At 44.2% G+C, this 144,179-nt stretch overlaps 1 protein-coding gene across 8 annotated transcripts; it reads right to left on the bottom strand.

The window, feature by feature from the left end:
- Nucleotides 1-67,645: 67,645 nt before the first annotated feature.
- On the bottom strand, nt 67,646-137,062 carry CYLD (CYLD lysine 63 deubiquitinase). 8 transcript variants are annotated; one of them, XM_045047262.1, is made up of 19 exons: nt 136,998-137,062; nt 136,267-136,347; nt 130,060-130,711; nt 128,532-128,834; nt 127,238-127,343; nt 101,169-101,177; nt 100,098-100,196; nt 98,400-98,516; nt 90,873-91,252; nt 89,817-89,982; nt 88,308-88,449; nt 86,921-87,043; nt 84,082-84,173; nt 83,136-83,202; nt 78,020-78,152; nt 76,606-76,714; nt 74,992-75,137; nt 74,483-74,699; nt 67,646-72,970 (listed from the first exon to the last, which is right to left on the bottom strand). In XM_045047262.1, the coding sequence occupies exons 3-19, from the start codon at nt 130,561-130,563 to the stop codon at nt 72,786-72,788; spliced, it is 2,898 nt and encodes a 965-aa protein (XP_044903197.1). In that variant the 5' UTR covers nt 130,564-130,711; nt 136,267-136,347; nt 136,998-137,062; the 3' UTR covers nt 67,646-72,785. The 8 variants fall into 8 exon arrangements, with proteins under 8 accessions (XP_044903197.1, XP_044903196.1, XP_044903199.1 ...); XM_045047261.1 differs by having other exon boundaries at nt 136,906-137,048; XM_045047264.1 differs by having other exon boundaries at nt 136,287-136,347; nt 136,906-137,048.
- Nucleotides 137,063-144,179: the final 7,117 nt, after the last annotated feature.

The following is a 144,179-nucleotide window of genomic DNA, read 5'->3' as shown; positions in this document are numbered from 1 at the left end:
CCGACTTCAGCCAGGTCACGATCTCACGGTCTGTGAGTTCGAGCCCCGCGTCAGGCTCTGGGCTGATGGCTCAGAGCCTGGAGCCTGTTTCCGATTCTGTGTCTCCCTCTCTCTCTCTGCCCCTCCCCCGTTCATGCTCTGTCTCTCTCTGTCCCAAAAATAAACGTTGAAAAAAAAATTAAAAAAAAAAAAAGAACCAAATGGAGATTCTGGAACTGAAAACTATCAAAACTGAAATCAAACATTTTCTAGATGGCCTTAAAATCGGATCGGAGGTAGTAGAAGAAAGCCAGTGAACTTGGACACAGATCAGTAGAAATTACCCGGTTCTAAGTACATAGGGGAAAGAAGACAAAAAATGTACAGAGCCTGAGCAACTCTGGAAGAGTATTAAGTGATCTACAATGTGTGCTACTGGAGTCTCAGAGAGCTAAGAAAGAGAGAATGGGGCAGGAAAAGATATTTGAAAGAATATTTCCAAAATGTGATGAAAAGCACAAGCTGAGGGATCCATGTTGCTCAGCAGACACCAAGATAAACATGACGAATATAAAGAAAACCACATCTAGGCATTTCATAGTCAAAATGCTTTTAAAAAATAAAAGATCTAGGGGCGCCTGGGTGGCTCAGTCGGTTAAGCGGCCGACTTCGGCTCAGGTCACGATCTCGCCGTCCGTGAGTTTGAGCCCCGCGTCGGGCTCTGTGCTGACAGCTCAGATCCTGGAGCCTGTTTCAGATTCTGTGTCTCCCTCTCTCTCTGCCCCTCCCCTGTTCATGCTCTGTGTCTCTCTGTCTAAAGAATAAATAAACGTTAAAAAAAAATTAAAAAATAAATAAATAAATAAATAAAAGATCTAAAAGTTATCAGAGAAAAAGACACAATGTATGCAAGGGAATAATGTTACAATTGATGGCTGATATCAGAAAGTACGGAGATGAAAAAAAAAAGGAATGATGTCTTTAAGATGATGAAAGGAAAAACACTTATCAATCCAGAATTATGTATCTAGCACAAAGATCCTTGAAAAAAGGAGGGTGAAAAAGACACTTTCAGGTAAAACTGGAAATGGTAAACATATGAGTAAATATATTCATCTTCTCTTTGGCTTCGTAATGGACAATTGACTATTCAATACAAAAATGATAACAGTATTTTGTGGAGTTCATCACATATGTAGAAGATAGGTAGATAAGAGCAAATTAAGCCTAAAATAAGTAGAAGGTAGGAAATAATAGAAATGAGAACGGAAGTTAGTGAAATAGAAAAAGCAAAACAAAAACGTGGTACTTTGAAAAGATCAACAATATAATTGATAAACCCTAGCAAGAATGATTAAGGGAAAAAAAGAAATAAAATAAAAATAATGAATACCAGGAGTGAAAAGGCAATATTACCACAAATCCCATCGACATTAAAAGAATAACGAAGAAATAAAACGTGTCCAAATGGACACAAAACGAAATAGAAAAAAAAAATGCAAATAGCCTTTTATCTATTAATTCATTACCAAAACCTTTCCACAAAGAAAACTCTAAGCCTAGATGATATCAATGATAAATTGTATTAAACACTGGGGCGGGGTGAGGGGTGGGAATGCCAATATTACACAAAATCTTCCAGAATATATATAAATACTTCCCAACATGTTTTTTGAGGCCAAGATGATCATAATATCAAAACCAGACATAAAAGGAGTGACATAATTGAAAATGGTAGGGTAGGGAATTCCAAAATTCCAACCTTCTGCTAAAGCAACAATTGACCTGGCAAAATCTCCATAATCAACTTTCTTGGAATTCTGAAATCCAAAACTTAAGCAAGGGAATCCTTAATGAAGAAGTCAACTTCTAAATTTTGATAAGAGAAATTATGGCAGTTTCACTTACCAACCTACTCCCCTCAACTCACTAAACTAACATGGCAGTGGTCATGAGGACCTCCGCCCACACTCTGATGTGGCTTTCTGGTACCAGAGAGGGAAATACAGACCTTGTTTTCAGAGAATTGTTGTTATGTGTGTTGACCTATCCAGTGAATCACTGAGGGATCAGTTCAGGAGCTTGCCTTTGTGATGCCCAACTCAAAATTTTCTCAGGTGGCACTATCAAAAGCATTTAAAGGCAAATACATTGCATGCAGCCACCTAGAGCAAAGGGTAACAGACAGGGAAAGTGACAGACAGACCAAATAGCCTAGGAACAAAGAAGTTGAGGAAGGATATACATGGGGGAATAAAAGCTTTATACTGAGGCATTTAGAAGTCTATACATAAGGCCCAGGGCTGGACAGGATAAATGTTAGAAAAGACCTGCTAAGACTCTATGCTTTTAATTCTAGCTGACATTTAGGCTCCATAGAAGCCTAAAGTGAAGGCTACAGCAGAGTTAGAAATGGACAGAGAGAGAGGAAAAGACATGACTAAGCAATGAAGAAATGCCCCAACACAGCATCCATCTGTGAAGACAGGGAGAGGTTTGGTTTGGTTTTTGTAGTGCACGTGTGTGTGTGTGTGTGTGTGTGTGTGTGTGTGTGTGTGTGTGTTTATTCCAGGCATTTAAGGAAATCTCTGTCAAATCACTACCTGACTACTAATCTAACAGAACAAAGATTCCAGCGACCACAGAGGACAAGGAATATAATCTTTGTTGAGAAAAGTCTCTAAACAAACAACTACAACCACAAGCAGCAACAATGAACTTAAGAGAACAGGAGGATCTGATTTCCAGAGGTATGCATTTTTTTAACGTTTATTTATTTTTGAGAGACAGAGCAGGAGTGGGGAAGAGCAGCGAGAGAGGGAGACACAGAATCCGAAGCATGCTCCAGGCTCTGAGCTGTCAGCACAGAGCCCGATGTGAGGCTGGAACTCACGAGCCATGAGATCATGACCTGAGCTGAAGTCAGTGCTTAACCAACGGAGCCACCCAGGTGCCCCCAGAGGTATGCATTTTAATGTTCAAAATGTCCAGTTTCAAGAACAACAAAATACAGATGCAAAGAAACAAGAATGTCTGGCTGGTTCACAGAAAAAGAGAAATTTGTAGAAATTCTCCCTGAGGAAGAACAGGCATAGGCCTACTAGACAAAGACTTTAAATCAGTTGTCTTATATATAATCAAAGAGCTAAAGGAAATCAAGAGAATAATGTTTTAACATATATCAATAAAGAGATTACAATGATTGAAAAAGGAACCATAGAGAAACTCTGAAGTTGAAAAGTACAACTGAAAGGAAAAGTTCACTAGAGGGGTTCAATAACAGGTTTGGGTGGGCAAAAACAAAAACAAAAACTCAGTGAACTTGAAGAGAGGTTGAACGAGATTATCCAGTCTGAGGGGCAGAAAGAGAAAAGAATGAAGAAAAATGATGGGGACTGAGAGGCCTGGAGGACCCCACCAAGCACACCAACATACACATAACAGGGGTTTCAGAAGAAGAGAGAAAGGAGCAGGAGGAACGTTTGAAGAAGTAATGGGTCCAAACGTCCCAAATTTGATGACCCTACCTGAATCCACAAATCCAAGAATCTTAACAAAGCCCAAGTAGGATAAACTCCAAGCGATCCATCAAGACATAATCAAACTGCCAAAAGATTAAAAGATTCAAAAGCAGTAAGAGAGAAGTGACCTATAGCATGCAAAAGAGCCTCAACAAGGTTAACAGCAGATTTCTTTCAGAAACGATGAAGGTCGGAAGGCAATGGGACAACATATTTGAAGTGCTGAAAGAAAATAAAAACCTGTCAACCAAGAAATCTGGCAAAGCTACCCTTCAAAACTAAAATAGAAATGAAGTTATTCTCAGATAAACAAAAGACAATGGAGCTTGTCATATGTAAACCTTCCCGACAAGAAATCTGAAAGTGATCTGTTTGGTTTGAAATGAAAGGACACTAGACGGTGACCTGAAGCCATTTGAAAAAAATGAGAAACACCAGTAATGGTAACTACATAGGAAAATATAAAAGCCAATATTATTGTATATTTGGCTTGTGCCTCTTCTTTTTTTTTCTTTTTCTTTCCTATGTGACTTAAAACATAAATATACGAAAGAACTATTAATTGATGGTAATAGAAACATGATGCATAAAGATATATTTCTGACAATAACAGCATACAGGAGGGAAGTGATGGAGCTGTATAAGAGCAGAGATTTATATACCATGGAAGCTGGGTTGGTATTTATTCAACTTAGGTTGTTATAAGTTTAGGACGTTCATTGTAATCCCCATGGTAACCACTAAGAAAATAAGCTACAGCAAAGGAAATGAGAAGAGAATCAAAAGAATACACCAGAAAAATAAATAAACAAATAAACACAAAGGAAGGTATTAAAGAGGAATTGAGGAAGAAAAAAGAAATACACAGAAATCAAATAGCAAGTGGGTGGAAGTAAGTCCTTTCTTATCAGCAATCACTGTAAATGTAAGTGGATTAAATCCTTCCATTAGAAGGAAGAGATTGACACAATCAATTAAGAAAACATGATCCAACTATACGCTATGTACATGACCCTGACTTTAGGTACAAAGGCTCAAATAAGGGAAAAGTGAAAGGATGATAAAAGATTACCTATGGAAATAACAACCAAAAGAGAGCTGAGATGACCAAACTAGTATCAGACAAAATAGACTTAAAGTCAAAATTCTTTACATGAGACAAATAAAGACTTTAGTAAAAGGCTCCATCTATTAATAAGAAGGAAACTACAAATCAGTAACAAAGGAAAAGTGTAAAATCCACAAACATCTCACAATGAAACAGCACACTCAAATAACGAATAGATCAAAGAGTAAATCACAAGGGAGATTAGGAAATATTTTGAGACACAAGAAAATGAAAACACAGCATACAAAAAATTATCATATGTGGCAAAAGCAGCCTCAAGGGAAATATATAGTTTTCAATGCCCATATTTAAAAAGGAGAAAGATCCAAAATCAAAACTTAACCTGACACATTAAGATAGGGGGAAAGGGGGAAACTAAAACCAAAGCTAGCTTGGTTTTAGAAAATAATAAAAAGAAAATAATAAAAATTAGAGCAGAAAATAAAATAGGAAATAAAAATACAATAGAATCAGTAAGAACAGAAGCTGGTTCTTTGAAAAGATCAACAAAATTGACAAACTTTTAGCTAGAATAATAGAAAAAGAAAGAGAGAGAAAATATAAATAATTAAGACTATAAATGAAAGTTGGGACATTACTACTGAAAATTATTACTTACAGAAATGAAAAGAATTAAAAGAAAATACTAAGAACAATTACACACCAACAAATCTAGATGAAATGGGAAAATCTTCAGAAACATACAAAATATGTAAACTGACTCAAGAAGAAATAGAAATCTCAATAGACTATAAGTCTATATGTAAAGATAAGACTATAAGATTTAAGATTTATAAAGCTATAAGATTATATATACGTAAAGATAGTGAATCAAGAATTAAAACCTCTGGACAAAGAATAGCCTGTATCAGATAGGTTCACTGGTAAAATATACAAAACAAAGAATAATTAATACCAATCTTCTGAAATTCTTCCAGAAGTCCTTATGCATTTTATGAAGTCAGTGTTACCCTGATACCAAAGCTAGACAAAAACAATCCAAGAAAGTCTAGACTAACATCCCTTATGAATATAGACGTAAAAATCCTTAATAAGCTACTAGCAAATCAAACCCAGGAGCATATTTAAAGGATTATACACCATGACTGTGTAAAATTTAACACAGGAATGCAAGGACGATTCACCCTTCAAAAAAATTTTTTTTTATTTTTTTTTTCAACGTTTATTTATTTTTTGGGACAGAGAGAGACAGAGCATGAACGGGGGAGGGGCAGAGAGAGAGGGAGACACAGAATCGGAAACAGGCTCCAGGCTCTGAGCCATCAGCCCAGAGCCTGACGCGGGGCTCGAACTCACAGACCGCGAGATCGTGACCTGGCTGAAGTCGGACGCTTAACCGACTGCGCCACCCAGGCGCCCCCACCCTTCAAAAATTAATGGATGTAATGCACCACATTAATAGAATGATACAGAAAAGTATATTGGACACACTCCAACACACTCTCATGATACAAGCTAAAATCAAAAGGGAACTTCATCAACATGGTAAAGGGCATTCATGAAAAACCCACAGCTAACATCATAATCAATGGTGAAAGACTGAAAGCTTTTCCCCTAAGGAATAAGGCAAGGATTCTGCTTTCACCACTTCTATTCAACACTGAAATAGTTCTAGCCAGAGCAATTAGACAAGAAAAAGAAAGCGTTCAAAACTGGAAAGAAGAAGTAAAACTATATCTATTTATAGATGAGAAGATTCAATCTATAGAAAACTCTAAAGGATCCATTAAAAATATTAGAAACTTTTATGCATCAAAGAACACTATCGAGAGAGTGAAAAAGACAACTTACAAAATAAGAGACAATATTTACAAATTATATATCTGATAAGGATCTGGTGTCTAATATCTAATATCTATTATCTTACAACGCAACATCCAAAAGGTAAACAATCCAATTACAATGTGGACAAAGACTCAGATGGACCTTTCTCCAAAGAAGGTATGAAAATTGCCAACAATCACATGAAATTAAGCTCAGTGTAATTAGTCTAAGGGAAACGCAAGTCAAAATCACAGTAAGATGGCACTTCACACCCACTAGCTTGACTTTTTTTTTTTAACTGGAAAATAGCAAGAGATGGCGATGATGTAGAATATCTGGAGCCTTCGCACATTGCAAGTGAGAGGATAATGAGGGCCACTTTGGAAAGCCCTCATTTTGGAAAGTTTGGCAGTTCCTCGATAAGTTAAACGTAAACCCACCACATGATGCCGAAAGCCCATTCCTAAGTGTACAGTAAGAAAACTGAAAACAGGCTTTGTCACAAAAGCTTGTCCCTGTATGTTCTAGCAGCACTGTTCATGATCCCCAAAGTGTAGAAATAGCCAAATGTCCATCAACTAATGAATGGATAAACAAAATATAGTATATCCATACAACAGGGTATCATTCAGCCATAACGAAGAAGGAAGCTCTTCATCTCACTACAATATAGCTGAACTTTAAAAATGTTATGCCAAGTAGGAAAAGCCAGGCACAAAAGGTCACATATTGTTTAATTAATGTATATGAAATATCCAGAACAGGCAAACCCACAGAGACCTAAAATGGATTACTGGTTGCCAGGGGCCAGGGGGCAGAGGGGATAGGAAGGGCTGCTTGATGGATATGAAATTTTCTTTTGGGGTAACGAAAATACTTTGGAACTAGATAGCTATGATGGTCACACAACATTGGGTACGTACTAGATGACAATGAATTGTACTTTAAAATGGTGGGGCACCTGGGTGGCTCAGTTGGTTAAGTGTCCAACTTTGGCTCAGGTCATGATCTCATGGTTTGGGCCCCATGTCGGGCTCTGGGCTGACAGCTCGGAGCCTGGAGCATGCTTCGGATTCTGTGTCTCCCTCTCTGTCTGCCCCTCTCCTGCTCATGCTCCGTCTCTCTCTCTCTCGAAGATAAATAAACATTAAAAAAATTCTCTTAATGGTTAAAATGGTGAAATTTACATTATGTATATTTTAATAATTAAAAAGATAAGATACCACTAAAAAACCCACAGACACAGATATTACAATAAAAGAAAAATGTGCAATATTACAATCCCCTTCTTACACACTGAAATAATTAACAAGATGCTAGCAAATAGAATTCAGCAATATTTTATTTTTTTTAATTTTTTTTTTAATTTTTTTTTCAACGTTTATTTATTTTGGGGACAGAGAGAGACAGAGCATGAACAGGGAAGGGGCAGAGAGAGAGGGAGACACAGAATCGGAAACAGGCTCCAGGCTCTGAGCCGTCCGCCCAGAGCCCGACGTGGGGCTCGAACTCACGGACCGCGAGACCGTGACCTGGCTGAAGTCGGACGCTCAACCGACTGCGCCACCCAGGCGCCCCTAGAATTCAGCAATATTTTAAAAAGGCAACACATCATGGCAAAAAAGTGAGATTCATCTCTGCATACCAGATTGATTTAATATTTGAAAGGTACATCACATTAACAAAATAAAGGAGAAAAACCATAGACTCACAAGAAGCACCTGAAAAAGTCTAATACCACTCAAAAGCTTGCAGCAAACTACAAAAATCATGTCCTCTACTAAAGGGAAACTTTAAAAAAAATCTACAACATTTGTCATACTTAATAATGAAATATTGAATATTTTCTCCCTCAGATCAGAATAAGGCAAGCATGTCTGCTCTCAGCATTTCTATTCACCATTGCATTGGAGATGCTAGTCAGTGCAATAGGGTAAGAAAAAGAATTGCAGGGCATATATACTGGAAATGAAAAATTGCATTTATATACAGATTACGTAAGAGTTTGTACAGAAAAATCCTAAGGAATCTAACAAAATCTCCATTAGAACTAATAAAGGAATTTAGTAAGCCTGCACATGTTAAGATCAATATATAAAAACCAATTATATTTTAATATAGTAGTAAATAAAATACTGCAGCCGTAAAATAAAATTTTAAATCATATACTATTTGCAATAATATGAAAACATAATACAATTAGAAATAAATGTAACAAAATATGGACAAAAACTCTGAACTAAAAAATTCAAAAATGCTGACAGCAATGAAAGAAAACTTAAATAAATGAAGTGGAAAATTAATGTTGCTAAGATGTTTACTATCCACCAAATTAATATAAAGATTCAACACAATATGAATCAAAATTGTAGGCAGTTTATTTTTGTATAAATGTATGAGTTGAAAGGCTACTGGGTGGCTCAGTCGGTTGAGCAACCGACTTCGGCTCAGGTCACGATCTCATGGTTCTTGAGTTTGAGCCCCGTGTCAGGCTCTGTGCTGACAGCATGGAGCCTGGAGCCTGCTTCGAATTTTGTGTCTCCCTCTCTCTCTGCTCCTGCTCCACTCATTCTCTGTCTCTCTCTCTTTCAAAAATAAATTAAAAAAAAACATTAAATGTATGAGTTGATTCTGAAATTAAATGGAAATTCAAAGGACCTTGAATAGCCAAAACAATCTTGAGGGAAAATGACCAAAAGTGAAGAACTCATACCATTTCATTTCAAGATTTACCATAAATCTATAGTAATCAAGACAGTATGGTCATGAAAGGCATATCCAAATAGATCAATGGAATAGACTAGAGAGCACAAAACCTGACTCACACATATACTATCGTTTGATTCTCAATAAAGTCGTCAAGGCAGTTCAATGAAGAAAGGAAAATGTGTTCAACAAATAGTGCTGACATAACTGGATAAACACACAGGATAAAAGGAACTTCAAAGGGCACCCGGGTGGCTCAGTGAGTTCAGCATCCGACTTTGGATTTCGACTCAGGTCATGATCTTACGGTGGTGAGATCAAGCCCCATGTTGGGCTCCGTGCTGGGCATAGAGCCTATTTAAGATTCTCTCTCTCCTTCTCCCTCTGCCCCTCCCCCACTTGTGTGCGCTCTCTCTCTCTCTCTCTCTCTTTCTCAAAAAAACAAACAAAAAAAAGGAACTTAGGAACTTCAACCCTTACTTCCCACCATATAGGCCATATGCAAAAAAACGAGACAGAGCCTAGTCCTAAATATAAAAGCTAAACTATAATTATGTAGAAGAAAGCATAGGAGAATATCTTCACTACCTTAGGGTGAGTGAAGTTTTATTGGACAAGACCCAGAAAGTAATAGCAATAGAAGAAAGGAATAATAACTTAGATTCTATCAGATAAAAAAAAAACGGTCATCAAAAGGCATCATTAAGAATATTGGGGTGCCTAGGTGGCTCAGTCGGTTGAGTGTCCAACTTTTTTTAAGTTTATTTATTTATTTTGAGAAAGAGGGAGCAGGGGAGGGGCACAGAGAGAGAAGGAGAAAAAGAGTCTTAGGCAGGCTGCATTCTCAGTGCGGAGCCTGACATGGGACTGGATCCCACAAACTGTGAAATCATGAGCTGAGCCAAAAGGAAAAGTCGGACACTTAACTGACTGAGCCACCCCGACGACCCAAGTGTCCAGCTTCTGATTTCAGCTCAGGTTATACTCCCACGTGGGGATGAAGCCCCACGTGGGCTCAGTGCAGATCCTGCTTAAGATTCTCTCTCTCTCTCTCTCTCTCTCTCTCTCCCTCTGCCCCTCCCCCATTCTCTCTTTCTCAAAAAAAAAAAAAACTCATTTAAAAAAAGAATATTAATAGGTGATCATGGGCGTGGGAAACAATATTTGGAAAACATACCTGATGAAGGACTGGTAGCCACGATATGGAAAGAACTACAACTCAATAATAAAAATACAAACAACCCAGTAAACAATGGACACAAGATTTGAATAGATACTTTGCAAAAGATCATATACGTATAGACAAGAAGCATCCAAAAAAGTGCTCTACATCACTCACCTACAGGAAATACAAATTAAAAGCACAATGAGATACCACTATACTCCCATCATAATGGCTAAAATTAAAGTCTCTCACATTGTTGGTGGGGAGCGTAAATTGGTACAACCATTCTAGATAAATGTCTGAAGTACCTCCTACATAATGACCAAGAACTTCCACTCCAAGGGAGTATTTAACCAAGGTAGATGAAGATATGTACCCCAAAAACACACATACAAGAATGTTCGTAGAAGTCTTAGTCATAATAGCCCCACATCGGAAACCATGTAAATGTCCATTAACAGGTGAATTATAGACATATTGCGGGATATGCAGCAAGTCAAGCCTAGAAAACACTGTTACTAAACATGGATGGATCGCAAACAAAATGGTGCTGGGCAAAGAAGGCCAGATATGAAAGACTATATGTGCACGTGATTGCCTTTATAGGAAGTTCAAAAACAGGCAAACCAAATCCGTGTTGATACCAATGAGAATTCTTGCCAATGGTTTATTTTTTTAACTCTTTTTTTATGTTTATTTATTTTTGAGAGAGTGACAGAGACAGAAACAGAGCATGAGCAGGGGAGGGGCAGAGAGAGAGGGAGACACAGAATCCAAAGCAGGCTCCAGGCTCCGAGCTGTGAGCACAGAGCCTGATGCGGGGCTTGAATCCATTAACTGTGAGATCATGACCTGAGCCGAAGTGAGACGCTTAACCAGTTGAGCCACCCAGGGTCCCCTCTGCCAATGTTTTGAAAGCATGTATTAAACACACACACACAGGGGTATAAGCTCGGTATGCTTGCTACCCTCTCTGCCTCTCTGTGGCCCTACCTGGTCCTACCCAGTTTCCAGAACCTATAGAATCCACAGATGTCACTCAGACTTCTAGGAAATAGACAAGAGATCATGAACTCTGTTTCACAAATGAAGGACTTCGGGCGGCACCAGCATGTGACCGTGCAGGTATCTGAGGGTCAGTAACAAACAGCAGTGAACAGCAGCGATACTAACAGTAAGAGCTGGCTGCTTTACGGGGAGTGATTAAAAGGCATCCATCTGGGGGCGCCTGGGTGGCTCAGTCGGTTGGGCGGCTGGCTTCGGCTCAGGTCAGGATCTCGAGGTCCGTGAGTTCAAGCCCCGCGTCGGGCTCTGTGCTGACAGCTCAGAGCCTGGAGCCTGTTTCAGATTCTGTGTCTCCCTCTCTCTGACCCTCCCCCGTTCATGCTCTGTCTCTCTCTGTCTCAAAAATAAATAAACGTTAAAAAATTTAAAAAATAAAATAAAAGGCATCCATCTGTGCGTTGTTTTATTTCATTCACTACCCATGCTGGAGCTGGCTCATCCTACCTTGCAAGAGTCACTGATGACATCCCCCCCCCGCCCCAGAATTGTGAGCAGATCGTCAGACACGGTCATGATGACAATGAAATTAATATCATCTACAATTTTAAAACTTACACTACATTAAATATATTAAAATATAAACTATCTTAAATGATATTTAGTGTACACACAATTTTGAAAAGATACTAATACTCCAAATTGATCACTTTCTAATAGTTTTAGTTTTGTCTGTGCTTTTGAGGTTATTTACATTTACTGTATCTTTATGGTGAAAACACTGCATAGGAGGGTGCTACTGTGCGCACATCTCTTCCCAAGGCCAGCTCGGTAACATCCCGTCGGTAGCTTGAAATTGGCCGTGGTGGGAGTATTTATACCATGGGAATTGGCAAACACTCAAAGCAGGGCTGATCGGTCATTTGTTGATTGTCTAAACCTCAGGAACTGCTGAAGAAGATGTAACTGATGCACATTAAGTTTAAAAGTGTGCCACGGCCGTAGCCACGATATTTCCCGTAGCACAAAACACTGAATATTCTTCCCATATTTGAAAGCTGTGACGCAACTCAGCAAGCAGTCACTCGTGTCACTGACAGAGGAGGAAAGCCTTCATACACATTTTACTTGTTGCAACCTTCCAGAACAACACTCATTTGTCCATTGCAACCACGAGGTAGTTATGAATGGGAGAGTTTGGCAAGAACCGACAAAAGCATTCTGGGAGAATCAGTAGACTACCAGGGATTTACAATAAAAAGGTAACATATGTTTTATTATTGCTTGTAAATTGTGTGCTGCAGACCTTCATAGAAGTAAATTTTATGTTACGTATGTATGAAGATACATACACACACACACACACACACACAAATATTTTTCATCAATGGGGTGCCTGGATGACTCAGTCGGGTAAGCCTCTGACTTCGGCTCAGGGCATGATCTCGCAGTTCGTGAGTTCGAGCCCCGTATCAGGCTCTGTGCTCACAGCTCGGAGCCTGGAGCCTGCTTCCGATTCTGTGTCTCCCTCTCTCTCTCTCTGCCCCTCCCCCACTCACACTGTCTCTCTCTCTCTCTCTCAAAAATAAATAAACATTAAAAAAAAGAAAATATTTTTCATCAAGCTAGTTGTTAAACACTTCCCAGCACATTACTGATCTCATTGAGCCTCAATGCAAGCACACAAGATGGAAATATTATTACATCGTTTTTCCAGGAAAGGAAAAAGCAGCTCAGAAAAGTCAAGTAACCTGCTCAAGTTCAGAGGTGACTGTCTCCAAAGCCCAGACTCTTATTCATCACGCGGTAACAGCACTCTGCTGTGAAACAGAGCTCATAATCTCTTAGGGCCATGGCATTCCATTGCTAGAAAGGATCCCAGAAATTACAGTTGCCAAAGTCTCTCTCACTCCCATTTTAGAGCAGGGAAAACTGAGTCTCAGAGAAGGGAGATTCTGACGCAAAGTGGATAACCAATTGGTGGCACAGCCGGAACGTGTCCCGCCCTGGTAGGGCAGGGAGGGTCTCAGCGGCCTCCTTCCCTCCCAGCCCCCTCGCTCCCAAGCACCGGCCGGGGGGGGGGGGGGGGGGTTGCGGAGAAACACGAGAAATACTTCAGGAGGAAGCCAGACCGAGTCTTACTGTACAGACTCAGGTTAGCAAGGAACACCAATTTCTTTTCCCTGAATCAAATCAAATTCCTCCTCCGAGCGGCCATCCAAGAGGCCTGGCCAGGAAATCAGTCTCAGCCATTCTGGATCCACCCAAGAATGAACGGAGGAAAGGGGGAGAGGGAGCCTGCACCCTCCTGGTTTCCCTGTACCTTCACTGGGAGCCCCTCCGAGCACAGCATCCTTCAATGAGCCACCATTCCCGGGCCCCTGGGGTTCCCAGAAAAGCTGGAAGCTCCCAGGCACACATGCCCATGTTCACACACATCTAGACAGTCCCAGAAACGGACACAGTGGCAGAGGCGCAGAAAGAGACACACAGGGCTGCCCCATTCACCCGACACAAGACCCCCTGCACATTAGAGACACGCCACACACCTCCCAGACACACATCTACGGCCACACACTGACACACTCGGACCCACAGACAAATGTGCTGAGGTCTACACCCCACGCTCCCACGCGATGACGGGGCACGGACATTCGGTGAGGTTCCCACCCAGACACGTACGCTCCTAAGCAAAGACATGCCCGTACACAGACCCCAAAGACGGGCACCGTCGCCCTTGGCCACAACGCTGACACAGGCGCACGCGCTCTTGCCACAAGCAGCCGGACCTGCGGAGACCGGCGTTTCCTCGCATCAGGCACACGGGTTCACACCCGCCCCCCCCCCCCCGGCCCCCGCGCACGTGCAGATGTGCTCGCACACCCAGACGCGAGCGCCGCACATGCCGAGAAACAGCGTGCTCTGCCACGCACGTGCGCGCGCACACACACACACGCGCAAAGCAGCCCGAGCCGTTTCCGGGCCCATGCTGCCACACAGTGGAGATGCGGCGTCGTCCCCGGCGCCCCCTCCCGTCCCCCCACCCACCCCACCCGGCCCGGCAGTCACGTGTGCAGGAAAGGACAAAACTGCGGATGGGGCCCGGGGAGGTGGGCAGCGAGGAAGGGAAGGGGCAGAAGATGAAATAAGAATACTGCGGGGTTTGTTCATTTCGGTGATCATTAGCGGCGCCTTCCCGCCGCCTCGCCGGCCGCTCCCGGCTTGATCCCGCGTGATGGATGCCTGGTGGTGCTGAATGCAAATTAGCATAATTTCATTACCGAGGGACCCGTGAAAAGGTTCAATTATAGAGCAATCTCATTAATACCGGGGCTTGTTAAACTAATAGAAAGAGACAGGCCCCGCAGCTCGGAGAGGTAGACGTGTGCTCAGAATGCAATTAATGCGGGAACCCCTGGTACCTGGGCCACACCTGGCTCCCGAGGCCCTCCCCTCCCCCTCCCCCGGCGACGCCCTGCACATTTGCACTCCCGGAGGACAGGGGCCCTGACCTCGGTGGTCCGGACTGGATAAGCAGAAGGCCCTCAAAGAAGCAGAGCAGCCGGGCTGGATCAGCCTCCGCGAATCCTCTTGAGTCCGGGGTTACAGATGGGGAGACTGAGGCCCACCGAGGAGAAGTGATGTATTCAAGGTCAGTGGCACGAAAGAGGCAGTATGGCAGCAGGGAAGACGTGCAGGTGGAAGGAGGTGAGGCTCCTCTCTGTTTTAGGGGCTGGCCCCAGGACACCTCAGGAGCCTCGCACCCCGTGACTCAGTTTCTCCGTTATTGCAGCGGCCCGTGGGTCCAGTCGGCATGTTTTACGTGTCCTCGTAAATCTTTTCAAGCCAAATGCGCCAGCCACGTTAGTCCCCAGCTCCCGGAGAAGTGGACTCGGTCAAGGCACACTGTGCTGGCCCATTGAAGGAAGCAGAGCCCAGCTCAGCCCCCTCCACCCCTCCATCCAACCCCTGCCCACCCCAACACACCCGTCTAAAGACTAGAGAATTTTGAAGCCACAGCTCCCACTGAGAGAAGAACGCTCCTCCCCAGACCCTCAGGAATTGGATCAAGAGGCCGGCACCTCCCGTCTTGGGCATAAGAAGATTTCTTACGGGATCACACTCAGCTCCTTATCTGACTTCGGCAAAAAGGGGTCACGCTCGGCCTTCAATCTTACCCACCCTCCCCAAAGAACCCTTCGCATCGACTTCACACCGCAGGCTCCCTTCCCAGCCCCGGCTGGTACACATACTGAGTTGGGTCATATGAATTTGCTGTATTTTTTATCACCTCTGTAATATTTGATTTTTCTGCAATTGTAAGGAAAACAACACAAGTCCCAAAATACCCCCAAGCTCAAGAATGACTCACCCTGGATATTACTGAACACATAAAAATATGCAGTGACTCAGAAGGGCCCAGCAGAAGCGACAACCCCCACAAAAGTCCCCATTGTTCATAGTTTAAAGGTATGGAGTACGTGCTAAGCTATTGCAAACTCAGAGAGCATGCTCGGGCTGCTGACGCTTGTCATTTGCCCGTCTGTCACTAGTGTGTTTTTGCCCTCTCTTTTTCTAATGATATAATGAAGCCAGATAATTTCATAATAAGAGAGACCCCCTCCCCAAGACCCTCATTTGTTTCAAAGTGCTGATGGGGAATATGGGGGCGGGGGAGGGGCGGTGTCAGAGACGGTCAGCCACAGGACCCCAAGAAACTGAATGTCCACAGGAAAGCTGCAGAACTACTGGCCAGGCTGACAACCACCCCCCCACCCCCCCCCCCACCCCCCCCCCCCCCCACACACACACAGGGGACTGTGGCAAAGCCTGGGCCGAGGGACAGAACACAAGAGGAAAAACGGAGTTACGGGAAAAAGAACCCAAGACCCAGGATCCTCTGACATCTGTGACCCACAGGTCCCTGGAGGCATGCGCCTGGGACATCAGGAGAGGGGGTCTGTGGAGCTGCAGGGGAGGCAGGGGCCTGGAGAGCCTCACCTGACCGAGAAGGGGCTTCGGGAGTCTCAGGAGGGGCGGCCAGCGTGATGGGACCAAGAAACAGAGGGGGAGGGGCAGTCCTCAAAGTTGGAGAAGGAACCAGCAGTTGTACTGAGCATGGGGGGGGGGGGGGGGGACGGTGAGTGCAGGGGTGTGAGTGTTGAGAGGGAGCCTCATCTATCACCGCAGAAAGTCAATAGATAATGTCTAAAACTGATGAATCAGGAAATACTGGCAGACGCGCATTACTTAGAGATGCGGGCAGTGGTCAGGGGACTGGGTGGGGACTCTAAGGGCAGCGAAGGAGGCAGGGCGGCGCAGGGGAAGCCACCCAGCGCCGTTTTCTTGCGGTAAATGCTTTCTTGAGGGGCTGCTGTTTATGCTTCTGCTCACGCCCCTGCTTTACGCATCCTCATCGCCGGGAGTGGGTTGAGTCACTCCGTGAGCACACCCGAGAAGGATGGTGGCTGTGCGGGCGCGCGCACGTGCGCCTGTGCCGCGCGTCCCCTAACCCGCCGCTCTGCTGGGGCGGTGAGGGCCCCGCGCCTCTCCCGTCTGAGCCCCCGGTTCTCTTATCTGCATACCTGGAAGCCTGAGTGAGGGCCTTTCCCTTCTGACCTGTGAGCTTTGGTGACGATGAAGCTTAAAGCCAAAAAGACTTCTATTCTAGTCCTGGGGCTACCACTTCCTGGCTGTGTGACCTTGAACAAGTCACTTGCCCTGTCTGCTTCAGTACCCACCTCCCCCCCCCCACCCCCCGCCTCTCTAAAACAGAGAGGCTAATAATCATAAATAGGCTAATAGGCTACAGAGCGCCTGGGTGGCTCAGTCGGTTGAGCCTCGGACTCTTGACTTCAGCTCAGGTCGTGATCTCAAGGTTGGTGGGATCGAGCCCCACGTTGGGCTTTGTGCTGACAGGGCGGAGTCTGCTTGGGATTCTCTCTCTCTCTCCCTCTCTCTGCCTCTCCCCTGCTTGCACACTTGCTCGCTGGCTCTCTCTCTCAAAATAAATAGACTTCAAAAAAAAGTTTTAATAAAATAAACGGGCTAACGGCAGAGCCACCCTGGGGACGTCGTGGAGGACAACAGGCGTGAGCGGCCGTGGGCTAAGCAGACTGTGGAAATCCGTGGGATGACTTCGGTCAGAGCCTCAGCTCTCAGGCTCCCCCGGGGCTGGAATGGCGCATCTTCGCCTCCCTGTTCCATTGCCTCCTTCCACTGTGGCTTCCTTTCCCTCCTCTTCTCCCCCACCACACACACGCGCACACACTCTTGGTGACCCCTGTTGGGCAGCGAGCTGGCCAGGAGCTGATGGGCCCACGAATGGGGGAGGAAGGGACACCAAGTGTGAAAGTGTAACTCTAGGTTAGTGAGGACTCTTTGGGCTGAGAACCCAATTCAAACTGGCTCAAGTGAAAAAGCGCATCGATTGGCTCTTTGAACGGGGAGCCCCACGCCATCTCCAGGCAGGGCCTGATCTAGAGATCAAGAACCTGTCTCTCTCTCCAGGTCTCTGCTCTGCACGCCCCCGCCCCCCCGACCTAAGGAACTCTGATTGGTCCTCCTTGAATCACATGCTCGGTTCTGGACCAATCACTGTTTCCAGGCAGGTGAGGTCTCCTGATTAGCCGGTTCAAGTCACATGACCTGCCCTAGGTCAGCCAGGCAGGATCCTTGGTTGGCGGTCCCACCAGAATCCCGTGGAGGAAGGAAGGAACAATCCCCCAAGGAGGGAAGGGTAGGGGGCACTGAGCGGCCCAAGGGCCACGTGCGGTGTGCTGAGGTTCTTAAACCCGGGGGTGAAGTTTGGGGAAAGAGGGCAAGGCCATCCCTGAGGCTTCAGCAGGACTGTTCCCACCACCCTGGCCTCAGCTGACCAAGAGGCAAAGGGGCTAGAGCTCCTCCTGCCCTTGACTCTGAGTGGAAGAGGATCCCAGTGGGCTTGCTTATTGAACGCGGGCTGTCTGCTGGCTGCTTTAGCTGCATAGTCTCATTTGATCCTTATCCCGACTCTGATTTACCCCTGTTTTGCAGATAAGGAAACCGAGGCTCCGAGAGGTTAAATAACTCCCTGGGATCCCACAGCTGGGAAGTGGGTGAGTGTACCTACCTCAAACTCTAAATCCTGCCTTGTAATCACCAGGCTCTGCGGTGGATTAAAAAACTCATTTATTTAGAGTGCCTCCATGACTCAGTCAGTTAAGCAGCCAACTCTTGATTTCGGCTCATGTCATGATCTCACAGGTTCGTGAGTTCCAGCCCACTTCGGGCTCTGTGCTGACAGTGTGGGGCCCGCCTCGCATCTTCTGTCTTCCCCCTCTGCCACTCCCGCGTCTGCGCGAGCACGTGCTCGCTCTCTCTCTCTCTCAAAAAGAAATGTTAAAAATAAAAAATTCAGTTTGGGGCATATATTTACGTAGCGCTTACTAGGGGTCAGGAACTCTCCAGCGCACTCACTCTACGTGCATCATCCCATTTAACCCTCGCACAATCCCACGAGATAGATACTTTGTTACTCCCATTTTATAGATCAGGAAACAGAGGCCCAGAGCCAGAGAGACTCACAGAGAGAGAGAGAGAACCACATGGGGACCTGGGTGGACCCACAGAGCCCGGCTGTCACCCCCAGAGCCAGCGATGCAGGCGTCTCCCGGCTGAGCAGGGGAGGGAGGAAACCCAAGGCTCGAGTCTCAGCAGCCCAGCTCACTGTGCCTTCCCCACTGGCCTAAGGTCGCCGCGCGGGGACCTCCGAAGTTCTACAGCCCTTTCCTCCCCTTGGGACAGAGGAGAAGAGAGTGGGGAGGGGGGAGTTGCTTGGAGATAAAGACAAGACTTCAGGCTAGCCAGGTCCAATGAGCCGCTGTCCCTTCTCCTAAGACTGCCTGTGGAACAGAAAAGCCTTTCCTGCCAACCTCCTTGCTCTCACACCTACCATAGCTCCCCAGTCTCCAGCCGAAATCTGCATGTCCCAGCCGACTTCACGTCCCCCTCGCCTCTCCCCAGCATCCCATCGCCGCCTCTGTTCCGGGCAGAAGAACCCACACCTCCCCTGCCACCACGGGATGCCTGGCTTCCGGGCCTCTGCTTAGCCCGTGCCCCAAACATAGAGCATCCTTCCCACCCTCACTATAGCCGCACACCTGACCCCGTCCTTCGAGAGCCGGCCCAGGTGTGGGGCCGCCAGGGGACTGACCCGGTGCTCTCGCCCCAGACCCCCCAGCGTGTTTTCTTCCCTCTACATTCCCTGAGCCCGGCTTCTAGCACCCGTTCTACCCCTTCGGAGAGCCGTTCCCCAAACCTGTCCGTTACCTGAGCTCTCTCGAGGTCCCCGTCCGCGCATCAGTTTCCACTGAGGTCCCACGGCAGTTTCCATCTGCAAAAGTGAATAATGAAAGTAGGCATGTCATACGGTGCTTGTGAGGATTAAAGTGAGATTATGCAGGTAAGATGCTTAGAACACAGCCCAGCACTCTGTAAGAACTCAATAGATACTACCATTACTGGTATCATTTTATTATTGTTATTATTATTATTATGTTATTATCGTCATTGCTACTGCTGCTAACAGGAGACTATGGCGGACTGGATTTTCCAAAATATGGCCTCTCTCTCTCTCTCTCTCTCTCTCTCTCTCTCTCTCCTCCCCACCTTTTTCTCTCTCTCCTCACTCGCCTTGGGGACACCAGCACCATGCTGTCAGGATGCCCAGGTCGCATGGGAGACCATGTGGGGTGTCCCAGCTGACTGCCCCAGGAAGGTCTCTGTCAACGGCCAACATCACAGCAGACATGTGGGTGAACCTTCCAGTGAGTCCAGTCCCCAGCAGAATAATGGCCCCCAAAGATCTTCACGTGCGAGTCCCCGGAGCCTGTAAAATGTCCCATCGCACGGTGAAAAGGACCACAGGTGGAACTGAGGGTGCAGACCCTGAGACAGGACAGCATCGTGGATGGCGCAGGCGGGTCCACTCCAATCACACGCACCTGTACACGCAAAGAACTTTCCCCAGCGGCTGCAGACGTATCAGACGGAGAGTCAGAGAGCCACGGCAGGGGGAGAGGCAGGAGAGATTTCAAGCACGTTGCTAGCTTTGGAAATGAGCAAGCCAAGGGATGCAGGCTACCTCGAGAAGCCGAGGACCCCGGCAAGGAAGGGCGGCTGCAGTCCTACGATCGCAAGGAACTGAATTCTGCCAGCAACCTGAACGAGCAAGAAAACGGATTCTTCCCTGGAGTCCCCAGGAAGATCACAGACGGCCTCGGCCTTCCCTTGATTCCAGCCTCGCGACGCTCTAAGCACAGCCCCAGTCAAGCTGCTGGACTTCTGGAAGGTAGGAAGTGGGTGTGATTTTAAGCCTTGACGTTTGTGATCATTGGTGACAGCGGCAGCAGAAAATACAGCAGCCTTCAAGTTGTCTTTCTGGGGCCCCAGATGTCACAGAGCAGAGACAAAGTGTCCCCTCCACCCCCCCCCACCACCACCAATTCCTGATCCACAGAAGCCGGGAGAGAATCATGGTTCCACGTCACTATGTCGGGGAGTTTATTACTCTGCGGTCACGTAACTGGAACGGGAGGCCTCCCCAGTCCCTTCCCAGAGGAATCTGCCGTCCTCTGTGAACTCGCCAAGCGGCGGCGTCTTCCTCTGTGACCTCGGAATAGTGACACGATGAAGGAAGCAACTGGCGTGCACTCCATAAAAGGTACCGTGCTGTTTGAAGTGGAAATTTGACGAGCGATTTGCACCGTGAGCTATCTCTTTTATGAAATGAAAAGCTCATAAGTTCCGTAATGCAGTGGGAAGATGGGAGTTCCTCAACCTTTAAACATAGAACTGCCGCGTGACTCATCAATTCCTCTTCCGGGTATATGCGCAAAAGAAATCGGGGCGCCTGGGTGGCGCAGTCGGTTGAGCGTCCGACTTCAGCTCAGGTCACGATCTCGCGGTCCGCGAGTTCGAGCCCCGCGTCGGGCTCTGGGCTGATGGCTCAGAGCCTGGAGCCTGTTTCCGATTCTGGGTCTCCCTCTCTCTCTGCCCCTCCCCCGCTCATGCTCTGTCTCTCTCTGTCCCAAAAATAAATAAAAACGTTGAAAAAAAAAATTTTAAAAAAAGAAATGAAAGCGGGGATTGGAACAGAGAGGTGTAGACCCGTGCTCAGGGCACCATTACTCGCGTAGCTAAAACTGAGAAGCAGCCCAACTGTCCATCCACAGACGAATGGATACACGAAACGTGGTCTGTCTGCACAAGGGAATATTCTTCAGCCCTTCAAAAGGAAGCACATTCTGACACTTGCCACATCACGGGTGAATCTGGAAGCCATTACGCTCCGTGAGGTAAGCCAGTCACAAAGCCAGATGCTGAGGGATTCCACTTAGGCGAGGTTCTTAGAGGAGTCAAATCTCCATCCTGGAGACAGCAAGTGGAAGGGCGCAGGGGTCTGGGGGGGGAAGGAGAGTGTGTGATGGGGTCAGAGCTCCAGTCTGGAAAGAGGAAAATGTTCTGGATATGGGTAGGCGTGGCGGTTGCACGACAGCGTGAATGTCCTTAATGCCAGTGACCGTCCACCTAAAAGGGGTTAAGAGGGTACGTTTTATGTTCGACGTATTCTAACAAAAAAAATTTTGAGGCCTATGTGTGCGTGGTTGTTCGTACCTATATTACAGAAAGTTTAAAAGGATGCCTTCTGCATTGTCAAGGAGGGGAATGCAGGACGGATCAGGACGGGGGCGGGGTGGGGGGGGCTCACCTTTTACTTTATATATCCACGTGTTGTTTAACAATCTTACAAATTTGCAATAATGATACAAACAAGTGTGTGTTTTCTAAGTGGGGGCGGAAGACCTACCGCAAAAATCGTGAAGATTACCAGCCTCCCTATAGGAAAAGTACCTCTCTTGGGCCTAGAACATTCGAGGAACGTAAAGTCCCTTCCCTCTCTTGTCCTTGCCCTGAGGACAAGAGGGCTAAGCGCCACAGAACAGCCTACCAGAGGCTTGATATTGGAGACAAAAGACACAGGTCCTACGTAGCCCCCTGCCTGTCCCTCTCACCCACTGTCCATCGCAGCCGAAGATCGAGGAAGGGTCCACCCCAGGAAACCCACCGACGCCTGGTGATCTCATCCAGCCTCACCCTGGGAACCCCTCACCATTTCTGGAATTTAGCGAGAATGTTCAGTCTTGAGCATTGGGAAGAAAACATGATGCTTTCTAGGTGGCCACATTTTTAGGGGGCAACAATTGTACCTTTTGGGTCGTTCTCAAAGACCCCGGAAATCTCTGGAAAGGCCTTTCATCTGCCCTGTGGTCCCAGTGACCATATCCTCAAGGAAACAGAACTCCTTTGCCCTTCCCCTTGAATAGGTCTCAACACATTTCACCTTCTGGAAGTTCTTTACCCATCTAGTCCAAATCTCCCACGCGGCCGTCAGAGAAAAAGTCTTTGCCTGTATAAACCAGGAGCCTCTGCCCAGAAGAGAAGAAACCTTACACATGCCCTCCCCTTAAAACTAGAGACTTAAAAAAAATTTTTTTTAATGTTTATTTATATTTTTTTTTTAGAGAGAGAGAGAGAGAGCAAGCATGAGTGGGGAAGGGGCAGAGAGAGAGGGAGACACAGAATCCGAATCAGGCTCCGGGCTCTGAGCTGTCAGCACAGAACCCGACGTGGGGCTCGAACCCACAAACCGCAAGATCGTGACCTGACTGAAGTCGGCTGCTTAACCAACTGAGCCGCTCAGGTGCCCCACGTGTGTGTGTTCTAAAAAAATTTTTTTTAATGTTTACTTATTTTTGAGAGAGAGAGAGAGAGAGAGAGCAGGGGGAGGGCAGAGAGAGAGGGAGACACAGAATCCGAAGCAGGTTCCAGGCTCTGAGGTGTCAGCACAGAGCAGGATGTGGGGCTCAAACTCACCAACTGTGAGATCATGACCTGAGCTGAAGTCAGATGCTCAAGCGACTGAGCCACCCACGTGCCCCAGAAGGAAAGACTTTTTATTCTGTTGAGGCCTTCAGCTGATTGAATGTGGCCCACCCACATCACAGGGGGCAATCTGCTATACTCTGACCAATTAAAATGTTAATGTCATCTATCCCATACGTGTCTGTATGGACACGGGCCCAGGCCTCAAGTGGAGTGCCCCCAGCCACCACCCCTACCTCTGTGTCCCACGTCAAGGGGCAAGTGCCTTTCTGAGCTTAGCTGTACCCATCCTAAGAACAGGTTGCCTTCTCAGGAAGGGCAGTCTTCTTGATGAGCCCACACGGGCCATCCTCTGGGTACCGGTGCCCATGAAAAAACTGTTTTTTACCAGAGGCTATGCAAACCCAACTTCCCTCTGCAGCAACATGCCTGGTGGTCCAGAACATGGGCTCCAGAGTAGGGGGGCAAGGATCCGGAAGCCAGCTCTGCCATGCACCTGCTTTGCAATCTTGGGAAAGCTACCTCACCTCTCCGTACCTCAGTTTCTTTAGCTATAAAATGGAAATGAAAATGGCACCCACCTCACAGAGCGTTTTAAAGGGTCGGTGAAATAACGCATGTAGGACCCCGATAAATAGTAAGGTGCGAATGAATATTTATTGAAGGAACTATTAGTGCTGTTGTTATTATTGTTATTTTTGAATTGACCCTAACACATCAAAATGGATAGGGAACTATTGACAATTTTATATCACAAAACCAGCCGTGCACTACTCTTTTGGGCTTCTTAACCACGGCAAACATAAGTATAGGTGATTTTTTTTATTCGAAAGGCCCCAAAGCCATTAAAGAAAACTAAATTTTTATCATCAAAAACTTTGGGATGATAGAAAAATTAAAAGTTTTTTTGGCTCAGGTAACACAATCAATTTAGGCAAGTAATAGATTTAGGGAAATATTTGCAATACAGAGAATAGAAGGTTAGTATTTACAATATACTAATGAGCTGTTAAAAATAGAAGAAATTATTTTGTAATTTTGAATCGGGATAAGACATGAATAAGCAAACCACAGAAGAGCAAATCCAATCAACATATGAAAAGATGTTCAAACCCAGGGCTATGCAAACCGAAATAACAATGAGATATTTTTCCATCGTCAGACTTGGAAAAATTAGGAGTGAGGTGATACCTGCTGCCAGGGAAGATGTGGGGAAGTGGTTACTCTTGTTCGAATCTGAAAGAAATGGGAATTATTCCAGGCTTTCTGGGGTGCGTTCCAGAAACGGTCCGTGTAATATAAAAATGTACATGTATAGTCTTCGACCTGGCACTCTCTCTCCCGGAAATGTATCTTACAAAAATAAAAACATTGTCACCTAAGAATACATACGTTCTTGTCGCTCAGGACACTAGATGACCATTAAAGGCAAATGGAGGGATAATATCCATGTTACGGAGCCATTCAAAAGAATGAATTAGAGCCATGCCAGAATTAGAGGGATTTCCTTGAGATGACGATGTGTAAATAAAACAGAAAGCAGGAAAGTATGTATAAAATGATCCCACTTTTGTAAAACAAATAATAACCTCAAAACTCCAAATTCATGCAGCTATCTACACATCTGAATGTTTGAAATAAAAACAGTAAAAACATACACGCAAAAAAAAAAAATGCATGCAACTTTTAGATACACATTTACATATAAAGAAATGTTAAATTGGTCTCTCTAAAAGATTCCCCACCAAAGCTAGGGTGGTCTCTGTAGAGTTGGGGAGGAACTGTTGGGCTGGAGTTTTATTTCTGATGCCTTATTTCTTTGCGGAAAAACAAACTGGAAGCAAATACGAAAAACAGCAACCACTGAGCAGGGGCTAGGGGTGTTCGTGACATTCTTCTTTGAAATAAAAACAAGAAAGCGAATTAAATCTGACTATTTAGTCCATTCAGGCTGCTACAACAGAAGACAGAATGTGGCTCAAACCACAGAAACTTATTTCTCACGGTTCTGGAGGTTGAAGTCCAAGATCAAGTCCCCAGCAGATTCAGTGCCCGGAGAAGAGTCCACTTCCCGGTTCATTGACGGCTGTGCACTGGGACTTCACGTGACAGAAGGGGCAAGGAAGCTGAGAATTCTTTTATAATCCCATTCCTGAGGGCTCCCCACTTCATGGCCTAATCACGCCCAAAGGCCCCACCTCCTTATATCATCCCCTTGGAAGTTAGAATTCCAACACATGGATTTGCAGGAGGACATAAACATTCAGTCCATTGCACATCGATGAGACAACGAGATGTCGTCAAAAGCATCTGTTCTGGGAGAAGCCAGGCCCATAGATCTACGAGGCACAGGCCCCCATCTGTACCATGGGTGTAAATGATAACACTCACAACATTTTGTTGAGAGGGTCAAAGGAGAGAATATGGGTCCAAGGGCTGAGCACTCAGCCAATGTCAATGGGTTCTATCTCGCCAGGCCTTTGTGTGGATGTTTGCCAACATGCTTTGGTGCCCTTCGCAGGGGTAGCCGATAATTTGGCATCAGCACGGGAGACTTCATGGCTGATCCAAACTCTGGGACATCTTCAGAAGGCTAGAGGCAGAGAGAACATCACAAGAAAAGAAAACTGCAAACCAATATCTCTTAAGAATAGATGGAAAATTCCAGGGCGCCTGGGTGGCTCAGTCGGTTGAGCGTCCGACTTCGGCTCAGGTCACGATCTCACAGCTTGTGAGTTCAAGCCCCACGTCGGGTTCTGTGCTGACAGCTCGGAGCCTGGAGCCTGCTTTGGATTCTGTGTCTCCCTCTCTCTCTGCCCCTAACCCACTCTCATTCTGTCTCTGTCTCTCTCAAAAATAAATAAGCATTAAAAAAAAAGAATAGATGTAAAATTCCTCAGCAAAAATATTAACAAACTGAACACAGCAACATATAAAAAGAATTTTACAGCATGGCCAAGTGGGATTTATCCCGAGAGTGCACGGTTGGGTCGGCATCTGAAAATCAATTAATGTCATACATCCTCTCCATAGAATAAAAAAGAAAATCACATAATCATCTCAATTGACACAGAATAAGCATTTGACAAAATCCAACACCCTTTCATGATACGAACACTCAACAAACTAAGGATAGAAGAGAACTTCTACAATCTGCTAAGGGGTATCTACAAACACTCCACTGTTAACATCTAAAAATGGTATTAGAGGGACGCCCGCATGGCTCAGTAGGTTAAGTAAGCATCTGACTCTTGATTTCAGCTCAGGTCATGATCTCACAGTTCATTGGTTCAAGACTCATGTTGGGCTCTGTGCTGCCAGTGCAGAGTCTGCTTGGGATTCTCTCTCTTCCTTTCTCTCTGCCCCTCCCCTGCTCATTCATTCTCTCTCTCACTCTCTCTCTCTCTCTCTCTCTCTCTCTCTCTCTCACACACACACACACACACACACAAGAAAGAAATAAACTTACAAATCAAATCAAATAAAATGAAATAAAATAAAATAAAATAAAATAAAATAAAATAAAATAAAACAAAAATGGCATTAGAATACAACGGTTAAAAACATACTTAAAATGGTGAAAGATTGGATATGTTCCCCTTAAGATCAGAAACAAAACGAAGACATCTGTTTTCACCACTTCTATTCAACATGGTACCAGAGGTTCTAGCCAGGGTAATTAGGCAAGAAAAACAAAACAAAACAAAAAAAGCGTTCAGACTAGAAAGAAGTAAAATGATTTCTATTCACAGATGACATGATCTTGCACATAGAAAATATTAAGGAATACACTTAAGAGCTTAGAACTAATCAAGTTCAGCAAGGTTTCAGGAGACAAGATCAATATATAAATATCAATTGTACTGCTATATGCTTGCAATGAGCAATCTGAAAATGAAATTTTAAGAACAATTATATTAATCATGGCACTAAAAAGAATAAAATAGGAATAAATTTAACAAAAGAAGTGTAAGACATGCACATTGAAAACTACAAACCATGTTGAAAGAAATTTTAAAAAAATCTACATAATTGGGGAAATATCCCATGTTCATGGATTGGAAGATATAGCATTGCTAAGAAGGCAATAGTCCCCAAACTCATCTATAGATTCAGTGTACTCCCCATCAGAATTCCAGATGACTCCTTTATAGAAATTAATGAACTGCTTCTAAAATTCATATAGAATTTTAAGACACCAAGGTGTATAACCAAAACAATCTTGAAAAAGAAGAACAAAGGAGGAGGACTCACATTTCCTTATGTCAAACTTAGTACAAAGCAACTTCAATACAGATAGTGTGGTATTGGCACAAAGATAGACATACAAATCAATGGACTAGAATGGAGAGTCCAGAAACAAACCTACACATCTATGGTCAACCGATTTAAAAAAAAAAATTTTTTTAATGTTTATTTTTGAGACAGAGAGAGACAGAGCATGAGCGGGGGAGAGGCAGAGAGAGAGGGAGACACAGAATCCGAAGCAGGCTCCAGGCTCCGAGCTGTCAGCACAGAGCCCGACGCAGGGCCCGAACTCGTCAACTGCGAGATCATGACCCGAGCTGAAGTCGGATGCTCAACCGACTGAGCCACCCAGGTGCCCCAATGGTCAACCGATTTTTAACAAGGGTGCCAAGACCGTCTAGTGGGAAAAGAGTAGTCTTTTCAATAAATGGTGCTGGCCAACTACATAGCCACATGCAAAAGAATGACAGACCTTTACCTCATGCTATGTACAAAAATTAATTCAAAATGGATCAAAGACCCCAATGTAAGACACTGACACTATAAAACTCTTTGAAGAAAACAAACAGAGGGACACCTGGGTGGCTCAGTCGGTTAAGAGTCCGACTCTTGGTTTCGGCTCAGGTCATGATCTCAAGGCCCATGGGATTGAGCCCTGCCCCAGGCTCTGCGCTGACAGCACGGAACCTGCTTAGAATTCTCTCTCTGCCCCTCCACTACTTGCACTCTCTCCTCTCTCAAAATAAATAAAAATGAATTTAAAAAAAAGAAAGGGGGCGCCTGGGTGGCTCAGTCGGTTAAGCGTCCGACTTCGGCTCAGGTCGTGATCTCGCGGTCCGTGAGTTCGAGCCCCGCGTCAGGCTCTGGGCTGACGGCTCAGAGCCTGGAGCCTGCTTCCGATTCTGTGTCTCCCTCTCTCTCTGTCCCTCCCCCATTCATGCTCTGTCTCTCTCTGTCTCAAAAATAAATAAACGTTAAAAAAAATTAAAAAAAAAAAGAAAAGAAAGAAAGAAAACAAGAGGCAAATACTTATAACCTAGGATTTGTCGCTTCCTGATCTTTCTCCCTATCTCTCTATTTCTTATGATTGTGCCCCAGCATAGTACATGACATGGGCTAAGTACCAAGGGAATTAATGTTGAATGAACAGAATTTTCCTTCTAGGAGGAAGATTAATGAATAGAACCTACAGTGTGCATCTCCCTGCCCCAACATGTGATCTGCATGTATGAACTTGGCACAACACAACAGCCCCTGAGATAGGTGCTCCTGTTGGACCCATTTCACAGATGAGAATACTGAGGTTCAGAGGAGTTCGGTAACTTGCCCTGAGATGCACAGCTCTAAACGACAGCTGGAATTTGACTCCAGCCATCTCCATCTGGAGCCCATGCTCTCAATCATTATACTCTACATTTGCCCTATGAGGAATCGAGGATCCTCTGAGCAAAGAGAATGAATCTGCATTCCGGTCCCAGGCTGCCCTTAACATCCTGTGGATTCAGAGGAAGTCCTGTCTCCTCACTGGAACTCAGTTTCCCCATCCCGGAACAGTGAGCAGGTCGGACTGGATGATCTCACAGGGCCTTTCCAACTCTGACCTTCTGGGAGGTACTTACAAGCCCACGTGAGCTGTTGAGGACACAGCAGTCCCGGTTAGCAGCACTGTCCCACCTTGACGCTGTCCTGTGAGGAACAAAGCTGAGCGGGCAGAACCCCCCAGTGGGAATGGAGAGGCCCAGGCTGGGGGAGGGTTTGGGCAAACAGGTCCCCCGGGTGGAAATTAGAGCAGGTCATTTGGAGTAGTTTTGTAGCACGTATCAAAATGTGAGACCCACTTACCCATCCTGCTGAAACGCTCTCGCATGCCCACCAAGACGCAGCCAATGTGTTCACCACAGCGCTCACCATCTGCAATCTCGACAAGCCGAAAACACACTAGAGGGCCCTCGGCGCGGAGGTGGTTAAATCCGTTACCGAACACCCTGCTCTGAGACCCTCTGCGGCATTTCACAAGAAAGGGGTGGGTTTGTATGTCCTGAAAGGAGGTCCTCAAAGTATTGTGGAGTTTAAAAAAAAAAAAAAAAAAAGCCAGAACAATACACATGGCATAATCACATTTGTGTGGGAAGAATAGGGACGTGTGTACAGATGAGAGAGAGATAATAGAGGTATAGATTGGATATAAATGCGCAGAGAATACAGAACAAACTGGTGGTGGTTACCGGGGGGGGGGGAAGGGGGGGGACGGGGGAAATAGGGGATGGGGATTAAGGAGGGCACTTGTCGGGATGAGCACCGGGTGATTACAGAAGTGTTGAATCATTGCATTGCACCCCTGTTGCTGATATAACACTGGATGTTAGCTAACTGGAATTTAAATGAAAACTCAAAAATAAATAAATATATAAATAAATAAATGCCCAGAGAAAGATCTGGAAAGATAGCCACCTAAACTCTGGAGCAGGGACGGTGAGGGGGCTTTCCTGTACCGTTTCCGGATCGTATGCATTCCTTACGGTGCAAACGGAGTCTGTAAAATTTTTTTTTAAACCGTCAAAAATGAAAGGAAGAAAACAAATGAGTGGGAGCATGGCCGGTGCCTGCTTCATTTCCTTCACGCCCTTTTTTCTTGCCTTAGCTGTCGTCTGTCCCCCACGAGAACGTCAGCCTCTCGGGGGCTGGAATGTTTGCCTAGGATAAAGCCCAGTACGTATTAGCCACTTCGGTGATATGTGCTGAGTGAATGAGTGAATGAATGAATGATCCATCCCTCTGTCTCTCCAACCCCACGTGGGACTGCAACCAAGACGCTCACCCATCTCGACTGGGGGCTCAACCAAGCTCCTACTGACAATCCCTTTTTCTCTTCATCCTCCTCGCCCTGTGCCACAGAGTCCCCCTGACCGGACCACAGTGCACACGCCCCCTCTTTCCAGAAGCTTTCTCGTATCATTCAGGGATCCGCTCAACCATCCGTCTTTGAGCCTCTGCTCTAGGCCAGGTGAGGAGCTGGGTGCTGAGGGTGGGGCAGAGAGCAGGACAGACACAGGTCCTGTGCTCAGAACACTCACAGTCACGCGGGCCTCGCCTTTCCTCCCGCCCCCCACTACGATGCACTCTCTGCTCCCAGCTTAAAGACAACATCACCTGCCATTGGGGTGACCGGCGAGGAGCCATGAAGCGGCCGATCTGCCATTTGGATGGGTCACAAAGCGGCCTCCTGTGTCACCCAGCAGGCAGACCAGGAAAGGGGGGGCAGAGTGAGCAGCGGGCACCCCCAGGACACTCGCCATTTACCCTGAAGATAATGCCCCGAAAAGATAAAAGCGCGTTTCTCCATCACAAAGAGTCCCAAGGAAAGGAGCCCACTGCTAGTGCTGGAGAGAGAGAAGGCGTTTAAGAAAGCAGAGAATGGGGTAAGTTGAAAGGCACCATGTGACCTTAGTCTGGGCAGGAAGCAGCATGGAGGCCCCCATTGCTCCAAGTGGGAAAAAGGAAAAGCAAATCACAAGACAGATTTGATGAAGGGCCCAAAAGATGGAGAGATGGCTCATCAGAGAAGAAAGACTAGGCAAAGTTTAAAAATCGCAGCACTTATTTTCATGTTGTTATCTGGTTGTTTAGCAACAGGTGTCGCTTAAAGGCCCCGGCTCTCTATTTTCTGTTTCTCTTATTGTGGTGGAGGGGGGCAGCATAATATGCTCAAACTGGGGGATCTGAGAGCACCTTGAGGTGCCTCCTTCCTAGAGCTGGAGCGGGAAAGAGGGGACAGCGCCATGGACAAGACAGTCGCGACAGCATTGGCCGAAACAGCAAAGTGTTGGAAAATCCTTCACCGCCCAAGAAAATCAAAGCCCTTCTGAGTAGCCACAGGGTTGCATGCGTTCGTCCCCCGCCATGGAACGCATGCAACTTCTAGAATAAAGGTCTCGTAAACTCTGTGGAAATGTGTCCCCCAGGCAGTAGGATTTTAAGTGAGGGGGAAAACACAGCACACAAATGCTCTCTGGCTGAAAATGCCACTGCAAAACCCGTACACTCATGAGGACAGACGAGAGAAGCATGGATGAGCCCTTAAATTTAGAGGGACTGAAAATGACTTTTTTTTTTTGCCTTTTATTTTTATGGCTGTGCTACAATATCGTGTGTGCAATTAAAAACGCTGAAATGAAAGCCGAGTTGTTGAAGGCTACGTAGAACTCAGATTTCTCCAGTGACATTTAAACAATCACTCGTTGAACGCTGAGCCCCAAGTCTGCGACTGGCCCTGGGCTGGGATTTTAGGGTCCCAGAGGTAGAAAGATATGAAGACCGTGCTCAAGAAACTCACAGTCGGGGGAGGAGAGAGAGCTAGAATCTAAACAGGTCGTCGCAACATAATAGAAAGGCTTTGAAGGAGACGCACACAAGAAATAATAACGATGATATTAAGAACGCCAAGGGGCGCCTGGGTGGCTCAGTCGGTTAAACGTCCGACTTCGGCTCAGGTCACGGTCTCACGGTCCGTGAGTTCGAGCCCCGCGTCGGGCTCTGGGCTGATGATGGCCCAGAGCCTGGAGCCTGCTTCCGATTCTGTGTCTCCCTCTCTCTCTGACCCTCTCCAGTTCATGCTCTGCCTCTCTCTGTCTCAAAAATAAATAAACGTTAAAAAAAAAATTAAAAAAAAAAAAAAAGAACGCCGATGACGGTGATGATGTCCAATATTCATATACCAATGCACGAGTCAGGATAAACCAGGTTATGCTGCAATAACAAACAAGTTCACAATCTCGATGGCTTAAAACAGCCAAGGTTGATTGCCTGAGCATGCTACTCTTCGTGGCAGGTGGGCATGGAGGGGGGAGGGGGAGACCTCAGCAAGTGAAGCAGCCAGAGTTGCAAAAGTTGGCACCCCCCACCGCCCCCGGGCCAGAGAGAGCATTCAGGGGAGTCTCACACCTGCAGTCCTTTCTGGCCCAGGAAGTGACACCCATAATTTCTGCAAATACTTCATTGGCCACGGCTAATTGCATGCACCCACCTTCAAGAAGGCAGGACACACAATTCCACTAGTCTTCTGCAAGGCAGAGGGCCAAAAATATTTACTAAACTGCGTTCGCAACTGCCACAAACTCTATTCCAAATGCATTACATACTATCCAAATGCCTTACATACATTTGCTTGTTAGTTCAGAAAACAACCTTGAGAGGTGGGAACTATTATCCCTGTTATATATATAACTGGAGAAAAGTGAGGCCCAGAGAGGTTGAATGACGTACCCAAGGTCACAGAGTAAGTGTTGGAGCTGGAGTTTGAGCCCAGGACTCTGGCTCTGGAATCTGGTCTCTTGATCACATCTCTCCACTGAATGATATCAAAGGAAGAAATCCTCTAGGGGACCTGGGGGCCGGAGGGCATGCTGTAGGGGTGACGTTTGGGCTGGTGGTCAAAAGCCTTACCTCTGTTGTCAAGACATACTTTCTGTAATCCTAAATGATGCCAGGGTGTCACCTTAAAACCTAAACATAACCAGGGGGAAACTGACATTCAAAGCCAAATGGAGGGCCACTGTCCAAAACTGCCCTGAAGGGCATCAGTGTTATAAAGGACAAAAGGGGGGCAGGGCAGGGGGCTGAGGCACTGTCCCTGATTAAAGGGGACAGGCCATGGCAATGCAGCCCTTAATTCTCAGCTCCGTACTATCTTTGTGTGCCGGGTTGAGTGGTCGGGGGCGGGGGTGCTTTAAGGGCCTTTCCTGAGGCAATTGGTTAACCTTGAACGTAGGACTATTAGATAATGGTGTTATATCAGCGTTAACTTTCCCAAATATGATTGTTATACTTCAGCATATAAGGGAAAATGCCTGTTTTGTGATCTCCCTGAAATACGCTGGTGTGAGAAGCGTCGTGATGTCTGTGTGTGTGTGTGTGTGTGTGTGTGTGTGTATGTGTGTGTCCACCACCCGGTTGGCGACCTGAGCAGTCCTCACCTAGCAGCCACTCCTTTGAGGGCTGGCTCACTCAGTCCCAACCAGCAGGTGCACAGGGCTGTGGGTATCGCTCTGACCTTGTCACGTGTCGCAACCCCCCCTCCACCCCCCCCCCCCCCCCCCCGTGAAACTGTTCCAGGTTTCGGCCCTGCACTCTTCTCCTGCCTCCTCCTGCCTGCTTGTCACCGGCTTCTCCAAACCCGTCTTTCCTCTCCTAGAATTGGGAAGGGGGGGCATGTGGAGCCCCTCCATCAGCACTGCCGCCCTCAGAGTGCCACGCACCCTCCCGCCCCTCCCTCCCCGGGTGAACAGGAATTTCCAAACCCTCAGGCAGGAAGCCGCCCATCTCTCTCTGCCCAGACACCCCAGGCTCCAGGGCAGGCAGCAGACACTCCAGTCTCTTCCCCTTAGGAGAGCAAGCGCAGGGTGAGATCCAGCCTCCCCCTGCTCCTCCGGCCCCTTCCTCTGCTCACACCAACCACCCGGGGTCTGGGATGGTTCAGGAAGGACGAGCAAATACGTGGCCGTTTGCTCCTGTGCAACCAATTGCCTAGTTAATTACGAGTCGTGTGTTGATTACGCACGTCACAATACCGATTTACAACAAACTACCCCAAAAGGCAGAGGCTTATCTAACAGACGTTTATTACTGTTCACGATTCTACAGATCGAAAGGGCGGTGTTCTCCCATGGTAGCCAGGCCCGGCAGGACTCACGGACGCGTCTGTGGTCCGTGTGGCCCCTCCCCCTCCAGCCTGCCGGTCCCAGTCGTTCTCCTGTGGAGACGACACCCAGGAAGGAGAGAGAGTCCCAACCCGCGCAGGTCGCTTCCACTGCATGCAACTCACAAGTTCAAAGGGTGGGGGAATAGACTCCACTCTGTCATAGGAAGGGCTGCAAACTCACGTTGCCCTGGATCCAGGGAGGGGTGGAGAACCGGGCCACCTTTGCAAGTACTCTACCAAAAACTGTAGATTATTTAACAATACATCTATATTAAAACGCGTATCCCTGGGTCTATCCATATGTGCCTGTCTGAACACATGGGCTTGTGGGAGGTGCATGCAATGAGAATAAGGAAACTCCATTTTTACCACGTAGCAGGCTTCTTTCACTCAGGGATAGTTAACGCCGGGCCCTCTGTCCTCCCCAACACCTCTTAGAGCCAAGGCACCATCAGCGGGGTGGGTGAGGGGGGACGGGTTATCGCCCCAAAACTCCAAGCACAGTCCCTGCACAGACCCCCGTGCCTGGCACCCATAGAATCAATTAAACTCTGGTAACTTGCCAGTGGAGTGGGCTCCCTAGTTCACGGGACCCGGTGCACACTGAAAACGCAGGCTCCATTTTTCTAAGGTTATTAAAACTTCCAGGACAGCGACAGCAGAGCATGAGACCAGGCGTGGAGCCCGGCAGAGCCTGGGGCCCTGAACAGGCCCCAGACTCATGAAGCTAGTTTTGTCTTCTGCCCGATCTGCCCACCTGGACTGGTCCCAGCTATGCCACCGGGGCAGTGGAAGCCACACACGGCCACTGCTGGGCCCCCCTTCATTCCTTCATTCAGTATGGATTTATTGTGTGTCTACTACACCTGAATGACGGGTCCGAGTGCTGGGGATGGAGCAGGGAGCAGACAAGTCCCTGATCTCACGGAGCGTACATTCCAGAGCGAAAGACAAGCAACAAGCAAGATCAGTAAGCCGTACGTCAGAGAGTGAGCAGAGCTATAGAGAGAATCAGGGGCACCCCGGAGGCTCAGTTGGTTAAAACGTCCAACTCTTGGTTTCGGCTCAGGTCATGATCTCGCGGTTCGCGGGTCGGAGCCCCACGTCAGGCTCTGCACTGATGTGCAGAAACTGCTTAGGATTCTCTGTCTCTCCCTCTCTCTCTGCCCCTCCCCTACTCGTGCACTTGGTAAGAAGGCATAATAATAATTAGATTGGGCAGAGAAAGCTTCACTGAGGAGGTGACATTTGATGAAGGATCTGAAGAAGTGAGGGACTGAGCCATGCCCAGAGCGTGGGGATGTGGACATTCCAGGGAAGGAGGGCAGTGAGTGCAAAGGCCCTGAGGCAGGAGCGTGGCTGGTGACTTCACAGAACAACAGGAAGCTGTTGTGGCTGCCCTTTGTGGGCCAGGAGGAGAGGTCAGGAGGCGGGTCACGTGGGCAAGGCCTTGTTGTCCTGGCCTTGTTGGTTCTGGCTCCCTCCAAAGAGATGGGAGGAGCCAAGGCCTGGGTTGAGCAGAGGAATGAGCTGACCTGACTTATGTGTCAAAAGGATTGGCCTGGCTGCTGAGTGGAGGGGAGACGGAGGTTGGGGAGGGAAGGGCAGAAACAGGGAGGTGGGTTAGGAGACACTGGCCTCCCCGCACCACTCACCATTCTAGCCCAGGCCACCCGGCCCCATGGCCACAGCTGTGACTCTTGCCAGTGAGTTTCTGCAGCCAGAGTTAGCAGCAGGTGACCAGTACCCAAGGAGCAGCCCTGAGCCAATGACAAACGAAGCTGAAGATGAAGTATTCCGGCTTCCTCACCTTTGGGTAGAACAATCCCAAAGTGTGCCCTACGGTATTGCCCCAGGTGCCCGGCGGGACGGAGCCACCGAGCCCACGGAGGTCCCCCGCTCCGTGATGTACCTGTCCGGTCTTCCGTTCCTTCTCTATCACTGCTTCCTGCGATCTCTTCCTAAAAGAAACCATTTGCCCTCAAACCCTTCTCTCAGATGTGCTTCTGGGAGAACCTTCGGGAAGGCAGAAGGATGGCAGGACCCTAGTGAGAGTGGGAGATGGCCGGGAGGGGCATCCCAGATGGTAAGAAGGGGTCTGATTCTGGCTACAAGGGAGAGGGGTTTAGGACAAACAGAATGCTGGGTCTCTAAGGTCCAGGCATCGGTCTTCACCCCTGCCCACATGTCTTTGCACCCTTGCCCAAAACAGGTGCCCAGGCCTGAGGGGGTTCAGCCTCCTGGGGACTAAGAGGCAGAACTGTGGCCGGGACACAGGTCCTTGGTGACGGGCGGCAGCCCATGTCCCCGGGGGCGGAGGGGCTGAGGCTCCCGGAGTTAATGAGGTCCCAGGCTGAAGCACGCCCTGCTGAAAATGACAAACGAACAGCATTACAGTCCGTTCCCACAATTACTATCAGTTGGCTGTAATATAAATATGCAAATTCCCTGGGCTTGAACTTTAACACCCTCTGTAGAGACCATTCATCTCTTTAAAGTATTAATTTAAGTTGTAAAAGGGCCCATACATCACCGCGTGTCATTTTGAAAACAAATATTAATCAATTTTACCCTCGGAATTGCTCGGGCGGAGGCGGGCCCCCATTACTGTGGAACAGGGAGGCGGCGGTGAGAGATTTACATATTCATCCGAGCTTAAGGAAGCCCGTGATAATACAAGTACAACCCCGAAACTTGGGCCTCCAGACCTTATCTGCGCGCCCCGCCGGCCGGTGCTGCTTGGGCATTCCCACCGCACCGCCATGCAAATGAGGCCCGCAGCGCTATCTGGATAACCTTGAACGCAGGACGGTAGGCAGAGGCCGGCTCCCAACTTCTCTTCTCTCAGAAGTGACAGAGTGCTGGGAAAGGTTGGGCTGGCCCTCCCCAAATGGTAGAGGGACCGCTCTCGGCTGGTGGGGTCCCAAGCTGGCCAGCCTGGTGACTGAGCTAAGGTTTCTTTTCCACCGGCCTTGGGAAAAACCAGGAAACAGCAGTGGCAGGTGCTGGAGGGAAGGCTCCAGCCTTCAGGGGTGGGAAGACTGGGAGGTGGTGCTCTTCTGGCGACAGAAAAGGGGCTTTGGATCACTTAGTCTTGGGTTTGTAAGCCGCTCTGCGTGAACATGCTACGTAAGTTTGCATGGATTCATTTAGCATCTCTGAGCCTCAGTTTCAACTTCTGAGGAATGGGCCTGGATAGTAAGGCTATCAACCCACAGAGTCATTGTCAGGATCAGAAATTAACTATGAAAAGCACTGAGAACAGACATGGGTCTATAGGAAGTGCTCAGCTTGCATTATTACTACCCTCAATGGCTCTCCGTACCAACCATTCTCCCCTTCCATTTCTCCGTCCTTGCATCTGAAGTGGGTTTAGAGGGATGGGGGAGAGTCCCCTCCATCCCCCACCCCGTCAGCTGGCATGGCCTTGCTGGCCCAGTCTCCCGCCACCTGCCTGAATATTCATCACTTCTCTACAATCGGACAAGTCCTCCACAAAGTCCATGGAATGAAATGCGAGTCCCGGTCCATTCCACAAGCTTCTGACCACCCCGGGCCTCCCACCTCCCCCAGGGAAAGACGCCATTCCTCTCTGAGCTTATGGTAACAGAACAGACCCACTTCCGCAGGAGGCTGCCGCTGTTGCCTGGTCCAGCCAGCAGAGGGCACATTGCACCCGGACAGGTGCGAGAGAGGGGCCCTTCCTTCCTGAGGCATCCCATAATAGCCTGCACACATGTGTGAGCACCCACTGCAATCCGTGCACACGCACAAAGGACACTCACTGTGCATAACACCCCAGAAAGCCACCCTCCTTTGTCACCGCACCTGCAACATCAGGACAGGTCTTCCCTGATGGACTCCCTGGGTGGAATGGGCACAGCCAAAAGACTCTCTGGGGAATGTTACACTGACCAGTGAACATTGTCCGTTACCTCCCGAGAATGTTGGGTATCAGCCAATGTCTCTCTGGGGCATTAGCAGATCGTGACTTACGTGAGAAAGAGGAACAGATCCTCATCCTTCTCCCCGAGGCTGGGGCCCAAGAAACATATTTTGTCACTTCGAAGCCTGGGCGAGATTCAGGATCACTCGAGGATACCATGAAATTCCCACCCCGTAGGAGTATCTGGACCACACAAAGCATGCACGCATGTGTATGTCGAGGCACGTGGAAGTGTGTGCCTTTGCATATGTAAGTATATGCATTCACGTGTGTGCGCTGGGCCGCATAGAAGTGTGTGCGCAATGGTGTTGCACTAGATGTACGTGTGTGCACGTGTATATGTTGGGCCACAGGAAAGCATCGCATGTGCTTAGGTACATGGTTCCACAGGTAAGTGTATGTACGTGTGGGGCACCTGGGTGGCTCAGTCGGTTAAGCATCCGACTTCGGCTCAGGTCATGATCTCACGGTTTGTGAGTTTGAACCCCGCGTCGGGCTCTGTGCTGAGAGCTCAGAGCCTGGAGCCCGCTTCGGATTCTGTGTCTCCCTCTCTCTGTCCCTCCCCTGCTCATGCTCTGTCTCTCTCTGTCTCTCAAAAATAAATAAAAGTTAAAAAAAGAAAGTGTATGCACATGTATGTGTTGGTCTGTGAGGGTCTGTGCAAACAATGACAACCAGAGATAATGAGAGGGAAAAATTAAGCACATTGAAGGGAAAAGAAGGAAGGAAGGAAGGAAGGAAGGAAAGGAGGGAAGGAGGGAGGGAGGAATCCTTGTTCATAACACCCTAGTCTCAAATTTTTAATTCACCAAACATTCATTTCACAAATGTTTATTAAGGATCAAATAAGTTTCAGGTACATGTCGAGGCTGGAGGTCTGAGAGCTAAGTTGTGGGGAGCAGAGAACAAAGCTTGAGTTTTCACACAGTTCGTGAAAACCTACCACAAAGCGCTAGGCTACGTATCAAGCAAAGTATGTTGTGAAAAAGTCAGGAAATCCCAAGCCACGCCCTTTACCTCTGCCCTATAACTTAGACGCGAACATGGTTATTTCCTGCTACCTAAGGAAAACCCAGGATTTTGAAGGACAGCAATACCACAGAGGCGGAAGATTCCAGAAAACAGGTATTTTTTTAAGGGCAGCATAGATTTTCTTCCGAAATGCAAGAGTGAAAGAAGTCGGCCTTTGCCGAGAAGCCTATCCTCAGACGCGAGCCGCGTTTCCCACACAGGCCCAGAGTCCCTTGTCAGTAGATCTCCAAGGTTCTAGAAGCAAATTACCGGATCAGCAGAACAGCGAGGAGGGGACCTTGGGCAAGTTACTTTTGGAGCTTCCACTTCTTTACCTGTAAAACAGGGATAACATCGCTACCTGTCGTAGAGCATCGCTGTGAGGATAAAACCTTCCCCAAACAGTGTCTGGCAGGTGACAAGCACTCAGTGTTATCTCTCGCTAGATGCCATTCGTCACGCTCATCATCATCATCCTCATCATGGTGATAATTAATCAAAGCCACCAGACGTGTTATCCACAGAGTGGGGCTTTACATTGAATTCAGTGCCAACACTAAAAATTACAACAGTGGACATAAAAATTCAGAATTCCAGTTTCTCTTTGAAAAAAAAAATCCAAACCTCTGGGTCTGCCGGGCAGGCATTCGCCAAGGGGCAGCATTCGGCGCGTGTGAGCCGTGGTGGTGCCTTACCGCCTGCCTGCCGAAGGCCTTGCTCATTCCACTGGCGGCCTGGCCCCAGTGGGAAGCTGAGTGTGAAGGCCTTGACCTCCTGCCCGCTCCCCCGCTCCCCTCAGCAAGCAGATGGAAAGGGAAAGTATGTTCTAAGAGACGGGGACGCCCTCCCTCGCCCAGTGCAATGGGATTTCCAAAGACGGATGGGGACACGAGGTGAGGGCGGGCCTGGGGCTGTCGCAGGAGCGTGTGGCTTGTCTGAGGCTTAATATTTTAGTCTCTTCCGCATTCGCTTACATTTAACATATCACCAATATTAAGGTAAAGTAGATGTATTAGACGATTGCACCAGGGAGCTCAGCTGCTACCATAAAGCCAATGAAGTTATGACAGCAGGGCCCGGGAGGAATCAAAGCTGAGTAAAACCTGTCCGGGCTGCTGACAAATGATGATAAAGTGATCGCTCGTGCCAGCGCTCGATGGAAATTGACAAGGTGAGCCTCCCCACCTAATGACCAGATGCAACCCTTGCTCCCAACGAAACGCACGGCGAGTTTAATCTCAATAAGCATCAAGATAAATTTGCTCCCACGTTTAGAAGGGGCACGGACACATGGACAGGAGGCACGTCCCTCATCGAAGGGACCCCGGCGTGTGGTGCGGGGGCGGCAGCAAAGGTGCTGGGCACCTCCCCAGATACAGTGCCCCCAGTGCACCTGTTCCCAGAATACCTCCATTGTCCAGCCACCCTGCGCTCAGAACGGAAGCTGAGGTTCAGATGGCACCTACGTCACAGGGCCCCGAAGTGCTCAGAGAGCAATTGTCTCCATGACTCCTATTAAATGTACGCGGCTCTGGGTTCTTATAAAGTAACGTCAGTTATCGAACAATACCAGCCTGCCAGACAAGACACATTATAAGAACAAGGCGGGTGGCGTGGGGGTGGGGGAAGACACCCCCCCAACCCTCGGAATACAATACACCAGCTGCACATTAATAAATATGTAATGTTTGATTAGAAATATGTATAGTATTTTTCCCTCCCCAAATGCCGGCTCGCCCTCAGGCGGAAGACGGGATCTGGCCCACACTGACGGGTTTCTTTCTTGCTTGCTTTGAAAATACAAACTCAAATGTTTTCCTGTCCCAGCTGTTTCCCATTGTTGCTGTTTATCAGCTTGAAGGATGAACAGTGGGATAAAAAAACACGCTTGCATTTCAAATGTGCCAGTCAGTCACTCCATTGTTCAAAGAAGAAAGCTTAATTGTCTGTGCTGGCAAACTTCTTTTTGGTGAATGTCCAGGTTTTAAGAAAAGCTATTCAGCTGTGCAATTTGTTTAATACATGCAGAGAAAAGCATATAAAATCACACGTTTTCTGAAAAAAAAAATTAAATGAGGGGGAAAGAGGAATTTGGGGAAAGAATGAGTCACACACTGAAGTTCTCCAACTTGTCCGCACTGGGTACAGGGTTCTGTCACTTCTCTGCTGAAGCCTCTGCTTTCGTGGGACGCTCCCGGGAGTCCCACCCTGGGGTCCCGCTTGGTGCAAACAGCACCAGCTCAGAGCCAGCGACAGAAGCTGCGGATTGCGCCGTCCGAACCCCTGGCTCGCCTGCCGGTTACAACCACCGCTGTTCTAACGGTGAGGTGCACACCCGGCCACAGCCTGTCAGGTGGATGCACAGGGGCACGCCTCCACTGACGCACTGACGCCCCCACCTAGCGGGGGCCAAGTGGCCTCGGTGGTTGTCTGGTCAGCCTGTGGGGAGAACCCTCCCCGCCTCGAACAGAAATGCATGATAACCTCCCACCTGTCCTATCTCACCAAGAGCATAAGAAGGCACAAACGGGAACCCAGTTCATGAACGTGAACTGCCCCTGCCCTTGACCTGGGCTGCCTGTCTAAAGTCAAGGGACTTTACCTGCTCCTCAAGGGACCGCCCCACATCGGTTAGCATCTCTTTCCTGCATCCTCAACTTTCTCTACACCATCATGAAAACGTACCTAAGGTTCTCCCGACTTCGGAAAAATGAGCACACAAAACACTTCCAGGCATTCTCATCTCCCCGTCCTCCTGCCCCCAGCCCCCTGGAAAGGGAAGCCATATTTAAAGGAAACAGAGACAGAGTGAATCTATAATCACGCTGGAGAAGGTGTCCACACTTCCTGGAAGACAGGGAAGGGACAGATGGGAAGGGGTTGGCAAGAGCAGAGGAAATCACAGCGAAAACCACCAGAGTCAGAGCTACCGAGAAAAAGAAGAGAAGACCCGAAGTAGCCTTGTGTTCAGAGGAAACAAATACGGGGTGGGGTGGGGGAGCGTCTAGCCGAGGGATCAGGAAAATGACCTTGTTCAGCATCCGTCTTCACTGGCACCTAGGGAGCCCACCTGCCCTCCATCCACCAGACAGGAGGCTGCAGTAGCATCCAAACCCAAATCGAAACCCCAAGGACGGCAGGCTGAAGAAAGCAAACCCACCTCTGTGGTCAATTTCACCTTCGGATTTATCAAGTGCAGGTACAGCCTCCCCCACTCAGGAGCTGGGAACATATCTTTCCATGCAAGCTTAAAGGAGCCTATGTGATGTAAGTACAATCCCAGAAACACTCCAGGCTCACTCACGATGAAAACAGAAAACAAAAACAAAAACAAACAAATATATATATGTATGTCTATATATATGTGTATATATATATATATGCGTGTATGTGTATACGCATATATGCATATATACACATATATATGTGTGTGTATATATATATATATATATATATACACACACACACAATACCTGGGAATAAACCTACCAAGAAATGCTCAGGATCTATGAGAAGAAAACTATAAAAATTTACAGTGGGGCATAAAAGAAGACCTGAATAGATGGAAAGGCACAACCATAGACCTGGATGGAAACACTCAATATTGTAAAGATGTCAAATCTCCTCAAGTTAAACTATAAATTCACTACCACCCCAATCACTGTCCCTACAGGATTTTTTATGGAACCAGACAAGACAATGCCAAATATTATTTGAAAGAGAAAATGCAAGAGAATAGCCAAGAAAAAAAATTGAAAAGAAAATTATTTGGGCATCTGTTCCAACAGATATTGAAACGGGCCACAGAGTATTGAAAATCACGTGAAGTGTATGGGATTAGACAAAAAAAAAAAAAAAAAAAAAACGAAGAAGCAGAATAGAAAGTCCAGAAATAGACATGTATCTGTAAGAAAAATCAGGGAAATGATGCAGTTTTCGATACATGAGGTGGTGACATTGGGCACTCCATTTGAAAAAAAAAAAAAAAAGAATTCAATCCCTACCTCACATCATGTATAAAAATAAATGCCCACCTGATCAAGAAGCTAAATATAAAAGGCGAGTCTAGAAGAGTATTAGATGCCAAGTGTTCTATCGGATGTGAAATTGAATGAAGTGATTTTGAAATCATGTAATACAAGAACGACAATGTCTCCACGTGACATGCAAAATTTGAAAGCCCCCTCAAGCTAAAACAACTCCTTGGGAATTGTGCAATGTCAAAGCTAGCGGCCCATGTGAGCTGAGGCTCCATTTCTGTTCCTGAGACACGGCGATGCCTCTTCAGCCCGTGGAAAGAAAGACCTGCCGTCCTTTGTCATTACCGAGTCACCCACGCGGCTTCCTCCATCACAGCTTCTGACAGCAAGTTTCGCGACTGACATGCATTATCGTTACCTGATCTTATGGTTCAAAATATCTCTTAATCCTTTCACAACCTTACACAAGCATGTATTACAAGGTGGTAGTAGTGGTAGAAGATGTGTTCACACACACACACACACACACACACACACTCCTACACATCAGTAACTCTGCACTAGAGAATGGAGGGGATAAAGTTATTTTGAAGAAGACCGAACAACCACCACGATGTGCATCCGGAGCACACGATGACCCTAGAAGGTTCTCTTCGGGGGAAGCCTGTAAGGGAGACTGTAACCTGAGCGGAAGCCGGTTCTGTCTGAGCCCTGGCAATGGTAGAGAGCCCTGGAGCATAAATCACATGGCGGCTGTCCCCCTTGAGGCCAGAGTCTCGTGGACCCCTGATTGGCCCGCCATTAGCTGCGGGCTGCCCTGGCTGTGTGCTGGGGTTTAACTCTCAGGGTGAAGTACCAACGTCAGGCACTGCTCCAGAGAAGGGGCCCCTGGAGGCCACTACTGGCTTACCGCACAAGAACGGTCCAGAAAGGAACACTGGGAGGGGCCAACAGCATCCGAAAAGCCCCCCTATTAATTCAAAGATAGCATAATTCAAGACTAAGTGTGGTGTCGTTGGAATGCACCACTCCATGTTGATGGTGAATTTTTTTGTTCCAGCAATGTCTCTGGTATTTTCCAGGACGTGCACTCCTCTGCCTCTAGGGAGCCTGAGCGAATATCACTGGTACCAGGAGTGGTCCTAGGAAGCAGATGCAGGGGATGGGATTCTGAAGTCGCTAGCCGGCTGGAAATGAGAACCCATCACTGGTGGTAGCGGAGAAATGGAGAAACGCGTGCGGTTGCTGAGACCTCTGCCTGTGGTACCCCTGCGGTGTGGGGGACAGGTGGAGGCCTTGTGCCAGAGCTCCGACATTTGAGCTGACCGCCGGGAGCAGAACTGCAGAGAAATCTGACTTCTTGGCCTGGGCGAGTTTTCTATACCCACGTCAGGCCCCCGGCAAGGAGGGCCTAGGAGTCTGAACTTTGAGATAGAGCCAGGCGAGCACATGAACTTGAGAACCCTGTATCCTCTGGGTCTGCAGATGCAGGCTTCCCCCCCCCCCGCCTTGGCTTGTGAGACACTGGTGGCCCTTCCTCAGGGGCTACTGGCACCTCTCCTCCTGGCCACTGGAAAATTTTCAAATGTCAGTGGGGGTCAGCTGTGCTGGCCTGCGAAGGGGCCGGGGGGTTTATAAGCCACAGGAGCTGTAGGAACTGATGAACACAAGCCCACAGGACTGGGAGAGTGTGCAGGGATGAATCCTGAAGGTGCTGGGCCGGGGTGGACAGAATAAAGTGCTGGAGAAGGGAACACTTGTTGACAAGGGAGCCCTCTCCTTTTTAAAAACAAAAAAAAAATATTTTTTTAAGTTTATTTATTTTGAGAGGAAGAGAGAGAGAGGAAAACAACATGAATGGGGGAGGGGCAGAGAGACAGAGGGAGAGAATCCCAAGGAAGCAGGCTCCACACTGTCAGCGCAAGGAGCCCAATGAGGGACTCCGATCCCATGAACTGTGAGATCATGACCTGAGTCGAAATCAAGAGTCGGACGCTTAACCAACTGAGCCACCCAGGCACCGGGGAGTCCTCTCCCTTGACACAGGTTTGAACACCCAGGAAGTGGGTCTAATACACAGCTGGGATGGCTGCAGCCAGCTTGGAAAAAGCAATTGCTCGCTTAGAAATGGAGTAGAGACGCCAGAGCTATCACTGCAGGGGGTGGAGGAAAATTCAACCAAGCAGTGGCCGAACTGCGGTCCCTGTGCCAAGTGTGGTGCGTTTACTAGAGCGGCACAGGCTCAGGCATGTGGTTTGCAATTTCTGATCTGGCAGTGGTGTCTTTTTCCGCACCGTGTTAGTTTCCTGAGGCTGTGGTGATGAATGACCACAAACCGGATGGCTTGTAACAATAGAAACGTATTCTCTCACGGCTCTGGAGGCCAGAAGTCCGAAATCAAGGTGCCTGCGGAGTCAAGCTGCCTCTGAAGACTCTAGGGTGGAATCCTCCCCTGCCTCTTCAACTTTCAGTGGCCATCCTGGGCTTGTGGTCACATCCCTCCAGCTTCTGCCTCCATCTTTGCGTGCTTTTGTCCCCTTGTGTCACCTTCCCTTCCTTTCTAAGGTCACTGATCATCGGATTTAGGGCCTACCCTAACCCAAATGATCTTAGCGTGGATTCCTTAACTTAATTACATCTTCAAAGACCCTTATTCCAAGTAAGGTCACACTTATAGGTTCCAGATGGATATATCTTTGGGGCTGCGGGGACCCCACCATCCAACCCATTACACCTGCCCATCATGAATGAGGATCACAAGCTGTTTGCGTTTACATCCAATGAAAAATAGCATTCATTTACAACCATCCCTGGAACGTAGTAATATTGATTTATATCATGATATAATCTGAAGTGACCTGGACCATGTGGACACTTTACAGAACCTGCCATCCGTTCTCCGTCTCAATGACGTCACGTTAACTGGACCAAATGAGCAAAAAGAGGTGAATCCTCTAAATGCCTAGGTAAGATCCATGCTCCCCAAAGGACTGTAGTCCATGCTCCCCAAAGGGCTGTAAGTGCCTCAGAGGTATGCACAGCAAAGCTTTTAAGGATCCAGTTATCTGGAACAGTGGAACGTCCCCCCCCGAAATAAAGCACAAAGGACTGTACTGTGCACACCTTACCACTAAGAAGGAAGCCCAGTGCTTGCTGGACCCATTTGGATTGTGCAGGCAGCACACTCCCACGTTTGGGAGGACCGCTCCTGCCCATTCTTTGAGTTATGTGGAAGGTTGCTGGTCTTAAGTGAGACCTGAAGCAAGAAAGGGCTTTACTGCCAAGTCCAGGCTGTGTTAAAAGCTCTGCATCAGGAACCATATGATTCGGTAGGCTCCTTGGTGCTGACATTAGAAAAGAAGCATGCCTGGGGTGCCCGGGTGGCTCAGTCGGTTAAGCCTCCGACTTCAGCTCAGGTCATGATATCATGGCTTGTGGGTTCAAGCCCCACATCGGGGTCTGTGCCGACAGCTCGGAGCCTGGAGCCTGCTTCGGATTCTATGTCTCCCTCTCTCTCTGCCCTTCCCTCGCTCGTGTTCTGTCTCTCTGTCTCTCAAAAATAAATAAACATTAAAAAAATTAAAAAAAAAAAAAGAAACGGGGCACGGTCTCTGATTAATGACCCCAACTCTACCTTAAAGAACTAGAAAAAGAAGAGAAAGTTAAGCCAAAAAGAAGGAAATGAAAAAACAAAGATTAAGACAGAAACTCATGCAATAGAAAAAAGAAAAACAATAAGAAAAAAATCAAGAGAACAAAAACTATGGTTCTTTGAAAAAATCCATAAAACCAGTAAATCTCTGGGCAGAATGATCAAAGAAAAAGAAAAAAACTACAAACTGACAGGACTGGGAAAGAATGCAGGGATAGAACTACATATTCTACAGAAATTAAAATGATAAACTGATATTAAGAGTGACTTAATACCAATAAAGTTGATAACATAGATGAAATGGACAAATACCTTAAAAAATCTATCAAAGCCTGTTTGAAATGAAACAGATAACTTTCCATAAAGAAATGTGATTCGTAGTTAAAATCCTCTCGTAAACAACAGGCCCAGATGGTTTCACTGGTAAATTCTACTGAACATTTAAGGAAGAAATAACACTCCTCCAGAAAATTGAATAAGAAATAATACTTCCTAACTCATTTTATGAAGCCAGCATTGTCCTGATACCAAAACCATACAAAGACATGGCAAGAAAAGAAAACTAGAGATAAATGTCCCTCATAAACATAGACTTGAAAATACTTTTTAAAAATGAGCAGGGGTGCCTAGGTGGCTCATTCGGTTAAGCATCCGACTTTGGCTCTGGTCACAATCTCACCATTCATGAGTTTGAGCCCCAGATGGGGCTCTGTGTTGACAGCTCAGAACCTGGAGCCTGCTTCGGATTCTGTGTCTGGATCTCTCTCTCTGCCCCTCCCTGCTTGCATTCCGTCTTTCTCTCTCTCTCTCTCTCTCAAAAATAAACATTTTTTTTTAAAAAATGAGCAAGTATAATTCAGCAATAAGTAGACTATTCTATCATGACTAAGTGGGTTTTATCCCAGAAATGAAAAATTGATTAGCACTCAAAAATGTGTAAATTCACCACAGCAACAGACTGAGGAAAGAAAAATGAAAATGTCAATAGATCTAATAACAGAGATCCACACCACTTCTATTCAACATTGTATTAGAGGGCCTAGCCAGTGCAGTAAGGAAAGCAAAAGAAATAAAAGTCATCTTTTTCACATTCAATATGATCATCTACATTAAAAAAAAAAAAACTACCATAGAGTTTTTTCTACCATAAAATCTACCAGAAAGCTGTTGGAATTATTATGTGAGTTTCGCATGGTCAAGGGATACAAAATCAATATACAAAAAATCATTTATATTTCTGTGTGCTGGAAATGAACAATTGGAAATTGACATTTTAAAATACCATTTACGATAATTTCAAAAACTATGAAATAGTTATGGATCAACCTAATAATATATGTGCAGGATTTGTGTGCTGAAAACTATAAAACATGACTGAAAGAAAAAACATTTAGGACCAAAATAAACACAGAGACATACCATGTTCATGGATCAGAAGATGCAACGTTGTTAAAATGTTGGTTCTCTTTCAAATATGTCTAGACATCCAATTCAATCCCAATCAAAATTCCAGCAGGCTTTTGGTGGAAATTGCCAAGCTTATTCTATTTTTACATGGAAGATAAGAATACCCAAAACAACTTTGAAAAAAGATCGAATTGTTTCATCTTTGGAGGAATCATACTAATTTCAGACTCACTATAAGACTACCTGTTATTCTGAAGATGGTGCAGTATTTGCATAATGACAGATAAATCAATGGAATGAGAGTCCAGAATAGACCCGCATAAGGAGCAATTTATTTTTGGCAACGTGCCAGAGGTAATGGGATGGGGAAATGATAGTATTTTTAATAAATGGTGCTAGAAAGTTGAGCATTCCTGGAGCGCCTGGGTGGTTCAGTTGGTTAAGTACGCAACTTCAGCTCAGGCCATGATCTCATGGATTATGAGTTCAAACCTCACATTGTGCTCTTTGCTGAAAGCTCTGGGCCTGAAGACTGCTTTGAATTCTGTGTCTCTCTCTTTCTGCCCCTCCCCTGCTCACACTCTGTTTCTCTCTCTCTCTCTCTCTTTCTCTCTCTCTCTCTCTCAAAAATAAATAAACATTTGAAAAACAGAAAGAAAATTGGGCATTCCTTTCAAAAGAAAAAAAAACCTCAATCATTATATTGTACCACATACCAAAAGTAATTTGAAATAGATCATAAACCTAGATGTAAGGGCTAAAAATATAAAACTTCCAGAAAAAAACATAAAAGAAATGTTTGTGACCTGGGTTTAGACAAATCATTTTAGATAGAAAACAAAAAGTTCAAATCATATAAATAAATAATTGGAGTTCATCAAAATTTAAAATTCTGCCCTTCCTGGGGCGCCTGGGTGGCGCAGTTGGTTAAGCGTCCGACTTCAGCCAGGTCACGATCTCGCGGTCCGTGAGTTCGAGCCCCGCGTCAGGCTCTGGGCTGATGGCTCAGAGCCTGGAGCCTGTTTCCGATTCTGTGTCTCCCTCTCTCTCTGTCCCTCCCCTGTTCATGCTCTGTCTCTCTCTGTCCCAAAAATAAATAAACGTTGAAAAAAAATTAAAAAATAAAATAAAATAAAATTCTGCCCTTCCAAAGATGGTGTTAAGAAAATAAAAATACAAGCCACAGACTGAGAGAAAATATTTGCAAAACTTATATCTGATTAAAGCATGCATTCTCAATGGAGGTGATTGACCCCCGGGGGGGGCAAAAATTACTTCTTTGGGGACTAAAAAATGCTTAAATATCACAATGGTGTGTGGCCCTCCAGATAGAAATAACGCATAAATAAATATACAATATGTCCATGGCAGTAAACTTGATGGCAGGACATTAGGAAAAAAACATCTAAGAAGGTCCTGGGGAATGAAGAGGTGGGTAATATTAAAATATACCGAGAAACACTGGGCAAAACATTTGAATGTAGAATACATAGAAAACTCTCTTACAACTCAATAATAAGGCAAAAAATCCAAGAAAAAAATTGGGCAAAAACCAGAACAGATACTACACCAAGATAAAGATATGGATGGCAAATAAGCTCCTGAAAAGATATTCAACGTTATTACTCATTAAAGAAATGCACATTGGGACGCCTGGGTGGCTCAGTCGGTTAAGTGTCCGACTTCAGCTCAGGTCATGATCTCGCAGTCCGTGAGTTCGAGCCCCGCGTCAGGCTCTGTGCTAACAGCTCAGGGCCTGGGTGGAGCCTGTTTCAATTCTGTGTCTCCCTCTCTCTCTGACCCTCCCCTGTTCATGCTCTGTCTCTCTCTGTCTCAAAAATAAATAAAGGTTTAAAAAAACAATTAAAAAAAAAAGAAATGCACATTAAGATACTTCTATACCCCTGTCGAATAGCTAAAATTTAAGAGGCTGATAATCCCCGTGCTTGCTGGTAAAAATGTGAAGCAACCGAATTCTCTTGGAAAACCTGTTGCCCGTCTTTGATAAAGTCCTAATATGTACCCTTACATTATGATCCAGCATTTTCGTGCCTGGCAGAGATGAAAACACATCCACACAAAGTCCTACATCCAAATGCCTGTGGCCGCATTACTTAAATTGGCCTAAACTAGGAACACCCCCCAAATCTATTAACCAATGAGTGGATGTGATGGAATACTGCTCAGCAATAAAAAGAATGAACCACTGACCTTGGCAATAATATGAACGAATCTCGAAAGCGTGACGGTTGGTGAAAGAAGCCAGACTCAATTTGTATGATTTTATTTACGTGATTTTCAAGAAAAGGCGAACGCGTGAGAACAGAAATCAGAGCAGTGGTTGCCAGGGACTAGCGGTGGGGAGGCAAGTGACGCCAAGGGGCATGAGTGAAGCTTGGGGGCTGCAAGCAATGTTCCGTATCCTGATGGTGGCTGATACATGACTGCATACGGTCAACACTACTCATGAGAGCGTTCACTCTGTGAATTGGTTTCTACTGTATGTTATACCTCAATAAGCCTGACCAAAAGAAAACATTTCAGGAGCTCCAAGTACACGCTCAGCGCTGAGCTGACACTGTTCCCACGAAGCTCGGGGTCACTCGGCAATCTGTTCCGCATGGTTGCCAGACCGGAAGTGGACACGGCGGACGGGGAAAGTGTCGGAATGCAGAAACCAGCTCCGTGCGGCAGTCCTGGCCGCCTCTATCAGCTGGTGCACGGAAGCTCTCCCTCTGTACCTCGGAAGGTAGTGACTGTCCGCCGGGGCGGAGATGCTCTCTCTGCTTGGCCCCCCAGGTCAGCAGGATCAGCGTGCCTGTGGGGAGGCGGACGGAAATGCAGAATCTCAGTTTATAGAAGGAAGACAAGACCTGGGGTGTGACTGCCGTAGGCATCGCCCCTCCCAGCTGTTCCGAGCATTCACTAGTGGGATTTCAGGGTCTGTGGTTGACCCAGAGGAGCTCCCGATCCAACCGGCCTCCAAGCAACACCCTTCCCAGACCTTCTCTTGGCCCGACACCCCACCCAACAAGCATGGCAGCCTGGCTTTGGGGGGCCCCAGGTTTCAGAGTTCCAGGTATTTTTCTCTTTCTTCCCAACCACCATGCCACTGCTTCCCGCCAACTCCCCGAACTGCCCCACACCCCACAGCCTCCCACCAAAGGTGTTCTTTTGTGTTCTCTCACGAAGGTCCTCAGACTGAGGCCACGCCAGGGTCTGACAGGGTGGAGGGCAGACCCAGAGAAAGCTTGGTAGAAGGCGGGTTCTAGGTCTTCTGGGGAAGCTGTGAAGGGGCCCACAAAAAGCCACCACCCTTTACAGATGTCTTCTGTGAACCTCACATCCTGCCTCATGGGAAGTCTTCCTGTCATCTGCACAACTGTCGGGGCAACAGAAACGGTTGCCAGCATCTTTGTTTCCTAGAACTGCAAAAATTGCCACAGACTGAGTGTCCTAGAGCAGCAGAAGTGTATTCTCTCGCTGTCCTGGAGGCCAGAAGTCCTAATGGAGGCCTCAGCAGGGCCACACTCCTTCTGGGGCTGAAGGAGAATGTTCTCCCGTGTTTTCCAGCATCTGTCGGCAGTCAGCGCCCCCTTGGCTGCTGGACGCCTTACTCTCACCTTTGCTTCTGTCTTCACATGGCCTCTCCTGTGTCACTCTGTGTGTCTTCCTCATCTCTGCCTCTCTCAAGGGCCCTCCTCACCGGATTTAGGCCCCTCTCTAATCCCAGATAATCTCATCTCAAAATCCTTACCCTGACTACATCTACAAAGACGCTTGTTCCAACTGAGGTCACATTCCGAGGGCCAGGGTGAAAAAGCTTTTTGGGGAGCCACTGCTGAGCTCATTATGTCCAGCCTCTACTTTTGGTGAATGAGCTTGGAGGGCTCTGCCCCCTCCGTCCTGTTTCCCACCCCTCCTCCGCATAGCCACTCAGGAAGAATCTCCAAGCGATACCAAAATCTAGAGCCCAAATCATGAGCAAGCCAAAACTAAGGTCCCCAGATTTCTTCAGAGCAGGGAGCACCAGGTCTTAAAAAATACGTCTGGAGGGGTCTGCAATTCCTGCAGTAGAAGGGGCTGTTTCCCCCCAGCCCCGGGCACGGCCCACCCTCCCCTCAGCCCACCCCCAGGACCGGGCCACACAGGCTTCCTTCAAAGGCAAAGAGGCTGGCCCGCCGTTTTCTATCTGATGGAGGCTCTCATCAACTACCCTGGCAAAGAGATCATTGTCAGGACACAACAAATGAGGTAAATGAGGGGAGTAACTGAGTACAAGTACAGGGGTGACATGGGAATGAGGGGCACGTGCCCTCCCTGCAGTTCCATCAGCCCCCTTCCCTTACGTTGAGGTAGACCATCGAGCTTCTCTGACTCCTGGGCAAAGTCCGTACAAATACATCCCCAGGTCCCGTCCTTCCAACAAGAGCCCTTCCTACAGGGAAAATTCCAGAACTGGTGCTGTTGGGGCACGTGGAAGAAGAGATACTCTTTGCGTGGATGATCGGGAAATGCCTCACAGGGACAGAAAGCAGACCCCTGCACCGGGCTTTGAGGGTCTCCAAACAGAGGGAACAGGACCGAGCCAAGCAGAATGAAGGTCTAGGTCAGACGTGATGAACAGAGCAGAAGTAGCCCCGGCAGAACTGTGCCTAGGATTCTGAGACCACAGCCAGGCTCCATAAAAAGTCCTCTAATCGGGCACCGGGGTGGCTCAGTCGGTTAAATGACCGACTCTTGATTTCAGCTCAGGTCATGACCTCACTGTATGTGAGTTCGAGCCCCGTGTCAGGCTCTGTGCTGACATCGTGGAGCCTGCTTGGGATCCTCTCTCCCTCTCTCTCTCTCTCTCTCTCTCTCTGCCCCTCGCTCTCTCTTTCTCAAAACAAATAATAACATTTTTCTTAAGAATTTCTTTGATCAGGGGTGCCTGGGTGGCTCAGTCGGTCAAGCGTCCGACTTCGGCTCAGGTCACAATCTCACAGTCCATGTGTTCGAGCCTCGCGTCAGGCCCTGTGCTGACAGCTCAGAGCCTGGAGCCCACTTCGGATTCTGTGTCTCCCCCTCTCTCTGCCCCTCCCCTGCCCATGCTCTGTCTCTCTCTGTCTCAGAAAAAAAAAAAAAAAAAAAAGTGTTTAAAAAGTTCCCTGATCAGCAGATCAGGGAAGGGGGCAGTGATACAGAAGTCATCCCTGACCTAGGGTGTCAACAGAATCACGTGACAATGAGGAGAAAGCCAGGTGATGGCAACACATTTAGCCAAATAAAGGTGAGTCCTAAAGCCGCCTGTTGGGAGTGGAATTGTGTCTTCCAAAAAACGATTTGGGAGAGTCCTAACTCCTACCTAGCACCTTAGAATGTGACCCTATTTGGAGATGGAAACTTTCCAGAGGTCATCAGGTGAGGGTGGGCCTAATCCAGCACGACCAACATCTTTACAAAAAGCGGACATTTGCACACAGAGGCAGACACGCACCAAGGGAAGGCCACGGGACGAGACGTGTCCAACTGGCACACAATTCATGCGAATACTCATTCGTTCGCTCATCCTGAGAAGCGCTTCCGGAAGACCCGCCTAGGGCCAGACACTGTGCCCCCTGTCCGGGTTAGGTACCGTCTTCACCTCTCTGAGCCTTTGTTTTCCCATCTGTAAAATGGAACTAGAACCCAATGGGGCCGTTAGGAGAATCAGTTGTATGTCTATGAAGCGCCTTGTATGGCGCCCGTCACAGAGTCAGTACCCAGGAAATGTCACTTCTCTGCGTCCTTCTTTCTTCTGCACGTGAGGTGGTGGGATTTCTTTCCGTTTAAAATAAGACCAGTCTTGGGGCGCCTGGGTGGCCTAGCGGGTTAAGGGTCCAACTTCGGCCAAGGTCTTGATCTCCCAGTTCGTGGGTTCAGGCCCCGCGTCAGGCTCTCTGCTCCCAGCACAGAGCCCACTTGCGATGGAGGCAGATAGTAATTTGCCCGTGTCTGTTCATGAAAAGAAGATTCCTGGAAGGAACTAAGGAACGAGTAAAGATGTTCAACCCCAGGGAAGGGAATCTGGAACGGAGACGCATAGGCGGGAGGGAAACTTCTTGCCACTCTCATACTGTTGGACCTCTCTTTTAACCACATGGTCACATCAGTAATTTCTTAAGGAACTTTTTTTTGTTTGGGAATATTTTTAGATTCACAACAGATTTGCAGAGATAATCTAGTCACATGTACCCTTCGTCTCATCTCCCGATGTCAGCGTAACTGACGTTTGTCAAAGCGAGAAACTTAACACTGGCACGGCCCTATTAAATCAGCTCGGGACTTCCTCCAGACAGCACCAGGTTTTACACAAATGCCCTCTTTCTCTTCCGGGCCACCCCCCGCCAGGATCCCCCCCCCCCCCCCCCCGTTGCGTTGGATCAGCACGTCTCCTAAGCGCTTGACAGTTTCTCAGACTCTCCTTGGTCTGCGTGACTTTAGAAGAGTAGCAGTCAGGTGTCTGAGTGTCTGATGTCCTCTTATGATTAGATGAGGCTACAGGTTTGGGGAAAGAACACAGAGGCAGCGTGCCCTTCCTATCACATCATGCGGGGAACACGTGAGCCCTGCCACCTGCCCCCCACCCCCCGTGATATTATCCCCAGGCAGGGAGTCCGGATGCTTTTCCTATCCTGGGCACCCCTGTGCGTTCAGGGCTGTCTGGTCTCTTTCACACTTCAGCAGGCTCGAAAGACCCCAGCCGGCCCACCTCCTGCACCCTGCCCCAGGGTCTCAAGCAGAAGCTGGAGGAAGTGGGAGATCCCCACCCTCGAAACTAATCCCCTCGGCCTGTGGGACCAGGTGTGGCGGAAGCAGGGTTGTGCTCCAGGCCCTTCCTCTGAGCAGTGAGTGGCTGGGGGCCCATTTCACAGCCCTGGAAATCAAGGCCAGGGTGAACCGCCCGAGTCAACACCGTGAATAAGTCTCTGCTCAGAGACTCACCCCAGGTCGAGACACCCCCTAGGAGCCCCAGCCTGCCCACCGGTCCCCACAGACACCACCCCTCTGGGCTGGGCCAGCAGGCGGCCGCCAGAATGAGCCTCGAGCATCCTCCCTGCCCCTGTGGGAAACCCAAACCTTCCCTCAAGGCTCCCCACCACCCCCTCCTGCAGGCAGCCCTACTGACCGAGGCCCCAGAAAGGGCTCTGGGTTCTCTTGGACCTGAGTTCGAGTCCCGGCTGAGACAACTTGGGTGACTAACCTACTTTGTACAGTGAGGGCACCGATGCCCACCTGGTGGCAATGCCACAAAAGCCAGCTGCGTGCCTGCAAAGCCCTTGGCCTTGGTAAGTGTTCAGAGAGAGGTGGATGGCACTCTTCGCCTTCCGGCCAGGACACGCCGAGCGGCGTGATATCGTCCTGTGTCCTGTATTGTTCGTCCCTTCAATCATTCAGCAAGCCTTCACGGAGAACCTGCTAGCAGTCAGCAGATGGGAGCCCGGTGCTGAGTGAAGCCACACGGCGGGTCCTGTGGGGTTTGCAACCTGGTGCGGGAGCCAGACGGCCGGCGGATGGTCCCATCGTCACACGGCTGTGAGATGACAGCTGGGAACGGGCACCCATGCTGTCCTGAGAGCCCATACCTGGGGGACTTGATGGAGGCCGTGGGGTCAAGTGAGCCTTCCCCGTGGCAATGATGCTGAGGTGAATCCGGAGGGGTGAGGAGGGGAGAGAGGTGCTGTCCAGGCCAAGGGCAGCATCCCAGCTCCCGGAGAAAGACCAGAGTGCAGACTGGGAGGTAGGGCATGGAGAGGCCCCCGGGGCAGGCAACTTCTGGGGAACGGGCCATCGAGGGAGCTGGGAAGCACTGAGCTGAGGTTGGGGGACAGGAAAGCCATCAGGAGGTGAGCAGCCGCTTGTGTCCGGAACATTCTACCCCCATCCACCCCAGCTGCCAGAGGGGAGTCCCCATGCTCCCTATTCATTACCTGACATAACTAATTGCCTGGTGACATTTCCCATATTATAGACAAATGTGAATTATGGGCCCAGCTGTTCCCTTTCTCGTCACCGGGAATCGGTTGATAAATATGTTTATTCGAGGTCAGCCTGGCCTCATCCATTAGAAATATTGTTTTTCTAAACATTACATTGATTTAATTTAACTCTAATCAATTTAAAATGGTTCTGACAATTAACAAAAGCTTCAAATATGACCTTAAAGTAATAGGATTCATTAGCTATGTTTAGGATTAAACTTACCCTAATAGGGCAATTTTTCTTCCGAGGGTATTTGGTAACCGACTAGTGGTCAGTCAAAATGAAATCAATTATTATAAATTATACAGTTAAAGTTGATTATGTATCCCCTGCTAATTTGTATAAATAAGGGTGTCTGACAATGGGAGTAATTTATTAATAACTATCTCTACCCCAGCCCGGTATCACACTTCATGTAACAGCTGCCAGGGCATCTGTAACCCATGAAGTATTATTTTCCAGGGCTGTTCTCGATGTATGCTAATTAAACCCATAATTAATTGGAACAGTTATAGTTAAGACACAATGCTGGTGCCCTTTGCCCATTCATGACAGTCAACTCATTCAAAAAGCAATCTGATCAAAACTTCGCACGCCAGCCCCGGTGCCCCAAAAGGAAGGTGATCCCGCCACGGAGACGATGTGATGTGACAGCTGCTGTCCCGGGGAGAGGGGAGGATGCAGTCGGAATCCAAGTCCCCCGTTTCTGGGTCGTGCAGCCTGCCCCTGCCAGCCGGTGCCCTGTAAGGGAAGAATGTGGACCCAGAGGGGCTGGGGCACAATGTCTGGGCCAGCGCTCATCAATCGGTGGCCCACGTTGTGTTTAAAAAAGCAAACCAGGGACGCCTGGGTGGCTCAGTCAGTTCAGCGTCCGACTTCGGCTCGGGTCACCATCTCGCGGGTTCGTGAGTTCGAGCCCCGCGTCGGGCTCGCAGCTGTCGGCGCAAAGCCCCCTTCGGAGCCTCTGCCCCCCTCTCTCTCTCCGCCCCTCCCCTGCTGGCTCACTCACTCTCAAAAGTAAATAAAACATTAAAAACCATCAATACAACGCCCGGAAACTCAATGTTTGCCAGCATTTTACAAATTGGGAACCCTCACTTCTTTTGGAAATTCCTGACTTTGTTTGAAATATACCCTGGTCTGCTCCCCGCCCCCCCCAGTCTCTATGAAGCACGAACCCACTTCTTTTCTCTCTGTTACCTGCCTGGTCCCTGAGGAGCCTTGGTCTAGGACACCTCCTCATTGTATAGGTGGGGACACTGAGGCCCAGTCTCATCAGGGAGCTGACAGTGAGCCAGCTCCAAGCAGTGTGAGGGTGGCTGGTTTCACAGAGCATCTAAGCCGAGTTGGGGGCCCCGGGGAGGTGGCCCGTCCACAAAAGAGCACTCTCCCTGCTACAGCCGGGTGAAGTCCGGCAGGAGGAGACTGTGGGCGACGAACCACGCCTCGTGAGGCCCTGAAACGCTGGGGCGATGATGGACCCGCACCCCCGTGTTGGGTGTTCGCAGTTGCAAACAGCAGGCTGTGTCCTGCTAACCCCAGATTTTCGGGTTGGGCTGGAGAAGGGTGGGGAAGATTCTTCCCATGGGCCTCTGAGGCGTATGGATGAAGGGGGACCAGGGAGGGACGTCTGGACAAGCAGATTAGCAGTGGCACAGAAGAACCTTCAGCTGGGAACTGTCCCTGCATGTGAATCACTCAGTCCTCCAGCCAACATGGGACACCCCCACTTGGGGCATCCCGTGAGGGGTGCTCGGGGGACGGGGACAGCGTGGCTTTTGCCTTCTGGTGGCCTCACTACCGGAGCGGGCAGATGAGTATTAAGCATTGTGGCAGCCCCCAAGGAGTCTGGGGGTGTCTGGGGATTGGAGTCTGGGGGGTATCGTCACCTTGGGGGTAAAGGGAGAACACGCGAAGCCCTCAGATGAGCCTGGAGCCTCCTCTACACTCAAGAAAGCGAGAATGATATCTTTTCCAGAAGGGTCTTGAGTCCTTCCTACCCGTGTTAGCCTGAAGCAGGAAGCAGCAACCGGGTGAGGAGGGAGGCATAGGGATGGGGCTGGTCTGACGCCCGGAAGGCCTTGTCACACGGAGGGTGCCAGAGAGCTACAGATGTCATGATCAAACCAGGAGCTTGAGACAACCTGGCCGGCTGCACAAGCAGCATCTGAGGCCCCCCGGTCACTGGGAATCCTGACGGCCCAAGAACCCCAGGGAAGGCCAGCATTTGGGACGCCGCACCCGCTGCATTTAGGGAAGCCCAGCTCGCATCTAGGAGCCAGTCGCGGCCGAAAGCCTGCAGGGCTCAGGATCGAGCACCAGCCCCACTCAGGGCTGTCCCATGGCTGGGCGCAAACAACACCCCAGGCGAATCTCTGATTCGCCACCTGAAGTGGATATCCCAGGGAACATTGCGGTGCCCTGCAATGGTGTGGGCTGTAGTCTCCCCAACCTTAAAACGAAGGGTTGGAACCAACCTCAGCGGCTCCAAAGGCCCAGTTCCCTGACGCTAACGGCACGGCAGACAAAGCCTGCTTGCCAATTCGCCTTCTGGAGAGTTCTCTCATTCTGTGCTGGGCCTGGGTTTAAAAGAGAGGGCAGGGGAGAAACACACACACACACACACACACACACACACACGCCCTATGAGCTGGAGGTAACAGAACAAAGACTGAACTTGAACACAAAGAGAAAGTTCGTCAAAACTCGTGTTTCCTTAAAATACTGTACGTAAATTATAGCTCAGTGAAGTTGGCGTGGGGGTCGGGGTGGGAAGGGGAGGGGAAACTGAGGCACATTACAATTTTTTTTGTTTTTTTGAAGAGTTTATTTGAGCCTCCAGCAATTGGAATCAGGCAGGAAGCACCAAACCCAAAGCGGCTAGAGGCGCTCCGACCTCTAGAGGAGGAGAGAGGATTCCGGAGACACGGCCGCAGAGGCAGAGCGGGGACCCGATGTGTCTGGCTGAGGGCTTCGCTGAGGCAGTTGCCTCGTTTGGGGGCCTCACTGGCTGGCTGTGATCAGTGGGTCTTAAAATCGTCTCATTTTCTCGAGGCTCAGCACATGGTCTCCGGCTCAGGCTCTGGCTCGCTCAATGAGGCTGCCAGCCCTCAGAGCCTTTCTGGTTTCACTGCTTCAATGCCAGCTAAGAAAAATCAGGAAAGGAGGGCGTGCAAATTGGAAAACCGCCTTGGGAAACGGTGTGGCAGGGTCCACTGCTCGACGCGCACCGGTCCCCTGTGACCAGCAGATCCACTGCGGGGCTGGCGTTCACGGGAAAGGCTTGTGCGAGTGCCGCCCCCCAAAACATGCTCGGGAAGGTTCCTGGCACCATAGCGCTCATAGCCCCAAACTGGAAACAGCCCACCTGTCCACCAGCCGGAGCCTCGGTAAACAAACTATGGGATATTTACACGACAGAGTCCTGAAATACGCCCTCTGGTGCACACGAATGAATGCAAACCACAGACCTTGCATTAACCGTGCGGGAGCCGTGTCCCCCTTTACACAAAGCCCCAAACCTGGCAAAATGAAGCCATGGGGGCAGGAGACAAAACCGGGCAGAGCAGAGGGAGGCAGCCCGGTGCTGGCAGGGTCCCTGAGGTTGACAGGAAGGGCGCGCGGGCATGGGACATTCACGGAGCCCGTGCGGATGCGCCCAGCTGGCATGGCGGGCAGCGGAGTGACCCCGGGGTCCGGCACAGGTCTGGGGGCCCAGGTTCCTGCCCTCGGAGGCCACACAGAGCTGTGTCTGCACAGGTGGCCGGGGGATCCCTAAATACCATCCCAGCTCAGCGCTGCCGTGCCCGTCCCCAGGAGGGTGGTGACAAGTCCGCACCACAGCCCGGAAGATGGTTCCAAATGCCAGGCCACACCCACGGAGCATCTTCAGCTGGCAGGCAGGGGCTCCCCACTGGAGAGGACCTGGACGGAGCACAGTCCTGCAGGCATACCGCAGAAGCAGGAGGGACCCAAGCTCGAGTCCCATTGCCTCTGCCCAGGCCTCGACGGGTCCCTCATCTGGGAACCAGGGCGGAGGCTCTTGGAAGCATGAGAGAGCACACATAGGAGCACCCACCCCAGGGCCTGATGCTCACCAAGTGGGGAAACCAAGGCCCAGGGCGCAGACGTGCCTCCCTCAGGGTAGAGCCGTGCTTTTGTTTCCCCATTAGGACCCACGGCTGCAGAGTTCTGTGCAACTCCCCCTGCACCCCGGCTGCTGTCCCAACTCCCCCCTCTTCCACCCCCCCCCCCAGGCCACTCGGCCACCAACAGGAACGCGGGCGATGCCACACTTCCTTCCGGGCCCCTGCTCTGGGTCCCCAAGACGCACAGTCCTGCCCACTGCTGCCCTTCGTGTTAGCCCAACACGCGTCATCTTTCGCAGCCCCTGCCAGGCCTCCTGGCTCCGGGGGGCCCCCTGCCCAGAACCCCGAGCACACGAGGCGGTGAAGCAGGCAGGGCACCCTGGCTCCCACTTCCAGAGCCCATGCGGCCGGCCAGCGAGCATCACGGTGGATGTGGTTGACTGGGAACTCTGGCCAAATCGTCTAGCTCCTTCGGCCTCAGTTTCTCTGCCCATAAAATGAAGCTCTCTGTTCTGGCCACTCAGAGGGGGAGGGAAGCCGTGAGGGTGTTTTCTAGGCGGCCACAGAGAGGACGGAACACCCAGCAGACAGCGGAGATGAGGCCAGAGGGGATGCGCTTGAGTCTACATTACATCAGAACACAGCATACCGTTAGATCTGTTCTTTCCCTGCCATACGGCTGCTCAGCTGCCTCAGTCTCCCCAGAGTGATCCTGGAGGTTTATGCTGCCCCTTCAAGACCCCACGCACAGTCTTCCTGATCTGGGAGCTTCTGTCTTGATCCAGCCATTGGCAGCACCCCCAGGGCCCCCCATCCACACCTCTGATGTGGTGAGGTCTCGGTGGCCTCACCCTCCCGTGCCAGCTGCCGTCCCCTCCCTCCCTGGGGTCCGAAAAGCCCTCTAATGCCCATGGGCCCCTCCAGCCTCCCTTCCTGTCTCCCACCCACTGCCAGGAGGTGGGCGTCATCTGTTTGCAAAACAGCACCTGGGTCGTTACCGTGCTAAATGACCTCCCAAAGGACTACTCCAAACTCCCAAAGGACGTTTGAGCTACAGCCCCCATGCCTTCCCACATCCATGATCTCCAATCTGGGCCCCTGCCCGGTTACACAGCCGGCATGGCCTGCCACTCGGTCAGCCACAGGCCTCCGCTGGGCTCCTACTGACAAGGCGAAACACGAAACCGTAAAACTCATCTGCACTCGCTGCAATCTATGCAGTCAGTGGGTTTCCCACTAACGAGAATGTTTATAACCCACTTTTTCTTCAACTAATACATTATAGGCCTTTGCTCATGTCAGAAAAAAATGTTCTAGAAGCATCTCCCCACTAATAAGAATTTTTATAACCCACTTTTTCTTCAACTAATACATTATAGGCCTTTGCTCATGTCAGAAAAAAATGTTCTAGAAGCATCTCCGATGGCTGCAGAGTACTGCATACACAGTCCAGCTGGACCATGGATTGATCAAGGTCCTGCACACTTAAGTTTGCCAATTATAAATGATGCTGCCGATGGGGCCCGGGGTGGCGCAAAGTGTCCGGCTTCGGCTCAGGTCATGATTTCGCGGTTCGTGGGTTCGAGCCCCGCGTCGGGCTCTGTGCTGACAGCTCGGCTCGGATTCTGTGTCCCCTCTCCCACTCGCACTCTGTCTCTCTCTCTAAAAAATAAACAAACGTTAAACAATTAGAAAAAAATGACGTTGCCTATACGCATATGGCTAATTTGGGGCACCTCTGTGAGCATCATGTCCTCAGGAAAATGTCCTAGCAATAGAGTTGCTGAGTGTAAGGCATACAAGATAGTAAAGCTTTTTAAAAAATTAGCGTATGTGTATTGAACACCCACGTGACTCACAGTTTGTGCATAACTGTTTCGGGTTGGGGGCTGAGGAAGAACCTAACGGGAGAAGTCAGTAGTCTGAGGAGGGGGTTGTACACACAGAAGACCCAAATGCCATTAGAAGTGCAACATGTTAGAGGGGCTTATAGAGCTCCAGACCCCCAGAATGTCACAGCTAGGTAGGACAGTGTAGACTACAGTCGAATCCCCTTGTGTTAGGGATGGAGAAACTAAGGCTCACAGAGAGAAGCCACCCAGGAAGGGGGGGACCGCCAGTTCTGGGGTATTCGCAACATGGCCCTGTGCTGACCCTGGGTGCAGGCGTGTGGCCTGGCCTCATCCTGCCAACCAGGGCAGAGAGGGTGGGTGAGACACGGTGGGCAGTATGAGCACCTGGGACGGGTCAGGTGTGACCGAGGCTTGGGGTCTATTTTCAATCCGCCACACAAAATGAGTGAGGGTGGGAGCCGTGGCTTTGTAAGAGATGCCGGCTCTCAGGGCGCCTGGGCGGCTCAGTCCGTGAAGCATCCAGATCTTGATTTCGGCTCAGGTCATGATCTCATGGTTCGTGAGATCGAGCCCCACGTTAGGCTCTGCGCTGACCTGCTCGGGATTCTCTCTCTCTCTCAAAATAAAGAAAAAGAGAGAGAGAGAGAGAGAGAGAGAGAGAGAGAGAAATGTCTGCTGTGCCTAAGCACAAAAAGTAGTTTATTAAAGCCTAATCCAAGTGTGAATTCTTTCCAGATTTTGCCCAAAGAAAAGTCTTTTCTACAAAGGGAGGGTCTGGGGCAGTGGTTCTGAAACTTCAGTGCAGGTAGGATTCACTCGGTGGGGAAAGGGGGAGGTGCTCACAATGCAGATTCCAGAGCCCGGATTGGAGAGTTTAATTCTATGAGGGGGCGGGGGGGGGGCAGCTCTGAAAAATCGATGAGCGTGTGACCTGTTGTCATACAGAGACCCTGACAACCGTAGCTGTACCAACCTTAACACAGTAGCCACTGGCTCACACCGACAGTCCTGTGCCCCGTTCCCTCACCGAAGAATGTTTCTAGTGAAGAGAGAAATGTGCACCGACTTAGGGGCTTGACATCAGGATCCTATTATTGGCCTATGTTCTTCCCACGAAGCCACGGGTTTGTACTCCGTTCCAATGCAGCTCCCCTAGCGAAGACCTCACATCGGACCTTACGGTCCTCGTCCAGTAGGTGGCACTAACTCGTCTGAAGTTAGCAGAAGTACACCTGAAAGCTGGAGGTAGCTAGAGAGACAAGGACAAGGCGGAGACAGTGGGAGAGGACAGTCCCAAGCAGAAATGTCCCACACTAGCCAGCTGTCCTGAAATGACGCAGAGGGAGCCTAAACCCTCCTGGATGTACTGTGTGGCCTGGTGTGTGTAGCCCTGACTCGTTGCCACATTTGCTTTCGTAAATCACCTGCTGCTTCCCAAACCGGGGACCTGGCGGCTGGCAGCTAGCTGGGAGTGAAGATCCAGGACGTTGCCATAACCCATTATGGCCACAAGATGGCGGTGCTGCGCCAAGAGGACACGTTTGCGTAGAAACCTCTCAATCTGAAAAAGCAATCTGGAGACTTGAGTGTGACCTGAAAGAAAATAAGATCCGGGAGGGAGAAGCGACCTGGAGAGCGATGTGTCGATTAGACTTGCAATCTGTCTCTCAAATGCATGATTATATTAGCCGCTTGCTGCTGCTAGAGGTGACCGTTTACCCAGGGGTCGCTGAGTACCCACCCCGCCGTGAGAAGCGCTGTACGTGCATGGGTTCATTTCAGGTTCATGAAGTCTTATGAGGGAAGTTCTGTGATGTCTCCACGTCCCCGCAGAAGCATTACGTGGAGAACCAGAGGCCAGGACCTCTTGTATCATTTCAAAAGAAATGAGGGCCGTGCTCTAATTCGGGCCACATAGACGATAGTGAAGGGGGCGGCTTTCATGCGTCGAAGGCTGAAATTTTCTTCTTTCTCCTCGGCAAATGTTTGAGCACCTACTTTGTGCCAGGGAACCGTTCACAGTGCTAAGGAAAGGGAACTGAAGGACCTACAGAAAGTCCCTGCTTCTAGTGCAGAGAGACCACAAGAACCCATTAGGTCTGGGCAAAAGGTGCCCTGGAGAATATGAAGAGGGCCAGGGCCACGCGGTGCCGGCAGGTGCATCTTGGGTGACGTCAGCAGTAAACTGCAGCTGGCTCTTCGGAGCCAATTGCTAAGTTGTCAGGAATTTTGTGAGCCACTTCTGAAATACACCTATTATTAAAGTTAAATTATATAAACTTACAGCTAATAAGTTACATTTAAAAGTTATTACGTTTAATCACCTATACTCGGGGAAAAAAGAAGTTTAATTAAGTAAGTTCTATTTAAAACTCATCACTTGGTAATTACTTTACATTTGACAACTATCTATGCTGGGGGGAAGCAAGCTTTTTCTGTCAAGGACGGGATGGTAAATTTTTTAGGCTGAACGGGGCAGACAGGTTTCTGTCGTAAGCCCTCAGCTCCCCCGCTGGGATACAAAAGCAGCCGTAGATGTGTAATGGGAAGGGAGAGGACCGTGTTCCAGTAAAATGATATTTACAAAAACAGGCGGTGGTGAGGTGGGTTTGGTCTAACAGCCGCAGATGCCGACCCCGGTCTGTGCTCGGGTGTTCATGTCTCTCATATCAGGACAGTGGGAATGCTACGTACTTCCACGCAATCCTGCTTGCGCGTCTTCCCAAACCCACCTGTAGAGATGGCGCCACGGGTGGCACGCGATCGGCCACGGTGAGAGTATTCCCACCACAAAATCGGCAAACGCTACGCATCAGGGCTTGTTCTCTCCCTGGAGAGCTGGCTGTTAAACATTTGCCAGCACGCCACGGGTTAATGTGGTCTGTGAAGGAGGCCTCTTGGAGGGGGTGACCTCTGACCTCTGAACAGAGACCTGAAACTGCGCTTCATCTTTCTACAGAACAGCGGCCCCTCCCACCCACAAGGGGCGACCTACGGGGCACAGTTTCGAAATACATCTGAACCAAACAGCCTAAAGTTTGCAGAGATGGCCGGAAAGAGTCGAGCGCTTGTTTCAAATATAGAGATTGCAAGATGATAACCCCACCGGGCCGCGCTCCAGGGAGCAGCTCCGCCTCCCCTTAGCTATTTACAATCGGACAGCTGCGAAGCCACGCATCAGGGTCCAAGGCCTGACCTCACGTATTCCACAGGCTGCTGAGGCTCTGCCTGCCACCAGCCAAGGCTAGCCCTCCGAGGTCCCATTCAAACACCTCACAAAGTGGGGAGGAATCAGGGGAGGCGCTCAAAAGACAGCCCCAAGTCAGCTCCCAATCCGACTCTTCAAACCCGAGTGCAACCACAAGCTCCTTTCAAAGGCAGTATTTAAAACAGACTCGGGGGTTATTTGTAAGGGAGTGGTTTGATGCATGAAATTTAAGAGCCCTCATGAGTTCTTCGGGAAGCAGCGAGGCGAAAGCAGCGAGCAACTCGCAAATTTCAGTTGCACATCTGTGATGAAAGTCACCGCTGGACCAATGAGTCTCTTCTCATGCTGTCCAGTCGAGGGTTCGCACGCCTCTTTGCTAACCCCTCAGAAGCCACCTCCCCCTCCAGTGACACCTGGCACTGCAAAACAGTCCTCCCAAGCTGGCAGTTCACACAGATGTGACCGTCCACAGTTCTGTGTGATGCCACCCCCCCCCCCAAAACCGCGTCTCTTCCTGAGAATTCCTCTACTGCTCACCTAATCAGCCTGGTGGGGCATCTACGTTTACATACCCTTTGGAATGTTCTCTGAAGGGAAAAAAAAGAGCATCTGCATTGTGCCCCTTTAAGGGTGTTTTTATTCAACTCCTCTTTGTAAGTAGGGAAATTCATCCTGCTTCCAAATGCTTTCTCCTACCTCCAGAACGCGTCCCACACAGATTTCCGAGGCTGTTTCCCAAGAGCTTGGGCCAGAAGCTCTACATTTTTTCTACTTCCCCTTGGGAGCTCGTCCAAGTCCACGATCTTGGACTTTTACAGGACCAGAGATTGATGGACGAGTAGATTACGGGTCTCAAAAAACTCCTTCGCTCCTGACAAGTGGTTCCCAATCTTGCCGCACACGGGACAGATGTAGAGCTTCGAGGAATCTCAAGTGCCTGGACGGCCCCGTCTGCAGATTCTAATAGCTTGGGCAGCATAGGCATTACTTTGAGGTCTCCGTGCTTGAATTCGGCGTGCAGCCAGGACTGGGAAGGGCTGTTCTAGGCAGTGCATCCACCATGCGGACAGTCAGGAGAAGAGCGCCGAGCCGGGCCGGTGGTTTTTCCCTGCCAGCCGGTCAGCTCTCCTCTGACCGGGACTCGTTTTCTCTTGGTGGCCCCCATCTACCGGCGGGCACAAGAACAGAAGCCCTCACTGTCACACTAACATACCTCAAGTCACAAAGAGTGGCATCTATGAGAAAGTATGCAAACCCCGGACTACAGGCCAAAGGATGTTAAAATGGCAAAGCGGGTGCCTGGGGGGCTCAGTCAGTTAAGGATCAGGCTTCAGCCCCGGTCATGATCTCAAGGTTCATGGGATCGAGCCCCGCATCCGGCTCCACGCTGACAGCATGGAGCCTGCTTGGGATTCTGTCCCTCACTGCCCCTCCCCCACTCGGGCTGTCTTTCTCTCATAATAAATAAACTTCAAAAAAAAAAAAAATTGAAAGACAGGGAGGAAGGAAAAAGGAAATTCTTGAATGTACTATTATTACCAGTATCACTCAGACCATCTGGCTTTCCTACCTTGGCATAAAGTGACTAAACTCCAAGTCATTCTTGAGGAAGACTTTTTTTTTTTTTTAATGTTTATTTCTTACCAAGATAGAGAGCGCACCCATGCTGAGTGGGGGAGGGGCACAGAAAGGAAGACACAGAATCCGAAGCAGGCTCCAGGCTCCGAGCCGTCATCACAGAGCCTGACGCGGGGCTCGAACCCATGTACCACGAGACCATGACCTGAGCCAAAGTTGGACGCCCAACCGACTGAGCCACCCAGGCGTCCCAAGGAAGACTTGTTTCATCAGTACCTAAGGGTGGATAAAAGGGTCCATCGTGTGGTATCATATAATCCCTTCTCTGGATTACACAGAAGAGGAAAGCATCTAACCACCTCCTTGTGGCTGTGGGGGACAGGGACCCACGATTCTTCTCGTCAACAGCCTTGTGCCCTTGTTTAGAGGTGAGGAAGCGCAGGAGGGCAACCTCTTACTGGAGTGGTTTAGAACTGAGCTTTAATCGGGACCAGAGCTTGGAAATGCCCAGTTACTCCAAGAAACGACAGGGCGCCATGCTGCCACGGGGTAACCCAGAGACCGTCGGCCCGTCGCCCAGAGCAGGGAAAGTCTGACAGGTTTTCCAAAGCAGTCGTCACGAGGCGGGAGGCTGGACAAGGGTGTGCGCTCCCAGGGAGAGCTCTTCCCCCAAAGGAACCTTCTATCCTGGCACCCGCAACAACGTTAAGAGCTTAAGAGGTTGTGCTCAACCCCAGCTGTCCCGTAACCCGAAACCCTTCCCCAAAGAAATCAAGGAAAAGGAACCATAAAAATTTAGTTTTAATGATACAGAAATAGTATATAGTACATTTCTTTCCACAGCAGAGCACTTCATTCATCTCTAAAAAGTTTAACAAAATTAAGGCTAAATCAGAGCAATCTGATCGTAAAGGGATAGTTTATGTGGTGTTATTTTTAAAGAAATGTCTTCATAAATACGGCATATTCTTCAAGCCAAAAAGAAAAAAACAATGGTTGAACAAGACACCAGATACGCGAAATGCAGTACAAATGTGCTCCTTTACACCCATTTACGAATAACCTCGACTTCCCTGGGAAGTTCCAAACGGGCTTAAAAAAGAAAAAAAAATGCTTGTGACAGGACACGAAGACTCTCTGGAGTTAAAACTCAACGGTACTGCAGGCCATTTTACAGAACAGAACCAGTGACGGTCAAGTCTCCAACCTCCTCTCTCCAGAAAAAGTACCAAGCAAAAGAGGACAGTACTTAAAAGTGCAAGAGAGATGTGAGGCCTGGGGTGCTTGGAAGGACAGCCCTCCTCCCTAACTGGCCCTTCCCCTGACCTAGTGACAGGGAGACTAACATACTGTGTGGTCAAACAAAGACGCCCAAGACCGAAGGTCCGGAAATCACGCGGGCTCTGGAGTGGCCTGCAAACGCCAGCCCTACTGCGGTCGGGAGGGAGCACCCCCTTACCCACGTCCCCACTACCCTTGGGTCCGGTGCTGGTTGGCTGTTGACCACTGCTTTCTGACTCCGGAGACACCCTGCAGCTGCCCCAGCATGTAGAATGAGATGAAGGGCCCCCTTTCCTCTTTTTCCCTCCGGTGAAACTTCTAGAAGCAGAACAGACTGGTGCAGCCTCCGCTCCCCGCAGGCAGCCTCGCCCTCTACAGCCCTGGTCTCTCTGAGCGGTGACGCAACCTGTCCCCGCCCCCGCCCCCGCCCCAGGAGGCGCACAGGAGCTCTGTCTTCCGTGAGCCCCGTGTACCCCCACGCGGGAAGGGGTTGACCTTCTGTCCTTCCCCCCTCACCTCTGTGCACTGGCTTCCACGTTCACACGCTCTCCTCCTCCACACGCCCCACCCGCCTCGGGGGGTCCAAGCGTTCCTCTCGCTGAAGGGGGGTCGTGGGTGCGTGGCTAACATCACTCACTGCCAGAGAAGGAGGACTTCTATTTAACGTTAAGCATCACACTCCACCTACTTTAACAAGGACATTTTTGGCTTCATGACAAGGGGCCCCATTAGCCCAGAGGAAAGTCTTCTCATACAAATGTTAAAAGTTTCATCCTAAAGTAGCAGATAGTGAGAAACGATTCTTTACTTTCATGCCACAGTTTTGTTTTTCCCGTTTCTTTGGTACCCAGAGCGAGCCTCGGTTTCCCCCTAAAGAAATAAAATGGAAGACAAGTGTTCAGGCAAATAACATCGGATATCCTCTGAAGATCTGTGTGCTCCAAAGACCGCTAAAGCCTCTAGGAAACAGGGGGTTGAGGTATATGTATACTAAAATGCATTTCGTACATAAATTCATATGTAACCCCAGACAAACAATGTGACAAACATCCAACTGCCCCCATTTCTGTAATTACTGTGATAACATTACATGACCGCACAATCACAAAAAGAAAAGAAAATTTTGAGATCTTTTAGCTCAGTCGTTTTCAAATCTGGCCAGCGGTCAGGCTCCCCTCGCGGGGTCTTTTACTAACAAATTTCCTAGGCTCCACGCATGAAGAGTCAGACCCAACGGGCATGCCCGGGACCTAGAAGTTCATATTTTTTCCCCATGAAATTCGATATTCCAACGCCCTTGTTATACAGAGGACACTAAGGTCTAAAGAGATCAAGAAGTCCTCTCAGGCTAACAGTACGGGCCAGAGAAAAGAGTGGAACCAGGTCTCTTGTCCCCCAGTCCATTAGTTTTTCTGTTGCTGTTTGTGTCCCAGCGCTTTCCCCGAGACCTGTCGCCCTCACACGTCACCAACATTTGTAGGGATCCTGTTGTCGGAAGTAGGTGTTAAGCTGTTTCGAGGCAAGGACCACGTCTCCTATTCCTTCTGCCACAGTCCTAAATGTCCAGTGGCTCACATCTCTGCCTACCATCACCCAAGCAGGTGCAGAATTATCTGGCTGGATATCCAGCTAGAGGAGGGGAGTGAAGCCTGAACTTATGAAGACGCCAAGTTCAAATAACGGGACTTTGAATGACAATACAAGCTGCATAAGATTAATTACTATGTCTTCCCCTTGTTCCTGAATTATGTTAGGTGAAAAAATAAATGGATCCAAGGGACAGAAAGAAGCCATTTACCTATAACATTTGGCAAACGTGAATTATAAAGATCCTAAACTATTCTAAGGAGGTAATCCTCAGCAATTGTAACAACTATATGGTGCTGAATTTTGTTACTGTTTCTCTTGGTTTTCAGTGTGTTTTCTCAGTCTTATGAAACATTCTTCCCGGACGGAGTCAAACTATAACTCCTTTATAAAGCTGACTGGGAGGGACGAAATACATTTAGCCTCTACATCACAACAGGGTTCCTCTCTCTCCCTCTCTCACCCCAAATATATATATATATATATATATATATATATATATATATATATATATACACACATATATATATAGGGGGTAATACACACACACACACACACACACACACACACACACACACTCTTACAAGTGTGAATTTAGTTGGAGGTGGGGGACCAGGACTCATCATATTTTCTATTTGTAGCTATGAATCACAAACCATGTTATAAATAATTCTACTATATTGCCATCTTGATTTTGGATATGATAAGGAAAATGAGATCACCAACGCATTTTAAAAGCCAACGGGAACATGTTAGAGAACATCTAGGGCTAAAACGTAAATAAATCCGCAGATGCATGAACCACTGGTACCACACAGCCCAGCCCTGATGGCGCCCACTTCCCACGCAGCTGTGCCGGGGCAGGGACAAGGAGGGGCCGCCCAGAGGGACCGTCCAGGACCAGGGGGAGAGCCCAGCCCTCCACACGGAGCACTGCGGCTGGCCCTGGCATCCCGAGTGCCTCCTGCCCCAGGCAACACTAAACAGACGTATGGGTCTACCTGAAGGAAATGTCCTTAGAGATAACTGACAGATGTGGCCCTGCCCCCTCGAAAGAGCCTCCATGCGGGGTGGGGGGGTGGAGGGAGATGGGGAGCCCCGGACGGCTCTTCTTCAAGTCTTCCGCCACAAGAGGCTGGGCAGGACATACCTTCTTGAACTTGCATTTTAATTTTTACGGACAAGGAACTTTCTCTTCTTTTTTAACTCTTCAATTCATCTCATCTCATCTAGGTAGAGATTGCAATCAATCTCATCTAGGTAGAGATTCCTAGTCATTCCTCCAAATAATCTTTTCAGAAATCACATTGATACGCTCATTCATCCATTTATTCACTCAACACCTATTTACTAACAGGTGACTGGACTTACAGAAGATCAGGGCCTCAGACATCGTGCACCCCAGGCCCTTCCCTTAGTACCTGAGGGGAGGGGGGGGCAGGGGCAGAGCCAGCCCCACAGTCTGGGCTCCTCACCCCCAAACCCCTGATTCAGTAGCCACCTCCCCACCCCACCCAAGCATTTAGCAGAACCGCATGCAAAATGTATGTACTTTTTCATTTCAAAAATGAAAAAACTTACAAAATGAGTTTTTGTAGCTTACTGCAATTTATAAAGCTAATGAATATTAGCAAAATGGAATGATAGAACCAAAGCTAAACGAGACTTAAAAAAAAAAAAAAGTAATTGCAGGGTTTATAAAGATGCTTTCCACTTTGTTTTGACGTTAAATGTTTTATAAAGTCATATGCTATATACACATGACAACTTTTCTGTCTTTCTGCATGGTTAGGAAGTCTTTCCAGAAGGACAACAATGCCACAAAACGACACTCGAAGAAAACACAGACCATAGCACATTCCACAGCACTAACATTTATAATCTGTGGTTCTACTCTACGACATCCACTTGGGCTCTAGACATACACTGTGGACATTAGCTGAGAAAACATCCATTTTCTACGTAATCAGAAGGAGGATAAAGCTGCTGCCAACATTTCCATAAAATATCGTAACTGCCATTATCTCCTGCGCAATCAAACTGCATTTGGTGAGCAGACTGGCTGAGCTCACTGAAGTTCTGGACGGTCTTACAACAGGAGAGGTTTACACAGACAACACATCTCTTCAGGGAGGTTTTAATGAGTAGTCTATATTCAAATTTATTTTCTGATGGACCATATATTTGTGTAGAAATATATTTATCACCCCAATCCTTTAATAAAATGCATTGTGCCCAGCTCCATAAAATAGAGTTCCTTCACACCCCCCCCAAAAAAACAAAACAAAAAACCAAAAAACAAAGAACCCCAAAACCTCTTAGCTGACAGTTACAACTATGAATGAAGAGCTTCAGTTGCTGTGCAGTCTAATCCCCAGGAAAATTACATCAAAAATAGACGTTTTATGACAAGATCACTTAGATCTATCTCAAAAGCAGAACAAATAGAAAACAACACCATGAATGGAATTTAAGTATTTTTCTGACCACTACTGCAGAAACACAGAAACTCGGCAGATTGCTGACATGCAGAAACCAGCAGTATACAGGAAGGAATTAACAAATCCAACTCAGTACGATTTTAATAACTGGATTGAAAGCAGACACTTAATAAAACCAAAATATTTCTTCCTCAAGGCAACCGTTAGCTAAAAGGAAAAATGATTTCATATCCTTGGTCCATAAAGAAGACACATTTATTTACATTCTCAATGGACTAAAAGAGGTTTTAAACTGTCACAATTAAAATTTTATGCTTCCAAAAATATCATATGATCAATGCACTTAACTTAAAGCTTCAGGGATTAATAAGTTCATTTAGACTTCTTAAAAAACCAACACAAACATACTTTCTAGAGTGCAAAAGGCTTCTTATTAAATACTTCAGTAACACAAAAGCAATTTGTTTTTTAAACACGGGAATCCTTTTCTGAAGGATCATCACCACAAAGGCATCCATTGCCGGCAATGGATGCTGAACAAGATTGCCAGCTCAGGTAAAATGCAACACTAAAGCCTCGCATTCGGTTTCCGCCCCTGCCCAGATGACCCCACTTATTTGTACAGACTCATTGTTGGACTCTGGTACATGCACATGTACGCATCACAGAGAAGTCTTCGCGCACAGCCTTGGATTCTTCTGGAGTCCAAGGAGTGTAGGTCTTCCGGAGACATTTTCAAGTACTCTCCTACTTCCGGGCATGGGGTAACCTGAGGAATGTTGAAGCCATTCTGACCACCTACGGAAAAGAGGAAGAGCTCTATTTAGGGCAGTAAAGTTCTAAACCTTCTGCTGCCCTGACCTACCAAAGCGATTTTACAATTCTAAATTTAGGGAAGCTGACTTTCCAGATCAGAAGGACCTGGTTTCACTCCTGATTTTTAAACGTTAAAGCCTCTTTTTAACTCTTGACGGTTTTCTCATTTCTTGGGCTCGGATAGGATTCTGGGGCCAACAGAATAAAGCTGGTAAAAGGAGGCAGATCCTGAGCAAAGTTCTAAACCCGCTTTGCAGGCTTGTCTGTATTCAGTTAGGGAACAGTGCCTCGTACACGTAAGCACGCATCCACCTCCTCACATCCCGTGTCCCTTCCCAGACAGAAGCACCCCCACACGTCTCACCATGCGATCATCCAGTTTAGAGCAGATCTAGCAAAATGAATACTATTGCACTTCCAAAATTTTAAACCTTTTGCTTCACACGTCATTAGAGTGAATGAGAACGCCAGGGGGTGTGGTGCTAGGCGCCCCCCAAAAGCCTCTCCCAGCCTACCCTCCCAATGGCCTTTCCCAACGTCTCACATCGGGATGCTTGTCAGTTACAGTAGAGCCCCTGGTACTGTACGTGGGCTCATTAACGCATCTGTTAAATAATGCCTACGCATCCCAGAGAAGGGCCTAGAAGGGGTAGCATGCTCCCCATTTGGGGAAGAAGCATGTTACCTGCAGAATAGGCCGATTTTTCCAAAGAAGACATTTATTCTAGTCTTTGTCATGTAGAAGACAACGTAGTTCAGTATAAAAAACATAACTGAGGTCAGAAAGACGGCGTTAAATACAAACTATGTGACCTTAGGCACCTTAGCTTCAGCCTCAACAACAGAGAAAGAGGAGTGATCCCCATCTTGCAGGGATTTTGTGGGAGACTCAGTGTGCTTCCCAGAGAGCTCAGCGCATAGGCGCCCGATAAACGGTGACCATGGCTCAAACAGAAAATGGGAGGAGGGGCGCCTGGGTGGCGCAGTCGGTTAAGCATCCGACTTCAGCCAGGTCACGATCTCGCGGTCCGTGAGTTCGAGCCCCGCGTCGGGCTCTGGGCTGATGGCTCAGAGCCTGGAGCCTGTTTCCGATTCTGTGTCTCCCTCTCTCTCTGCCCCTCCCCCGTTCATGCTCTGTCTCTCTCTGTCCCAAAAATAAATAAACGTTGAAAAAAAAAATTTAAAAAAAAGAAAATGGGAGGAGCGCGAAAGTAAAAGAAGACAAAGCCGAAAGTAAAACCTCTCAGCCCTAAAATGAGAATTCTAGGATTCTTTTTACAAAAATCACCTGTGTGTCAAAATATCACAACAATATTATTCCTTAGTTTAGTAATGCTGTCTATGCATTTCGAGACGGTCAGCCTGTGTCCCCAAGATACTTCTCGAAGGCTTTTCGCACACACCCTTCTACTACTCAGCACAGACGACCCACCGCGAACTATCCCAGCACAAAGGAGGAAAGGGCCACAGGGAGAAGAAAGGCATCTGAGGTACCATCTCGATCGGCCATGCTGTCAAAGAAGAGCCAGGCAGAGTCGTCCTTCCCGTACTTCACAAAAGCAACATAGTGGCTCGTTTCTATGCAGAGGACAGCAAACAGTTCCATCTTCTGGCAGGGGATGCAGCCGTGCCTCCAGTCCCAGTCGGGTAAATCTTTGGGAAGCGACACTGGGTTGTATTTATGGTTCAGTCTCTTGGGATGGAGGTGGACCTGAAATGGAACAGGAAGGGAAAGTCGCTCACGGGCCAGACTCCGTGTGGCCGGCGAAGGGGCTCCACTTACTCTAACTGAGTAAGTTAGAGTAACTTACTATCCCTACAAACAGCAACCGAGTACTTTTAAAAAGTCCACCAAGTAAACAGAAGACACGTAAACAATCCCACTGGATTATGAATTCAAGTTAATAAGGACTCTGAAAACTTTCCAAAAACCTGAAATGTTTCCAACTTCAAATAATCTCCGATTTCAGAAGAGAACATCCATTGAGTGAAGTCACACTTACTTGGGTGTTGCAGGTTTTACAAAACTGCTTGATGTTTCCGGCTGAGATGTCGGGATCATCATAACACTCTCTACACTCGTACATGGCGAGCCCCCCGCAGATCCGGCACTGCCTGGGGGCTAAAGCGGTAGGGGCGAGAGAGGGGTCAGGGGGCCTTTAAACATGTATTCTCCCATTAAAAGGGTTAAAAGGAAAAGTTTAAGCTTTATTAAGGACTTAGATTCAAACAGGTCTGTCCTTCCTGGTCCCCATAAATGTTACTGTATTTCCTTGGACACAGGATATCTTTAAAGACATTTTCTCTGATCAAGTGACCATTTTTTATTTAAAAAAAAAATTTTTTTTATTACATTTATTTATTTTTGATAGAGACAGAGCACAAGTCGGGGAGAGACAGAGAGAGAAGGAGACACAGAATCCGAAACAGGCTCCAGGTTCTGAGCCATCAGCACAGAGCCTGACGCGGGGCTCGAACTCACAAACTGTGAGATCATGACCTGAGCTGAAGTCAGATGCTCAACCAACTGAGCCACCCAGGCGCCCCTCAAGTGAGTGCAGGGGCACCTAGGTGGCTCAGTCGGTTAAGCGTCCAACCCTTGGTTTCAGCTCAGGTCATGATCTCACGCTTCGTGGGATTAAGCCCCATGTCGGGCTCTGTGGCTGACAGTGTGGAGCCTGCTTGGGGTTCTCTCTCTCCTCTCTCTCTGCCCCTCCCCTGCTCACACTCTCTCAAAATAAATAAATAAATGTTTTAAAAAATTAAAAATAGTATATTCCAGGGTGTTTTCACATGATTAAAAAATGCCTACTGATGAAAATTCAAAGATACAGCAAAGTACAGAGAGAACTACAAGCATCTACAATTTCAGTTAGCAAGAGGCAACCACTGTCCACACTACTGTGAGTTTTCTCCAATGACTCACTTATACCTCCATATTTACATAAACCGTGTGTGAGTGTGTGTGTGTGTGTGTGTGTGCGTGTCTCCTCTTATAGGAAGTATCAACATACTTACCTTTTCACTTAGCTTTACATCATAACCACCTTCTTACATTTTGGTCTTCACAAACACGAATTATAATGGCAGTACTCCATTGTACAGAGTCACGAAAATTCATTTAACTACTCTCCTCTCCTATTGTTTCTGATTTCTTAATCATGAGACAATAAATACATTTGCATAGAGAATATTTACTTCCACCTCTGATTATTTTCTCAGAATATCTAGGACTGAAAGTACTAGCTTAATATTTCCAGGCTCTTAAGATACTAAATTGCCTTTCAGAAGAACTGTATCCTGTAAGACTCTTACTCATAATTAATGAGACTGGCCTATTTCTGAAAAACAAACAAAACTGGGGTCCCTGGGTGGTTCAGTTGGTTAAGCGTCTGACTTTGGCCCAGGTCTTCATCTCGCAGTCTGTGGGTTCCAGCCCCACATCAGGCTCTGTGCGGACGGCTCGGAGCCTGGAGCCTGCTTCGGATTCTGTATCTCCCTCTCTCTCTGCCCCTCCCTCACTTGCTCATGCATGCGCGCGTGCTTTCTCTCTCTCTCAAAAATAAATAAATGTTAAAAAATTTTTTTGAAAAACAAACAAAAAATCTTATACTTACTGTCTTCAAGTAAATCGGTTATATTTAATTCCAGGGAAGGAAAAATTTTTTTAAACAGTTTAAAGTCTTTTCCAAATCGAGGCATCTGAATAATGAGACATGATGGTGCCTAAAAACAAGATATATATATTTTTAGAACCAAAGTGCTGAAAAAAAATGTTCCCTATGAAACTGAAGCAGCCATGGCTGGCACCCCAGGGTGTGGTGCCGCCATGACATCGATGGCCTGCGAACGGGATCCGAGCCTGAAAGTGGAGTGTCAGGGCAGGGCACCAATGAGCTGCAAATTTTCAGGATCCCTTCCACGGACACCCAGAGGTCAGGCAGTTCCACAACCCTGGGTCACTAAGAGTAAGATGACAATCTAACATTCTACTGTGGGTTTATATTTAAAATCAACGTTTTAGAAAACTTGTTTTGAGGGGCGCCTGGGTGTCTCAGCATCCGACTTCGGCTCAGGTCATGATCTCACGGTCCGTGAGTTTGAGCCCCGCGTCGGGCTCTATGCTGACATCTCAGGGCCTGGAGCCTGCTTCGGATTCTGTGTCTCCCTCTCTCTCTGCCCCTCCCTCACTCAGGCTCTGTCTCTCTGTGTCAAAAATAAATAAATCTTGAAAGAAAGAAAGAAAGAAAGAAAGAAAGAAAGAAAGAAAGAAAGAAAGAAAGAAAGAAAGAAAGAAAGAAAGAAAGAAAGAAAGAAAGAAAGAAAGAGAAAGAGAGAGAGAGAGAGAGAGAGAGAGAGAGAGAGAGAGAGAAAGAAAGAAAGAAAGAAAGAAAGAAAGAAAGAAAGAAAGAAAGAAAGAAAACTTGTTTTGACAAGTACAATAAAGAAGCTGTTGTCACCGAAGGACACCATTCCTTATATTTCGACAGATAACTGTAACTGTTCAAAGCTTTACCAGAACATTCTTTCAGAAACAAATACAATAAAAGTGAACCACAAGCATGTACTACTAAGATCATGAAGATATTCAGTAAACACCAGAAGAAAAACAATTTCTATCACTTGTTCATTAACAGACCAATATAAGTGAATTTGTCTCTTGTTGAAGGAAAAGTAAACATTCTTTTTTGATATACTTGGCTGATATGTTTACGTTAAGTATTAAGCTGGGTAAAATGAATGACAATTTTTAAAAAATCGTAAGTCTTCCCTTTGCTTTAAACACTACTTAAAAGTTTTCAAGTTACAAATTAGTTTTATATTTTCTTTGGCACCAAAAATCCAAAAAGTTCAATCTTAATTCTAAGACGTTTTCTACAAGGACACAACTGAAACTCTGAACTTTTTTTTTTAATTTGTGTTTTGCTAACAGTTTGTGTGTTCTCAATGGGGCAAGGTTAACAGTTATCGAATCTAGTAGTAGTCTTAAAAATACCAAGGACTGTCACATAAAATACAATCATCACTAACCTCTGCAAACTTCAGGTTACTGTTGATAAAAGACCATTCTAACAATTGCTGAATTGTAGGAACTCCAACTTTCTCATTTTTTTCCATAAAAATTTGATAGAAGTAACAATCTTGCACTTTTTGACCTGCTGACCTAAAAACACACAGGAAAAAAACATTTATTTACAAAATGCTTAAATGAGAATGTGAAGCTGTCCCAGCAGCATTTGAGGACAGAGAACGTACGAGGTTGCAGGTGTAATCCTGGGTAGGCGGAACACCAGGTGAAAGACAGTAATTTAGATTAAGTGTACTTTGCATAAAACCTTAAAAGTGAGTTCTTATTTCAGTTTTCATATTCAAAAGTTCCCGTAGTGATCAGCAGAAAAATAAGGGCAAAGAAGCACTGTATGAACAATAATAACCAGAAGCTAACTTGGTTTCAATGTATCTGTCCACATCTAAAAATCATTTTTAATCAACAATCCATTAAACTATTGACTGAGTGTTTAAAAGTTAAACTGCATTTAATGCTTGAAACAGGAAAACAAACTCTTATATATCTGAATGGGGCAGACCCTTGAAGTCCTTCTAGACCAAACTTTTCATTTCTGAAATGAAGGCCTGGAGATCTAGGGAAAAATAATCATTGCTTCCCGGCAACTTAAAGCAGTACTACGTGTGGAAACCAGGTGCCCTACCAACCACTTATTATTCCTTCCATGAAAGCATGCTGTCTCTTTAGATGGTCGCTCATTTATTCAACAAAGGCCAAGTAAGCTCCTTCCATGCGCCAATCATCACAGTGTTACCATTAAACATTTTGCTTTTACATATTTTACTAGAGAATGCCATTAGCCTTTAAAACTAACTCTACCAGGGGCGCCTGGGTGGCGCAGTCGGTTAAGCATCCGACTTCAGCCAGGTCACGATCTCGCGGTCCGTGAGTTCGAGCCCCGCGTCAGGCTCCGGGCTGATGGCTCAGAGCCTGGAGCCTGTTTCCGATTCTGTGTCTCCCTCTCTCTCTGCCCCTCCCCCGTTCATGCTCTGTCTCTCTCTGTCCCAAAAATAAATAAACGTTGAAAAAAAAAATTTTTAAACTAACTCTACCAAAAGGATTAATTATCTTTAAGTGTATGATTTATCTTTTCAGCAGAATTTCTGGGTACAGAATTAGCCTACTTATAGCCAGATTTCAAGTTTTTATAGAAAATTACTAACATGGTTTTCATAATGAAACAGCTATTCAGAGACAAACCTTCAGAAACCCTCAGTTTTCCAAAGCAACTTACACCTGAAATAAACAAAACTTATTTGTTAACAAATCCAGGAGATTCATGAGAACCCACCACAAATAAACACAAATGGTAATCAAAAAACCTGAAGGTTATGCTGTTATCGGTATTTTAACTGGTTGTTGATGACTGTAGGAGACCAGCATTTTTCTGTGAAAGCCAAAAGCATAAAAAAATTTTACAGGGAACAGGAAAAAAAATAAGACAGGAAACTAAGAAAGCATAAAGTAGCAGAGATCAGTAGTCGTGAGAACTCAAAATAATAACGGTGACAAGGAAGGAGAATCGTGGTTGATGGGGACCCACATTAGAGAAGAGAGCCAGAAGGGACTATGTAAGCCCAACAGCTTTGTGATATTGAAGCAGAAGGATTAGGAGCCTGGGTGGAGGCTGGGGAGGGGAAAAAAAAAAAACCAGCAAGCACTCAAGTCTCATTACTGTAGTTTTAGAAGGCTAAAACCCTAGAGTAATTAGCTGGTCATTAAGACACACAAATACAAGAATGACAAGAAAGCTGGTGCTATTGTACAACACTGCAAATTTAGATTGCTTGTTTTCCACTAAGAAAATCTAGAAGCAGAAGGGTACAAAAGTTACAATAGCCTTAGAATAAAACAGACATCGACGGAGAAGATAAAAACATTCGTGGAATTGTAGGATATCGGTCTGTCTACCTTCATAACACAGACCTTAATGGGCAGCCACTAAAATTCTTTACAGGTTCTGGGTTATCTTGCACTGTGGAATAGAATATATCTGTGTAACAAGAATACCCAGACCATGTTCTATAATGAGAAGTACTCGGAAACACAACCTGACAATTGTCCTGTATCTTTGCTTCTTGTTGCCGATTTGATTCCATTACTTTCCTTGGCACGCTTCACCTCCGTGCCCTATCCTCTCGTTAGTGGCTATGATTTTAGTTGCACCTTCTCTTTAACACCCCACACAGAATTAGTCACCATTACCCCTACTATCATTACCATTGTTTTTTGAGTATGAAGGCTTAGTTTACCCACATTTACGACCTTGACTCGTCCTTGTTTCTTGCATACTACTCCTTTATTCTAAATTCAGCTTGGACTTACTACAGTACATCCTGTGATAGGTCACTGAGTTAGACAATTCAGTCCTGGTTCTTCTAGCTCAGGAATTCTGTGCATCTTTCTTCTTAGAACGTAAGTCTGCTCCAAATTCTGGAAAACCTTCAGTTAGTAACTATCAAATTATTTCTTCTTCCCCGTTCTCTCTAATGTCTCCTTCTAGAACTGCACTAAGAATCTGTCTTCCATGTCTTTTATCCTCTCTCGTTTGCCAACTTCTTTTCCCTTTGGGCTACATTCCAGGTACTTTCTTCAGATTGATCTTCCAAACGAGCAATTCTTTCTTCAGCTGTACATACTGCGTTCAGTGACGCACCCCCCTCCCGGCCATAAAGTATATATGTGGAGATAGACATTTTTAAAGCTCTATTTCTGGGAATTCTATTTTTGCTTATTTGATTATGTTGGTTATCACATCCGCATTTATCCCCCTGGGTAGCTAAGTCCTTTGCCACTTCAGTCCTCTAAGACTACTATGCAGCCTCTCAGACTGTTCCACTATTTCAGATTTTACAGTACTCCTCCCCCTATTTGTTACATCAGCTGACTCCCCACCAGAAAGGGGTACACAGGTGAAGAATGACACTTGGAAAAGAAGGGCTAACATTTAAAGCATCTTTTTATATCTTCTTGTGATCTTTAAACCAGTGATTCTCCACATGAAGAGGCTGCTGAAGGGGAAGGGGAACAGTGACCCCTTCAAGGGGTGTCAGAACTTTCCAGAGCCCTCTTCAAACTGCACAAGACCTTCAAGCACTGAGATGCACTCCTACATGTGTCTGGCCCTCCTTACCCCCTGAGAATCATAGCTGTCTTCATCCTAGGTTATTACCAGAGTCTATTACATACCTAGGGTGTGTTAGGCTACCAAAAAAAAAAAAAAAGATAACTATTTTGATCATCTGAAATTTATTTCTTCAAGAAGAAAAAGTGACTTTTTTCTCCCAAATTGCCTGTTAGATTTCCTATATCATGTATCAAACACAGCTTTCTTTCCTCATTTGTGTTTGAAAGCTGACTTATACTGAAATTCTATTTTTGAGCTTTCTATTCAGGTCTGTTGATCCACATTTCTACTTTTATATAGTATCACACTGTTTAATGTCTATTGCTTTGCCTTAGAGCTTTTAATAGAACTCTTTTTTAAAAAACCTTCAAACTTCAATGTTTTCACCCATTTCATCCTGTAAAGAACTCTAAAATCACTTCACTGAGTTCAAAAAAAAAGTTAAGATCTTGCTTATGTGCAAGTGATTCTACAAAAATTAACATCTTTAAGAAATATTTTTACCTGGAATACAATCTTTTTTCCCTAATTAATCAAATCACCTTTTAGCTCTGTGATGGGTTTTAAAAAACCCATCTCAATAAAATTGATTTCTCGGCATTTTGTACTTTTATGAAGTATGAAAGTGTCCCTTTTTCATATTTGCTAGAAGACATATAGAAGTGCTGTTGATTTCTCCATGATTACTCTCTACATGGTCAAATTACAAGGTCTTTTGTCAATTCTAGCAGTTTCTGAACAATTCTCTAGGATTTTCTAGGTGTTCACATAGCTATTACCATCTTTGAATAGATAATAAATATGCATTCTTGACGTTTATGTATCATGTCTTATTTCATTAGTTAGAACTTCCAAAACAATATCAAACTGTAACTGTGGTATTGTCCTCCTTCCCTTCCTTCTTATCCATCAATTCAACACTAGCATCAAACAACATCACTTAGGACCCAAAGATAAGTAAGAGTATTTGTCTGTGATTAGCTCTTAGGGAAGTAAGTAAATAGTAAATCAGCAAGACTTTTTTTTTTTTTTTTGAAATGTTTATTCATTTTTGAGAGGGAGAGCATGAGCAGGGGAAGGGCAGAGAGAGGGGCAGGACAGAGGATCAAACGGGCTCTAGGCTTCGCTGAGCCCAACATGGGTCTCAAACTCACTAACAGTGAGATCATGACCTGAGCTGAAGTCGGACACTCAACCGACTGAGCCACCCAGGCGCCCCAATGAGCAAGATTTTCAACAGAGAAACCCAAGCTACACTGTAAAAGGGTCCAGCATGTAGACTGTGAACATTAAACCATCCACAAAGTTCATCCATTTAGAATATCTCACTAAGAACCTGGGTGCATCAGATTCAAGACTGTCATTCAAGACAGAGGAGAAAAAAAGGTAAGTTACAAAACAGGGAACAAGAGAGCTACTATGAGGCTAAATTAATTCTCTGAGTGACGGATAGTCAAAACCATATTCTCGTGGTAGCTCATTGGGTGAGAATAAGATTCTCTCTTGTCTACAGACGAACCACCCTGAACGCGCCCGATCTCATCTTATCTCGGAAGCTAAGCAGGGTTGGGGCTGGTTAGTACTTGGATGGGAGAATAAGATTCTCTTAGAATCTTTAATTTCCCTTAGAACCTTTCATTGATTAAATTATAAGATACGTTCAGATTTATAAGAAAATGATTTGCAATGATATTTATTACTAGGATTAAAATTAAAAGCACAAATTTACACTGGATTCATTCTTCCAGTTAAGTATGATACTATGGCGAGGACAATGATCAAATTAATTAAATAGTTAAATTAATTTGCATTGTAGGAACCTAGCATATTAAGATTCCTAAACAAATACAATATTATGTAATCACTAAAGAAATCATTTCTATGGAATGACAGCAGAGAAAATGAAGACTGTCTATTTTTTTCCAATGCTTCCGTAATAATTTAAAAGTTACCTTATTTTTAACAATGGTTCTACCCTTAAAATATGATGAAACAGGATATTCAAGAACTCTTCAGGATCTACAAGAAAATAAAAACTCAAGTCATAGACAAAATTTTTAAATTATTCTTTTATAATAGTTATATTCTTATTCTGACTTCATTTTCATAATCAATTTAATTAAAAGCACAGTTCCCAAGTTTTCCTGCCTATGGAAAATATAAAGGGTATTTAAATAATTATGATAAAGTACGACAGTCTAATTTTGTTATAACTTTACTGCATATGAAAAGGTATAATAATTCATGTATAATGAAATCACCTTAATTTCTTCTGAGGGGGTAAGTAGAATAAAACTGGAAATGTAACTTTGTTTTTTTCCTGTGAGTTAACGAATTATCAAGTCTCTTAACATTACAGCTGGTGACAGTGTGCTGCTTACATGTTCACAGTCAGCAGCTGGATCTCTGAGCAAATCCATTAGCTCAGAATAGATTAAAATATGGTCTCTGACCATAAGCTTCATTCCAGTTAGCCATTTTTTTGACTCCCTTTATGACAAGAAAAGCTACCTGGAAAACTGGGGACAGACCCAATGCAACCCTTCGGCACAGAAAGGGAAACAATGGCAAATATCACACTGGAAGGAAAGAAAAAACCTATTTATTCCCTTAAGGTACCGCAACTAGAAGGCTTCCCACGTATCACTCACTTTTAGAAGAGGTAAAGCATTTTACAAAAAGGGGACAAAACTGCACAGCACATAGAAACTAATATTACACTGTATGTTAACTAACTGGAATTTAGGGAAAAACTTTTTAAAAAACGCACATCACACGGAAAGGAATTTCTAGTTTAAAAATAAAACCCCCAAAGCTACAGAGACACACATTTCCACCAATAATTTAGCATATGCTTTCAAGTTATTCTGAATGCATAGCCTATAAATTAAGAGTCACCTTTTTCTTCCGAGGTAAATCCTGATGCAGCCTCAACTTTTTCAAGTATTTTCCTCAGTTTCATAATCTTTGTTGCACACACATATCCGTATCTACATTGATAACAAACAATTAGCACTGGCATATACATTAAATTAGTATAGCACTTTTGATAATCACATTCTTCTATAATTCCAACATGTCATACATAAATTAATAGGCTAGACAATTATTTTGAAAATCACAATTACAGGCTACTTCCTGATGCTTGCAAGTTAAAAATCTAGCATCAGAATTATCCCAGACACTAACTACTACGCCTTAAAAATAGCTGTCATATACTAATATAGAAAAAGCATTTTTTAAAGTACAATGATTGGTCTTTTATTGATTATTTTTTTTAATTTTTTTAATGTTTATTTGAGAGAGAGAGAGTGAGCGAGCATGAGTGGGGGAGGGGTGGAGAGAGAGGGTGACACAGAATCCAAAGCAGGCTCCAGTCGCTGAGCTGTCAGCACAGAGCCCTATGCGGGGCTTGAACCCATGAATTGTGAGATCATGACCTGAGCTGAAGTCAGACTGAGCCATCCAGGCGCTGCCCCCTGCCCAAGACTGGTCTTTTAATACTATTTGCTTAAGAAAGCAAAGCATTTACTTTAAAAAACAACTTAAAGAGAGAGTCCTTTTAATACCAAAGGACAAAAAAGCCACCAAAGGGAATGGCAGAGGGCACTGATAAGAAACTATTGAAGGTGTGCAATCAAGCCGGTCATCACGGGCATGAGTGCATGACGTTTTCTCTCATCATTGTCCAAATACAGGACACATTGAATACATTCAGGTTAATCCCTGACAAAATTCTATGCTAAAAACGCCTTCAGAAGAAACCTTAGAGGCCACCACATGTTTAACGAGAAAAATGGGAACTAGCTAATCTTATATCCATTTTGTATATTGACTCTTCACTCACTCATTAACCCTTTGCAACCAACATATACTGGGCACCCACCACTTACACAGTAATCTAACCTGTCAGCCTCTGGGAATACGAAAAGAGTAAGGTGGAAACAAAAGATCTCTGCCTTTGAAAAGCTTGAAATAGAGAAAGCAGGGGTTTCAGTTCCAAATAAAACCAGTCAGCTATAATAGAGGTACGAACACTGCAGACACAGGGAATCTCGATCACCACAAGGTCCTTGCTGTGGACAGGGCGACAGAGTCTGGTTAATCATGATTCTCAACTGGATGGACAACAGTATCCAAGTAATGTCTATTGATGGACTTAGGGTGTCTGGGATGGAAGGAAGGAAGTGGTAACATGACTCAGAGTTTTGGATTTGATCTGTCTTGTTCCATTATCAATTACTTGGGGGAAGAAACGGAGGGTATATTTAAAAATTTGCATAAGATAAAATAACTGATGTAAAAATCAAGCCTCATAATTATCTTAAAGGGTAAAAAAAAAAAAAAAAACAGTTATTTTCACCATTACAGAATGTAAAGAAAACAAAAGACAGAAGTAGGGAAATTTATTCCCTTATAATTTACTTTCTTCGCCATGTTACATAGTAGGCCATTCTGAATGCTCTTTATAGTTCAATATTTTGCATTTTTTCATCAAAATCTTGTATCAAACAATTTTTTAAGTTTTATTTATTTGAGAGAGATAGCAAGTGAGCATGAGAGAGGGAGAGGGAAGAGAATCATAGGCAGGCTCCATGCTGCCAGCTCAGAGACCAATGTGGGGCTCAAACCCACGAACCGTGAGATCATGACCTGAGCCAAACTCAAGGGTCAGACACTTCAGTGACTGAGCCACCCATGCACCCCTCAAACTCTTTTAAATTTTAATTGTTAAACAATAAAAATGTGCCATAAGACTTAAAAATTCATCTTAATATGGACTTTAAATTCCATAGGTGGCTCTCTATATTCCTGAGTGAACAGATGTCTTTTATAATGTATGGCCCTAACTTCATAGTTTAAATTTTATAATGTGGCGTTATCATGTATCCCTGCTACCACCACTTATGAAAAGTCTTTACTTAATGTCTTATTACTTGTGCTTGTATCATTACAAATTGCTTTCAGTGACCAAAGACATATTTATAATTCATAAACTAGGAAATGACCAAAAACATCATTTTTTTAAGCAATGTGCAGGGAGGCCTACCTTTAACCAAGAAATGTGTTAATAAAATACACCTCATCTGTTTCCAACACAAGAGTATTCAACACTAGCTATTCTACAAGTTAAAATTTTCTGTGGGGCATCTGGCCGTCACTTGAGCGTCTGACTCCTGATTTTGGCTCAGGTCATGATCAGGGTCATGGAACCAAGCCCCATGTCAGGCTCCACGCCGATTCTCTCTCTCCCTCTCTGCCCCTCTCCCCTGCTCAAGCCCTGCCTCTCTCTCTCTCCCTCTCTCTCTCTAAAATAAAATGAAAAATTAAATAAAAATTTCCTTTGCTCCTTTTTTTTCCAGATAAAATTAAGTTTAAGAAGCCAGACATGCAAATTAGACCAGAGGGTGTACTGTTAGGCACACGGCTGGAATAAGCTCGAGCAGAAGACAAGTACTTCTTATCAGCTTTTCGAACCTACTGCAATTACTAAATTGTACTATACTGTACCAAAATGGTTTCATCATTTAATGGCATACACTATGTGCTACACTGTGACCAGATGGGAGAAATTAAATAAGACAGTAAAGGTGAAAAAACTGTAAATGCTTTATTGAGAGAACGAATTCCCACCCATCCCTTAAGAAATGAAAGCAGGTGTGAATTACTTATTGTCCCAAACAACAGAGCACTGGACACCATCGAAAGACAAAACAATTCTGGGTCTTCTGCTTACATTCTCAGAGGATTCACGATTTCCGTCCTCAGTAGCTCTTGCGTTTCACTATAATATTCTACATCATTCTTTTCTTTAGGTCTAAGTAGCACAGTGTCCAGGACAGAACTAAAAGCAAACAAGCTGTAAAATAAAAGGAATAGTTTTCCTTATTCTGTACACGTTACTTTTGGGGACACAGACACTAAAAAGAATGTAACGAGAGAAAAAACAACCAAGTCTGGAGAACAAGGAACATTACAAATTCGTGCTTTTCGTTAACACAGGTACCAAAGACACCTGCTAAGGTTCCTGTGGTTCAATCAACAGGGGCTAGAGATCCTTCCAGGTTACAAATACCAATCTTGAGAAAGCACAATATAGATTGACCGTGTTAAAGGATAAAAATAGGCCTCAAGAATATTAAGAGAACTTCTTTGCAAAAGCTGAAAAGGGGCCTACAAATCTGAGTCAAAGTCGACACCCAACAGAGGAGGAAGTCGGGAACTACTTCTCAAGGCACGCACACATGCAATGACAACCTACACTAGATGTCACACTACTCTCTCCCTGCAGCCCTTTGCAGAGATATAGATTTCTCTGAATGCCAAAATCACTTGTGAGCGACTAACAGCAGTGACTTGCTGGGACCAAAGAAAACGGAAATTTGGCTGATACAAAATTTGTATCACGAAATCTAAAAAGGACTGCATCAATTCCGTAAGGCTTGTTTTTGTCCACACACCGAAGAGACGGACAGTATCCTGCCCAAATAGCCCACCATGTTGATTCTTCTTCCCACTTTTAAAATGTTAACACCCCAATTAACTTCCTAATTCTTACAATGTGGCTGTATAGACCTGGCCACTTATGCTCAACTAAACTGGCAACATACGTGGTTCGATCTCAGCATAAAAATTCTTGTCGCGTTAAGTCGTTGGACTTTGGAATCAACTACGTATACGAGGGCATCTGTGCCTCTACTGAAAGTAATTCTTTAACATAAAGCTGCCTTACGATTGCCTTGACCTAGCGAAGGAAGCAAACACTTCCTCCTTATGCAAACACATAAGCAGCCAATGACTTATCAAGTCATGTTGTTTGATACGTGACAAAGATACTGTACTTCCTGTCTTCAGTTACACGGTTTCCCAGACACCCTCAGAATATCTGTCCCACCTATAACACTATCGTTCTTACTGATCATTCACCACATTACTTTTATATTAATTTGTTAATACAAGCACCCTGAGACGATGTTCAGTAGCTTCCAAGGGTATACAGTGAAATGCAAACCTCCCTTTTTTCCTGTTCCCCAGCCACCCAGTTGCTTTACTCAGAGGCAGTTAGCGGCTCCTCTCACACACACGCACGTGCACACATGTCTCCGCGCTAATTTTAAACTTACCAGAATAAGGTTGAGTCTAAGTAACAAGAATTGTAATGACCCTGGATACCCTTCTTCTTTCCAATCATTATCTCTAAACCTTCTTTTTCCATTTTGGGTGGGGTATTTTCTTCCACTACTTCACTCAAGTAGCCTCCGAATGCTGCCAACATAAAAATGAAAATGAAAAGCATCCTTTTCGACTACTCCAACGTGTACTCTGATAGACTTCTTCGTTTTAAGATTCATTGTTGTATCGTGAGGCAAAATCTGTTTCCCAACTTAAAACTAAGTTAAAGGTGGGTTTGGTTTCATGGTTCTTCAGCGTGGCCAGTGAAAATGGTGGTGTTCATTTTCAATCTCACTTCTTCCACCGCTTACATTTTTTTAGTTTTTTTTAATGTTTATTTTTGAGAGAGAGAGACAGAGTGCAAGTGAGGGAGGGGCGGAGAGAGAGAGGGAGACGCAGAATCCGAAGCAGGCTCCAGGTTCTGAGCTGTCAGCACAGAGCCCGAGGCGGGGCTCAAACCCACAAACCACGAGATCACGACCTGAGCCGAAGCCGGACACTTAACCGACTGAGCCACCCAGGCGCCCCACTTCCTCCACCATGTAAAAAACACCTTAGAGTACTCAGTAGTGTATAAAAAACATGTGCCAAGTAAAATATTTTGTTCCCCAAATATTTTATTTGTCTGAGATGCTTCGTCTTCAAGTCAGAAAACAAAAATTTCCAAAGTTTTGGAAAAAAATGTACTTCAACTGTAAGGAAAAATGTTCTTCATAAAGATGGCTTTCCTACTGAAAGTCACTTAACCCTCAAGATGCTTCACGACTATTACCCAAAACTGGAAAGGGAGAACATCAAGAAACTGTCACCCATTACAAGTGACGAAGGGGATCTGTCCTTTATCAATCAATCTAAAACTGTTTCATATAATAATGCTGACCTTCTTAATCAGATATGGTTATTGATATGCTTTTAGGATACATCGGGAAGGTAGTCAGGGCCAAAAGAAGGCCACATTTCAATTTCTACCTCTGTGTTTTAAAAAATTAAATGCCGGCAGGGGCGCCTGGGTGGCTCTATCGGTTAAGTGTCTGACTTCGGCTCAGGTCATGATCTCGCAGAGCATAGTTCGAGCCCTGCATCCGGCTTTGTGCTGACGGCTCAGAGCCTGAACCCTGCTTCGATTCTGTGTTTCCCTCTCTCTTGACCCCTCCCCTGCTTTACTCTCTCTCTCTTTCTCTCAAAAATAAACATTAAAAAAAAAAATTTTTTTTAATTAAATGCCAGAAACCAATAGGAAGAGAAAACTGTTTTCCTGACTAATACTTTTTTCAAAAGTCCCCTCTTGGGACCATTGTCACTCTCTTAGACACCAAGCAGCGATTTTAACTGATTTACAAGCCTGATGAACGTTGGCCAGAAATATACTGAAACGCTGTCACTGTGGCCTACTGCAAAATGACCTGAGATCAGAACCAGAGTTATTGCAGATTTGTAAGGAAATGAAAGGCATCAAATACCCAGCGAGTTACAGCGTTCGATCTGATTGGAAACTGGCTGCAGGGATGCAAATCTCGAGTCGGGCCTGCAGCTCTTCAGCTTAACAAACAGCGCCTTCTTCAGGGCACAAGTGAAGTACCGTGTGCCCCTAAAGGTTCCGTCTGTACAGCCCGCACATTCATCTTCCTGAAAAAGAAATGCTTCGATATACGTTATTCTGCACCGTGCAGCACAGCATACGCAGCATTATGGTTTCTACAATTGGTTTCTGGTTCACCTTTCTCAGAATTCCGTCATCACGGAATCCTGTCCCGAGAACTCCATCAGGAAAAAGGGGTGAGCTAAGCAGCACTTCTGCCCACAACTGATCATTTAAGAAATTCCTGACTCCAGCATGAAGTCCTCACTGCGTTTCCTTCCAGAATGTATGCTTAGACCTTCCCTGGTTAAAAGATGTGACTTCCCCACATCAACTCCAACATGTACTGGAACTAAGGGGCGGAGGCTGTTTATTTTAACAACCTCCCCCAAAGTAGCATTCACTAGCATGCAAACATTTAAATTTTTAGTATTTTACATCTTATAAATAAAAGCTAGGGGTACTCAAAGTATCCTCTCCAGATCGTGAAATGCCAAACAATATGCTTTCCTAATCTCCAAACGGAAAACTTTTCCCTCTACTAAGATCTCAAAAAAATCTCTAAAAACGGCAATTAATCTTACAATGTATGATATAAATATTAGAACTGAGTCGGGGAGGGAGACTGAGGAAGAAAAAGAAAGCTGATAACAGATTCGCTTTCCTTACTCTATGTTGCTTAATATAATGAGTCTAAACACATTAGCCTAAAAATCTATTTTCATTCCTTGAACACAGATCAACTGACATCAGGAACAAACGGACCGGATGCTTCATGGGTGCCAAAGAAGCCAGGCAACACAGTAATAAAATTTTTCTCTAGTGACGGCTTTTTTGACGAATAGAACATTTGGACACAAAAAAAGCATAAGTGGGAAAAAACTGCACAAAACTCCAGAGAGAGAAGAGCTGCAATGTTTAAGTCAAATTCAATTACCAGTTCCAGTCCAGCTAGCACTTCGTTGAGTCCTGGCGGCTGACCGATCCAACGAATTACCCCATAGAAAGGAGGATTCTCTTTAACTTCAGCCAGTGAGCCCACTTCCAGACCATGGGAGTTCCCAGAAGCCATGGCCAAGGGTGGACTCTCCTGGACAGGGGCATTGTTTAGCTCTCCCATTACAGACTGAACTGACAGAGAAAGCGGGCTGTGGCCAATGCTTCCATTGGCATTGGGCATCTTGGTCAGACTGAATGGTAAAGAGTGAAATCTGTTCTCGGTAGATAATGAGTTCATGGAAGGAGGTTGCAGTGGTGGTGAAGCATGTCCAAAGTCTGAAGATATCTCTGTAAGCGACTTTGCGGGGTCTTCAGCAACTGTAAAAAAAAGTGTTCTTATTTAGAGAATCATATTCGAGAGTATTAAAAATGTCCACATCTCTAAAGAAAATCAATATACATGACTAGTGTTAAGTGCCCATTTGACTCTAGTAGGATTCTTGTAAGCACTGCACACTTAATCTCTCCAAAACAGTGTTCCACATTCTCTTCCCACCTCCAAATTTTTCTACCTAGGTAAATGGCACCCAATGGCTCAAACTAAAAAAAAAAAAAAAAAAAAAAAAAAAAAATCCATTATTGGTTAGTATTAAATAGGTTCTATTCTTTGTCTATAATATAATTTAGAAAATGGTACCAAAAAAATACCAAAAATTTAGAAAGATGCTTTTTTTTTCAAGTTTATTTATTTATTTTGAGAGAGAGAGAGAGCATGCGCACACAAGAGCAGGGCAGGGGCAGAAAGAGAGGGAGAGAGAGAGAATCCCAAGCAGGCTCCACATTGCCAGCTCAGAGCCAAACACGGGACCTGATCCCACAAACCGCGAGATCATGACCTCAGTGGAGACCAACAGTCTGATGCTTAACAGACTGAGCCAGCCAGGCACCCCAAAAGATGCTTCTTAAATAGCTAAAGGATCAAAAAAGAAATGACTACGTAAATTTTTAAAATAAAGAAAAAAGAGAAAAAGAAAGAAGCAACAAACACTTGTGGAACACAGCTAACACAGTATTTACAAAAGAAATTTATAAACTGAATAGTTTATTTCAGGGAAAAAAAAGAATAGTAATGAACTCAGAATACAACTTAGGAAAGTTAAAAGAACAGATTAACTGCCCAAAAAGTCAGTCACGAGGAAAGAATAAACACAAAACAGAAATTAATGGAAGAGAAAACAAACGTACACTAAAGAGGATCAAAGCCAGAATAAATACAAAAGCAGAAAATAATTTAAGAGAAAATAAACACATAAAAAGAGAAACAAAACCAAAAGTTATTTTCTTAAAAGAACTATTACAGTTGCCAGCCAGGCACTGCAGATGAGTGGGGAAAGAATGAACTTCTCAATAAATAATACTGAGATCATCAATTACCCATACATTAAAAAAAAATTAAATTGGACTTGTACTGAATATATTCTACACGAAAATCATTTCCAGGTAGCTTAAAGACAAATGTGAAAGGCAAGACCATAAACTTCTGGAAGACAATACAGAAGAATGTTCTTCATGATTTTACAGCAGAGAGAAATTTCTTGAACATAAGTATACAAATCACAAAGAAAAAGACTGACAAATATGATCACAATGAAACTGAGCTACTTATTAATAGGCATCATAGCAAGAATGAAAATATCAGCCAAACAAGGAGAAAACACTTAAAATACATATATTTGACAAAGGATTCAAATTTGATAAAGGTCTATAAACCAATATAAAAAAGACCCCCCCCCAAAAAAAAAACACAACTAAGAAGAAATGGACAAAAGGCTTAAAAAGGCAATTCAGAAGAAGATACCCAAACCACCAACGAATCAATGAAAAGATTCTTGCCCTCACAATAAAGTAGATAAAAGAAAGTCACAAGCAATGTGAGATGCCATTTCAAAAGTTAAAGTTTTTAGCATATTAACTGTTGGTAAGAATGAGGAAAAACGATACCCTCCCAAAATGCTGACGGAAGCGTCAACTGGTATAACTACTCTGGGAACAGCGTGGCATGATTTAGTAAAGGAAAGATGTGCATTTCACATGACCCAGTAACTCCATTCCTGGTTATATAGCCTCAACATGTGTAAGAAGGTTAACGGCTAAGCTGTTAATCATAGCAGGAAAATAAACATGATTCAAATGTCCATCAATGGTCAAATGGGGACGAATACTGTGGTACATTTATATATTTTGCAGCAATGGAATGAAATGGAGTGGAATGCTATACAGCAATGAAAACAAAAAATTATAATCACATAAACCACTGTGGTGCATCTTGGAACATAATATTGAGGGGGAAACTACATAGCATACACACAGGCTGATTCGTTTGTATAAAACTCAGAAACATGCTAAACTAACACTATACCGTCTAGATACACAAACTTAGAAAGTTATCATGAAAACCAGGAGAATAAATTAAAGATGATGGAAGCTCAGAGGAGAGCGTGAAAAGAGGGCTCTAGGAAGAGGCACCAAGGAATTTCAAGGGCAATGATCGTGTTTTTCTTACAGTGAGTAGTGACTACATGGGTGTTCAATGTACTTCTTTTCTTATTGTTCTTTATACCTTATCCATTTAAGATTCTTTAGTAATGATATTTAATATAGGACTTTTAAAAGTCATTCTTTTCTTTCTCAAACCCTCAACCCATCCAGCCCAAAAGCCAAATCCATCAAGTATTTGGGTCTGTTTCCAAAATATATTTCAAATTCATCCTCTTCCCTTCACCCCTATCATCTCCCTAATCTAAGCCACAGGGCATCATCTTTTGCCCTGTAACCAGTCTCTTTCCTGGTCTGTCCCCCTTCTTGGCCAAACTATTCACCACACAACTCTAAGAGAGATCTTTTTAAAATGTAAAGATCTTACATGATCGTATATCATCCCCCTATTTAAAAACTTTCAGTGGCTTTCCAGCATTCTTATAACAGGCAACTAAATTGCTCACTGAGATCTGCAAGGTCCTGGATGCTAGCTCCCACCCACCTATCCGAACTCACTGTACACACCTATCCTCCTTGCTTCCCATGCTGCAGCCACTCTGGCCTACTTCTTGTTCCTCGAATGCTCTTTCTCACCTCAGGCCTTTGCCTTTACTATCTCTTCTGCCTAGAATGTTCTTCCCAAGCTCTTTCTCTGACAGGTTCATTCACATCATCCAGACCTCAAACCCAAATACCCTTTCCTCAAAGAGACTTTTCCAAAACACTCCGTGGTGGCTGGCTCCCCACCAGCTGCTGTCATGCCTTGTTCATTTCCTTCACTGCACATGTCACAATTGATGATTACCTTGTCTTTCTAAATGTTCACTATGTGTCATACCAACCAGAATACCAACCAGCTCCATAGAACAGGAATTTTGTTATGGTTTTTCATGTGGATTTGTGGTTGAATCCATAGCATTTGGTATAGCTACTAACACAAGAAAAGACTCGATATTTGTTTTAAGAAAAAACTGAATGCATAAATCAAATGTAGAAAAAAAGCTTTCTGTTTATTTAAAAAAAATTTTTTTTAACATTTATTTATTTTTGAGACAGAGAGAGACAGAGCATGAATGGGGGAGGGTCAGAGAGAGGGAGACACAGAATCTGAACCAGGCTCCAGGCTCTGAGCTGTCAGCACAGAGCCCGACGTGGGGCTCGAACCCACGGACCGCGAGATCATGACCTGAGCCAAAGTTGGCCGCTTAACCAACTGAGCCACCCAGGCGCCCCTCGATTTATTTTTTTAAATGTTTGTTTTTTGAGAGGACAGACAGACAGAGCACAAGTGGGGGAGGGGCAGAGAGAGGGAGACACCGAATCCGAAGTGGGCGCCAGGCTCTGAGCTGTCAGCACAGAGCCTGATGCGGGGCTCGAACCCACAAACCGCGAGATTGTGACCTGAGCCAAAGTCGGACAGTTAACCGACTGAGCCACCCAGATGCCCCCAAAAAAAAGCTTTTTAAATGTACAAGTGAAATTAATGATAGAAAAGAAATATTCTTTTCACACTGAAATCACTTCTATTTTCTAATTTAAGGATGAAGGCCTGCTCCACGAAGATTTCATCACTTTACATATCCCACTTAGGATCAATATTCTTATATAAACTTATTATACAATGTTAGACTAGAATCAAGAAGTTAAAAATATTCTCTCACACCACAGAAACTGTCTAAGGATACAATTATAGCATAAACCTGAAGAATCAATGTTACCTAGAGATCATGACAAACCCCAGCTTGTACCAGTTTCCGTTCCCTAGAAAGAAACAAGCTCGTAGGAAAAGCATTCACGAGGCTACGAGGAACAACAGCGTGAGAGAGCCGGGCTGTACCCTAACCACTCTGGATGGGCCATGCACATGCAGAAGCCAGCAGGGCTGTGACTCACCCTAAGACGCTGCCAGTAAGACCCTTGTCCTTTGGGCACTCCCAAGGTTTTTGAGAGAGCTAACAACTGTTAACAAAAGGGCCAGACCTTAACAAAAGCAGTCTATCAAGAGACAATCTCCTGGGGAGGCATCATTTAAGGAAGATTCCTGCTCTGTGGCTAGGAAGAAGTCTTGGGGATTGATGAGGCCCTGTGATTGCCTAGCTTCACAACACCCTACTCAGGTAGAAATGAAGGCACAGAGAAGACAAAATCTAAGAGCTCACTCAAGTCATTTTCCGTGTGAGTATCTAAGCCGAAGTGATGTTGACAGTGGGCTTGGACTGTTACATTTGTGGATAATCCATACGATAGCTAAAAAGTCACTACAGAGTTCTACAGTACTCTTAAATTCTTATTTTCATTTCATTTGCACATAGTTCCTAGACGTACCGCGTGCCAAGCCCCGTGCGAGGCACTTGGAACTCCAGTCTGGCAGAGGAGACAGGCGACAAACAGTTACGATGGCACCTCACCTAACCTAGGAGAGACAGGAAAGGCTTCCAGGAGAAAATAATACCCAAGCTGAGATTGAACAGATGGACAGAAGTAAGCCAAAGCATGGAGTGGGAGGAATAGGAAGAAGGATTTCCAGGCAAGAGGAACAACAGGCGCCAAGAAAAGAGAAAGTATGGCACATTCCAAAATGGCCCCACTCCAAGCATGGCGGGAGCGGGAGTGCACGACAAATGAGAGACGACTAAGACGTTATGCCATGAAGGGTCCGCGCAGGCCAAACTAAGGAATCCGCATTTTTACCTCCCAAGGGCTAGGGAAAAATTAACAGACATGAACCAAAGGAGAGACATGAGCAGAGATATCTTCAGAAAAAGCAGTCGAAGAGCAATGTGAAGAGAAACATAGTGTAGTGATCAAAAGCGTCAGGTGTGACACAGACTTGGGTTGGAAGACCGGCGCCACTAACACTAGCTGTGTGGCCTTGGGCAAGATAATTTAGCCACTGTAACAAAAGAGAAAGTAAAAATACCTACCTCATAACGTTGTTATGAGGACAGAATAATGCATATAAAGGGTGTAACACAATGCCTGGCGTAATAAGTCGTCAAGAAACGTCGGCCGCAGTGGTGATGGTGGTAGTGACCACAAAGACGGTGGCGAGGATGGTTATTATTGTTCAGAATCGATTCAGAAGGAACAAGGCTGAGGTAGACAAACCAGGTGGAAGGCCGTTATATTAACTAGACAGCAAAAAAGGATTTGAACGGAGGCAGTGGCTGCAGAAATGAAGAAAACGGGAAAGAGTCTATTGATACCGAAGAGGAGGAGATCCAGAAAACTCCGTGATGGCTGGACATGACTCATGAGAGAGCGGAGTCCAGGATGAAGCCCAAACTTCACGTCTCCATTTCCTCACTCCACAGAAGCGTAACTGAGGTCACCATGGCTTCCGTTGGCTAAATGCAGCAGGTATTTGTGTGATCTTCGCCTTACTTGCCCTCTCAGGAGCATTCAAGGCTGCCAGCTCCATGACTTCTTGACCCAACAACTTCCTGATTTTCCTCACCTCCCTCTGGTGGCTTTTTCTGTCTCCTTTGAAGACTTCTCCTCCTCCCAGCCACTACATTCCTCAGGGTTCAGTCTTACCCCACACCCTCCCCTCAGGTGACACTATTCACAAACTTTAATCACCAAATATGTGAGGGCAACCTGCAGATGTACGTCTCCAGAGAGCTCGTAACTTTCTTCTCAGCCACAGACCTATATATCCAACTGTCTATTTGACAAACCACGTCTGGGAAGTTTAAGAGGCCCCTGGGGCTCAACATACTCAAAATCAAATTCATCACCTTCCTCTACAATTCGAGAAGCCTGCAAGCCGGGAAACCAGGGGTATCACTGACACCTCTTATTCCCCAGCTCTCATTCTCAGTGCATCTGTGAGTCTCCTCAAGTCACTTCCTAAATATCTCCTACACCATCCCCTCCCCACCCCACCCCCCACCACCACCCCCACCCCCCACCCCCGCCATCCCTTTCCCCAACAAGTCTCGCCCTAGCTGCTGGAATCTATTTCTGACCCTGCAACAACCTTCAGCGGTGCCCTTGTAGCCACATGGTCCCCGCTTCGAGCCACTGTCTACCCTGCAGCCGGAATGATTTTCAAAAGGCAAACTTGGTCATGTCACCCCTTGCTGAAAATCCTTCCGTGGCTTCCTCTTTTCCTTTAAATAGAGCACACCAGGCTCCACATGCCCTGGCCCTGTTTGCCTTTCTCATAAAATGTTCTGCCTCTCTCTTTGGTCCAGCTACTCTGGCTCTTTTTAGCCTTCAGCAAACACAGGCTCCATTTTTCCATGACGCCTTTACATACGCCATCCTGTCCGCCGAAAAGGTTCTTTGTCCCCTTTCGCTGTGTTATCTCCCACTCCTCTGGTAAACTTAAGCTCATGCTGCTTCTTCAGAGAAACATCTCTGAGTCCCTATAAGTAAAATCCACCTTTAATAGACTCTCACGGTATCAAGTACCTTCCCTGCACTCATCATGATTGCAATGCTCTGTTTCTGTGATGGTCTGATTAATGCCTATTTCAACAACTTGATCATAAATTCCAAATGGGCAAGGACCATGTATGTCTATTCCTCCCTCACCGTTATAGCCTCTGTGCCTAGAAGAGTGTCTGGCACATAGTAGGCACTCAATAAATATTTGTTGAAGGGAAGAACTAAGTAAATAATAAGCCCGAAAAAAAATGATGTCCCTGAACCAAGGGAAGGCAAAAAGGGAGTGTTTTTAAAAGAGACACAGAAAGACGAGACAGAAAAGTTTTTAAATGATTCCACTGATTCTAGAAATCCACCCTAAAGATCAGGTAAGGGAAGAGAATGAGCTACTAATACATTTTCTGAATGCTGTATTAGTCTTAACAGCAGTGCAGTTCAAATTGTGTACAATATTTTAGTTCAGCCATATTAATAAAGAATGTTCTACTCATTCTGTTTCCAAAACTATATACACTGGTGAAAAAGCCATTTTTTTCTGATGAGCTAAACGGACAGGATCAATATAATAAAGAACACTAAAACTATAGATTACCTTCATCAATGTACCATGTGTTTTTTGATTTGGATTGTGGTTGTGAGTCAACAGAAGATCCATTTAAGGTATAAAATAATTCAGATCTGTTTCTATTTCCAGGGTCTGAGGTAGGTCCTATGGATCAAGAAAAGTTTCTTTTAAAAATAAAGTCAATACGGTGTGAAAGTTTTTCCCTAAGAGAAATTAACATACATATGATGTTAACAATTGCTTAAGAAAGCAATAGATGTATACAAACGCAATGTATTTTATTAGCGTCTTCAACTTTTAAAAATTTGGTAACCATTTTGGCAATGTCAAAAAACTCTTCCACCCAAGAATCAATATAGGAGGGGAACAGGAATAAGTTTAAAAGAAAAGCCTGCTATTTTTTTTTTAAGACCAACTGCTTTTAAAAATTACTTCATGTACTATGGTTTATTTCCAAATGTCAACAGCACCATTCCCCAATTTCCCCTGATGAACCTGTTAGTTCCCAAATTTAACCTGTTAATTTAAGACAGTTCCTTTAGGAAGAAAGTGATCTTTAAATGTTGTAGACCTAAATCAATGCACAAATTAAGTTTAAAAAATATAAAGTTTAAACAGTTGGGAATTCTCGGTCATCAAATTCCTTGCTTCACTGCTTCACGTCTTTGAAAACAGAAAGCAGAATTATTTTTTTCTATATTAGATTTATTAACGTAAGAAAGAGTGAGTGTGGCCACATTACAGACCTTTCAAGGCATTACCCTGCCTCAGTACTAAGAAGAAATGCTGTAAGTGCGACCAGGGGGGTCTCCAGAAACCATAAAAAATCTGATTTTAACTTTTCAATTTAAAGCAGATAGCTCTATACTTTATGCTTTTAACTAAGATCTGCTACAACACAAGTAACGCACATGTCTTCAGAAAAATCTGTAGGCTATTTATATTTAAGTGAGAATAACACGTGTGAGCTATCCTATCTAGATCTACAGGTTGACTTAAAAGATAACTATTACGTGTGTGTCCTATTTAATCCTAAGTCGCCCCAGGTCCAGGGTCACATAAAATACTTCCTAAAATACAATTTCCTTTAAAACGGGCCAAGACAAGTTTTTGTTCACCAGATAACTGAGGAAACAATATTCTTCTCCTAACCCACATCTGAGTTAACAAACATTCTCACAGCTTTTTAAATGAGCTGTTTCGCTTGTAGAACTACCATCCTTTAAAACTATAAAATATGTGGAAGCCAAAGAAAAACGCGAAGAACTCCACATGCATTGTGAGGGAGTTTCTGGAAGAGAGACAAAAATTCTTGCTTAGCAGTTTGGAATTTAACTTGTGCCACATTTTGTTAGCAAAATCCACATAATTACTCCCGATATGCTTCATCCCATCTAACATTATCCAGATATGGTTCTTCTGTACAGTTGCGACTCTAAACTCGAGGTTCAAATGTCACAAGTAGGGGCTTCCAAAAACCAGCTGACAGAAACCAACAAAAGACAACAAGGTCCTCCCAGAAAACTTTTCATCGCCTAAAAAAGGCTGGGAACTCTTGGCTTTAGCAAGAGCGTCTATAAACAATTTTTGGTAAAATACTAAACACGTTGGGAAGAAGAGAGCCTACATGTACACTGAGGAGTAAAACCTTTCAACCTTTTTTCAACGCTATGGCAAATCAGATAGCGTGTAAATATCTAAGAACCGTAGCCTACTGATCCATACCTGTAGCCTTTGGTTTATTATGACTGGATGAACCTTTGTCCGCAACACCTCTTGACATAAAGGCAAGTTTGGGAGGCCTCCTTTCCTGTGTCACGCTATCTGAAATGGTAAACGTGTTTTTTTAAGGATAAAAGCAAATTCTTACAGAAGAGAAACAATTAAGCAAGCAATGACAACAGCAGCCAAAAAATACCTCTTTCCTACAAAAAGGCAGCATTTCCAACAGCAGTTTTACAAATTTTTAAAGGTCGACAAAAGTACTCAAAGAGGATACGGGGGAAAAAAAATCAATGCTGTACTTCAAAACGTAATTTCTACAAAATATGACCCAAATACAATTCAGCTAAGTGCTTTAATGTCTTGGAAATTTAATCAATTTAGTCACTATTGTTTGATGTGTTAAAACACTACGGGGACAGACAGCTCCACTAAGTTCTTTGCAGGAGGTCCCCAGGTGTCCCCAGAACACCCAGTGTGTTAGGAAGTGCTCCAAGCTCAAGTATTTCTAGAAGATGCCGAGATAAACAAAGGGAAGCACATTTCTTTACCGCATAACACCAGAACCTTTAACATGCTGATGTGTACTGTGAATCTTTCAAAGAGGGATAGAATAAACATATCTTATAATATTTTTTGTCCCAGTCTACTTAGCATCTCAGATTAATGTATTTCATGGAACACAGTTTGGAAAAAATCTGGTTAGAAATATGTATTAGTTGTAAAAATCATGTATGTTAAGAATAACACTGACAAGTATACAAACATATACAACATATAAACAAGAAAGACGCAAAGAAGCCTACACAGATTAATGATGAAGAAAGCCAGAGAAAAATATCAATAATATTTTTGAAGAAAACACTTGAAACTCCTTTTTGGAATATTAGGTGTGATAAATTTGGCAAAGTTGTTTCTGATACGTAGCCGACTCTAAACCTTAAAGGCCAGTAATTTTCATGAGATATTCACAAATACTGATCGACCGAACGTAGAAAAGTCAATCTGCAGTTTTTCCCCTGGAAATTTCAACAACATATCTGTAGAGTCCAACGTGACACTTAGGAGTCATACCTGATAAAGCTGTGTATCAGCAAAAGCGATAGCACCCACAGTGGATTTTTGAGAACAGAAAGAAAAAAATAGGATAATTTTTTACATTTTAAACACAAGGAAAAGGCCATTTTGTTAGAAAAAGGAAATAATACTGAATGAATTACATATAAATCATGTTTGGTAATATATATAAATCACGGTGGAGGGGTGGAGATTGCAGTGTTAATCTATATCTTAAGGGTCTCAGAATATGATCAAATGAAAAATTATTTCAATTCAAAAATTATACTAAATAACCATGGTTTCAACCAGGTGATATAGTAAAAGCTATTTACTAATACTTTGATGATTAGCCATTCAAATATCTCCAAATATCACAGATGAAAGCTACCATGGAAGGTAAAATTTCTTAGTCACTAGCAACAGTTCCCAAATTACAGCATATAAATTGACTAAAGAAAACAAATTCCCACTATTAACTGTAATTACTACACATAAGTCTGTGTTCAAAAGATATGCACGTGCATACTGTACCCTACATGCATGATACAGTTAGTGGTAATTCTAACAAAGGCAGCAAATGCTCTTAAGTGAGGCAGCCTGGCAGTAACAGGCCACATGGACGAGCCACTGGGGACTGGGACCCTCCTGCTGGTGATTAGGGGAGGGCTTCAAAGACCGGGAATATGACAAGCACTGGAGTTGGAAACAGTAGTTATCTTCCGCCGTATCACAGTGACATCTGCCTAAAATGAAATCTCCTGATTTACCTTAGGAGACAGACTTAGACTTTGTCTGAGAGAAGGTCAAATACTGATTTTGAGGAACAGATATTCCTACCGAATTCTATGCAGATGAGGGGTCGTATGCCACATCTAACCTGCCCTCCAGCAGTGACATACCAAATATGGTTTCCTTGCCACTACTATGCTCATGATCCCAAACCAAAGCCTTCTGCCTCGAATGGAGTTTAAGAGATTACCACCTCAGGGAAAGGTAAGTATAGGAAAGTAAGCAAGATAAGGAATAAATTCGGCAGACAGTTTTGTGAGATTAAAACAATTCTGCTTGCTATTAAAAGAGACAGCATGACACGTTCACCAAATGGCATGCACAAAAATGTGCCTAGCATCCTTATTCAGAATAACCAAAAGCTGAGACAATCCATTCTACAGCAAAGTAGCTCAACAAGTTGTGACCTGTTCGTACCATACAATACTGCACAGCAATAAAAAAAAAAAGAAAAAGAAAAAAAGAATAAACTACTGATATACACAACATGGACGTTGTGTTGAGTAAAAGAAACCAGACGAAGAGTATCCATTACCTGCACACAGCAGGACGACATCCAAAATGATAAAAGTACATGCGTATCCCTACAGTAGCCAAGATATGGAAGCAACCCAAGTGTCCACCAACAGACGAATGGATAAAGAAGATGTAATACACACACGTGAATATTACTCGGCCATAGAAAAGAATGAGATCTTGCCACACACACAACATCGATGGACCTGGAGGGTATTACGCTAAGTTAAATCAGTCAGACAAAGACAAATGCTGTCTGATTTCACTTATGTGTAGAATCTAAAAAAACGAAAACAAATAAAACCAAACAGAAACAGAATCCTAGATACAACTGGCAGTTGCTGTGGGCAGGGGGAGGTGGGCAGGCAAATGGCTGAAAGGTTAGATCAAGGGGTACAAACTTCTTTGTAGTAAAAAAAAAAAAAAATCACAGAGATGTAAGGTACAGCATAGGGAATACAGTCAGTAATATTGCAATAACTTTGTATGGTGACAGATGGTGACTAGACCTATCACGGCATTCATTTTTTTGTCTTGTATAAAAATACTGAATCACTATCTCGTATAACTGAAACTAATGTAGTATTCTCTGTCAATTATGATTCAGTAAAAAATTATAAAAGTAGCAGTTCATCCATCACTCTTGCTAATTTAATCAGAAATACAAAAAAAATCCCTTCGAGAATGGTGGGTTGAAAATCATAACAATAAACTAGTTAACAGTAACAATCAAAGCAGGAGAGATGCCTGTGAATTTGAATGACCCATTAAATTGAGAGAAATCCCTTAATTGATGTGCTGCTTAACATCATCAGCCACAAGAGCATAATTCAGACCCAAATGAGAGTTTAATATCCACGGAGAAAGCTACTAGAGAAAATATAAGTTTACTTGAGTAAAATGAGGTATTATAAAACCAGATACCGAAAATACTATATACATAGCAACTACACAAAGACCTCTATGAGGCAGCATTACTGATCCAAATAAGTGTTTTCCTCCTATTTTAGATCATTTTACATGAAAATTTTTTGAACACAAAACCGGAAGGTCCCATCAGATGACATCAGAGTTGCATACGCAGGTCTAGTGCTTCAAATTAACCTTCTTTTGGGCTCTGTCTCGTACGAGCAGGAGTGCTGTCTACATAGACGACACTTAAGGTGATTCACGCAGACAATCTTTGTGGAAGCCCATATAGCATTATCTATCAGAATATAAAATACACCTACCCTTTGACCCAGCAACTCTACCTCCAGGAAGTTACCTTTTCAAAAAAATATCTTATGAATATTTTATATGAATGTGAGCACCATATATCCCATTTAAATACTCAGATGAGTACAGATGGCGTGGTGTTGAGGGAGAAACAATACATGCAAAGACACACTTAGTATCCAGAACGATCTGAAAATGTTAGAAGACTGAAGGGCACTGACGACATCAAGTGTAACAGGGACAAAAGCAAGGTCCTGCTGCTGTCCTCCAAATCAACCATACAAGCATAGAATTAGAAGTAGAAGGGTGCATGAAAGAAAATTGGGGGTTTCATTCAAGAGTAAGCTCAGTATTCGTTAATTCACTGATTTATAAATGCACTCATCCATCTGTAATGCAAGGAAGGCATTACAGGGGTCGCTGGGAATACAACTCAGACGGTAACAGGGCTTTCCCCCAATTTTTTTTTTTTTTGTCAGTTTGTCGATAGCAACCATTAGCCCGCATAATGGATTACAGTATTCCATTTCCCTTTAGATGCTCAAGTGTTAAGAAAAAAAAAAACAACAACAAAAAACCATCTTCAACAAACCACATCTCACTCAGAGTATCATACCACAGCCAAATGGCTAAAATGACACAAAGTTTTTAGGCTGGAGCACAGAAGATGAAGGTCCCAGAGACACTCAGCTTTGAATATCTGAGGGCTGCTGTAAGGAAAAGGAGCTGCCTCTGTCCTGTGTCCATCACCAGCTCAGAACTAGAATCAGTGTGTCAACTGTGGGAAAGTAGCTCTAAGCACACATCGTACAAGGAGTGACTTTTTCACAAGGATATCTGTCTAAAATGAAATTCTCCTGATTTACTTTAGGAGACACTGACTCTTCTATCTTGTCTAAGAAGATCCAGATGATAAGACAGGAAGTTATCTTTTAGCTACGCTGGAACACATGCAAACCGATGCATATACATGGAGTTATTCACTAAAGCACTGCTTGTAAGAGCAAAAGATTAAAAAGAACCGAAACGTCCATCAGCAGGGGACTGGTAAAAAAATCATGGCACATTCATAAAATGAAATACAATGCATAATTTAAACAAAAGATTAAGTATGCAATACACGTACTAATAGGAAATGATGCCCCAGATCTGCTGTTAACTTACAATAACAGAGGCAACTTCCACTCCTGGGAAAATGAGTAGACATACCTTTCCTATGCCTCATGATAAGTACAACTAAAAACTCAGGACATAACATACAAAATGAGAAGATTCTAACAAGGTGGAGAGGAGAAGGCAGACCAGCTAAGGAGTTCTGGACGTAAAGAACAACACAGCGGCGAATTCCCTGGGTTTTCTTCTTGCCTTATGTATCCCAGACTTAGCGCTGAGGAAGCCAGCAATCTGGAGCCATTAATGGGCACAGACCAAAGAAAGCCCCAACAAGTCAGCGCTCTCTCGTCAAAGGATGAGAAAAGAGGAAACCTAGTAAGACCGAAAAATGTTAGACAGTAATCACTCAACACCAGCCAAACACCACAGGAAAAAAACATTGGCCCTACCCACTCCAAAAAGACCAAGCGGGGAGCCCAGACTTCCACTCATGTGAAGCCGTTACAAAGTGCTCCAACGCCCCAGTTGTGTGATATCAGAGAAAGCCAAGTCGGGAGCCACCACCTGATGACAAGTTCTCCCACCTCCATGGTGTCAGTGGAGACCACATGGAGAGCCCAGACTTCCATCTCTGCCTTACCTGCTGGGATGGCTGGTATCAGAAGAGGTCTAGTGGAGAGTCAGGACTTTCACCGTAACCCACCAGCAATAAGGCCACATTCATCACAGTGTCACTGGAGACCATGCGAAGAGCCACAACATCCACCGCTCCCCAGCAGGAATGAGGAGGCCAAGGGAAGAAGACTTCTATCTCCACCTGGCAATAATTAGGTGGCATCTCCCCGCCTCTTCCCCGGCCATAGCAGGGTCAAAGAAAGCTGGCTAAAAGCTGGCTCTAGATCTAGTAACATCTAGGGTCTCAAAACCTAATACCCAACTGTCCAGGTTTCAAACAAAAATCACTCATTATACCAAGAACCAGGAAGTTCCTAAGAATGTTTAAAGACAGTCAATAGATGCCCACACCGAGATGACAGAGAGGTTAGAATTATCTGACAAAGATTTTAAACAACCCTGATAAAAACACTTCAATAAGCAATTATAAACATACTTGGAACAAAACGACAGGACAGAAACCTCATCAAAGAAACAGAAAGTCTCAGCAAAGAAACGGAATATATAAAGGAGTGAAAATGAAATAACAACGAAAATAAAAAGCTCAGTGGATGGGCTCAAAAGCAAAATGGAGGAAACACAGGAAGTCATGGGTGAACTTAAAGACAGAATAATACAAATTATCCAGTATGAACAACACAGGGAAAATTGAATCAAAAAAAAAAAAAAACACAAAAGAACAAAAGAAAAAGAACAGAGACCCAGGGACCTGTGGGACTTCACAAAAGATCTAACATTTATTTCATCAGAATCTTAAAGGAGAGGAGAAAGACGGGGCTAGGGCTGAAAACGTACTCAAAGAAGGAAAGGCTGAAACTGACGAAATGCAGCAAGAGACCACAAATTTACCAATTCAAGAAGCTGAGCAAACACCAAACAGATGAACCCAAAGAAATTCTATGCCAAGACACAGCATAATTAAAGTTTAGAAAGCTAAAGTCAAAGAGAAATTCCTGAAAGCAGCCAGAGAAAAACAAAACCTATAGGGGAAAAAAAAAGCAATTCAAATGAGAGCAGATTTCTCATCAGAAACCAGGGAGGCCCAAAAGAAGTAGCACAATATTTTCCAGGTGCTGAGAGAAAAGAATTCTTGACCCAGAATCTTATAACCAGTGAAAATATCCTCCAGGAGTGATGGGGAAGGCAAGACATTCCAGATGAGGAGAAACAAAGATCATTTGTCACCAGCAGATCTAAAAGAAGTTCTCCAAAGAAAAAAATGATCAAAAAATAGTCCCATACAAATATACCCAACTGATCTTTGACAAAGGTACAAAAGCAATTCAATGGAAGAAAGAGGTCTTTTCAACAAATGGTGGTGGGACAATTTGACATTAAAATGGAAAAAAAAAAAAAAAAAACCAAAACCAGCTCTAAGTCTTACACCTCATAAAAAATTAACTCAAAACGAATCAAGGACTCAAATGTAAATGAAAAACTGTAAAACTTTAAAAAGAAAGAACAAGGGTGTGAAGACATCAGAATTCTCATACACTGTAGGTAGGTATGTAAAATATGTAGCCACTTTAGAAAACAACCTGGAGTTCTAGAAATGATTAAATATACAGTTGCCATTTGACCCAGAAATTCCATTTCTAGGCACATGCCCAAGATAACTGAAAGTAGGTCCACACAAAAACTTATACACAAATGTTCATAGCATCCTTTTCATAAATGTCAAAAACTGGAAATACAAACGGCCACCACTGATGATGAATTGGTAAAGAAAATACAGTTGACCTTTGAACACCAGGAGGGTTTGAGGCACTGACTCCCATGCAGCTGAAAATCTGCAGATAACTTTTGACTCCCCAAAAACTTAACTATCAATAGCCTACTGTTGACCAGAAGCCTTACGCATAAGGTAGTCAATGTTAACAACATAACACATATTTTGTATATTATATGTATTACATACTGTATTCTTACAATAAAGCAAGCTAGAGAAAGGAAACAGTTATTAAGAAAACCATAAGGGGCGCCTGGGTGGCTTGGTCGGTTAAGCGTCCGACTTCAGCTCAGGTCATGATCTCACGGTCCGTGAGTTCGAGCCCCGTGTTGGGCTCTGTGCTGACAGCTCAGAGCCTGGAGCCTGTTTCAGATTCTGTGTCTCCCTCTCTCTCTGCGTCTCTCCTGTTCATGCTCTGTCTCTGTCTCAAAAATAAATAAACGTTAAAAAAAATTTTTTTAAAGAAAATCATAAGGAAGAGAAAATACATTTACACTACTGTACTATAAAAAAATCCACTGATGCACACAGTGCAAACCCATAATATTGATCAAGGGTCAACTGTGTACTATATCTATATAATAGAATATTGTCTCCCATGAGAAGGACTGAAGTACTGATTTATTCTACAACATGGGTGAACCTTAAAAAGATTATGCTTAAGTGAAAGAAGCCAGACAAAAAAAGGCCATGTTTTTTAGTTCATTTATATGAAATGTCCATATAGTGAATGGTCCATATGTCCACAGGGCAATCACAGAAACAGAGAGCAGATCTGTGTTTGCTAGGGACTGAGGGGAGTGAGTGACTGCTTAACGAATGTAGAGTTTCCGTTTGGGGTGATAAAAAAGTTCCGGAACTAGACAGCAGTGATGGTTGCACAACACTGTGAACGTTCTTAATGTTACTGAATTGTACATTTTAAAAGGAGTGAATATTCTGCCGTGTGAATTATATTTTGATTTTTAAAAACTTAGGAGGAAATCTTCACTATCTAAAGCTAGGCAAAAAAAATTTCTAGACCTAATACCAAAATCATGTTCCATTAAAAAAAAAAAATTGTATCTTTGACTTAATAAAAATCAAAATCCTTTGTTTTGTGAAAGACCCTGTTAAAAGGAGGAAAAGACAAGCCACACACTGAGATAAAATATTCACAAACCACACATCCAACAAAGGACTAGTATCTAGAATATATAAAGAATCCCCAAACTCAACCTTAAAAAAAAAAGAATCCAAATAAAATATGGGCAAAAGAGATGAAGAGACATTTCAGTAAAGAAGACAGATGGCCACAGGTACATGAAAGATGTTCAACATCGTGAGCCATCAGGGAAAATCAAATTAAAACCACACTGAGGGGTGCGTGGGTGGCTCAGCTGGTTAAGCGGCTGACTCTTGATTTCAGCTCGGGTCATGACCTCATGGTTTGTGGGCTCCAGCCCCACGTCGGGTTCTGTGCTAAGAACATGGAGCCTGCTTAGGATTCTCTCTGTCCCTTGCTCTGCCCGTCCTCCACTAGCACACGTGCTCTCGCTCTCAAAAATAAATAAAACTTAAAATAAAAAAACACAATGAGATATTACTACTAAAATAAAAAATAGTGACAACACCAAACGCTGGTGAAGATGTGGAAAAAGCGGACCAGTCATATATTGCAGGTGGTAAGATAAAATGGTACAACCGCTCTGGAAAACTGTTCGGCCGTTGTTTAAAAAACTAAACATACAAATACCATACAACTGGCAATTGCAAACCTGGACATTTATGCTAGAGAAATGAAGACTTACGTTTACTTGTTCACTGTACACAAGTGTTTATGAGAGCATTATTTATAATAGCCCATAACTAGAAACAAACCAGATGTCCTTTGATGGGTAAGTGATAGAACAGTGGTACATCCATGACATGGAATATTACTCAGCATTAGGAAAGAATAAACCAGGGATACACACACACTGACGAGTCTCCAGAGAATGAGAAAAAAAGCCAATTTCAAAAGCTTACACGCTGTACAATTCCATCTGTATAACATTCTTGAAATAACAGAATTACGTAAATGGAAAACACATTAGTGGCTGCCAGAGGTTAAGGAGGGAAGGACCATGGTGAAAAAAGGACAACAGGAAGGATGCCCTGCGTCTTGTCAACACCCTGGCCGTGACGCTGTACTCTAGTTTTACAAGATGTTACTAGTGGGGAAAAGGGTACACAGGATCTCTCTGTATTCTTTCTTACAACTGCATGCAAATCTTTATAATCTCAAATATTTTCAAATCATATATCTGTTACAGGGCTTATCATCAGAATTTATAAAGAATTCTCAAAATTCAATAATAAAAAAGTGTTTTTAATCTAGCAAAAGATGTGCACAGATACTCCACCAAGGAGGAAACACAAGATGACAGATGAGCACATGAAAAGGTGTCACAGGGAAATGTGAGTTAAACCAGAATTAGCTACCACCAACAGAAGAGCTAAAGTCTGTACGACTGACCACACGCAGTGTTGGCAAGGAAGGGGAAGAACTGGAATTTGCACGCACTGCTACACAGAATGTAAATACTACAACCACTTTGGAAAGATCGTTTGGCAGGTCTAGCATGTTCATTTTTGCTTCAAGGTAAACAATCGCCAGCCATGCCACATCTAGGGATCTACCCAAGAGAAACCAAGGCCTATGACCATACAAAGACCTCACACAAGTTTTCATCGCAGCATTATTCCTAAGAGCCAAAAACTAGACACAACCCAGAGGCCATCAACAAGTGAATGGCTAAATAAAATGGTAATATCCATACGTTTACAGGGAAAACAAACGGTGTATTTTCCTTTACTCTCACACAACACTTTTGACACTTCTGGTCACCCAATATGTGGGGAGTTTTCCCACACCACCTGGGTGTCTTACAATTCAATTCAATTCTGACACTGTCTGGAGTTAGAAGGAAATCCTACAAGTTAAGGGCTCAGTCCCACAAGAATGCCCTCATGTCTGACACCAGTCACAAGTTCCAGGTTGTCAGCGTCCCCGGAACCCCCTCCTTGGGTTCCATAATTTGCTAGAATGGCTCACAGAACTAAGGGGCAATGCTCAGATTTACCATTTTATTCTAAAGGATATAATAAAGTATACAGATTAACAACCAGATGAAGAGATACTCAGGGCAAGGTATAAGGAAGAGGCACAAAGCCTTCTGGCCCTCTCCAGGCACAGAACTCTCCCAGCACCTCCATGTGTTCAGCAACCTGCAAGCTCTCTCCAAACCTTGTACTTTAGGGGTTTCTACAGAGACCATCAAGTAGACATGATGAATTACTGACTCCATTTCCAGCCCCTCCCCCCTTTCCAGAGGATGGTGCTTGGAGCTGGAAGTTCAAGCTTGGTCTTGCCAGGGACCAGTCCCCAGCCAGCAGCCCACCAGGAGTCACCTCGTTAGGACAGAAGACACTCCCATCACCTAGGAAATTCCAAGGGATTTAGAAGCTCTGTGTCAAAGACTAAATATCAGCAAGAATCGATGATATATGTAAACTATGTTTTATAGTTGTAATATGCTGATACGTATTAAGTAATACACAAATTATTTACACTAAATGTTAATATACTTATAAAATATATATAATTACAGCCTACCACAGAATGGAGTTCTCAGCAATTTAAAAAAAAACATGAATGAGTCAAAAACGAATTATATTGACTGAAATAAGGCAGACAAAAAAAGAGCACGTCTTGAGTTACTCCACATATATAAAATTCCCAAAAATGAACAAATGTATACTGACACAAAGATGATCAATCAGTGGTTGCCTGGATTTTGGGGGGGACAGGGCAGACAGAAGTGGGAGGAAGTGATCACAAAGGACATCTCCTTTGTAGGTGATAGGTATGCTACCTTGATTGTGGTGAAGTTAAGAAAAAAAAAAAAGAGCAAAAAGGAAGAAGAAAAAAAAGAAAGAGGCAAACCAGGAAACAGACTCTTCACTTCAGAGAACAAACTGATGGTTACCAGAGGGGAGGTTGGTGGGGGCATCCGGAAAACAGGGGATGGGGATTAAAGAGAGCATTTGTTGTGATGAGCACTGGGTGTGGTTGTAAGTGTTGAATCACTACATTGCATACCTGAAACTAATATTACACTGTGTGTTAACTAATTGGAATTTAAATAAAAACTTTAAAAAAAGAACGATGCAAAAGGAGAGCAGGTAGTCGGAGGTCACTGTTGGGAGGGAAAGATCTCAGAGACCCTTAAAAATTCTGTGCCAATGTGCATGCAAGGCGTAATCTACAAGGCAAAATTAGCATTACATTCCCAACCTCCAACACTAAAAAAAGAAGACACAAGCTGGACCAGAAAAAGCAGAAGTGTGTAATTTAGGGGTGGCACTCAATGATATGCTCCAACACAACAGCTTTAAGAACGTGAACGTGTCAAATTAGCTATGTTAGAGCTTTTAACATTTGAAAAGCAGAAATGAAGGGGGGGAGGGAATTGAAAAGCAGACCGAGGACTCTTCGTCAAAGGTGTTCTTCAGAAGACCACCATAACAAGCAATTGACAGAGATGAATTATTTCCTAACCTCACCAGCTGTTAAACTGCTTCAAAACAGTTTTAAATGCCGGGAGTATTAATTTTGTCCTACAAATGAAGGCAACTGGGCCAGAAAAAACCTCAGGAACTAAAGGAGACACCAGGACTCGTTTTCTCTCTCCAGGAAAGGGGGTTAATGATGACATGAAATAGAGACGGAGACCCATTCAAAGAAACTACTTTTCATTTAGACAACTTTACTTTTTAAATCTATTTGTGAGCTTTATTTTGTTGGCGAAAAGTACTATTTGTGGGTTACACTATAAAAAGCTGGTATCGTTCTTAATTATCTTCTGTTCACGGTGTATGAAATCAAGCTTTAAAAGGAAAAAGAAAAAGCATTATTTTCCTTTCTTGTCACTGCTCTGCAAGCCGGGAATAATGACAGTGAGAGCCACTGATCTAGAAGATCAAAGTGTGCCTGACAAGTGATTCCCAAGAGATTCATGTAACTAATTTTTATTATTTTAATCCTACATCACTATTTGAATAAAATAGAATTGTAAATGTTTTTGAAGATAAATACTATTACAGAATGCCTTTGTCAGGTTATGTATAATTCCACCACAGGAAAAACAGAAATGGTAGCTGTTCCTTTCATTTTCTTTTTAAGTGCTACTGTAGAACCCAACATCATTTACATTTCAAACCTAACTGAGAGACGGAAAAAATATACAGAAGGAAATACAGCTCTAGCTAGAGTCTGGGGGGGTGGCGGGGGGAGGCATTTCAAAATCTTTATCCTACTGCAGACTAAGAAAAACAAAATCAATTATACACAAGCCAACTTTATATTTCAGATATCTTTTCTTTCCTTAAATTTTAACACTAAACTAACGATTTCCCTAGTCTCCCAACTTACTTGACATAATGAATTACATTTACTGGTAAAATGCAAAACTCGAAATTCAGTGAAGGTAGGTAAAAAGGATGGTTATACCAAAAAGGCTTGGGGCTTTCAAAAGCACCCTCTGGATTTTTTTTTTTTCACAGTTTCAACATTTTATTTCAATTCCAGTTAGTTAACATACAGTATATTTTGAGTGATTCATCACTTACATGCAATGAACACACAGTGTTTATCACAAGTACCCTCCTTAATCCCCATCACCCATTCAAACCCTGCCCCACAGCATCTCTCAGTTAAGGGTCTGTTTTATGGAAACCCACAAACATATCTGATTTGGTAAGACAAGTTAAATTACATTTATCCATGTGATTCTGGAAAAACAACATTAGCACAGAACTAGCTACCCCGTAAGAATACCTTAATGATGAAAGAAGTTTTATTTTACAAGGTATTCCCCTTAGCCATCCAGCAAGTTAACATTATAAAAGTAGCGTAAGTCACGTAATTTGCTTAGGACAGGATATCTCAACCTCAGCAATACTGCCATTTTGGACCAGATCATTTTCTGTTGCGGGGGCTGCTCTCTGCATTGCAGGATGTTTATTTAGCAGTATCTCTGTCTTTACCCACTAGATTCAAGTAGTACTCCCACCCCAGATGTGATAATCAAAAATGTCTCCAGACATTACAAAATGTTCCCTGGACTCAGTATCACCCAAGGTTCGGAACTACCTGGCTTAGAAATGAAATGACCTTCTTATAACGGTTTTGTATTAACGCTTAAAAACAATTTCTTTTTTAAACTTGGAAATTCAATAGTAAAACAATACTGTATTTCAAACAATCAAAAACTTAAATGGTGATGGGGATTAGGGAGGGCACTTGTGATGAACACAGGGTGTTGTATGTTAAGTGATGAATCACTAAATTCTACTCCTAAAACTAATATTACACCGAATGTTCTGTATGGAATTTACATATTTACACTGTATATATGGACTTTAAATAAAAACTTGAAAATAAGGGGGGGGTGAAAACTATAAAATAAAATCTCATCATAAAATCCATCATGCCTGCCCAGAGAAATCCCCCTTTTTCTTGAATAAATGCTCTCCACATTCCAAAATACGTATTAAAAATACAGCTGTTATGATGGAGTAAGCTCATATCAGACCGCTTTTCCTGAAAAAATAGATTTAAACTCTGAAAAAATATAAAAAACAACTTTTGCCAGCAGTCACTGGAGAGTGAAGGGAGGAAAAAAAAAAAAAAAAAACAGGCAGATTAGGAAGGAGACTCAAAATTCAGTGGAAAGGAACAATACAAGGTTATAATCCAAAACTGCTCCACATACTAAAAGAGAAAAGAGGGGGGAAAAAAGGAAACTGTGACCCATTCTCAAAAGAAAAACCCACAATACACACCAAGCCATAGACTATTTTGATGTTGTAATTGGCAGAAAAGAATTTTAAAAGAGGACTTAGAACTATCCTTAATGAGGTAAGAGAAAATATGCTCACAGTGAAGGAGAAGATAGCAATTATCTTACCAGAGAAATAAAAACTATTTAAAGAAACAAACAAAAAAGAACAAGATGGAAGTCTTAAAATACTTCTAAAACCTTAAAAAGGCAATTTCTGAAAAGAATAATTCGTTGGATGAATGAATTTAAGCCCTAAAAACACGATGCGGACGAGAGAGGGGGAAATCAGTAAAATTCAAGACAGAACAGTCGGAATTATCTAAAGAACAGATACATAAAAGTATGAGGAAAAAAAATTAACAGAGTCTCAAGGACTTCAGGCACAATACCAAAAACTCTTGACATGTATCTATCTGACGTCACAGAGAGAGGAAAGACTGAAAGGGACAAAGAAAGCACTTGAAGAAATAATGGTCAGAATGTTTCCTACTTTGTTAAAAGACACAAATTTACAAATCCAAGAAGCTCAGTGAACTCCAAGCAGGATAAACATGAAGAAAACAATGCGAGGGACATCATAGTTAAACTGTTGTAAGTCAAACATAAGGAGAAATCATCAAAGTTCCCAGAGAAAAACCACATATTACATTACATACAGAGGGGCAATGATTTAAATGACTGCTGATGTTCACCAGAAAATACGGAGGTCAGGAAATAGAAGAAAACCCCTGGAAAGCAGAACAAAAAAGAAAACAAATACCAGACAGGGAATTCTATACACACCCCAAATATCCTTCAAATATGAAGGCAAAATAAATACATTTCAGATAAAAGAAAATTATGAATTAATTAAAGTTAATTAAAATTAAAAGAAATTCATTTCTAGAAGAACTGCATCCTCAGTCAACAATAAAAGTTTTTCAGGATGAAGGCAAATGTTAACAAGTGGATACTTGGATCTTTTTTTTTTTTTTAATTTTTTAAAATATTTATTTTTGAGATGGAGGCAGAGTGAGAGTGGGGGAGGGGCAGAGAGAGAGGGAGACACTGAATCTGAAGCAGGCTCCAGGCTCTGAGCTGTCAGCACAGAGCCCGATGCTGAGCTCGAACCCACAAACGGCGAGATCATGACTTGAGCCGAAGTCGCACACTTAACCGACTGAACCACCCAGGCGCCCCGATACTTGGATCTTTTCATTTCTAAAATATATATGACTATCTCGGCAAGAAATACGACATATTCTTGTGAGTTTTTAATGTACGTAGATGTAACATACATGACACTTAATAGTATCAAGGAGGGGGAAGGGGTAACTAGACTTACATGGTAGCAAGGCAACTACATTTTACGTAAAGTAGTACAATATTAACCCTAACTACACTAAAATGTTAAGGATATATATTTCATCCCTGGAGAAAGCACTAAAAGCAATATAACGATGAAACGCAGCTAGAAAGTCAATAGATTAACATATACTTCTTAAAATTTTTCAAATAATCTTCAAAAAAGTAGAAAACAGTATAAGAGGAAGGAAAAAGGGGGACAAATAAAGAATAGATAATAAAATTATAGTTCTAAACTCAAAAATAATAACAATTATGACATTAAATGCTACCAGGTTACACAACAATGAAAAGACAAAGATCATCAGAATAGATTCTCCAAATTATACGCCATCTGAAAACAAGCAGGTGGGATAGAGTAGGAAAATGAAATGAGTAAAGGGAGGGAAAACATCTCAATCCAATAGCACAGTGGGGGTAAAGCAGAAAAGAAGGACAAAGAGAAAACACATGAGGCAATAGAAATAAATCTAATTATTAGTAATGATAACTATTAACAGATTAACCCTTCAGTTAAAGTACCCAAATCGCCAAACTAGATAAAGAAAAAAAGATTTCCCACCATATACTGCTATAAAAAAGCATGCCTCAAACATAACTGACTGAAAAAGAGAAATACCTGGAAAATACTAACCAAACACAATCTATCCACACCATACAAAACAGAATTTAAGACAAAAGAGTTACTAGCAATGAAGACAGCTACTATATAATGACAAATAGTTCAAATCACCTGGAAGATACAACAATTTCAAACTCTAAGTACTCAAAAATTCTGAACTTATATGCAGCAAGTAATTAGTTCAAAATTAAAGCAAACACAGAATTAAGAAACCCATTATTGTGTTAGAAATTTTTAATATATCTTGTTCAGTAACTGATAGATCCAGCAATTAAAAATTCAGTAATGATACATAAAATTTGTATAGCATAATAAATTAGCTTGATCTAAGGGACATGTAAAATACACATGCGATGCATGCAGCTACAATTGGGGCGAACATATTCTTTTCAAGTATACACAGAATATCTCTGTAAACTGATCACATACGAGGCCATAAGGTTGGCCTCAACAAACGTCGAAGGATTAGTATCATATTCTTGGACCATAAAGCAAATGGATTAAAAAAAAATAAAATCATGAAGGAAATTACAAAATGTTTCAAATTTAATGATAACAAGACGCTACATAACAAATTTTGTGGAATGTAGGTAAATAGGTAATAGAGTTTATACCCTTAGATGCTTCACATTAGAAAAACTACAAATTATTAAACTAACCATTTAAAGAGTTAGAAAGAAAAACAATAAATCCAAAAAAAGCCAAAAAGAAAATAATAAAAAACGGAAATTACTAAAATAGAAAACAAATACCTAGCTAAGATTAAGAAAGCCAAAAGATAAGTTTTTTTTGAATAAATGAAAGCAAGAAACCTCTAGTAAAAAGCTGTTAGAAGAAAACAGACACAATTTTTTTGGATGAAAACAAGGACACATCTGCAGATGTTGCTGAGATTTAACAGAAAATACAAGATCTTAAGAATAATGTTATGCTAAAAACTTTAGAAACAAAGATTAAATGGAAAAATTCATTACAAAATAACACTTTCATAAAAGACCCCAAATAGCCAAAGCAATCCTGAGAACGAGTAAAGGCAGAAGCATTACACTTCCTGATTGCAAACTATACTACAAGGCTATAGTAATCAAAACAATATGGTACTAGCATAAAAAGCAACACAAAGACCAAGAGAATAAAAATGGGAGCCCAGAAATAAACGTATGTGTATATGGTCAACTAATACTTGACAAGAGCCAAGAATACTCAACAGCAAAAGGGTAGTAGTCTCTTCAATAAGTGGTGGTGGGGAAACTGGAAAACCACATGCAGAAGAATGAAACCGCATCCCTATCTTACACCCCCTCACATAAGTGAACTTGAAATAAATCAGACTTAAGTTTGAGACCCGAAACTGTAAAACTCCCAGAAGAAAACACAGGAAAAGTCCCTTGGCATTGGCCTTGGCAGTGATTTCATGAACAGGACAAGAGAAGCACAAGCTACAAAAGCAAAAATAAATAAATGAGACTACACCAAACTAAAATGCTCCTGCCCACCAAAAGAATCAATCAATAAAAAGGCAACCGACAGAATGGGAGAAAACACTCGGAAATAATACCAAATAATACCAAGGTATACCAAATATACCAAATAATACCAAGGAGTTAATATCCAAAATACGTAAGATTTCATACAACTGGACAGCAAAGAAATTAACACATGACTTAAAAATGGGCAGAAGAACTGAACAGTTTTCAAAATACATACAAATGGTCAACAGGTGATATGAAAAGGTGTTCAACATCAATAATTATCAGAGAAATGCAAACTCACACCCAAGGGACCTATGGAACACCACGGCAAATCAACATGCACACTGTGGGAGTCTCAGAAGAAGAGAGAGAGAAAGAGACAGAATGTCTGAAGAACTACGGGGTGAAACCTTCCCAAATTTGATGAAAGCAGTGAACATAAATGTCCAAGATGCTCAACAAGCACCAAGTAAGGTGAAGTAAAAGAGACCCCCACACCAACACATTAGAATCAAACTTTCAAAAGACAAAGAACCTTGAAAGCAGCAAGAGAGAACCAACTTGTCACATACAAGGGATCCTCAATAAAGACATAGGCAGATTTCTCATCAAAAACTTTGGAGGTCAGGAGACAGTGGGCCAATGTATTCAAAGTGCTAAAAGAAAACTAATGTGAACCAAGAATCCTATATCTGAAAAAATGTCTTTCAGAAGTAAAGGAGAAATTAAGATAGTCCCAGATAAAGAAAATCCGAGGGAGTTTGTTTCCATTAGATCTGTCCTAAAAGAAACACCCAAAGGAACACCTGCAGGGTGAAATCAAAGGACACCAGACAGTAACCTGCAAGCACAGGAAGAAATAAAGATCTCGATAAAGGTAAATACATTGGCAATTATAAAAGCTAGTATTACCGTAACAACAGTTTGTAATACTACTTTGTTTTTTACACGCTTTAAGAGACTAACACGTTTTTTAAAAAAACAATTAGCCTAAAAGCTAGTATTACTGTAACTCTGGTTGGTAACTCTACATTTTTGTTTTCTACATAATTTAGGAAACCAATGCATTTATAACACTTAACTAGTTTATGCTTTAGGGTGTACAATGTATAAAGATGTAATTTTGTAATACCAAGAACTGAAAGGGGTGGGGTAGAGCTATAAAGAAGAGGTTTTTTTTATGTTGTTGAAGTTAAGCTATTATAAATTCAAACTAGATCACTAAAATTTGTGATGTTAAATGTAATTCTTGTGGTGAACACAAAGAAAATAGCTATAATATGTGCAAAAAGAAATGAAAAAGGAACATTTCACTACAAAAATCAACTATACACAAAAGACAACATTAATGCAGGAAATAAAGGTAAAAAAAACCTATAAAAAACAAATAGCAAAATGATGGAAATAAGTTCCTCTTTATCAGTAATTACTTTAAGTGTAAATTGATTAAACTCTCCAATCAAAAGACAGAAATTTGAAGAATGGATAAACACATGATCCAACTATATATTGTCTATAAGAGACTCACTTTAGCTCCAAAGGCATAGAAATTTAAAGTGAAAGGTCAGAAATAGATATCCAAAGCAAATAATAAGCAAAGGAGAGCAGTGATGCCTATACTAACATCAGACAAAAGAGACTTTAAATCAAAAAAGATTACAAGAGACAAAGAACATTTATATGTTAATGAAAGGTTCGATGCAACACGAAGATGTAACAATTTTAAACATTTACATACTAATAACACATCAGCAAAATATATGAAGCAAAAACAGAGAGTTGAAGAGAAAAAAATAGTTCCACAAACACCAGTTGGAGACTTCAATCCCCCACTCTCAATAATGGATAGAACCAGACAGAAGTAAGCAGATGGAGGACTTAAACACAATAAAACAACTAGATACAACAACAAACACAAAACACTCTGCCCAGCACCCGTATACACGTTCTACTCAAGTTTACATGGAATATTTTCAGAATAGAGCATATGTTATGCCACAAACTCTCAATAGATTTAAAAAAACAGATACCATATGTAATTTCTCTGACTGTAACAGGATGAAATTATCAAAAAACAGAAGTAAAACTGGAAAACTCACCAATGTGTGGGAATTACGTAATACACTTTAAACCACCAATGAATCAAAGAAGAAATCACAAGAAAATTGGAAAATTCTCAGAAGCAAATGAAAACAAAAACACAGCATTTTAGAATCTAGGGGAGGCAGTGAAAGCAGTATTAAGAGGGAAATTTATAGCTATAAATGCTTACATTGAAAAACAAAGATCTCAAAGCAACAACCTATCTTTACCATTTAAGGGACTAGAAAAAGGAGAACAAACTAAACCCAGAGCTAGCAGAAGGAAGAAAATAAGATTAGATCAGAGATTAACCAAATACAAAATAAACAACAGAGAAAAGCAATGAAATCAAAAGTTGGATTTTTGAAATGATCAACAAAATTGAGAAAACTTTAGCTAGATGGACTAAGAAAAAGAGAGGTGACTCACATTACTAAAATTAGAAATGAAAGTAGGAACATCACTACTAATTCTACCAAAATAAAAAGGATTATAAGAGAGTACTATGAACAAAAAGGAAACCCAAAATATGGGAGAAAATACTTGAAAATCATATATCTGACAATGCATTAATATACAGAATATATAAAGAACTCCTAAAACAACAGCAGAAAACCCCAAACAACCTAATTAAAAAATAGGCAAAGGACTTGAATAGACATATCTGCAAAGAAGATATACAAATGGCCAATAAACACATGGAAAGATACTCAACATTACTAATCATTAGGAAAATGCAAATCTAAATTACAATGAGATACCATTTCACACCCATTAAAATGGCTTCTATCAGGAAAACAGAAAATAAATGTTAGCAAAGATATGGAGAAATTGGAAATCTTGTGCATTGCTGGTGGGAATGCAAAATCATTCAGCCACTGTGGAAAACCTTATGGTGGTTCCTCAAAAAATTAAGAGCAGAATTACCATATAACCTAGCAATTCCACGTCTGGATATATCCCCAAAAGAACTGAAGGCAGGGTCTCAAAGAGATATTTTTACACCCAGGTTCATAGCAGCGATATTCTCAATACTCAATACCTAAAACACAGCAGCAACTCAAGCGTCCATCAATAGATAAACATATAAACAAATGTGGTATACACATACAACGGAATATTATGTAGTCTTAAAAATGAAGGGAATTCTGGGGCCACTGGGTGGCTCAGTTGGTTAAATATCCAACTCTTCCTTTCAGCTCAGGTCATGATCTCATGGTTCATGAGACTGAGACCCCCACATTGGGCTCTGCTCTGACAGTGCAGAGCCTGCTTGGGATTTTCTCTCTCCCTCTCTCTCTGCCTCTCCCCTTCCCTCTCAAAATAAAGACACTTAAAAAAATCAGTTTAAAAAAAAAATACAGGGAATTCTGACACATGTTACAACATGGATCAACCTTGAGGACTTTACGCTAAGGGAAATAAGCCAGTCATAAAAAGGCAAGCACTGCATGATTCCACTTACATGAGGTACTCAGAGAAGTTAAAAGCATAGAGGCAGAAATTAGAAGAGTGGTTGCCAGAGGCTGGGGGTGGGGTTTGGCGAGTTACTGTTTAATGGGTATAGAGTTTCAATTTTACAACATGAAAACTGTTAAAAAGATGAATGGTAGGGATGGCTCCATAAAAATGTGAATTTAGTTAATGCCACTGAACTGTATAGTTACAAATGGTTACGATGGTAAATGTTATGTGCATGTTACCACTATAAAAAAATTTTTAATTTAAATACATGTAATTTTTAAAATTTGTTTTAAATATTTTAAACATGCAATTTTTTTTTTAATTTTAAAACATGCACAGATTAGCAAACTGGACCTAGCAACGTATGAATCATGATGAAGTTAGATTTATATCAGAAATGTGAGGGCTGGGGCGTCTGGGTGGCTCAATCGGTTAAGTGGCCAACTCTTGAATTTTAGCTCAGGTCATGATCTCACGGTTCGTGAGTTCAAGCCCCGCATCGGGCCCTGTGCTCTCGGTGTGGAGCCTGCTTGGGATTCTCTCTTCTCCTCTCTCTCTCTCTCTGCCCCTCCCCTGCTCTCTCTCTCTCTGTCAAAAAATAAAAATTAAATTAAAAAAAAATGTGAGGGCTTATTTACTATTAGGAAATTGGATTAAAAGACAAGAAATACGGGGTTATGTAAATAGACAGAAAAGTTTGATAAACTTCAACATCCATTCATGATAAAACTCTTAGCAAACAGGGAGCAGTAGATAACTTCTCAACCCTGATAAATGATGGCCGCCACAATAATATCCTATGGCAAAGATCATACTTAATAGATCAAGAGCAAGATCAAGATGGCTGATACCACCTCCACTTCTATTCAACGTGCATTTAAAAGTTCATAGAGCTAAGACAATAAGAAACCATATTTTAAAAATAAAACATACAAGGATTAGAAAGAAGAGTTAAACTATTAGTATTTGCAGATGATAATGACTAGTTACTAAAAAAGTAATCTATGGATACACTGAGAATAAAAGATTTTAAGGGTCCCTGGGTGGTTCGGTTAGTTGAGTATCTGACTTTGGCTCAGCTCGTGACCTCGCGGTCAGAGGGTTTGAGTCCCGCGTCAGGCTCTGTGCTGACAGCTCAGAGCCTGGAGCCTGCTTCAGATTCTGTGTCTTCCTCTCTCTCTGCCCCTCCCCTACTCATGCTCACTTTCTCTCTCTCTCAAAAATAAATAAATATTTAAAAAATAATTTTAAAAAAGATTTTAAAAACACTGTCTGCAACAAAACTCAGCCCACAAAAGTCAACTGAGATAACACTTAACACCCACTAGGCTGGCTAGAATCAAAAACTCAGAGAATAATAAATGTTGGCAAGGGTGTGAAGAAATCAGAACCTTTATACAATGCTGGTAGGAATCCAAAATGGTGCAGCCGCTTTGGAAAACAGTCTGACAGTTCCACAAATGCTTAAACCCAGTTATCAAGTGACCCAGCAGTTCCACTCCTAGGTATATACCCAGAAAAAGGAAAGCATACGTCCACACAAAAACTTGTACACAAATGTGATAGCAGCATTATGTACAGCCAAAGAGGGAAGGAACTCAAGTGTCCTTCAACAAATGAATAAACGAAATGGGGTACATCCATACTACGGCATATTATTTGGGCATAAAAAGGAACAAGGATACTTGCTACACCATGGATGAACCTTGAGAACATTCTGCTACACGAAGGAACCAGTCGCAAAAGACCACATGTTAAGTGATTCTATTTATATGAAATGTGCAGAATGGACAAATATCCAGAGACAGAGAATGAATTAGTGGTTGGTTAGGACTAAGGAGGAGGAAGAGATAGGACAGTAATAGCTAAAAGATACAGGGTTTCTTTGTGAGGTGATGAAAATGTTCTACAACTGGCCATAGTGATGACTGCACGTATCTGTAAATATACTAAAACACACTGAATGGAACAGCTTAAATGAGGGAGATATATGGTATGTGAATTAGGTTTCAATACAACTGTTCTCTAAGAGTCGACTGTATTTCTATAGATCACAGAAAATTGTTAGAAAACATGTTTTACTAAACATGTTTTACTTTATAACGTATCAGAATGCATGCAAGAAATGGAGAAATGTATAAAATTTTACTAAAAAGAGATTAAATAAATGAAAGGTAATGCAATGTTCATGTATTAGAAATTTCAGTATAATAAAAATGTCTCCTCAAATTACTCTACAGGTTGACTACAGTTCCAACCAAAATCCCAACGGAACTCTCCTGTAATGTCGGAGAAGCCGACTGTTAAATTTACAACGAAGAGGCAAAGGCCAGCAATAGCCAAGAACAAACGGGGAAGTGTACTCTCCAGCTATAAAGCTTCTTGTAAAGCTATGATAATGAAGGCTTAGAGGTCTCAGTGTAAGGAAAGAGTAGAGCCCAGGAAGAGGTCCATATATACCCGTGTTGAAACTTGATTTACACGCAGCAAGCACGGTAGATCAAATTGGGTATGTGTCCCTCATCTCCTACACAAAATTAAATCTAGATGGGTTGTAGACTTAAATGTGTCTATTAACCTTTTTGAAGACACTGTGGAACGGCAGGAAAATTCAGAAGAGCAATGAGGCAAGACTAGTGCTCCCATTAAAACATACTATAAAGAATCGTTAAAAACAGTGTGGTACCGAAGCATGAGCAGGCAGAAGGGAAAGTCCAGAAATATGCCAAAGCATATATGGGGATTGAGTATGGTAAACGTGGCATCTCAAAGGAGCAGGAAAAAGGTGAACTTTTCATCAAAGATGTCGGGACAACTGGGCAGCTATCTGGGGAGGGGGACCTAAACTAGATCCATATATCACATTATATATCACATAAAATAAAAATGGATCAAAGATATATATACAATAAAACCACAAGAGCAATGTAAGAGAACATGGGGAAATGCCTATATAACCTTGGAGTAACATAATTCAACTACATAAAAATTTTAAAATTCTGCACGGCTAAAAACACCTAAAGCGAAGTCAAAAGACGTGACACTAAGTGAGACAAGCCATTTACAAAGGACCAAATCCTAGAAGACTCCACTTGTATGAAGTATCTAGAATAGGCAAATTCATAAAGACAGAAAGTAGAGAACAGAAGTTACCAGAGGCTGAGGGAAGGGAGGAAAGGGGAGTTATTTCATAATGCATATAGAGTTTCTGTTTGAGATGATGAAAAAAGTCTGGAAATAGACAGAGGTGATGGTTTCACATCACAGTAAATGTATGTAATGTCACTGAATTGTACACTGACAAATGGTTAAAACGGTAAATATTGTTACATTTATCTTACCATAATTTTCAAAAATGAGGACAACCAGATAAAAAAGGACGAGTTACAAATGAGAGTTGGCAAGTAGGAAACATTTATACCCCATATCATAAAACAGTTGGCTTTCCTGACACATAAAAAAGAAACTGGTGAGAAAAAAAGGCCAATAATCCAATTTAAAAAAATAAACAAGGTATGAATATACAGGTCACAGAAAGAAATACACAAATTGCCCTTAATCATAGGAAAAGATGCTTAACCTCATTCAAAAGAGAAATGGAAATTAAAACTATACTGAAATAGATTTTTCACCTCTCAGACTGGGAGAAAATTCAACAACATACTCTCATGGAAAGTCCATAAAAAAAAGTCACCCTCATATTCTGCTGGTAACTGTTATATACCCTGCTTAAGGCAATGTAGTAATATCTAGAACAATACAAGTTCATGGATCTTTTCACCAAATGACCCCACTTCTCGGGATTTATCCTATAGATTTACTAGCACATGTGGGATACTATTACTTTGTGATAGTAAAAAGTTAGAAACAATCCAAATATACGTCGGTAGGAATCTGGTTAAATAAATGCAGTGGAAAAGCATACCAACAGCTCCAAGGTATAGATTTAAGAGAATAAGACAAGGTGCAGAATAGTATAAATTGTATGTTTTTTATTTAAAAAGGGAAGGGAGAATATGTGCTTATACTGTATAAAGAAGTTCTGGAAAGACATACAAGAAACTAATAAAAATAGTTAGCAGTGGGAGGCAAGGGATGGAATGAGGAGGTCCCGGAAGTGGAGGAGATAAGAATGGAAATGAGATGTTCTACTGCGCTTTTTTTGTTATTTTGATTTGAGATATGTAAATATTTTTCTTATTAGAAGTTATTTTAGTAACTTCATAAGGGTTTCCAATTCAAGGGTATATGCATTAGTCAAAACTCAAATGACACAACATGTATTTTGTTACGTGTCTGTCTTAACTCAAAAGGAAAAAAAAAAAAAAACCCTAAACTTCTCTCTGGTTAATTATACGTGTGCTGGTGTCTGCGACGTACTCTGAAATGCATACAGAAATAACATGGGTTAGTGAACAGATACAGGAATGGATACCTGAAAAAGCAAACACAGTAAAAATGTTCCTTGTAGAGTCTAGGTAGGTGGTAGGTATAGGATTTACCCTAAAATTCAAGAAAAGCCGAGTTTGTCGGACTTTGACAAAGCAAAATTGAAACCAAGCCCTTATTTGAACCCCATACCGCCAATTAATGTACTCTTGCTATAAAGCTAAAAGCCAAAGTAGAAAGCATTTCGTAACTCAGCAAAACAAGCATTTATCACTTGCCAAGCCAACAAGGAACAGGAGAAGGGCAAACAGTGCAGGCTAGAAGGAATCCTAAGGATCATCTAGTAATAGCCCCTTCATTTTTACAAAAAAAAAAAAAAAAAAAAGTTACTGAGGACCTGAAATGACCTGTGGGAAACTCCAAAGTGTTCTGCATCAAAATGAGGAAGAAGGGAAAAAAAATACCGGGAGCGGAAAAATCATCTTGTTCGGTTATGATCCCTGCTTTAGTGAAATTCAGCTTTTATAGAATTAGAGACAAAACCCATTTCCATGGAAACAATATTCCCAAGTATCCATCTGAGTCTGAGAAGGATGCTTTTCTATGCAAGTCTTCACATCCAAAGTGTATACACAAAGGGTGAGGAGGGACCGAAAAGAGCAGAGCCTTTCAATCAGACAGGCCTGGATTTGAATTCTGGCTCTACCACCTACTTGATCCTAGCCAACCTCAGCACTAGCTAAGCCCCAGTTTTTATCGGCAAAACAGGCAATAATTAAGACCTTAAAATTGGGGGGACGCCTGGGTGACTCAGTCGGTGAAGCCTCCGACTTCGGCTCAGGGCATGATCTCGCAGTTCGTGAGTTCGAGCTCCGTATCGGGCTCTGTGCTGACAGCTCGGAACCTGGAGCCTGCTTCGGATTCTGTGTCTCCCTCTCTCTCTGTCTCTCTCTCTCTCTCAAAAATAAATAATATTTTTTTAAGTCAAGAATGTGAAGAAGTATAAGTCATCTAATTCATGGATGCATACATTGGTGGCTACTGAATGTAGGCTTTCTGACATTTATTCATGGCTGCATAATGATCAATTAAAAGCACCACCTATGAATGCCTCTGTCAGTTTCATGATTAACATACTATCAGCCAACTAGCCTGTAACTGGAACTCTGCTAAGGTGGGGGGGGGGGGGGGAGATGCTGTTGATTTTTGCCATCAATGGGAATTTATCAATTAGTTGACAGCGGCCATTAGGTGCTACTTGTTTACAGGAAATAAAAGGCGGCTTAATGTTTTTTTGTTTTGTTTTGTTTTCTTAAGGTGTAAAGTTGGGTGATCTGACTCGAGAGTCATGAATCCTGATCAATTACAGCAGCTCAAAACTGGAAGAAATCTCAAAGGGCACACAGGAAGAATCCTCTCCACAGTATATTACGTCACATGACGTGACCAACTTCTGCTTACAGGCTTCTAGTTTAAACCAGGCTCTTACTCAAACAGGTAGCAGGTGATTTATTTTCTAACTCTTCCAATGATCAGAAAGGGCTTTTTCCCCCACTTAGAATCAACAGGTAATGAAAAGTTAACGATAACGTATAAATGCCACCCCACGCTCATATGCTTTTGGAAATAAAAAGTCTGTAACTATTATTCTCATTGGGAGATAAGATAGGATATTCCATTTGATAACAATTCCATAGGACAAGAAGTCAAGTTCCAAAAATGCATCTTGAAGCTTGTATTTACATAATAAAACACATCTTAGGAACCCTGCCTTATTAATACATAAAAACACAAAGAAAACATACCTGGGATGATATCATTGATATGCAAGAGAATTGTACTTTCAACACTTGCGAAACTACAAAGTTGCACCCCATCAAATCTTCCATCCCAGTTGCCAATAGGATTATCCTAGAAATTAAGCAATACAGTTTTAAAACCTGTCTCAATAAAACATGAATACAAAAATCCGTATTTTCCAGAAAAGGATCTTCCACAAGATTTTACGCTGGCAAACTTTAACTATTTTTCCTAAAAGAAAAAAAGAACATATCAGAAACAACTGCCACACTAATAAAGCTTTTGGTGTGTTTTTGCTTATTTGTTTTTTGGTTTTGTGTTGGTAAAAATGAGATCCAAGAATAATCAAGGTACAGTAAGCCCATAGACAAGCAAGGAATTGGAAGGATTCCTCCTACTTTACTGGACAACAAATGCTAGTCTACATAACACCCATCTGCATAGGAAGATTCATTAATAATACATTGTTTCACCCAGAAATCGGCCCCTAATTAAGCCACCTTGTTCTAATTACTTTTACATTCCCTGAGCACTTAAATATTCTATTTGAACCCCTGTGTGCATTTCTGTACACAGAAGATCTATTTTTTATTGTTCTTTTGACATCTTATGGATATGTAAGAGTTCCCTCCAAAATAGACTTCTATATTTAATTATTTTATATTCCAACATAGCACCAAGGAGTATAGTGCTGTTCATGGAGTCAGATTAAGAGACAAGCCAGTCAGACAACTGCCCTGAGCACCAACGTGTACAACATGCTGTCGTTGGAAATAGATGAGGAATACTGTGTTTGCCAGAACTTTCCTTTCCAGGAGCGCACTAGAGGGGTTTGGAATGCACACTCGCACAGGCCAACTAAAGGACAGACAGAGGTGGGGAAAAGCCAGTGGGGCAAAACTCTTGGCAGCCTGCCAAGAGGATCCTCAGACTGCCATCCATATTAGCAAAATATTATAAAGAGAATGGGGGGCAGGGGGAATCTTTTCAAGATAAAGAAAAACAAGATATCATGGAACATCTCTGGGTGGGGCTTTTTTTTTCCTATTTATTGGTCAGCTATCATAGAGCAAATTTAAGGATTGAAACATTACTCCAGTTTATTCAAACTGGAAAAAGAGTAAATGTAACTCCATATCTAGACTCCTGTCCTACGTCAATGTTCCTCTACCAAAGATAAATTAGAAGATGTTTTTTACGTTATCCTTTTAAATATTCAAAGCGCTCAATTTGTACCTAAACTGGTCATGAAACTAATAGATACACCCACAAAGATAATCTATTCCAAAAGTTTCTTACCATGTCCACACCGACAAAATATCCTAAGCTTTCTTTCCCAGGCAAGACGTCGCAGAATATAACTGTGCCGGACTCTGTGGTTTCTCCGAGCTTCAAAGAAACTCTGGAGTTTATCTCCAGGGGCGGAAGTTCCATCTGCACGGTGTCCCCTGGACCTGCATAATCACTTTCCAATCCATTGTCATCATCTTCCAGGATTTCTAGCTTGTCCAACGCAACAAACACTCCACAGTCTTCATCACACTGGAAAAGCTGTTTCCCTTGATATATCCCGTCAGTAAAACCTTGGCCACGGCCTTCTTCCTAGTTTTCAAGTGAGAGGGGGGGGGAAAAAATGACTGATAAGGTAGAGAAGAAATGAAGTAAGATGATCCATAAGAAACAAAGATCCACTCCGGGGATTTCAGAGAAATCACTGGGAAAATTCCGAATGACAGAGATAAGAAATATAATTATTAGCAGTTGCTGGTGAATTTCGAGTGTCTAAAAAAAAAGGAAAAAAGAAGCTGTATCTGATGCTGAAATATAATTAATTAATTAACTAATTAATTAAAACTCATAATTCCACTGTGAGAGAGCCGGGCTAGATTCTACATCTCAATATGAACAATAACTTTGTCATAAAAAGAAAAATTTACTTTAAAACCACGATAACGTTAGCTCCATTTACTGAGTACTTACTATGTGCCAGCCACCACACCGACTCTTGAATCAATGTATCACAAAAAAACGCTTCAAGCTGTGTGCTGGTTTCATTATTTTACAGATGAGGAAGCAGCTTTAGGAGAAGTAGCTTTGGGTAAGTAACCTGGCAGCCCAACTAGTAAATAGTATAGCTGGGATTCAGATCTCTTACTTGGTTTACAACTGGCTGCTTTAGAAACTTTTTGATCATGAAATTCTATATGCAAGAATGTAAAAAATGTAACTGACATTTAAGCTCTTGAGAACATTAACTTTGGAAATGAATCACGGAGTTGTTGGTTCTCCCTTCAGGAGAAAGAAGTTCCTGGGTCATTTTCACATATATTATCAGGGACAACTATAAGCCATTTTAAATTGCTGCACCTTATTTTTTGAAAATCTTATATCTAAGTTTCATGAACTTAATAGCACACCCTAAGAAAAACTGAAAGACCTACAGTTACTACGGTCACAAGATAATTCATAATTTTGTGAGGTGATCAATTCAATTATAATTGGCAGAGTTCACTTTTAACACAGACAATGTTAAAATTTCTAATATTGGAAACCCTTCAACAATTACATGATCTATGTGTATTTCCTACTACATTAGGTAGTTTTTAAAAAGTTTTCAATGCATCATCTTTACGTTATCTCAATTTATCATTAAAAAGTAAATCCTAAGAACTGTGAATATTAAAAACTATGGGAGATTTCTGGAAAAACTTCTGTTGTATTTAATTTAAAGGGGTAAAAAAAAAAAACCAAACATGTGTGCATACAAATATACACAGAAAGAAACACACACACGCACAAGCTCACTAAAAAGGTTTATCAAACTTACCAGTAGTTCTACTCCAAAGAATATTCCCGATACTGTCCTCTCTGCTAATAAGGGTCCTCTGAAGCGCACAACTCCAGGAAATTTTTCTTCCCCGGATCTCAGCTGTACTTTCACAGGGCAGCCCACATCTATCTGGAGGCCTTTACTCAGTCTGTTTCTGTTTTTAAACAGGCTGAACCTCTCTTCACAATTGGTAATTGCCAAAAGCAACTCTGTGAATTTTTCATTTATTTCTACAACATCCTTTTCATCAACAAAGAGAACCGCGTGTGGTTGCTCTAGGATTTTTAATCCAATCTGATTTTTCTTGCCTTTTGCAGACGGAATCCTCGAGTGCCCCACAGAACGATCTTGGATATACTGTCCTATACTCCCCTTTGGTACTTTAAGGAGCTTTTGCGTTTGTTTGTCTGTAACACTGCATTCTTGAAGAAGCAAATAAAAAATCCGCTCTTCCCAGTAGGGTGAAGTAACTTTTTCTTGGCTCCATAAGCCTGAACTCATGGTGACATTAACTCCGAAATATTAACTCAAAAAAAAGGGAACTACTAAGTTTGTAGGAAAACCACAAAAGATAAATTCACTGGCAGTCCCAAAGCACGTTTTTAGCAATTTGGTGTCCATGCTGTAACAAGACAGCAAAGCAAAATGCCTGGAGGACAAGCAAAAAGAAACTTTACACTTTATTCTACATGAGCTAAAATCAAGGTTAAAGACTTAAGATCTCATTTGATTAGTAAAAGCGCACACATAAATGAAATACTTCCAAAATTACCTAAAAAGGCTAAAAGACATGCATCACTTGTACCTACTGTAACGTTGCATCTTTAATTAAGGAGATCCAATTGTAAAGTAGCTTCAAACACAATACAATAATGTTTGTTTCCATGGCAATGCAATGTATAAAATCAAATTCTAGTAGAAGATAACATTCTATACAGATTTAAACATATATATGCATTTTTAAGCTTTAAAAAGTAGCGTTTTTAATAGATCAGGCCTAACCTAAATGAGTAAGTTGCTGCATTTCAGCAAAACAGACATCAGTCAAAGAAGCTATTATTTCTGTACACGTGGTTTAAGTGAAAAGTTACCCATCATAATTATTATGCTGAACATCTTTTATCAAAAACACATAAATCATATTCTGAAACTGTAACCACGATTCATTTATCTGTGCTCCCTATTTTGATAATGGGTCATTTACTTGATCTCTGATTCAGTTTCATTCCTTTCATCATGTACATTTTGTCCTTAGACAGGCAAATGTTAATCATATTAATCGGAGCCATCATTTAATTTCTCATAATCTCAAATATCAGGTATTGTAAATCTGATGATAGTAAAGATGTTAAAAATCAATTTGTAGCCATTAAAACTTGGACTACATAACAAAGAACGTAACTGTAGTACAGTAACAAACACCACAATTTTAACTATGTTATGCTTGAAAGAAAAACATAAAAAGACTATTTCCAGTTTCAAATCTTCACTGAAAATTTTTACAATACCAGTCTTGCACAATTAAAACAGCCTTCGCAACCCTACCTTAACTGGGGGTTAAACACTATGCGATTTCACTAAATCAAATTCAGAATTCATTATTTTAATTAATTATCTTACTGAAAAAAAATAGTCCTTATGTATTCTCTGGGACACGAGTGTGGCTATTTGGTTTCTAAACACAGTTACTTATTCCCTCCTTCTTTGAGGTAGAGTTATCCACCATTCTGAGTAACAGCAACAATTGATTGGACTATCATATTTATCTAGTTTCCCCTTGGAATTTAAAAATAAATACTCCTAAAAGTAAAGAACCAAATTTTCAGTTTAATAATTTAACTTAATGATTAAATAATCGGTCAAATCTATACAAAGAATGCATCATTAGATAATGAAGTGCTCTCTAATGGTGAGGTTTTTTAAAAGTCTGTCCCACTACAACCCAGAACGAGACATGTAAATTACCCAAGACCAGATAAAGAGTTTGGCATCCCTTTAAACCAATACTCTTGAAATATCTGTGCAACATTTAGTAAAAAGCAGGGGTAGAGCTGGCTTAAAGTGGTTCTCTCTCTGTCTCTCTTTTTTTTTTTTTTTTTCTTTTTTTTATAATGTGTTTGTCTTAATTCCACTTGAGGGCACTGTCTACTTCGGCAGGAACAGAATCAATTTATATTTGCCACTTACATAAGACACCTGTGGAAACCCCTATCTTGGCACCATTATGAGCAAAAACCCCTCATGAAGGCTACTCAAACAGCAACCCAAATCCTTACTTTGGCTGCATTCCTTTAAGGTACCAAAATGAAGTATTTGTTGTTTCTGACTAAAATTCTTCTCAAAGATCAACAGGGAAATAGCCTTTTCTGAATCAGTGAGTTATCAATATGAATATAAAGTTGTCACCTGACTCTCAATATACAAAGATGTTTGTTACTTTGTTGAAAGGCTTTGTGAGTTCTTGGGTCTGCTTTCTATAGATTTACAGTCCTTGATTTTCCCTTGCAATCAGCCATTTTCTGTGGTTTCCTGCAATGTGTATTTGGCTCATTTTATGGCCTTGTTGCTTTCCAACTTACTGCTTCTGATCGGTTCTGAGAAGCCAGAGGATGAAATACGTTTGTGTGTTTAAAAAAAAAACAAACAACAGTAACTAAAAGAGGTATACATAAATTCTGAACAGCCTTTTAGGAGTAAAGCACAGAGGCTTTACTGCATTGACCTCGTTTGGGTTACTCCCGGAAGGAGGAGAGAGTCAAAGAGCAACGTCTAAAAAAGCGTGTTGTTTTGTTATCCTTATAAATGTATTTAAATATTTCTGGCCAAAATTGCTTTTGAAAGTATGGTAATTCTATTTAGAAAAGGAATGACTTCTTAAAATTCCTAAAAATTACACCCTCAAATATTAAAATTAAGAACGTCCTTGAATATTAATATTGTATACCCACCATTCCTACCCTGTTGGCTCTCTAGATTAATAAGTCACGTCATGATTTAAAATAAAACCCACCAGTGGGTCATGAAATATTACCAAGACAAAATTAAATTGCTATACGTAATGCATTAGGACACTATGTTTTAAATGAATTTGATTACAGAAGTGTTTTATGCAAGTCATTTAAGAGACAGTCCACAGTAAAATTTAATATAACTACTTTGGTTTATAAAAAAGTGGAAGGCAATTTAACAACAGTTATTAAGAACTGTATTTTACAGTGAGCACACAAGGAGAGCTTTTCTCTAACCCGAGTTAGCACAAGTGGCAGTGAGCTTAAACTCGATAAAAGCAGGGATCACGTTAGACAACTAGAACGGACAGAACAAAAGTTCATAAAATATTGAAAAAGCATTACCCAAAAATAAAAAGGCGGTGGCCTTTCCTCTTTCGGAAAGTACACATTAAGAAAGAACAGGTTTGCAACTACATTAAACACACATTCTCTTCACTGCAACTGACAGAGAAAGGTGAATGGGGAACTTGATGACTCTACAACGATACAAGGTAATAAATTTCATGATTGTTAATATCTCCATACACTGGCACTGCAGCAGATATAGGTTAATAAAGAGACTTTCCTCCACCGTAGAAATGAATATTATGACAACATTCTTCTTTCCCTGGGACATGCACAATAGTTAAATTAAGTCTTAAGCACCCAAGCCGTAAAAACTAAAGACTACAACGGAAAGACATAAAAGACACCGTCGATGAGTTATCAATCAAGGTTTGCTGGTGTGTTGAGTATTTCTGTGCACTCAGCACAGTGTTAGATACTGGGAAATATGGCAGATTTAAGATATGATAACTGCCCTACTTTGTGTTCTCTTACTACCTTTCAGGTCTAATTGGTTTAAAATTGCCTCTAATCGTATACTTCACTGTGAGTGTAAATATATCACAAATGATTCATCTAAATGCCATCGTACTTATTTCAGGCTGGGAAATGGAGTGATTATGAACATCCTGATAATTACTCTAAGTGCTGAATGAAGATTACCAAAGAGGCGGAATGCAACGATGTATTTAACTCTAAACCATATCGAACAGAACAAGGCCTTTCTTTTAACAACATTCCAGATGAGGGAATGGTTCAGGGTCACAAAGATTTGAAAATGTGTCCGGTTACCTGAGCTGGTTGAGGGTCTGGATTCTGAATAAATGAGAGTCTAATGGCACTAAAATAAAGTCACTGAATCAAGTCGAGGGTTGAAAGACACAAATAACTACCAGTTTCCTATCAATGCAATGAAACGCTGGTCAAGAAATACATTTTATAGGAAAATATTAAACGTCACAATTACCACGTTCTAAAAGACAACATGTGGTACAAATGAACATAATCAGCTACATACAATTGACAACGGTTGTCTAGAAAACACAGTGTCTTTTTAATTCCCAAGCTATCAGGTTATACCGTTCAAAGAACCTCACTGAAGAAAACAGAGACAGATCTAATTCAAGAACGTTTCACATCTTCTCAAATGTCCTGACTTGTTCCAGAAACCAAAGGAGACTGTGTAAATCAGAATAAAACTTCACAATACTAAAATACTGCCCCTAATTATGAATGGCAGAGACAGGAAGGTCAGCAAGAATACCAAAGTAAGAAGACACACAGGACTTCTTCCAAAAGCTTCTAGATAGCTACAATAATCACCATTTTAAGAAAGGATATCTCTCACTAAAAGAACAAGTTTGTAAGTGTTATACTACTAACCGGCTGGAAAACAGAGATTCCATGAGCAGAAAAGAGAGTCAGTTTTATTTTTCTTCACATACTAACTTGTGACCCAAGCACACAAGGATTCAGTCTGTAAAGCAGGCAGGACTTACAAAGTTAAAAAATGGCCTGTCTCCTGCATCTGTATTTATATGAACAAGGAACCCTGCGGTCGCACTAGAGTTAAACCTGGCCACGACACTTCCAAACTGTGAATGCCCCACGTCCTGTATCTTCGGACGTCTAGCTCCCGAGCCAGTGCCTGGCATGTCATGGGCATTCCGTAGATGTGAAATGAATAGACGATTTGGTTAACTCAGGTGCAAAAGCGAAAGCCAAAATTCCATTTCCTCGTCTTCACTGTTTAAGTGATTAAAAGCCTCTTCCAGGTTAAAAGGGAAACAAACAAACAAAAAGTATACTTTACTACATCTCAGAATGAATGAAGTCATGGTCAGGGTTAACCCCCCTACATTGCTACACGAGAGAAGAAACAAACAAGAAATCTTTCACAATTGCAAAAACAAGTTCTGAGGTTCATCTGAAATTGGTTTCCTAGATCCTCACACCATGTCTGATGCCTGTAAGTGCTGTGTAACCAAAGTACCTTGACAAATTTAGGACCAGAGTATGGAAATCAGGAACAAAATAGTGATCGTTTGATGAAGAGGGTAATGACTCCTTTGTCTCTTCTTGTGTTAGAGTTACAGACTTCCATAAATCAGGCAAAATTACAGTTTAGGCATGCCAGACCACAAGAAATCACTGCTGCTGCGGGCTCGTTGTGTCTAACAGTGCCTTGGTCTTACCGGCTCTTCGCAAAAGTTACCATCCAGAGGAAGGCTTCTTCAAGGGCAATACTGTAACATTTTGCAGCAGAACATTAGAGAATGTTCTGGGTGATATCAACATTCGCAGTACATGAACTTCCACAAGAACCCCCAGCAAATCATTTTCTCCTAATACTGTTCTAGTTCAAATCCACCCACTACCCAGTGGGGAATTGGCAGGCTAAGTCCTCAGGGCCATTCAGTCTACTTGGGGCGTGAGGGGGTGTGCAGAAAACCAGCACTTGAATGAACAACCTCCCTCAAGGCCCGGATTTTTCTCCAGCGAGCCAATGACTGCAAAAGGAACAATCTTATTAAGATCTCTATTAGCCCCAGTTCAAAAGCAAGGTAAGGAACGATCCTCAGCCCAGCCGAGGCTACAACTACACAGGGAGACTGGGGAGAGGATGGGGGCAGGGATGTTGGGGGCTGAGAGACACTGCAAGGCTTGGTGGCTGGAAGATGACAACCACCCTAAAACATGCAAATGCCACAGGGTGGAATAGAAAAGATGCCAAGTACATGAATAACCGGGCAGCTGACCCAGCTGAGAACCAAATCCAGGAACACGATCTTCTGTCAAGACTTCCCGATTTCCCCCCACAGATCGTTAATACGATCGTAAAGAAAAACAAAAAGAAGGAAAAGAATACCTTGTCTCGACAGAGCGCACCTTTCAACTAATGAACTCCAGGTTGTTGTACAAAACCATCCTCACCCTGGAAAGGGGGAAACTGAAAGAAAAAGCAGAACACGCCATTAACGAGGCCAGAACCCCGACTGCTGCTCTTCCTGGACAGGGGCCACCAACCCCCCCAAACCGACGGAACGATACGCCCCCCTCGACTCCGAGAGGAGATAATACAGCCCAGGGCTCCCGAAGCCAACAGCGACCGTCGGGAGCCGACCGGCGGCCCGTGCCTCGGTTTCCCTGTCTGTAAATGGGGGAGACCGCAGGCGGAGACGGTTTCCTGCGCGGCTCTCACCCCAAGTCCTCGCTCCCCCGGAGGTCCCGGCGGCGGCGACCAGGCTCCCACGGCTCGGGAGCCCTCTCAGGAAGCCGGGGGGAAGGGTGGGGGAAGCCCCGGGGGTGAGGAAGCCCGGGCTGACGTCAGCGGGCTCAACACCCCGCGGGCCTGGCCGGCTCCGGGCCAGGGCAACTAACGGGCCGGCGCCTAGGGCCCGACGACCGCGGCGGCGGCGGCTGGAGGCGTCCGGAGGCCGGGCAGGGACGCCCGAGGGGACCCAGGCGCCAGCCGCTCGCCGGCTCAACCGCCCGTTCTCTCACTCACCTCGGGCGGCGGGGCGTCGCCCCTTCCCCAGCTCGGCTAGCCCGCGTCCCGGTTCGGCCCCGGCGCCCCACACCCACCGCCTTAATATTTACCTCCGACGCGCGGCCCCGGCGCAGCCGAACCTGCTACCTGGGCCCGCCCCCACCTGCCCCGCCTCCGAGCCGCCCAGGGGGGTGAGAGCGAGCGGGGGCGAGGGGGCAACCGCCGCGCTAACCAATCACAGCCCGAGATGCGTTTCTGTGCACGCGCTGATTGGGCGGCCCAGTGACAGACCTTCCTCCAATGGCTGCCGGCCCGGAGTCGGCTGAAGGGACTTTCCGCTCCGTCAAGCTCGGTCGAGCCAAAGGGAAAGCGGAGGGGAGGGGCAGAGGAGCCGGGGAGGGGGGGACGGAGAGCTCTGGCTGATTGGGCAAAAGACTGGGTGCCGCGTTACCATTGGCTGACACCCGAGCCGGGGCGGGGCTCTTGTGCTGCTCCCTGCTCCACCTCCCAGGCCGGGGTCTTGGCTCGGGGCTTAGCTGTCAAAACTCCTGCGGGGAGTTTGGGGCCGGGGTGGAGAGCAGTCCAGACGCGAGGTGGGACTAGGATTTCAGGATCCCATGAAAAAGCAAAGCTTTAGAATCAGACCTAAGTTTGAATCCTTTGCTCTTTCAATTAGTAGCCGCGCGACTCGAGGATCTCACCACCACGCTAAGCCTCAATATCCTAATCTGTAAAATGGAGATCATCGTTATGACCTGTCCTACAGAAGCACCGTAGGTGAAGTTCCTGACACATAGCAGGAGCTCAGTCATGTTAAATTTCTTCTCCCTCAGATTGGGCCCGGGACTTCTGCCGTTTCTGAACCTCTGTTGCCACCTATCCCAATTTGGAGGGACGTCTCCCTAGAGTGGTGAAGAAGGGATTTCCACACGCCGCCTCACTCAGCTCTGCACCCCTGGCCACCAGCCAGGACTTGGGGTGTAGTTAAGGATCTTTCAATTAGAAGGGAGGTTTTTGATTCCCCAAAGTGCTCAAAATATTTAAGGAAGTGCTTTTTATAATCAGTCCCAGAGCCTTGCAGCATACCATGCCTTGCTGCACTGGATACTCCTGTTAATTAATTCCTTCTCCTTTGACATTTTAAGTACCAATTATAGGAGAAGGTGATTAATACTAAGGAAAGGAGGGGGGGGGGGTTGTGTTTAATCATGAGAGGGAAAATTTCCCCAGTGGAAAGTGACACTTCTGAAGATCTGGGGAGTTTAAACCAGTAACTACATAAAAGAAGTCACATGAGTGGTTACTAACAGTACCGGTAAACAGGCCACCCATCTCCCTTGCCATAAGCACCCAGGACGAAATGGACATCTGTTGAAATCCTTAGTCCACTCCTGTCTCTCCTTAGTGCATCCTTAGCCTGTGGCCCAAGCCTCATGACCACACTGCAGTAAAAAGCACTAAAATGGAAATCAACAGGTCTGGCCCATAGTGTGGCCTTAGATGACACTGTTACCTCCCAGATCTAGATTCTCCAATAAAGCCGTGAGGACTCAGAGGTCACATTCTGGCTGTCCGGGCAAGAAATTCATCCCGAAGATTGTTCTTGTTTGATTTGTGCAGTGAGGAGGAGGCATGAGAAGAGGAAATGGAGTGAGAGAGAAAGAATCCTTTGAGACAGGGCACGTGGTCTCCCTTTCCCCATTTTACCACACTCCTTACCATTCCCCATTTTACTCTCCTGGCACATTTCTCTCCGTTAACGTTATCTACTGGCCCCCGAAGGTCAGCTTGCCACCACGGTGCCAGAACATCTTCAAGTCCTTTCTGATGATGGCATCATCAGATGGTGCTGCTGAACCCTTTCCCTCGGTAGGGCTTTCTGCCCTACCCGCAGCTGTCAGAACCCTTGCGCAGTCCTCCCGTGACCCATTCCCTGAATCAGACAATGTCATAGCCTGACCTCATCCGAGAGATTGTCTTCCAAGCCAGGCCCGATACGCAGGGCTGATGTCAATTACCATCTCCTATCAATTGGTAATGACTGCCTAGAACACTGTGTCGAAAACAGTTCTAAAGCTGTATTCAGGCTCTCGGGGCAAAGAGATGTCTGCCAGCGGATGAGATGGGGGAATAGTGTCACGATGCAATTATCCGCAGTCCCTGATAAGCCAGCCTCTCATTTTACAGACAGGAGATCAGGGTCCAGAGGGGGCAAACAACCCTTCCCAGGTCACCCAGGAGTTGAGCTGAGACCCTGATTCTCCTGATTTCAGGTCAGGGCTCTTCCCAGGTCTGTTTAGACAGATTCCCCGACTGAAACGGCCTGTCCTCTCTGCTGTCCAATCCTCCCTTTGTTTAAGGCCCAACCAAAGTCCTCCCTCTTCCAAGGGTCTTTGCAGACGGCTCCGGGCCCTGCTTGACCTCCTCTATTCACCACCTCCGCCTGTTCCACTCAGCGTGGCCTGGATACACACGACTGCTGGTTGCGGTACTGAGCAGGTAGCAAGCAACATGTCAGCGTCCGAGAGAGATGTCACCCTTGCCATCCGGCGGGGAAGGGCAGACTTAAACTAGGTACGAGATCACTTACTTACTTACTGAGGTTGGAGTAAGCCCCGGAAGGAGAACCGTTCTGAGCACACATACAAGGTGGCCGGGCACTCAGGGAAGTCCCGTTTGAGGAAGTCACCTGTAAGATAAGGCAGTAAATATGGCTAGTGGATGAGGGTGAAGGGAGCCTTTCAGGCAACGGGAACAGGACTGTGTGTGACACGTGGAAGGAACCGAAAGAGACAGAGCACAGTAAATGTGGGCACGACAGAGCCGTTCAGGCAGGACCTTGTGAGCCCGGGCCAAGTTCTGGTCTTTAGCTTAAGAGCAGTGGCTTCCCGCTGAGAGGTTTTAACAGAGTAGTTAACGATGATTCTAAACTGTCCCGCTTAGCTCTCTCATTGTACACAGCAGAAAACCCGCAGAAGGCCGGTGGATTAAATGGATCTCTCTCCCCCAGGGGCTGGAAACCTGGTCACCTGGTAGGGGCCTGTGCCTTAGAGGGACACCTACTAGTCGTGGTCGTTTCTCAGCCCCTGCCCCGTGCTCCCCAAATGGCTATCACAGACCCCCCTCCTACTTCCCACCTCACCAAATTCGGTATTTTATAGCCTCCTGCCTACTCAGCGTCTCCACCCCACACAGCCAAAGATGAGCCCCTGACCCTCCTCCACTCCTACCGCAGTCCTCCCGTGCCCCCATCTCAGGAAATGGCAACTTGCGGTGGTTCACCCAGCCTCCCAAGCGTCCAGCCATTCCCCCACCACTCCTGTGAGTCGGGGGCATTCAGAATAAGCTCTAAACGCCCCTACGGGCAAGGGTATTGTATGGGCGCTTTCTCCATGATAGCCCAGCGTGGTCTTCCAATCAATGGATGAGTGGAGAGATGACCACACCGGGGATGTGCTTATCTCTTAGCGAGGGGACATTCCAGATGCCACTGGAACATTCTGTCTGAGGGCTTTTACCCTGGTCACCCAAAAGCTCTTTTTGATAAAATAAAAGGGATTACATTAATCATCTTTACCCTAATCCTGCTTAACTATGAGCCCATGCTCTCCTGTTTGAGCTATTTGCTGTTATCAATGACAAATGATTTCTGTGTGATTTGAAAAACACACCCACAGAGAGAGGGGGTCTCATGCTCTTCATTGGGGCCTTTGCGCTACATCTGGAATCCTATTTGGGGCAGTAAATACATTAGAAATGATCCCATGATGGGGCGCCTGAGTAGGTTCCGTCGGTGAAGCGTCCGGCTTCAGCTCAGGTCATGATCTCGCCGTCCATGAGTTCAGGTCCCTCATCGGGCTCTGGGCTGACAGCTCAGAACCTGGAGCCTGTTTTGGATTCTGCGTCTCCCTCGCTCTCTGCCCCTCTCCCGCTCACGCTCTGTCTTTCTGTCTCTGAAAAATGAATAAACCTTAAAAAAATTGGTTTTTTTTTTCAAGAAATGATCCCATGATGCAGGAAACCTTCCTCCCTTAGGGAGGAGACACTAATGGTGAGAGGAAAAAGGTGATTCGCTTCGATGATCTTCCGCAACTTCTATATTCTGCCTCCTTTAGGCAGGTAGATTCTCCATTCATTTAACAAGTATTTGAACATCTGCTATGCGCTAGGTACCATTCTAGACTCCGTGGACTCTACAGCGAGCATGGCTCTTGTTCTCATGGAGCTGGCATTCTAGGGAAAGGAAGAAACGCACGTACATCAGGCAGTATGTGCTGAGAAGCCAATATTAAGTACGGCAGCGGAGAAGAGAGTGGTTGGGGACTGCTATTTTGGGTGGATTGTTCAGGAAGGACGCCCTTGATGAGCTGACACCTGAACAAAGACCTGCAATAAATGAGGAAGCCAGCCATGCCACTGCCTAGGGAAGAGTGTTCCTGGAGGAGGAAATAGGCATTTCCTCCTGGAAGCAGTTAGCATTGTCAAGGAACGGCCAAGAAGCGGTGTGGCTGGAGGGCAGCGAATGGGAGTATGAGTGGCAAAGGGGAGGCCAGTGAAAACACAGGGGTGGGCCGGGCCGGGAGGAGACCTTGACTTTCACTCTGCATTAAATTGAGAAGTTCTGGAGAATTTCGATCAGAGCACAGCTCACCTGACTTCCCTTTTAACAGGCTCACACCATGAGTCAAGAGCAGAAGCAGGGGGGCTGGCTATCCCCCTGGTGAGGTAATCCGGGCGAGGGTGGGCCCCTAAGGAGGCCCTTGTTTCCCAGAAGGCACAGGGGAGAGCGGGGGAGGGGGAGGAGGATGTGGAACAGAAGATGTCAAGAAAGAAATTGTTCCAAGTGAAAAAGGGAGACCAGGGATTTTCAGGGTGATTGATAAGGGAAGGGAGATACTTAGGAGCTTGGGTTTGTGGACTATTCCAGAAGCAATGATACATGAGATTAAATTTAGAGCAAAAAGGGGCGCCTGGGTGGCTCAGTCAGTTAAACGTTTGACTCTTGATCTCATGGTTTGTGAGTTCGAGCCTGCCATCAAGCTCTGCACTGACAGCATGGAACCTGCTTGGGATTCTCTCTCTCTCTCTCTCTCTCTCTCTCTCTCTCTCTCTCTCTCAAATTAAATAAGCTTAAAAAATATTTAAAAAATTTAGAGCAAGAAAAAGGAATCTTGGGGACTCCAAAAATCTTGGATTGTCAGCCTGTACAGCTGACATCTCCCGATGTCATTCTCCAAGGGGAATGGCTCAGGATGGTCCCGATGTCGTTCGTGACCTTGCTCTTCACCTGAAACCTGCCCCCCAGGGCCCGAGCCTGTGTTCCCTGGCGTGTGGGCCTTGCCAGAGTGTGCACCCCCACTGCCGTGTGTGTCACCCCTGGGCTGCACCGGTCTCCTGGGTGGGATGGAAGCGTGAAGGTGTGTTGGCACAATAATGAAATGATGCTGTATGTAGTCTCAACTCAGCCTGCTTAGAATGTGATTCCACCTCCCACACTTCTGCGAGGTGTATTCATTCCAGTATCTGGTTTGGGCGCAATCGTGGGGCGGCGGCCGGCGGTGGGAGGGGGGGCGGCGGCGGTGGCAGCGGGGGGTGGGGGTGGGGGGAACACTCAGATTGACATTTTTTTTTCCCTTCTAGGATGATGCACATCCTAGATTAAAGACTACAGCTCTTTAAAAAAAATTCTCTTGCTCTGGTACTCCCCTTTTTTTTCTTTCTGCATGTAAGAATTAGGTATTCTTGGCCACAAATCTGGGATCTTGTCTGCTCCTATTCTAGAAGCGACTTCTGAAATCTGCAAAGTGATTTCTGGAAGTCTGCGGACTTGTTCGCAAGTTACCTGCCCCGGCTTAGAATGTTTTTTGGTGGATCTGCTAGACTTTGGAAATTTAGACTCACGGCATAACTTGACGTCTCCCCTTGACTTCACTTAGGTGTCCCAAACGTGACAATCCAAAACAAGGTCCCTCCTGCTTCCAAACTTGTTTCCCACCTGTCTTCCCACCTGAGCTCCAGGATGGTGTGTCCCAGCCAAAATTCGAGGAGCCAGCCTTGAGTCTTCCCTCCCCCTCTTCTCTCATCCATTCCATTTTAAACCTTCGGGAATCGACTCCTAGAATGTTTCTGGAAAACTCTCCTCTGGCTTGCTATTATTCCAAGATCAAACCCAAACCCTTGACCACGGTCCACTAGGTCCTTCGTGACCTGACCCTACCTACCTCCATAAACCCACGTGGTGATGCTCTCCTCCTTAGCTTGCCCTCAACATACCATATTTGTTTTCTGTGGCTGCTGTGACAAATCACCACAGTCTTCGTAGCTTGAAACGACACCAATTAATTCTCCTACGGTCCTGGAGGCCGGGAGGCCAGATTCCAAACTGGGCTGCAACCAAAGCGGGAGCAGACCTGCGCTCCTTCCAGAGGTTCTCGGGGAAAATCTGTGCCCTGGCTTTTCCCAGCTTCCAGAGCCGCACGCCTGGACCCATGGGGCCCTTTCCTCCACCTCCGAAGCCAGGAATCAAGCATCTTTCTTCAGTGGTCACACCTTCTCCTGGGTCAAGCCTCCCTCAGCCTCGCTCCTACAAAGACACTCGTGGTTGCGATTAGGGCCTAGCTAGCTAATCTAGAACAATCTCCCCAACCCAAGATCCTCATCATAATCACTTAAATTCAGTCTCTTTTGCCACATAAGGCAATATTCACAGGCTCAAGGAATTAGGAGCTAAGTATTTGGGGCCATTGTTCAGCCCACTACGCGTACCAAGCCCTTTCCCATGACAGCGTCTTCAGACAGCTTGTTCTCTGTGAATAAGCCCCCTCTCATTCTGGGGGTCCCAGCCTCTCCGTCTCTGACCAATCTGAAGGTTCCCCCCCCCCCCATCCTGAACCTTTACTTCCTTCCTAGCGCTTACTACAGTGGGCTCTATTTTTATATAACTTCCAGTTCACTAGTTTTCTGCCCACCTCTCCTGCCCCCTCAACCCAACTGCCCTGACGACAAGGATCGTGTGTGTTTTGTTCATCCACCGATTGTCCTAACGTATCTGGCTGGTAAATAATCGCCGAATGGGCTTAAGGAAAATCAAATTTTCCGATTTTTCCAATCCAAGACGCCGCCACACAAATGCAATGCCATGTTTACGCCTCAGAGAAAGCAGGCCCATCGGTGTCTACTCCCCTCCTGATCTTCTGTATCAGAACAGTGGTCTGGACAGAACCTAACGCCACCAACAGAGAGCCCACGAGCACGCTCACAGACAGGAGCCCACGAAGAGGCCGCAGCATTTA

Source organism: Felis catus, chromosome E2 (genome assembly GCF_018350175.1).
Source record: "Felis catus isolate Fca126 chromosome E2, F.catus_Fca126_mat1.0, whole genome shotgun sequence".
Lineage (NCBI taxonomy): Eukaryota > Metazoa > Chordata > Mammalia > Carnivora > Felidae > Felis > Felis catus.
This window is presented reverse-complemented; position numbering and strand designations above follow the sequence as displayed.

Bases quoted from the DNA above. Each gene is read 5' to 3' on its own strand.
- CYLD (XM_045047262.1), bottom strand. From the start codon at position 130,563: ATGAGTTCAGGCTTATGGAGCCAAGAAAAAGTTACTTCACCCTACTGG. The intron at 127,344-128,531 runs GTAAGAAACTTT...CTTAATTTCTAG, and splicing joins ATTTTGTCGGTGTGGACATG to GATAATCCTATTGGCAACTG. The intron at 76,715-78,019 runs GTTAGTGATGAT...TCTTGTTTTTAG, and splicing joins GTAACCTGAAGTTTGCAGAG to GCACCATCATGTCTCATTAT.